At 40.3% G+C, this 144,179-nt stretch overlaps 1 protein-coding gene across 3 annotated transcripts; it reads left to right on the forward strand.

Annotated features, from left to right (window-relative positions):
- The first annotated feature begins 45,987 nt into the window (after positions 1 to 45,987).
- On the forward strand, positions 45,988 to 106,633 carry LOC148041070 (pyrophosphate--fructose 6-phosphate 1-phosphotransferase subunit beta-like). 3 transcript variants are annotated; one of them, XM_087676523.1, is made up of 17 exons: positions 45,988 to 46,141; positions 46,992 to 47,231; positions 53,052 to 53,213; positions 55,264 to 55,385; positions 55,644 to 55,697; positions 69,645 to 69,751; positions 69,852 to 69,957; positions 70,088 to 70,151; positions 100,461 to 100,549; positions 103,997 to 104,128; positions 104,269 to 104,439; positions 104,580 to 104,695; positions 104,832 to 104,943; positions 105,184 to 105,268; positions 105,450 to 105,494; positions 105,928 to 105,996; positions 106,104 to 106,633. In XM_087676523.1, exons 2-17 carry the CDS (start codon positions 47,036 to 47,038, stop codon positions 106,184 to 106,186), a joined length of 1,713 nt encoding a protein of 570 aa, XP_087532649.1. In that variant the 5' UTR covers positions 45,988 to 46,141; positions 46,992 to 47,035; the 3' UTR covers positions 106,187 to 106,633. The 3 variants fall into 3 exon arrangements, with proteins under 3 accessions (XP_087532649.1, XP_087532657.1, XP_087532665.1); XM_087676531.1 differs by lacking the exon at positions 45,988 to 46,141 and adding an exon at positions 46,148 to 46,289; XM_087676539.1 differs by lacking the exon at positions 45,988 to 46,141 and adding an exon at positions 46,270 to 46,399.
- The last annotated feature ends 37,546 nt before the right edge of the window (positions 106,634 to 144,179 follow it).

The following is a 144,179-nucleotide window of genomic DNA, read 5'->3' on the forward strand; positions in this document are numbered from 1 at the left end:
GAGAATACAAAAATAAAGCAAGAAGAGGCAATGTACCTACCTCAAAGGCCTGAAGATGAAACCCTTTCTACATTCTCTTTGCACCTTCCCTCCCTTCTCCCTTGCACACTTCTCTTTCTTCTTCATGTATAGCAGTGCGAAAATAAAGTCGCGACCACAAAGGTCCTTGAGAAATTCCAAGACGGAAGATCAAATCGAGACAGTTACAAGACGAGACTTTGATGACAAGGTTTTTAAGTGTATTACAATTTTGGTTCAAGTACAAGTGGCAAGACAGATTACAAATATAATGATCAATCAAGAGAGTCAATCCTCTCAAGAAAACCACATCAAGATCTATATCAGAATACAAGAGCTTCAAATATGTCACACAGTCTTCAAGAGAATGTCTTCAACTCCAATAAATGATCAAGGCAAGAAAATATGTTAATCCAACTGCTAGTATCTTCCAACAAGAGTATCCTCATTGAACTCGCTTTGCAGAGATTTTCCTAAGAGTCTTCAAGGTTTAATACACTGCTCCAAACTCGAGAATGTTCCCCTTTGTTCAAAGCTCTAATTTTTATGAGTAATGAAAGATGACAATGGAAATTACTATCCCAAAAACTCTGTGCCTTCTTTCCCTATTATTATAATCCTAGACAATCTCTGGATGGTGGTTGATTATTTCTCAAGAATGCAGTTGCTACTGCAATAGTGAGCCCTGCAAGTATTATGTCCTGGAGGCTTTCCTTTTCAATTCTTCATCCTCAATCCATTCACACAGTATAGAGGACTGCAATCTCTACTTTTGTGTTTCTAGTCCTCATATGAATCCAATGTGGTATTGGCCTTTTTCTTCTTTGCTTCTTGGCCAGTGGAACGTCTTGTGGGAAAGCATGGTGATAGATTTAGCTCGAGAAAGATCCTTCGATCTTGTCATTAATCGTGCTGGTCAGTCATCATTGATTGCTAATAGGCTCCTCCATGGCATGCCAATCGGTGAAATCATCAGCGGGCCGGGCCTCCTGTTTTGCAGTCTTCTCTGATTTGTCTTAGCTTTGTTGAACTCCTTCACAGTCACACTCGGCCTAAGTTGTCTTCGCATGGGAGAGAAGGAAGGAGTCTCACTTGTAGCTTTCTTGCTTGCACAATGGGGGAATACACACAAGGGTGGAGGCTGAAAACAGTTTTCCTCTTCTTAGTGTGTGTAAGCCAAAAGAACTCTCATACAAAGAAATAGAAGAACCCTATATATGGGTCTCAAACCAAACTCAACTAACTAAGGTGGCATACTAACTGAGCCACGAACTAGAGTAGATAAGGATAGCTATCATGTAGCTATTATTCATGGGCGGTGTACCAACCGCATCTGTAACTAACACGTCGGTGACATAAATGCACAACGGTCACCCTGGCGTATCACGAGTGGAGCTCGATATCTCAACACTCCCCCTCGAGCTCAATCCCAATTCCTGCACACCAAGCAGGTCTCTGAACTTGCGCAACTTCTCTGCGCCCAATGCCTTCGTGAATATGTCAGCTACCTGATCCTCTGTGCTGACATAAACTAGATCAATAAGACCTAGTAAAACCCTCTCTCGCACATAGTGATAATGCACCTCAATGTGCTTTGTTCTAGCATGATAGACTGGGTTATTTGCCAAGTGTATACTACTCATGTTGTCACAATAAATGACAACTGGCCCATCTGTAGACTGATGCATATCATAAAGTAGCTTATGCAACCAAGCTACCTCACATGCAGCCATTGCTGCACCCCTGTACTCAGCCTCTGTGCTCGACAAGGCAACTGTAGGCTGTTTCTTGCTGCTCCAAGTGACTGCAGCACTCCCAAAAGAGAACACATATCCACTGGTAGATCGTCTATCAGAAATACTACCAGCCCAATCAGCATCAGTGTATCCATGCAATTGTATCTGAACCCTAGTCTCATAAAATAGTCCATACTGCAATGTGGACTTCACATACCTGAGTATGCGTCTAGCTGCATCCAAATGCAGTTTCCTTGGAGCCTGCATAAACTGACTTACCAATCCAACAGCATAGCTCAAATCTGGCCTGGTAATAGTCATATAAATCAAGCTTCCTACTATGCGTCTGTACATAGTAGGGTCTTCCAGAAGCTCACCCGCATCTGCGCTCAGCTTCACATTCTGCTCCAAAGGAACTGAAATAGGCTTATAGCCTGTCATCCCATATTTGGACAGCATGTCCAATCCATACTGCCTCTGCAAGAGCTGTATCCCACTTGGTGATCTAATCACCTCAATGCCCAAGAAATAACGCAGCTCTCCCAAATCCTTCATCTCAAACTTCTGCTTCAATAGCATTTTCACATGAAGGATATCTTCATCACTGTCACCTGTCATAATCAAATCATCAACATAAATGACAAGTAGCATAATACCTTTCTCTGTTTTTCTCACATAAAGTGAGAAATCTGCCTTGGAAATCTGAAAGCCAATAGTGACAAGATACTGTCCCATCTTGTCAGACCATGCTCTAGGTGCTTGCTTCAAGCCATACAAGGCTTTCTTCAACCTGCTTTCTTCAAGCCATACAAGGGAGAAAGAGAGATAGAGAGAAAAAATAGAGAGTGAAAAGAAGGGTGCATCTACATCATCAATCACATTTACTGGTTTATACCAGCTACTCATCTCATCAAAAACAACATCTCTGCTCACTGTAAACTTACGAGTAGAAGGGTTATAGCATCTATACCCTTTTTGCTACAGAGAGTAACCAATAAAGATGCACTTCTCAGCTTTTGGATCCAACTTGGATCTCAACTCATCTGGCACATGTACATAGGCAATGCAACCAAAAAATTTCAAATGAGAAATATCTGGTTTCCTACCAGTATACCTCTCCTCTGGAGTCATTCCATGTATTGCTGCAGTGGGAGTCCTGTTCATTATGTAGACTGTTGTAGCAACTGCTTCAGCCCAATAAAAATCTAGCAGGTCTTTTTCATTGAGCATGGCACGAGACACCTCTCCAATATGTCTGTTTTTTCTTTCTGCAATTCCATTTTGCTGTGGGATATGACTGCATGAATATTGCTGCTTTATGCCATGCTCCTGCAAGAACCTTGCAAACTCATTTGAGAGGTACTCTCCCCCTCCATCTGACCTTAGGCATTTTACTTGCAGGCCTGTTTCTTTTTCAACCATAGCTTTAAGAGTTTTAAAATGCCCAAAAACTTCACTTTTCTTTTTCATAAAATACACCCAAACTTTTCTGCTATAGTCATCAATAAAACTGACAAAATAATGACAACCTCCAAGAGATGCAGCTTTAGTAGTCCACACATCAGAGTGGATTAATTCCAATGGCTTCTTACTCTCTTGAACATGTCTAGGAAATGGTTTCCTTGCCTGTTTTCCAAACTGACAGGCTTCACATACCTTATGCATTTCTGCAACCTTGAATTTAGGCAATCTTGCAACAATGTTTTGGGCCTGCATTGATTTAAGTCGCTGTACATTAACATGACCAATGCGTTTATGCCAGATATCAATATCTGCAACTACACCGGTCCCATGTGCAAACATTGCTGCACTCAATTCAGACATGTCTGCATCCAATGTAAACATTCTGCCCTTCTTCTTTCCTTTTGCTATCAAGCGACCTTTATTTTTCATATCCTCAACAAAGCATCCATGAGGATTAAATCTGACCTGCAAGCCCTGCTCAACCATTTGACCAACAGAAACCAGATTCTTGGTGATATTCGGGACATGAAATACATCGGACAGGTATTTCTTTTTCCCATCCTGCATAGACAAGGGAATTTTTCCAATCTACACAATAGGATGTGCAGTATCATCACCAGTCTCCACAAATCTTGGTTTTTCCATTTTCCTTGCATCCTCCATCCATTCTGCATGACCTGTCATGTGGTTTGATGCACCTGAGTCAACATACCATACATCGTTGCTTTCCTCTGCACTTGTCACAGAATTGTTCATGTGCTGCACCATGAACAAATGCTCATTTCTGTCATCACCCTGTCTACTAGAAGATGCATAATTCCCTTGTTGCAGTTTTCCATTCATGATGTCATTCTGCTTTTTATAGCAGTCTTTAGCCATATGACCCATTTTACCACAGTAGTAGCATTCAACATTACTGTTTGCATTTTGGCCTCTCTGCCATCCACCACGACCTCTTTGGCTCCCCCTGCCTCTAGAGTTACCACGTCCTCCTCCATAGGACTGGTTTTCTTGAGTTTGCTGCATATTCTGATTTCTACCACGGCCTCCAAATCGGCCTCCTCTACCTCTGCCTCTACCTCTTCCAGCATTTGAGTAGAAGACAGCTTCTTTTGAAGTTCCTCCTGAAGAAGATGCACCACCATTTCTCTGCTCCTCAGAAATTAGAAGAGCAATCAACTCCTCAAAATCAGGAAATCTTTCACGAACTGAAATGGATGTCCGAAACTGCGCATAATCCTTTCCTAGACCATTCAAGGTCACAGAAACTAAATCATCATCTTCCACTGGCGACCCAATGGAAGCAAGTGCATCTGCAATCTTCTTCACCTTCATGTGGTAGTCATTGATGCTCATACTTTCTCTTTGCACATTATGCAACTCTTGCTTGAGCTGCATTTTCCTAGCTTGCGTATTTGTGCTATACATTTTTGACAAAGTATCCCATGCCTCCTTTGGCGTACTTGCATCCTGAATATGCACAATCATAGAGTCTGAAATACTGATAGACAGCCAGTACATAACTTTCCTGGCTCTCTCATGCCATGCTTTGAATGCCTGCATTTGCTGTTGATTGGGAACATCAGGAAGAACTTGTTCTTCTTCATTTCCTGCAACAAATTCCCAATATCCTTTTCCCATAAGGAAATTCGTCATTCTAAACTTCCATGCTTGGAAGTTGTTCTTGTCAAGCTTTTCAGTGACAATCTGTGAGAGAGAATCAGACGCCATTACAGAATACTGCAAAAAGTTCTGTCACTGCAAAGAACACAGCTTCAGCCTCACAAGGGCAAATCTGCAAAACTGGCGAAAGTGGTATTTGACCACACAGTCACTTCCTAGTGACGATTTTGCATAAACAGAAACCAAGGATGATTCTGTAACTCCCAATGTCTCTGCACACAAGCATACGATGCAATTTCTGTGGTAACTTTTCACCGACCTGTAGAACAGTGGTCGCACAGCATAAAACAGGGCTTTTTCCTGAGTGCGTGCAGAAAACTTCCGCCTCCAAAACAGGCCCCGAAATGGCCTCAAACTTTCGCAGCATATACTGCCCTCTTGCTTCAGCGCGAAAGGCGTCTCAACCTGAGACAATGCACTCCTGCAATTTCTGGCTGTGCTACCTGCAGAGATCTGCTCCCAAAACAGAAAATGAAAGCAACACTGCTCCTCTTACCAGAACACCGCGAGCTTGGCTTGCTTTCTTGAGCTCCTTACCACGAACAAGGCTCTGATACCATGTCAAGATTGTGGGAGAGAAGGAAGGAGTCTCACTTGTAGCTTTCTTGCTTGCACAATGGGGGAATACACACAAGGGTGGAGGCTGAAAATAGTTTTCCTCTTCTTAATGTGTGTAAGCCAAAAGAACTCTCATACAAAGAAATAGAAGAACCCTATATATGGGTCTCAAACCAAACTCAACTAACTAAGGTGGCATACTAACTGAGCCATGAACTAGAGTAGATAAGGATAGCTATCATGTAGCTATTATTCATGGGCGGTGTACCAACCGCATCTGTAACTAACACGTCGGTGACATAAATGCACAACGGTCACCCTGGCGTATCACGAGTGGAGCTCGATATCTCAACAACTGTCATCATCTTCTTCCTCATGACCTCCTCCCCTTGCTAATCCATAGCTATGAGAGCTATGATCCATCCACGATCCTCCCAGAAAGTGTGCTGTCCTTCCCATCAACAATGTCTCTCTCCCTGATGACCTTTTTTTTTTCCTGCTTTTTTTCCAAAAGCTTTTTTATAGCTAAGCTTTTAGTAGCCTCCAAATCTTTGTGCAAATAGTCCATCCCCTTGGATACATCAATAGCTACATTGCAAATAGTCCATCCCCTTGGATACATCAACAGCTACTCGAAGAAGGGTTGGCAGTTTGAAGACACCCCGCTGATTGTGAAGATAATCATACACACTTCCACCAAACATGAACTCTCGTGTTCATCCATCAAGAGGCTTGCTTCTTAGGATAAACAGGGTGAAGAGTCTTCTTAGGCTCGATGTTGAACTCCAACACATGAAGCATGTATGTCTCCAAACTGTGAGCTTCAGGTCTATTTCAGATGTGTCCTCTAGCAGTCCCTAGTACTCCACTTGTAGGGCATTCTTGTATTTCTTCTTATCTTAGATCCGGGTTTTCTTGTACCGCTTTGATAGCTTCAGCAATCTTCCTTGGCATCAGTTTTTTTCAATATTTTTGACACACATACATGCACAAGCATTCATTCACACACATGCAGAGATAAATGCACACAGATAATATTATTTACAATGGAACGAAGTCCCAGCACATGCACAGGTTTGAGACAATAACTAGAAACACACTTACAGGAAAGCTAAGCATACACACACAAACACGCAAGCCACACGCAGAACAAAATGCAAACACAACAACTAGGTATACACAAAACATGAATGTCACATACACAAACTTTTTGGTGGATTCCACACCTCAGATGCACAGCATCACGACATCCCCCTCCTCTGATCCTGCACAACCTCCAGATGGGCCAACTACCCATGATCATTGTCTTCAAGATCCACGAACAGATCAATCTCTTCTTTGTCTATTTTTGGTATATCAGCAAGGTAATATAGCATATCATCTGTCTCTTCTACTGGTGTTTCTTCTCGTTGCTCTTCTCTTGCAAATTCTTCCAATGCATAATCCTCCTCTTCTCTTTTCTTAAAAATCTTGATTCTTTTTCCTACAATGGGCACTCTAAGCATTGTCCCATCCAATTCTGTCAGCTCATATGTTGCATTCTCAAAGACATGTCTGACTATGTACGGCCCAAACCATCTTTTCACCATCTTTCGAAGTGCAATATGCTGATTTTCAAGGCTACTATCAAAGACTAATACCCAGTCTCCCTCTTCTATTGCTCTAGGCCGCAAGCAATGCCTGCTGTCAAACCTATCCTTATTTCTAAGTCTAGCAACCTTCAACTTGTCAATAGCTAGCTGAATATCCTCTGGTCTTCTCTCCAATTGCTGAATCCAAAGAGCTAAGAGCTCCTCTCTTGTCAAATCCTCCTGCCATGGTAAAACTGACCAAGACAAAGCACAAGTCTCATTCGACATAACCAGTTTCTTGCCATACATCAACTCTGCGGACATATATCCTGTGGTAACACTGTGAGTCGTACGATCAGCCCACAAAGCAAATGGTAGAAGTCTCGGCCATTCTCCAATCCGTCCTCTGCATGCTTTGGCTAATGCTTTCACTATCGGCGGATGCCCTCTTTCACTCTTTCCATTTCCCTCTGGATTGTATGTGTGGTTAGAGCCAACTTGATTCCTAGTTGAGAGAAAAACTCCCTAGCTTCATCTGCATCTAATTCACTGCGATCTACAGTGATCTTACCCACACAGCCATACCTACAAAAAATTTCTTCCAATAAGAACTTACACACTGCACTAATGGTCTTCGTTCTCAAATATCTGCCCTCAACATGATTGGTAAGATCCTCTCTAGCCAATACAATATATCTCATCTGCCATAGACCCATCGGCATAATAACCAAGTCAACTACCCACTTATAATGAATGCATAGTGGATAGGTCGGGTGAAGCTCGTCTCAATGACGCACTACGGAATACATCTGACAGTCTCAGCAAGTCTCTACAAAGCGAGAAACATCTCTATACATGCCTTTCCACCAATATTTTTCCTTGATTTTCTCATTAGTAGCCCACACTCCTCTATGACCAGCCCAAGGACTCTCATGAAACTCTCTCATCACCTGTAACTAGGTCTCTTTATCGCAGAAAACCCGCAAGGGTAATCCACCTCTTTTCTTTGGGTGCTTCCAAAGAAATCCATCCTTGAGAAAATAACCATAGGATTTTCTCCTAATCTTCTTGAGCTCTTTATCTGTCCATTCATCTCTTTTGCTTAGTGTACTAAGGTATTTGCCAATCTGCCAACCAATCTCCAGCATAGAGTTCTTCTATGAAAGCCACAATATCATAGACATGACAAACATGATCAACCATAGCGACTGAAATTTCTGCATCATCCTCTTCTGCAAGTAGTGTCTCCTCATCATCATATCTGGCTCTAAACAGCATATCCGCCACTAAATTATCCTTCCCTGCTATGTGTTTAAATTCTGGATTTAATGACTTGATGTATGCGATCCATCTCAGCACAGCTATGTCCAGAATAGAGCAACTCGTAATCATACCTATCAATGGCAAGCAATCTATCTCTACCACAACTAGGGCTCCGATAAAATACTCATTGTCGCATTTGAGAGCCATAACAATCCCTAGTAATTCCCTCTTGATTTGAAGATACCTCCTCTATCTCTCGTTTAGGACTTTCGCCCCAAACCAAATAGCATACATGTTTCCATCTACATCATCTTGACCCACAGCCCAACCTATGCCAATTGGACTAGTGTCAACTGTCAATACAATAGGATTTCTGCAATTATAATCCACTTTCTTGAGAGTAGGAGCAGTCTGCAATAACTTCTTCAATTTCCCCATGGCTCTAGTGTGGCTCTCATCCCAATAAAATTTCTGCCCCTTTCGAAGTAGCTGATATAAACAATCTGCTATGTGTGCAAAATGGGATATCCAAATCATGTAAAACACACAGGCTCTAATGAATCTCCGTACCTCGGAAGTGGTAGAACAATACTCCCTAATCTTGCCTATAGCATCCACCTTCACAGGTGAAGGTTTCCTGCCATAATACCCACACATATGTCCAACAATGATGACCTCACTTACTCCAAAAACGGATTTCTGTCCTGATAGTGTCAAGTTCACTTCTTCTAACTTGGCCAAAATCTTTTCACAAGCTGCGATATGATCAGCCACAAAGTATCTGCATCCCCATTCATTTAGACTCTCATTCTTCTCTTCTTCTGCACACCCCTTAATGGGCACATCATCCAAGAAAGGCATGGTAAGCTGAGGTATATACTCGCGGAGGACCTTATGCATGGCATTCATCATATGCGTGACAGAATTAGTGGCACCTTGAGGCAAGGTACACATCCTGACAAGCCCAATAGGAGTTCTCATAGTGGTTAGGTCCCTGCTTTCCAAGGCCAGCTAAAACTAATCATATCCTGAATACAAGTCACCTAAAGAATAGATGGCACATCCAGCAAATGCTTCTGCAAACTCATCCACAACTGGACCTATACCAACATTCCTGATAGTAACTATGTTTACTAGATGCATGTCCTGTATAAATCGAAGAGTACCATTCTTCTTTGGAACCATAAACCACCTATTTGAGAATGGCGCAGATGACGGCTCTGGGATTCCCATCTTGATTTTCTCATTCAGCAAGTCAACTAGCTTTGGCAGGTGTGCCCTAGGCACTGGAATAGGTCGGAGGTTCCAGGGAATATGAGGGATAGTAAAGATCACCATAGGGGCAACAATATATGGATTCACACAGCCAATCTCATGCGAGAAGAAAGCGAATCCCCTTCCATGTCTCTCAAGCATATCATGAAAGCACTGCTTCTCTAAGGGTAGCAAGAAATCACCATTTCCAATTTTTAATTCAGCAAGAGTCTGTGCTGAAAATTTATGGCCTATATGCTCCGGGTTCCTCAAAATTGGCTGCTTGGTATCCCTCTCTACTTGCTGATCACTGTCAAGTGGAAGTGGTCCAGCTACCAGCTTCACCTTCTTATCCATAGTCTTGTATTTCGTGTCAACCCTGGCTTCATTATGATCCTCTGCACTACTCAAATCTTGTTGTAAAATAGCAATTATGCCCTCTGGTGTGGCTGAATATCCTCAGCCCTCTACTCTATAGACTACATAGGAACAGCCCTAAACTCTGGATACTGAAATATTTCAGCAGTAAACTCTGTTGGCTGAAAGTTTTCAACCCTCTATGCCTCTGTAGGTTGATCATAATTAGCCGGAAACTCTGTTTGCTAAATTTCTTCAGCACTTAACACTTTTTGCTGAGTCACCTCAACCGCTAACTCTATCTATGACACAAAATCTGAAATTTCATGAAACATGTCCAGGGACTGCACTGATACATTACTGGGACAACTGCATATCAGCTTTCAGCATATTTTCCATCTCCGTCATCGTATCTGCATAAACCATACTATCATACATCCCATCTATATGCTCATCATCCTCTAAAATACCTCCATTTTTCAAATCTTTCTCCTTCCTGCATATGTACTGCCTGGTAGCTCTAGGCAACTCAGAAATCTTTTGATAACTCATTGAACTGTTTGCTGAAATTCCAACAAAATTGGAGGAGAAAACACTGCTGTCAGGAGGCGAGAACTCCAATCTCCCCTGCTCTGTACCACCGTCGTCTCGCCGGACAGCGGTACCTAATGAAAATCCGAATCCCTTGCACTGGGCAAAGGCGCATCTCGAAGAGTATCCTTGTTTCTAGTATGATTTACACACACAGTCATAAACTGGATTGCTCTCATACCATCTTTACTGCAAATCTATGCATAAGCAGACCCATCATCCATTACTTTCCTCTCCCTGCACATCTCTATGATGAATGGCTGTCCTAAGATTATGGGGTAAGAGCATGAATCCTGCACAAAGAAATGGAAATCCTCCTCTACATCTCCTATAGAAATCCTGACACTGGGATATGCAGCATACAAATCACCTACAGTGTTGTTTGCGGCTCTCATACGCCACCCATGCTCTGCATCCATAGGCCATCTACTACTTTCATAAACTTTGTGAACTATGAGATTAATCTCTGAACCATGATCCACCAAAGCAACATAAGACACCTATTTCTCTCCAATTTTAACCATTGCTTCTGTAGTTGCCCTAGCCCAATGACTCTGCAAAAAGTGACTGTGTGATACCAATATAGGCTCATCAGTTTCAGCATAATGCATAGGCTGAACCCTCTTCTCTGTCTACGGAAAAACAGAAGCATTCTCGACCATAACCTCATCCTCATCCTCATCCTCATCCAAGTCCCCAATCAAAACTCCCTGTGTGTCAATAGTAGGCAACGTATGTCTTTTTCTCTTCAGGACTTCTTGGAACTTATCTTGAAACTCTCTTTTCGAGATGCCCAAAACCTCAGAAATAGTAAAAGTCACCTCACTGCCAAGTATCTTATCATTAAAGATTTTCTTCATGTCCGTAGATGTCTCAATATCGGACATTAATCTAAATCCTGGCTGCTTTCTCTGTCTAGGTTCCTGCCTCTTTTCTTTTATTCTGAGCATCCTCCATTTGTCATTCTGGCCCTGGTCTCGAAGACAGCCCTGCAATACATGGAGTAACAAACTCACCCCCTCTAGTCTTTTTAGCTGCATTTGTTTTCTCTTAATCTCTCTTACGCTTCTCCTCAACAAGTACATCTGCTCCATGAGATTTAGCCAAATAGGCATAAATACTGTACCTGTCAACAGGCGAATCCCAACCTGTCTCAAATCTGATGCTAGAACCTCTGATTAAACAAAACAGTCTATTGAATTTTCCCCTTGTTTGCCGCCTCTATAGCATAGTTCCATAATGCTGACTGACTCTCTGACCCTTTCTCAATCTGGACTCCATATGTAGAGGCATCTCCTCTAGCTGCTACATAAGAAGTATGTGCAGCCATGTCATCCACTAATTTCTTCATTCCGCCTTTCCCAAAATTGGTAGCAAGCGGAGCTCCTATTTCAGTCAACCAGATCTTGCCATCTTGTCCCCAAAATACCAAATTCTTCCTCCTTGCATCTTGAAAAGATTCACAATCCCTACAATGCTGATGGTCCATACTATCACACCAAATACATCTTCGATCTCTCTTAGGTACACTAGGAGCACTAGAAGAAATAGTAGGCGCGGTCGAGGCAAACTGCTCTTTTAATTTTCCCACCAATTCTGCTTTAACTGACTCCAGTGTCAAATCCATTATGCCTTTGATTATGTCATCAAGAGAGGAAGGAACCAAAGGAGCGAATGACTTCAGAGCAGAGGATTAGAAACAGTAGACAATGGCATAGGCCAAGTAACTGGATGAGGAAGAGAAGAAATGACAGGGATAGAAGTAGACATAGGAGTAGAAGACAACGTCAGAGTCATAGATCCATTCTGTAGTCGGGTCTTCCATATCTGCCTCTTGGTCAAAGTCGAGACTGCATCCTGAACGTCCTGCCAATCTATTTTAAGACCCATAGGCTTCGTGCTATCCTCAAGAAGCTCTCCTAATTCTTCCTAAAGAGCAAGATCTGTAGCTTGTAAGAAAAGCTCAACTTTTTCAATGTCCAATGCTCTTTGTTCAGTGGCATCAAGCTGACTATACCTCTCTTCAAATTCTCGTATCAATTCTGAAGCAGCTAGACCTTTGTTTGGCATGTAGACCTACTCTCGGAATGACCCCCGTGTAGCCATCCCAAAGTCCTCAAGAAAATACTCCTCTTTCAGGGCCTTAAAATCTTGCCAATGCGAATTTTGAAGGAAAAGATCAGTCACCTTTACCCTCAAGGCGGTGTGACAAGGCGAAGAAAATATTTGCTCATAAGTCCTGTCAGTACTCCAAAAAATCCCATCTTAATCTCATATGTCTTCAAATAAGCCGATACATTATGGCCATCGAATAGCTTCTTTTCATTTTCAACTGCTTCAATCGCCTTAGTTGCGCTGATTGCATTCTCTTGCTCCGAATGTAGTTGCCTTTGCTGAGACAACTGTTGTTGATGTAACTGCAACTGCTGTTGCATATACAATTGTGTCTGTTGATTTTGAAGTTGCATATACATATACATGTTATGCAAAATCTGCTTTAAATCATCTGTAGAAGTATTTGAAGCAGAAGTCGATGACAGAGTCGAAGTAGAGGACAAAGTAGGAACCGTAGAAGGGGCTGAAGTTGATGCTGAAGTATCTCCCATCCTGAAATTTTTATATGTGACGCTTTCATGTCGGGTTCACCAAGATGTCGAAGGGTTTTCGAAAACAAAGTCACGACCACAAAGGTCCTTGAGAAATTCCAAGATGGAAGATCAGATCGAGACAATTACAAGACGAGACTTTGATGACAAGGTTTAAGTGTATTACAATTTTGGTTCAAGTACAAGTGGCAAGACGGATTACAAATATAATGATCAATCAAGAGAGTCAATCCTCTCAAGAAAACCACATCAAGATCTATATCAGAATACAAGAGCTTCAAATATGTCACCCAGTTTTCAAGAGAACGTCTTCAACTCCAATAAATGATCAAGGCAAGAAAATCTACTAATCCAACTGCTAGTATCTTTCAACAAGAGTATCCTCATTGAACTCGCTTCACAGAGATTTTCCCAAGAGTCTTCAAGGTTTAATACACTGCTCCAAACTCAAGAATATTCCCCTTTGTTCAAAGCTCTAATTTTAATGAGTAATGAAAGATGACAATGGAAATTACTGTTCCAAAAACTATGCACCTTCTTTCCCTGTTATTATGATCCCAAAAAATCTCTGGATGGTGGTTGATTATTTCTCAAGAATGCAGTTGCTGCTGCAATAGTGAGCCCTGCAAGTATTATGTCCAGGAGGCTTTTCTTTTCCATTCTTCATCCTCAATCCATTCACACAGTACAAAGGACTGCAATCTCTACTTTTGTGTTCCCAGTCCTCATATGAATCCAATGCGGTATCGGCCTTTTTCTTCTTTGCTTCTTGGCCAGCAGAACGACTTGTGGGAAAGCATGGTGACAGATTTAGCTCGAGAAAGATCCTTCGATCTTGTCACTAATCCTGTTGGTTAGTCATTGATTGCTAACAGGCTCCTCCATGGCATGCCAATCGGTGAAATCATTAGCGACCAGGCCTCCTATTTTGCAGTCTTCTCTGATTCGTCTCAGCTTTGTTGAACTCCTTTAGAGTCACACTCGGTCTAAGTTGTCTTCGCAACATAACTATCGTCATCTTCTTGCTCACGACCTCCTCCCCTTGCAGTCTTCTCTGATTCGTCTCAGCTTTGTTGAACTCCTTCAAAGTCACACTCGGCCTATGTTGTCTTCGCAATAGCTCAGCTTTTTCTTCATCACCTCCATGTCCTACATCGTCATCACAATTCGTTTGTGTCTTTAGCTTCGTCGTCGCTTCTCTTCTCCTCAGCTACATCGACTGAGAGAACTTCTTTGCTGCATCGCATCCTCCTTTCAATGTCGATCCTCCTCCTTTTTCCCCACAATGATGCTAGATCATCATTGCCTATTTGCACATAGAGCATGCTACTCCAATACTTGCGTGGGTAGAGTTGTTGTAAGCAACCTCAGCCAAGTGTAACCAAGAATCCCATGAAGTTTGGACATCATAGCAGAAATGGTGAAGATAAGTCTCCAACCATTTATTAACTCTTTCCATCAGTTTGTGGATGATAGGCCCACTACAACAAAAAGGCTCCATGGACGCACTTGTAGACGGTTTAAAAATGTCAGGCGTGTTTATTACCGCGTCTACTAGCACGTCTAAAATTTCACATCTACAAGCACGCTTATAGTGAAAACTACACGTGCATATAGAGGCGAAAACAGACACAAATATAGATGCACCTATTGACATGCTCCGTAAATATATAATCATATTTATAAAAAAGTAGATATATTCATATTCTACATCTATAGGGGCATGTAACTATGTGTCTAAAAAGGCGTGTACTCTGCAATGTTTTGATGATTATAGATGCTCATTTTTTCTGCAATTTAGACGCGCGGATAGACGCACAAAATAGAGGTATGAAAAATCCCCTATCAAATTGTATGCTTAGGGAAAACAGAGAAAGATTATTATACTGAAAGCAAAAGAATGTGCAGAGCCAAAGTCCATATATTGATAATAACACATAATGAGTGTACTATGCTAAAACATTTGTACATATTTCGAAGATTTTTGTACTGAAAACAAAACAATGTAGAACACGAAATTTCATATATAAAGATAAAAAAAATTTACATGACGAGTTCTAGTGCTTGTGACCTCAAGCATGGTCATGGTCACAAGCACTAGCTGAAAGTAATATATATCAAAAATGAAAACTACAAGGCCAAGGGGAGGCACGCATGCACAGGCCTCCTCTACATCTCCTTAGAAGAGGCATCATCATCGCTACCACCACCGCTGTCGGTGCCGCTATCGCTGCCGCCACTGCTACTGCTAGTCCCCCCTTTGCTATCCTCAACTGCATCAGGGTTCGCCTACACAAAGGTTTAAGGTATATAAATACCATTACAAACATTAAATTAGAGTTACCTATACTTTTCATGTAAAAAATAAAACATACCTCTTCTGGCTGTGGAATCCTCATGGCACGATTATATTGCTCCTTCGTGATCAGTCCCTCCTCTAGAAATGCTGCCAAGTGGACGCCCGGTTATGATCTCGATGGTAGTCTACCTCTCTAGGAGTAGACATCCTACCAACGATATGATGCTACAAAACAATTTTAACATACAACGTATTAGAACACACTACATAATGAATTGAAATAAATTACAGAATTTAATTTTAAAAAAATCAAATAATACTTATAAACTCAACCTCCCATGATTCCCTGCCACTCGATCCATAATGCAACGATCCCATGGTTGCCATCTAGATACGTCGCGCCTCTGCATGCTGGCGACTTGCCCTTTTCTCTGCTGCTCTCTTCTTGGCCTCTGTCCACTCCCTGCAGTGGCAATTGGATGGTTGGCCATATCCAGGGCACCCCTGCTCTTGTCTCCGCAGTGACTCCTTGGCGTGCGTCATAAGGTGAGACCTCTTATTATGAAGCGTGTCTCTCACCTTTGACCGTCCCCAATCATCTGAGAATCGTGAATTCTTAGGATTAGGGTACCTTCTATGTACTACCCACAACACCTCTTGCCACAAACCACTTTTTTGGTGCTTGAAGGGAATCATACAATCTTCGTATGTGGCATGCACGACACTCCTCAAGTAGGCTATCACTTCCCTCCCCTGAGGGTTATGCAAGATACCACCAACATCTATGACAGAGTAGTACATTTGTGGAGGCTCACCTCTCTCATTTCCTGGTGAGGGTGATCGAGAGCGACCTCCTAGGCAACCCCCACAAAGCCCTCGACCTCCTCGTCCTCCCACATGACTCTCCCTCCTCCCTCGACAGGCACTACCCTCTACCTCACTCGATGCACGTGCTTCTGCAGATACACATGCTTCAGCCGATCCATGTACTTTAGCTGATCCCTATGCATTAGCTGATCTGTGTGTATGCATAGTGTGTGGAGTACCTATTAGTAGAGGTGTACCAAGGTTTGGTGTGCCAAGGTTTGGTGTTTGTGCGGCAATGCTAGGCAAAGATGTGATAGGTGTCCCAGACATGACACTAAAAACCTCCTCTACAGTGGGAGGGCGACCAAGATAACTGGTCATCTCCCCCATGAATTGCTCCTTGTTCGAAAAACCTCCAAAAAAACTACTAACACCTCTAGAAAACTCCACTAATGTGTTATTCATGCGTTCCAACTCAGGATTAGTGCTGGAAGATCTAGGATTCCACATCTACACAAGCAAAAATCCATTACTACCCTGCGCAGATAAAACATATTACACGCTGCGTCTATACCTGTATCTATAACTGCGTCTGTTAGCACATCTATATACGCGTCTAGACTGTCAGCTAGACACACCTACAGACACGCAAAGTCAGACCATATTTCCAAAACTGTTATAAAAAATACACAAAAAACCTCCATAGATTGTCTGAATCATGTAAAGAGAGAGAGAGAGAGAGAGAGAGAGAGAGAAAGAGAGAGACAAACAAACAAAGAGAAAGCAAAGAAGATTGAGAGAGAGAAGAAGAACTCACCTTCTTTGCTTGTTCCGACAGGTAGCGGCTAGGTTGCAAGCTCCTTGTCCTCCTTCTCCCTTCCCTTCGTAGGTTGCTTGATTCTTCTTCTCTTCCTTGCTGTTTGGCTCTTATTCTTTACTCCCTGACTCTTCCTTCCTCCTGTCCTCTTTTTACTCTTATTTCCTTCCCTCATTGTCTTCATGAAGTGATAGATAGACATGATTAGTGATGTCGAGCTCGAACTGCAGAAAACGCGCAAAAAACGCAGGAAAGCATTGGTTTGAAAAGAAAGCAATAAATTTTTTTAAAAATTATATTTGCATGGCGCATTTGTAAGCGCTTGTAATTGCGCATCTATATGCGCAGATAAAACATATTACATGCGCTGATAAACGTGCAATTACAATTAAACTTATTAAAATGCTAGCTTATGGTTGTTTTTGGATCAACATGACTTTCCTAGTCTTTCAATATCAAAATGTTTGTCTCCATGTTGTAAGTATCAAAATATTTTGGGAATATGACATATATACCAAATGAAATCATATATGTCCTTATGATTCAAGTGTAATTATGTCGTCATCTTCTACTAGTATGGGACATGCTGAGTCAACAAACAGTACATCCTCCAGTGAGGACGAGACATTGCGTCTTCACATTCAAGATGCTTGGCTACGACGGAAAATCAAATGTATGTGTGATTGTTGTTGATGATGTTTTTTTCAACCACGTTGAATCACAATGTCACACCTCAGCATGTACGGAGAGTGGGACCAAGAAAAAGACCCAATAATTTTTACTACTTTATTTGCACAAATATTATTGGTCTATGTTGCATCTTCACCATTAAACAAAACCTCCTTTTTTTTATTGAGCAGGATGCGGTACCACATCCTCAAATGGTCCCTCCAGGGCGTCGAGAGGCTGTGAAGCGTCAACGCAAGGAGGCAGAGTCCTCTAGAAGAGTAGAGACTGATGATGATGATAGCAGCCCTCTTCAAATGCCCCATCAAGTTTTGGAGGAAGAGATTTTGGACAACATGGTGCACAATTTATTTTCCCATGAGATTCGGGGGGAGGGCACCACTAGAGAGACAGATGACCCGCTACACATAGCATCGAAAACCCCATTGTACGAAGGTTACACATACTTCGTTCTACGTGCATCTCTCAAGATACTGAACTTACAAACCATTTGTGGATAGAGTAATGCTAGCTTGAATGCATTATTGAAGTATGTATCATTTGATATTAATTCATAAAGGCTTCTAGACAATATTTGCGGTTTGTTCACTCTGTTTGCACAATATATGCAAGTTATTGTCAGAAATGCTTCCAAATGGAAATAAATTACCAACTTATAGGGAGCAAGCAAGGCATTTCTTGACATCTCTTGGAGGTCTCGATTACATTAAAATCCATGCATGCATCAATGATTGCATCTTGTTTCGTGGAGATCATGTATCTGCACGACGGTGTCCTATTTGTGGTGAACCAAGATACAACGAGGAGATGAAATCAATGGATGTGCCTCGTAAGGTTTTGCGACATTTTCCTATTATTCCACGTATTCAACTTATGTTTAAGTGTGAATCTATTGCGAGACTCATGTCATGGCATGCTAGTCACCATTCAAGTGATGGAAAGTGGAGAATTCCTTCAGACACACCAGATTGGCAACACGTAAACAATTTGTGGCCTACTTTCAAAGAAGAGCCCAAAAATTTGAGATTTGGTCTAGGATTAGATGGAATAAATCCATTTGGCATCAAAAGCACCTCATATAGTGTATGGCCAGTGGTATTGGTGAACTATAATATCCCTCCATCCATGGCAATTAAAAAAGGACATATAATGTTATCCCTTTTGATTCCTGGAAAACACAAAGTAAAAAACATGGACGTTTACTTAGAGCCTTTAATTGAGGAGCTAGAAATGCTATGGAGAGGTATTGAGGTGCAAGATATGAGTGCATCATTGTCCTCTAGAGATTTCACTTTAAAGGGCATTTTGTTGTGGACCATTCATGACTTTCTAGGCTATGGAGAGTGTTCAGGTAGTTACATACTCTATTTTATTCATTCTTACCCTTAATCAAATATATGTCATCATTAACCCACTTGTTTCTATAGGTTTAACTACATTAGGATATCATGCATGTCCAATTTGCGGTCCCTCTTTGGTTTCTTCTAGACCAACACACTTGAAGAAGATTATCTATGACAATCATCATTGTTTTCTTCCTATTGACCACCCCAAATATGCACCCCCCACTAATGGAACAACTCCATAATCTCTGACCATTCAAGATTGGAAGGACACTTGGACACACACCAATGATCATCCTCCACTTGGCATGAGTCGGCAACTAGTTTACTTCTTTTGTTTGTCTTTAAAGTACACTCCATTATGAGAACGAGAAATAATATATTGTTTGTGCTTTAGATTCTCTATATTTTTTCGTCTCCCATATTGGACCGAACTCAAGATCAATCACCTGTTGGACCCCATGCATATATTCAAGAATGTTGCCTCTACATTATGGGATCACTTAATCGGGGCTCATGATTCTGTCGATGTAAGGGAGGATTTACGTAGCATTGGATGTATGAGACGAGCTTGGCCACGCATCGGACCTAGAGGAAAGATCGAGTTACCGCGTGCACCTTGGATGTTGTCGAAGACCGAAGAAAAGATGGTGAAGCAGCAGATATGTAGCTTTCGAACTCCCACAGGATATATGAGATGCCTCAAGGGAGCCTTCATAAAGAAAAAGAAAAGAGGTGTGGAGCAACTATCCGGTTTGAAGTCTCACAATTGGCACAAAATGATTCAGGTAAGGATTTTCATAGCCATAAATATATTAATTAGTGGAGTAATTATGTAGACTAATTAACAATGTATGAATATTTACATACAATTCATTCTTCCTACTAGCATATCCCATTGTGTTTCAAAAGATGTGCATGATGTCATTTACAAGATGGGTGAGTTCGCGAGGTATGTATACATTATACTTATTTTTTAGTTTACATATTACATACATCACGTAGTAAACCCGCTTGAATTTATGGACAAAACTAATCATCGTTCTCAATTGCATGTTGGTAGATTTGTGAGTTTGAAGGAAATCGATCCAAATATGTTGCAAGAGGCTCGAGTATTGTCCATTGAGGTGGTTTGTTTGGTGGAGGAAACTTTTCCTTGCTCCATTTTGACTACTTAAGTACACTTACTCGTACATCTAATTGATGAGATCGCAATTTGTGGGGTAGTTCATGCAAGGTGGATGTTTTTTCTAGAGCGCTTTATGAAAACCCTAAAAGATTTTGTAAGGCAAAATGCATAGCCCGAGGGAAGCATGGCTGAGGGTTGGTTAGTGCAATCATCCCTTGTACAAATCTCTGAATATCTTACTAAAATTAACCCCTCTTTACCATGACTATGGAAAGATGATGAAGATTTGAGGATGACCTCTATAATACCTCAAGGAAAAGGAAGGAGCAAAGTGCTAATGAAAGAGGAACTTCATAAGTTAAATGTATTTTGTGTGCTCAACAGTGAAGTAATGAGAAAATGGGTGACACTATATAAAAAAGCAAGGACAAGAAGAGTAAGCGAAAGGCAAGCATTTCGTGCTAGACATGGATGTAATGTCCCATATCCAGAACATTTAAGTGCGCTTCCATGCCATATTGATATAGATTGGCGACATAAAGAAATGGAGAAGATGGAAAAAGAGGAGGCGATGAATATATCCCAAGAGGAGTGGGAATATGCACGAGGTTGCTTATCAAAGGTGAGACATACTTATAATTAAATTATCTTTAGTTATATATGATATAATAATTTCGCATGTTTCATCTTTAGCTAAATCATTAATATGATCTCAACAATGTACTAGTAGTGCACATTGTTCAATGCTATTTGGTATGAAGGCAAACATTTTCGAACTCAACGTATAGATGATAAGAGAAATACCCAGGATTGTGGTATCCTTGCAAGCTTCCAGGATACCAATGGCACAATGAAAGGTTATTGTGTCTTGATCCAAGATATTTTGAAGCTTGACTTTAGGCAATTTTTTATATATGTACTAGATGTGAAGTGGTTTAAAGAAGTAGTAACAACGGATGAGCATTGTACAATTAGACGTCATCCAAGTGGTTTTGTAGTGATTGACTCTACAAAATTTCACCAAGGCAAGAATGACACATTCATACTACCTCAACAATGCAAGCAAGTATATTAGAAGCTATTTATTTTCATATATATTACTTCTTGATACATTCTCAAAATACAATAAATATCTAAGTTGCTTACTTTTTGTTTTTTAAATACAGGTTGTGTATCACCCAATGGTAAACAATAACCGATGGTGGCACGTCATCCCCATATCTAATCGTTCAAAACCAATATATAGCAATGCTACCAACATAGAGATAGTTGATGACAATCCAACAATCAATGGTGATGTACATGATGATGCCATGATCGATGATATACATGATGCAGTGCAAGATGATCCCGGCGAGGATGTTCAAGGAAGTGCAAAAGAGGATAACAATATAGTTGCAAATGATGATGAAGAAATTGAGCATAGCAATACATCTGGCAGTGGGATAGACTTATTTGTTTCATTGCCTATTGGTAACATAGACCTAGAGGTAGATAGTCTAGCAAGGGCCGATCTCATTGAAGATGAGATTGATCATTCGTTGTAGCATATAATTAGCTTTGAACGATTGGATGTATATTTGTAATACTCAGAAACAACTAAAATATCAAATAAGAGTCGTTTACTTTTGTGATACATATAATGTTTGTTGTGTTATAGTATTAGAATTGAATGCGCACATCCAAAGAATAATGCACCAAGATGCACAAAGAAGTACAATTGGGTAAGCTATATTAGACCACAAAGAAGTAAAGTTGGTAATGTATTCTAAAAAATACTAGATGTTAAGATGTTTGATCATATTTAGGGACTTTATGAGAAATGAAAAATATGTGCATTTATTTTTGCATCTATAAGCGCATTTAAAAACGCGGGTATATAGACGTATTTTTTGCATCTATATACTAGTGCCAATAGACCAGTGATAAATGCGTCCACTATTTCGTGTGTACAGTGCACGTCTGTAGGGCCTTTCTCTTGTAGTGGCCGTAGATGGAGCCAATTTAGTACCCATAGATGTAAATACCGCCTGCAAAAGTTACTCATAAACTTTGAGCCTCTATCATGAACAATTCACTTGTGGTAATCCATATAGTCTAAAAATCTGCTCCATGAACTGACTGACCACTTGAGAGGTAGTAAACTGAATCTTGGTTGGAATAAAATGGGCTACCTCGGTGAGTCTATCTACCACCACATATTTACTATTCCATCTCTTCTTGGTAGTATGCAAGCCAGTAATGAAATCCATAGTATTATGAGTCCATTTACCTATAGGAATAGGTAATGGCTGTAACAAACCTCCTGGCTTATGAGTGTTGTCCTTATTCTGCTGACAAGGCATACACTTCATGACAAAGTCCTTGACATCTTTTCACAATCCTTTCTAATAGAAGCTTTTATTGATCATATCATAGGTCTTGAAAACTCCTAGATGTCCAGCTAAAGATGAAGAATGTCGTTTCTCCATACTTTTCCGTGTAAAAGAAGAGGTAGAAGGAATGACAATCTTGTCTTTCAACCAAATAAGGTCATTTTTGAACTGATAATGCGAGTTTTCTTCCATAAGACCTTGCTGTAATTTCTAAAAAATATGATTGAATTCGTCATCCAAAAGATAAGCCTCATGTAGTTCTTCAATCCAATCATTATGCAATTCAGTCATGGCTAAAACTTTGCAAGCCCACATACGAGAAAGAGAATCAACCAGTGCATTGTCTTTGCCCCTCGTATGAGTCATGTCAAAATCATAATTCTATAATGTAGCTACCCACCGACGCTGCTTAGGAGTAAGATTGGACTGAGTAAGGAAATACTTACGAACCCTGTGATCACTCTGGACTCTGAACCAGCTGCCATACAAGTAATGGTGCCATTTCTTAATTGCATGCAAGATAGCCAACATCTCTTGGTCATAAACACTCATGGCCATTTCTTTATCTGTAAGCTTACAGCTCTCAAAGGCACTCACTCCATGCTCCAAACCTTTGTCAATCAATGCATCAAGGACATGGCCTTTTTGAATTGTAACACGTAGCTGCAAGTAGGCTAGTTCAATAGTCTCCTTATCTTCACAGTTGACTTCAATAATTGATATTGCTTGTATGTTTATGGGTGGCATCAATATAGGGGGCTCGTGCAGCAGGTGCATAGGTGGGTATGATAGGCCTTGAATGGTTCTAATCCGTGGGACTTAAATTTTTGCTTATGGACCTTGATAGAATAGAGTAACACTAGGTCACCTTTTTCAAGTCATATTGTTTGACAAGCTTGTCAAACCAAGCCTTTATTCGTGCCTTTTTATAGATGAGTACATGAATGGTAATAAGTCGTGTTTCAAATAATATTTTCAATTTAGCTAAGCATTTGATTCAAGCCTTCTCACCCATCTCTCCTACACAACTATCCATAGGCTTCGAATAAAGAATTCAATTGAAAAATCACTTATGTTTCATAGGTTAGCTTAAATTGCGTTTGTCCATTAGCTATTTTGTAGATAGTGCGATATGCCCACAAGGCTACCATTAGCCTATTGCCCTAATTACTTCACAAAGTAGAGGTAGTTTTTGTTAGTACATTGACCAAGATTTTGTTTGTTGCTTTAGCTTGACCATGGATAATCAAAAAGGTGGACAATAGATGCTTAATGACCTTGTTAATGAAATGTGTGCCTTAATCATTAACTAGTTTGATGGGGTAGCAACGTGGAGATGACTTGCTTCCAAAGAAACTTAGCAGTGGTCCTTGCATAATTTATCCTCGTTGCCCTTGCTTCAACCCACTTTGTAAGGTAATCTATGGCTGCTATGATGCATTTTTCTTGGGAGTACTAAGCAACTGGACTAATGAGTCCAATGAAGTCGATACCCCATTTTTCAAATTGTTAGCATGCTATCATTGCATCAACTCCATTTTGTTCTTTCCTATGGGAACTTTTATTGTTGACATTCATCATAGTGCTTAAAAAACTTAGCAGTATCATAGATTAATGTAGACTGCCACAATTGAGACTGCAAAACCTTTTGTGTAGTGATGTCTTCATTGAAATGACCTCTCACAATTCTACCATGTGCTTCAGTGAGCACATCATGCATCTCATTTTCACAGGTACATTGTCTTAATAGACCGTCCTGCCCTAACCAATATAGTTGTCCTACAATCATCTAATAAGGTTGAACCTTCAAAATGAGACACATTAGTCTAACTTTCTTAATTGGGGAATCAAGGATCACATTTTCTAAAATCTACACTATATCATCAGCCCAGTAAGGTGTAAGGTCAGCTTTGTAAAGTTTCTTTTCACTGGAAACCTTAAAAAGATAAGCATCATGCAAATCATCCATGATGGCTTTTCTAGCAAGTTCTTCAGTGATTATGTGGGACATGTGATCTGCCATATAACGCTACTTTCCCTTTTGCACCACCACTAAGAAATCAAATTCTAACAAGACTAGCAACCATCTAGCAATGCATCTTGTTGTGCAAGGATTGTTAGCCGGATAAAGCAATGCCTCATGTGATCAACAAAGAAGGTAAACACAGTAGCCAAAAGACAATGTCTAAATTTTTTAACCACAAGCACCATTGCCAACCATTCTCACTCTGTTGCGGAATAGTTCATCTTTGCATCAGTGAACTACCTACTTGTGAAGCTCACTAGGACATCCATGTTATGTTCACTAGGTTGGTACAACACTGCCCCCACACTAAATTTTGAAGCATCAATGTGCACATGGAAAGTGATGGACCAATCTAGGGCTCTTAAGATAGGAGCTGGTATTAAAGCCTCTTCAAGCCATTCATAGGCTTGCTGGCACTCCTCTCTCCATTCGAACATAATCAACAACTTGTATGGGGGTCTAGCAATCGGTGCGTAGTTTAACACAAACAATCGAATAGTATCTAGTATGACCTAGGAAGCCCTGAACTCCCTTGTAGTTTGTCGAAGGTGGAAGATCGACAATCACCTTCACTTTTGAGAAGTCTGTAGTAGCAATTCCATTCCTCAACACCACATGCCCTAATATATAGGTGTATTTTACTAAAAATTGGCACTTCAAGGGGTACAATGAGAGACCATACTATCTACACCGTTCAAAGACTATGCAGAGTTTCTCCAAGTGTTCTTTCCAATTGGTATGAATACACATGTCATCAATGAATACTAATTAACCATTTTTCTGAGCATGTCTTTGAAGATCACACACATGAGACATTTGAAGGTGGTAGAACATTGGTCAACCCAAATGGCATGACTATATAAGCAAACATCCCACCATTCAGTGGTGAATGTTATTCTATGCATGTCATCTAGGCGGACTTGCACTTGATTATAGCTTGAAAAACCATTCAAGAAGCTGTATGCCTCCTTTCCCCCACCACTCTCTCAAGCATGTGCTCAGTGTACAACAATGGATAGTTGTCTCTCTTAGTATTTGTGTTGACTTTTTGTAGTTTACACACACCCTAATCTTACCGTTCTTTTTGGATAAAATTACAATGGGTGATACCCAACCTATGTGCTTGATTTCATACATGAATCATGTGCCCAAAAGTTTATCAATCTCTTCTTTCACAACATGAGCATGATTTGGATTCATGGTGTAAGACCTTTGTTTAATTGGTGTTGCATTAGGGACCATAGGGATATTATGGGTTACTATGCTTGGATTGATGCCTTTTAGCTCCTCTATGGACCACGCAAACACAATGGATAATTCCTTTAATAGACTAACGTGGTTAGCCTCCTCATCCTTGGTCAGGTTGTCTGATATGAATATTGGCCAATATTTTTCACCTTCACCAACAAGATTTAATCCTCATGGATGCTTTGTTGAGGATATGAAAAATAAAGGTCGCTTGATAGTAAAAGGAAAGAAGAAGGGCAGAATGTTTACATTGGATGCAGACATGCCTGAATTGAGTGCAGCAATGTTTGCACATGGGACAGGTGTAGTTGCAGATATTGATATCTGGCATAAACACATTGGTCGTGTTAATGTACATCGACTTAAATCAATGCAGGCCCAAAATATTGTTGCAGGATTGCCTAAATTCAAGATTATAGAAATGCATAAGGTATGTGAAGCCTGTCAGTTTGGAAAACAGGCAAGGAAACCATTTCCTAGACATGTTCAAGAGAGTAAGAAACCATTGGAATTAATCCACTCTAATATGTGGACTACTAAAGCTGCATCTCTTGGAGGCTGTCATTATTTTGTCACTTTTATTGATGACTATAGCAGAAAAGTTTGGGTGTATTTTATGAAAAAGAAAAGTGAAGTTTTTGGGCATTTCAAAACTCTTAAAGCTATGGTTGAAAAAGAAACAGGCCTGCAAATAAAATGCCTAAGGTCAGATGGAGGGGGAGAGTACCTCTCAAATGAGTTTGCAAGGTTCCTGCAGGAGCATGGCATAAAGCAGCAATATTCATGTAGTCATGCCCCACAACAAAATGGAATTGCAGAAAGAAAAAACGGGCATATTGGAGAGGTATCTCGTGCCATGCTCAATGAAAAAGACTTGCCAGATTTTTACTGGGCTGAAGCAGTTGCTACAGCAGTCTACATAATGAACAGGACTCCCACTGCAGCAATACATGGGATGACTCCAGAGGAGAGGTATACTGGTAGGAAACCAGATATTTCTCATTTGAAAATTTTTGGTTGCATTGCCTATGTTCATGTGCCAAATGAGTTGAGATCCAAGTTGAATCCAAAAGCTGAGAAGTGCATCTTTATTGGTTACTCTCTGCAGCAGCAAAAAGGGTATAGATGCTATAACCCTTCTACTCGTAAGTTTATAGTGAGCAGAGATGTTGTTTTTGATGAGATGAGTAGCTGGTATAAACCAGTAAATGTGATTGATAATGTAGATGCACAAAATGGTAATGCTACTGGTGCGCAGATCGGTATGCTCACGTAGTGAATCCCGGAAGGTCCCCAAGAACAATGAACTCTATCTTTTTGCACAAATTACAATGTAAAAAGCATGAACGACAAGAGCAAGAGACCAATTGGGTTCAATCTCCCCCCATGCCTTGTGTGAGCATTTCACAAAGCATGTATTATATGTATATTCCATCTTCATGCTCAATAATAGCCCAATTTACAAAAATATATCAAGCTTTTAGCTTTTGAGTTTGCTTTTACAAAAATAGGAATAAAGCTAATGGACAGTGCCCATAGAGTCTGGCACACCCAATACAATGTCCAAATAGAAATAACATATCCGTGCGCATAGGTGCATACAAAATAATAATAAATAATCGATGCCTCAATAGACATAACAAAATATAGGCGTGGCACCTATCAAAATATAATCCATAGGTCGAATACTCGCTAAACTCCAATGCTTTCCTCCGCCACTGCTGCTATCTCTACACATCAACTGAAGCATTCACAATCGTTAGTAAAATAATACAATTAAACCGACAAAAGTGAATACCTAGCAGTCTTCAGCTACATAAATAAATCAACTGGTTAGAAATAAATCCTAACCTTAATTTATTACGAGTGCGCACTCAAAACTCATAAACGTTTATTAATTTAATATGTATTTTACGGAATCACCCGCTATGGAATCACCCATGTACACACTAAATTAATGAAACGCCCGAAAAGAACAGGTGTCCCCATCAACTTCTCGCACAAAGAGTCCACTTTGTGTATGAGCCCCGGTCATCAAAGTTTACGAAATCCACCGTAAAACCTCACGGAATCCACCATGGCACGGAATCCACCGTGGAATATGCCTCCTGGCATCATACCCCCGGGGTGGAATAGCAATTGACCTCAATTGCTATTAGCTCAATGTGGAGCTAACAAAGTGGGGAAAGCATTTAAGTCTCTAGCGTGCATCCATTGTGCTTCCTCTACAGGATGGTTTTTAAATTTAACTAGATATCTAAAATACCTTCGGCCAGTTCTAGTGGTCATAAAGTCAGTGTCTATAATAGCTTCTGGTTCAAGTATTTCAGTCTCTTTCTCTAATAAGGGTGGGTTTTCATAAACAGGGTGGACAGGTTATTGGCCTCTAAATGGTCTCAATAGACTAATGTGAAATGTATTGTGAATTTTCCAATGAGATGGTAATTCTAACTTGAATGCATTATCATTAATTTTATGAATGATTCTAAATGGTCCATAAAATCTAGGAGCTAGTTTGACAACTGGATGTCTATCTACACTTTGTAGTCTACTTTTTCTATTCTTAGCCAAACATAATCATCAACTTTGAAATTCATGGCTTGTCTTTTCTTATTGGCTTGTTTGGTATATGATTGCTAGGCTTTAGCAATCATATCTTTAACTTCATCAAATATACTGCTATGCATACTAGCAATATCATCAGCACTCTGAATTCTATTAGACGAAGATGCAACAGGTGTAGATAATCTATATCCATAAATGACTTCAAACTGTGCTTTCTTTGTAGATGTGTGCGGTGTATTGTTATATGCAAATTGTAATAAATGCAAATGAGTGTCCCATGTCTGAGGTTTAGAGATAGTATATGCACGTAAAAGATCTAGAATGGTGCTGTTTGTGGCTTCTGTTTGTCCATTAGTTTCTGGATGAAATGCAGATGAGAAATCAATCTTTGTGCCTAGATTAGCAAACAGGGTAATCCAAAAATTGTTACAAATCTAGAATCACGATCTGAAATGATAACTTTTGGCAATCCATGGTTAGTAAAAACAGTTTTCAAAAATAACTGTGCTGCTTGTGATGCTGTTAAAGTTTTCTTACATGGAATGAAATATGCTTGTTTACTAAATCTATCTACGACTATCCAAATCATATCATGGTTAGATTTAGTATTTGGTAAACCAGTAATGAAATCCATAGAAATTTGTTCCCAAAGTTTAGATGGAATAGATAAAGGCATAAGTAATCCATATTGTTTACCATGATGTCTCTTAAGTCTTTGACAAATCAAACATTCAAAAACGAAGTTAGATACATCTGCATCCATATGCATCCAATAAAAATCTTCAGTTAACATACGTAATGTAGATATGATACCTCTATGACCTTGATATGGGGCACAATGAATTTCATTCAAAACAAAAGAGCGGAATGGAATGGTAACACACAGTCTCTTTTCATAAAACATAAATCCATCATTATATGAGAATGAATCAACAGGAATGAAATTATTTTGAACTAATTTATTCCAATCAGAATGAAAAGTAATATCTTGGTGATATGTATCTTTCATAGCAATCAAAGAATCAAAAGATATGACAGAAATATTATGAATGGCAGGTCTTCTACTCAACGCATCAGCCACTACATTTTCTTTTCCAGGTTGATACTGAATGATAGGATGAAAACTTTGAATAAAGGAAGCCCATTTGATATGACGGTCAGAGATTTGGGGTTGGCTAAGTAAATGTCTAATACTTTGCTGATCGGTCTTAATCATAAATTCTGAACCCATTAAGTAGTGTTTCCACTATCTTAATGCTTGTACAACTGCTAATAGTTCTTTATCATATGTGGAATATTTCAGTTCAGAAGGTTTTAGCTTACAACTAGAATATGCTATAGGATGATTGTCTTGCATAAGTACGGCTCCTATTCCTGATCCACTAGCATCGGTCACTACTAGAAAGAATGGTCTATTAAAGTCAGGCAACTGTAGAACAGGGGCATTGGTTAATGCATGTTTCAGTAAGTCAAAGGATTTCTGTTGATTTTCGGTCCATTGATAAACAATTCCTTTCTTGAGAAGTTTGGTTAATGGTAAAGCAAGTAATGAAAAATTATGTACAAACTTCCTATAGAAACTAGCAAGACCAAGGAATGAGCGTAACTCATGCACGTTTTTAGGAACAGGCCAATTCAATATTGCATCAATTTTCTTAGGATCAACTTTAATTCCATCAGATGATACAATGACCTAAATACTCAATTTCTGTCTTAAAGAATTCACTCTTTTCAGGATTTGCATACAGTTGATTTTCTTTCAATAACCGAAAAACCAATGATAAATGCTCATTAATATTCTTTCTCATTTTGACTAAACACCAAAATATCATCAAAGAAAACAATTACACAATACTGATATTTCAAAAAGATATGGTTCATCATTCTAGTAAAGGTAGCAGGTGCATTAGTCAATCCGAATGGCATGACCAAAAATTCGTAATGACCAAACTGTGTTCTAAATGCAGTCTTGAATATGTCAGACTTATCTAGCCTCACCTGATGATAATCAGACTTAAGGTCAATTTTACTAAATATAGAAGATCCTTGCAGTTTGTCCATAAGGTCATCAACTCTAGGAATAGGATACCTATTCTTTACAGTGATCTTATTTAAAGCTCAGTAATCAATACACATACGATAAGTATTATTCTTTTTCTTGACTAAAAGTACAGGTGCACCGAATGGAGAACTGCTAGGTCTAATCAAACCTCTATTTAGTAATTCCTCAACTTGACTCTAAAAATTCTTTTTGCTCTATCTGGTTGTGCCTATATGGTGCTTTACAAGGTGGTTGTGTGCCAAGGATCAAATCTATCTTATGGTCTTCTGGACGTGAAGGAGGTAAACCTAGTGGTAGGTCTTCTGCAAAACAGTCCTTAAAATATGCAAGAAATTCCTTATGCCTAGGGTGCATATGATTTTCCTTTACTTGCAGTTTATTCACCCAAATGAGATAGGATTTACTACTCTTGCGTAATGCACGTTTAGCTTGAGTATGTGAAAGTAGTGGAAAAACATTAGATGCATGCATACCATATAATGTAATAGATTTTCCTTGAAAATTAATATTCATTGTGTGTGTGGAATAATCTATATCTGGGTTATGCTGGTGACGCCAAGGTATATCTAGAATAATGTCACTCAACTGTAATGGAACAACTAAGAAATTTCTTCTTTCAGTGTATGAACCAATTTGAATCTCTAAGTCTTGCACTTCTTGTGTACCATTATACCTAGTGCCTAAAATGCAAAATAGTCTTTTCATTTCCATGCACCAAACATTTCATAGTCAACAAAGAATGTGGAGTAGGCATACCTGGTAAAGTATCGGAAATAGTAGTAGTGTCGTCCTCATCTTCAGTGAAATCAAGCATATCCTCATGTTCGTCTTCGTCCATGGCTCCAAGATAGTTGATATGAACTGGTGGCTTCTTTGAATGACAATTTGCTGCTAGATGTCTAGGCTGGTGGCATTTATAGCATACTATTGGCTTGGCTTTGGTTACATTATTTGCAATGGCAGGAAGTCTAGGTACATTTGGATTTGGCTGTGGAATAGGCTTAGGATTTGGATTGACATTGGATGGTAATGCAAGTGGTTTAGCCTAATTCTTGCGGAAAGATGATGAAGAGAAACGACCTGGATTAAATCTTCTAAAATTGAAATTGAATTGTTTAGATCCATAATTACCATTGGCTTGGAATTGCTGTGGTCGTCTGTCTCTACCGCGTAGCTTATCTTTAGTGTCGTGAGCTAGTGAAATGGCGTCTTCAAGAGTAGTAGGCTTGAACATGTTAACTTCAGCGTAGTAATATCCAAGAAGTCCAGACATATACTTCCGCTTATGTGTCGTCTCTGGTACGTCTTCAAGCATGCGTAGCTGGAGGAGTGCATTCCAAAAACGCTCTGTATACTGAGGTATAGGCTCACGATCCCGTTGTTGAAGTAGATCCCATTGCTTGATAGCCTTCTCATGAAATTGCAGTGGAAGGAAATTCTGCATGAACTTCTTCTTGAAATCTTCCCAAGTACCAGGACATTCTATGCTCTTGCGTACTACAGTCCACCAAAGTGATGCTCTGTCTACCAAATGATTAGTAACACACTTGATTTTATATTTTTCTGCATAGGTTTCCTCATGGAAATAGTCATCAAACTGACTAATGAATGCTAGAACAGTCTTTCCTTCTCGTATGCCATTGAAAGTACGAAATTTAAAACTTCGTTTACTTATCTTTGATTCCTTGCGAATGGTTTGAGCTTCAAGAGTGGCATCGATGGTACGTTGAATCAAATCTTCAGCTTGAGGTTCTTCTTTGTCGATAGATGCTCTTTGTAAATTTGCTAGTTGAACTTGCAATGCTTGCCTAGCCCTTCATTCTTCTTCCAATTGCATCATGATTAAGTCCAGCTTTTGCTCCATCGTAGGCTCAGGTAAGTCGTCTTCAGCCATAAGATCATCCATATGTGGTTCCGTCATCCTGTAAAACTCAAAAGACCTTTCTCACTCAAAATCAAGTTAGTGGGATGAGCGTAGCTCAAATTCGGGGTTACAAGGCTTATGTGTTTTTGGGTATTTCTTTCTCAATCTTCAGAAAATCTGCGATTTTTCCTTCTTCGTATGCTGAAAATACTTCAGTAAACCTGCATATGGGTAGAATACCTTCCAACGAACAACTTTGCAGTTCGGAATTTCTGCACAGGAACAGCCCTTCTAGGAGTTTTGAGCACAAGTCAGTTCTGACTCCAGTTGACTAGTCTGACTTGCAGAGTTGCAGACTTAGGTGACTTGCAGACTTGCAGAACTTAACCAACTTAGTAAACTTGCAGAACTTGATCACAGATGACTTGCAAAACTTGATCTCCGAGGTGCGGGACCTGGAGTTTGATGACTTGCAGAAGATGACTTGTGTTGCTTGATTGATTTAGCTTAATGGATTAATCGATGGATTTCGTGGGGGGGAGGGGGGGGCCGTTTTTTCCAGGTGGCGAAAAACGCGGACAGCCCCTGATGTACCGCGATGAAAAATTTGAAGCTTTGAGCTTCTTTAAAGCTTAAACTAAGCTTCTGAAGCTTTAGTGTTTGAAGATTTGAAATATTAAATTTTGGGATTTGTCACTTATCTCTCTGTTTGACAACTTGATGATGGAGATGAGGGAGTGGTCCTCCGCATGTAGAGCCCGGTCCTTCGCGATCTAATGACGGAAACAGGGGTTCTTGATCGCTAGAAGTCTGCCTGTATCGATGGTTCGCGACGAGATTGACCGTAGAGCCCGATCGTTCCAGGAGCTCCGCCTTCGCACGAGATGGGTAGCGATTGGAAGCTCTTGATCTGAGCTCTGCTCTGATACCACTGGTGCGCAGATCGGTCATTGTATACTCACGTAGTGAATCCCGGAAGGTCCCCAAGAACAATGAACTCTACCTTTTTGCACAAATTACAATGTAAAAAGCATGAACGACAAGAGCAAGAGACCAATTGGGTTCAATCTCCCCCCATGCCTTGTGTGAGCGCTTCACAAAGCATGTATTTTATGTATATTCCATCTTCATACTCAATAATAGCCCAATTTACAAAAATATATCAAGCTTTTAGCTTTTGAGTTTGCTTTTACAAAAATAGGAATAAAGCTAATGGATGGTGCCCATAGAGTCTGGCATGCCCAATACAATGTCCAAATAGAAATAACATATCCGTGCGCATAGGCGCATACAAAATAATAATAAATAATTGATGCCTCAATAGACATAACAAAATATAGGCGTGGCACCTATCAAAATATAATCCATAGGTCGAATACTCACTAAACTCCAATGCTTTCCTCCGCCACTGCTGCTATCTCTACACATCAACTGAAGCATTCACAATCGTTAGTAAAATAATATAATTAAACCGACAAAAGTGAATACCTAGCAGTCTTCAGCTACATAAATAAATCAATTGGTTAGAAATAAATCCTAACCTTAATTTATTACAAGTGCACACTCAAAACTCATAAACGTTTATTAATTTAATATGTATTTTACGGAATCACCCGCTATGGAATCACCCATGTACACACTAAATTAATGAAACGCCCGAAAAGGACAGGCGTCCCCATCAACTTCTCGCACAAAGAATCCACTTTGTGTATGAGCCCCAGTCATCAAAGTTTAGGGAATCCACCGTAAAATCTCACGGAATCCACCGTGGAATATGCCTCCTGGAATCAGCTACACATAATTCACAGCAACAATGCCAGATATTAGTGGACCTGGAGTGTCCTCTAGCAGTGATTCACATTCTTCGCCATGGACATGCAAATTAAGATCAGCAGAATCTTCTCAAAGCAATGCAGATAGTGGTATGCAGGTATCACGAAAAGGAAAAGAGAAGGTAGATCAACCCATGTTTGATGTGAATGCAGGTCACTCTTATGTGGATGGTGAATTCAATGGCTCAAAACAGAGCATTGATGATGAGTTGGGTATTCCTTTTGTTGTTACACCTAGAGTAAGGAAGACCAGGGACGTTTTGAGAGCATCTGGAAGTGAGCCTACTTTGCGCAGGTCTACCAGAGCTAGGTATCCTGTGGATAAGCTAAAATATGATGGATTTACAGCCATTCACTATGCCTATATAGTCAAAGTGATACAGGAACCAAAACCCACTTCTTTTGAGCAATCCATGGGAAAAGAAATATGGGAGAAAGCCATGGATGAAGAAATGGATGCTTTGGAAGCAAATGCTACATGGGAGGTACCTTTGCCTAAAGATAAGAATGCAATTGGTTGTAAGTGGGTTTATAAGGTGAAGCACAATGCAGATGGTTCTGTGAACAGATACAAGGCAAGATTAGTAGTCAAGGGGTATGCACAAACATATGGCATTGATTATGAAGAAACATTCAGTCCAGTTGCAAGGATGGCAACCGTAAGAGCAGTCATTGCTATGGCTGCATCAAAGGGATGGTCTTTACATTAGATGGATGTAAAGAATGCCTTCTTGCATGGTGATTTGCAAGAAGAGGTCTATATGGAGCAGCCACCAGGTTATATGCATGCTGTTCATCCTGAGTTTGTTTGCAGGTTGAAGAAAGTCTTGTATGGCTTGAAGCAAGCACCTAGAGCATGGTCTGATAAGATAGGACAGTATCTTGTCACTATTGGCTTTCAGATTTCCAAGGCAGATTTCTCACTTTATGTGAGAAAAACAGAGAAAGGTATTATGCTGCTTGTCATTTATATTGATGATTTGATTATCACATGTGATAGCGATGAAGATATCCTTCATGTGAAAATGCTATTGAAGCAGAAATTTGAGATGAAGGATTTGAGAGAGCTGCATTATTTCTTGGGCATTGAGGTGATTGGATTACCAAGTGGGATATGGCTCTTGCAAAGGCACTATGGATTGGACATGCTGTCCAAATATGGGATGATAGGCTGTAAGCCTATTTCAGTTCCTTTGGAGCAGAATGTGAAGTTGAGCACAGATGCAGGTGAGCTTCTCGAAGACCCTACTATGTACAGATACATAGTAGGAAGTTTGATTTATACGACTATTACTAGGCCAAATTTGAGCTATGCTGTTGGATTGGTAAGTCAGTTTATGCAGGCTCCAAGGAAACCACATTTGGATGCGACTAGACGCATACTCAGGTATGTGAAGTCCACATTGCAGTATGGACTATTTTATGAGATTGGGATTCAGATACAGTTGCATGGATACACTGATGTTGATTGGGCTGGTAGTATTTCTGATAGATTATCTACCAGTGGATATGTGTTCTCTTTTGGGAGTGCTGTAGTCACTTGGAGCAGCAAGAAACAACCTACAGTTGCCTTGTCGAGCACAGAGGCTGAGTATAGGGGTGCAGCAATGGTTGCATGTGAGGTAGCTTGGTTGCATAAGCTACTTTATGATATGCATCAGTCTACAGATGGGCCAGTTGTCATTTATTGTGACAACATGAGTAGTATACACTTGGCAAATAACCCAGTCTATCATGCTAGAACAAAGCACATTGAGGTGCATTATCACTATGTGCGAGAGAGAGTTTTACTAGGTCTTATTGATCTAGTTTATGTAGGCACAGAGGATCAGGTAGCTGACATATTTACGAAGGCATTGGGCGCAGAGAAGCTGCACAAGTTCAGAGACCTGCTTGGTGTGCAGGAATTGGGATTGAGCTCGAGGGGGAGTGTTGAGATATCGAGCTCCACTCGTAATATGCCAGGGTGACCGTTGTGCATTTATGTCACCGACTTGTTAGTTGCAGATGCGGTTGGTACACCGCCCATGAATAATAGCTAGATGACAACTATCCTTATCTACTCTAGTTTGTGGCTCAGTTAGTATGCCACCTTAGTTAGTTGAGTTTGGTTTGAGACCCATATATAGGGTTCTTCTATTTCTATGTACGAGAGTTCTTTTTGGCTTACACAAACTAAAAAGAGGAAAATTGTTTTCAGCCTCCACCTTTGTGTGTATTCCCCCATTGTGCAAGCAAGAAAGCTACAAGTGAGACTCCTTCCTTCTCTCCCATAATCTTGACAAAGGGTTGCAAGCATATGCATCTAATCTCCCTCATATGTATTTGGTTAATAGACCATAGTTAGGGCTACTCTGTGATTCTCCCTTGAGCATGACTGAGATGGCATCACGGTCGCGATTGCAATTGGTGAGGTCTTCTAAGTGTCCTCAAACTACTTCCTTTTTATTTCCAGAGAACAATTAGTCCATTACCCTAGTCCTCTATTACACGTGTACTTCACATCCATGGTCTTCCTAATAAGATATCATAGTCCACTCCTATCATCATAATGAAATTTATTGGAAAATTATACTTCAACTATCTTGATTGGCCAATCCTTTAGTACTCCAAAGGAGCAAACTTTCGTACTATTGGCCAAGGTCACATTGAATCTAGCAGTTTCAACAGGTGGACTTTCCCATGCTTGTAGCATTGTATGGCTAAGAACACTCACTCCTTCCCTAGTGTCTAAAATGTCATTTCGTGTCATAGGTAGGATGATGTGCATCTTGGTCCCTTCCCAGAAAGCATTGATCTGCAGTGACCCTATCATTGGAGATCTTGCCACACTTGGTATGTGAGTGTCATTATCAATGCCATTTGGTGGCACAGTTCTCTCTTGCTTCTCAACCCATGCCTTAAAAGTATTCCACAACCCTCGATTCCACCTCATCAATCGCCTTAAAGGCAACGGCATTTGCGTTGACACAAGATTTGTTGGTAGTCATGCATCAACCTCATTGGTTGCATATCTTCTGGGTGGTTGGGTTTCCATCCCTAGGTCGGCAGGCAAGGTGGTTTCATCTAGCTAAAAATGAGGTTCTTTCCCTTAGTTAGTCTCCGATTGTATGTAGGTTGGTGAGGAGGGTAGCTCTATACTAGATATCTCATGGTCTTCATGATCTGATAAACATTGTCCAATGTGTGCTTGAGCCTCTTCGACCCATCTCCTCACCTTCTCCATGATCTCTATTTGATGTCTCAAGTCAAGATACTCCCCTTCTTTTTCGTTTTTGATGCAAATCTTTCAGGTTCTACATCAAGTACTTGCCTTCCCAATGTTAACATTGTAGCATTGTCGCTCTTCAAATTAATATTTCCTTACACTCTCTTCTTCTTTTTCTTTTTATTCTTTTTGCCAATAAATGAAACATCCATATTGCTAGGCCTAGGCAATGACACTCCACTGGCCTGCTTAGCTTGCATTGTGTCATCATCAAAGTCTCTATTCCAAACAGTCCTAAGGGAACTGATGGCATGTTCGAGCCACTTGATGCTTTTCTTCTAAGAAAATATGCATAAAACTGTGTTATGTTGCACTTAGGGCACTACAACTTGGCTTTGTCTTTGTTAGTTTATTCTTTCTCAAGGCATCAAGAGGAAATGTGTCTAGGATGACTGCAATTCCAACATGTCACTAGTTCTTGTGACTACATTGCTCTAGACCCTCGTCCTCTTTCGCTACCCAATGTTGTCACTAGGATAGGCCTATAGTCCATAAGGTCTAGGTTTCCCTCTTCACTGTATGAGATGTAAGGGTTCACATAAGGCTCCTTCTCAAGTGGTTCTTCTACATAATGCATCAAAGTATCACTATGTGGCAAAGTGATGATTGGTGCTAGGGGTCCATGTATGCCAATTAGATTAATGTCTACCCTTGGTGCAAGTAGTCTTTGCTCATTGGACACTGGGAGAGCTAATGGAGCTCCTTGAACAAATTGGAATGGGTGATTTTTTAGATACTATGGTTGATAGCAAGCATAGAGGAAACCTTCAATGGATAGCTTCATGCCCATACCTGCCACAATTAGCACAAGTCTTAGGTCTTGGTTCAGGATACTCTACTAGCAAACGATTGCCACCATAGTGCACACACTGAATGCTTGTTCTAATAGGTCTTTGCGAGGCATCTTGAAGCCTGATAATCTCTAGATTGAGGTTAGACATCTCCTGAGGAAAATCCATACTCTTGCCTTTTTCTTGTGCTTTAGATGTTGCTTGCTCGATCCAAATGGTGGATCTTTCACTCTAGATAGTGATAATTCCAGTTGATTGTGTAGCTTTGCTGCTTCTTTCCTTCAACAGATTGTCCACCCTTATGGCTTCATCAAACACATTAGCCATTGCAAACTTGAGTTGCTAGCCAAAGCCTTATACAATTCTTCATTTTTTATCCTATTGATAAATATTGTTGACACCATTTGAGTCGTGGGTCTCTCGGGTTTTTGGATCCTCTTATAGAGACTTCTCACATAAGTGATGTAGTTTTCTCGGATTTCCTCTTTGTCTTTCTAGCTCACATTCATGAGCTTGAAGATTAGGTTATCAGAGTACCCAGCCTCCGAGAAGCACTTGATGAACAATTTCTTAAGAGTATTGAAGTTGTTCTTTTTCATGTCATTGAGGCTTGTGAACCACATCTAGCCATTTTTCCCAAGATACAACCCAAAAGCTTGCACTCTCTTATTAGCATCCATGAGGTTGTTTGCCTCGTAGACTTGTTCAAACTATTCAATGAAGCTATAAGGGTCATCCCCTACCTTGTAGTTATCAACTTGCTTTATGATTATAGGTATCTTTGTTTGGCTTCTATTTCCAAGTACTGCCCCCAAGCTAGTCAAAAGTGTCATAGCTAGTGCAGCACTAACCTTTTCTATTGAAGGTGGATCTAATAGCCTTTGAAGTAGGAGTTTGGATGGGCTAAGGTCTGCATTAGGCGTTTCTATCTCGCCCATCTCCACTCTTACAATGGTTCCTCTTGCTAGATCCAAGATGCATTGGATTTTTCTCATTTGCTTGTCTAATCTTTGATTTCATATGAACCTTGTAACTTTCCCAATGAGATCCCTTCCAAGCTCCCTCTTGGCTTCTACATCCACCATGATCTCTTCCAAATCTCTTTCTCTATGTTCAACTTATGTGTGATGGTCGTAGAGTGATATTAGCTTCTGGATATTTGTAGGGAATTCCATTGCATCAAACTCCAGAGAGTCAGTATTTGAGCTCATTCTTGCCATGTTTTTTGAATACTCTTGGGTGACAAGCATCTTAATGAGGCTTATGAGCCTTGACAAAGTACTAAGGGTCCTATTGGGTGTTTCTTGTTGGATTGAGATGTGTATTTAAAATAGAAGGGTAGCTATGGCTCCAAGTACAAGCGATGGGCTAATCCCCAAACCTAAAAGTATTAGAGAGGAGTTCAATTACCTTAGATATAATGAAGACATAATGTAAAGAGTGTGGACTACACTTAGCTCTACCCGATAGTGCACTCTATGGTGTATATTATCTCCATGAAGTTGGGGACTATGCTAGGAGTGGCTCTATAAATTAAAAACCAAATCTAGAAAATTTATCTAGTCAAGTTGTAATACTAAAAAAGATGAACATTTCATCTTTTTATACCTTTAAAAGTCAATGGGTAGATTGAGAGGTATTAGCCCTAGTAGAGTTTTCTCCTTGATTAAGGAAATTTTTTCATTGCTCATGCTGATGTGTTGGTGCTACTACAAAGTGCACCCATTTCTCAATTGTATGACCTTGGGTGAACGCTTTTATCTCATATTAAAGCATTGTTCACACCTTAACAAAGAGATGGTGTGAGCTTATATAATTTAATGAGAAGTACCCCAAAAATATAATAATAATTATTCACCTAGACATAATACTATTTAAATATAAATAAAAATTCATCTATATAACTTGGTCGAATTATATGCTCACCAAAAATACAAAACACTTCCTAGTCATCTATCTACCAAGCACAATGTGACCAATGCTATACACATCACCATGTGCAAACAAGTCACTATCATGCAACAAATAAATAAACAAGAATACACATTTTAAATAATAAAATCAATCTTATTTTCATAAAAATTAATGCAATCAATTACCATAACAATGATGACAATGACTATCTCTCTCTCTCTCTCTCTCTCTCTCTCTCTCTCTCTCTCTCTCTCTCTCTCTCTCTCTCTCTCTCTCTCTCTCTCTCTCTCTCTCTCGCATGGCACAACCATGTGTTTATGATGGCTACTCATGCTTTTTTGGATGACTAGTCCTTCATTAATGAGGATAGGCAACAATGTCCTACGAGTCAAAATTTCCTCCAAGTCATGCCTTGAATCTTGGCTAAAAATATCCAATACTTGAGAATGATCATCCAAGGTCGTGTATCATTAAGTCTCTTAGCTGTGAGATGAGTAAGGATTGCACCTTACCCACCATACTCTCCAAGCCTACACCCCCATAGGCTCTCTCTTCAGTAAGTGTACCCCATCCAATTTGGGCAGGAGACTTGCTATCTATGCATGACCATTAGAAGTCTTTGAAACCTCCCTCAACTTTTTGCCAAGCAAATTGACTAAAAGGTAGCCTTAAAGCATTGTAGATCATTGTGGATGCCATCATTGTCTTGAAGATAGTTAGCTTACCTGAAAAGGAGAAGGGGGAGCTAAACCATCTCTTCATATTGGCTTTGAATTTCTCAAAGAACCATTCAAAACGCTATTAACCCTATACCTATTGGAGCACCAAGGCATTTAACTAGCTCTCTCGGTTTCATCACCTTAAAGCCAAGTTTCATAATCTAGTCTTCAAGGTCTTTCCATGACAAATAAAATAGCTCAATTTTTGCAAGGTAAATTCAAAGGTAGACAGCAAAGAGAACTTAGAATAAACTTGCAAAAGGTTATTTTGATCATGTGCCCGTTTTTATAGCGTTTAGGTCATTCTCCCCTTTGGAAGCAATAATGGTCCACCCCCTTTTTGCTTCAATGTCTCTTTCCTAGAGGCCAACTCCTCTATTCATAGGCTACCTAGGAAATTGGGAGAGAATAAGAGATTCTCTTGCCTCTCCTAACTTCAAATGGACTAAATCCACTAGGATTGTTGAAGATGCAATATACCTATGTCTAAACATTTATCTTCACACAATTATAATGTTCCAAGTGCATTTGATAGGCCTTTATTTTCTTGTAATTGCAATGTGTAACGATTATATATGCAACTATTGTGTCAATAAGAGAACCATGCACAATAATTTTGACTCACAACCATGCACATATGTAAAGGTTACGTCACGTAGATAAGATAATTAGCTTAATTAAGTACAAATTTTCCTAAAATCAACCCCCCCCCCTTTCCTTCCCTCTACCTTTTCAATAGACATGAGAAGGAAGGAGGATGATATAGACGATCAATAATAGAGAGAAAAGCAAGAGTAAAGATAGAAGAGGTGATGAGAGTAGCACCCCCATCCCCTTGCCTATAGAAAAATACACCCTTTTAGTCACACTCTACCCTCTTCCCCTTCATCAAATTTTGTCACCCTTATCGCCATTTTTCAAAAATGCAACCACTTGTATTATATTATAATTTGGGAAATTTTTTGAACATATCTCAAAATTCTACCTTCTGAAATTGCTCAAGCCATGGTGCTTCTTGGAAGAAGGTTATAAGTGATGCCATGTTGATCAGTCCTAGAGAATTAAGAGAAGGAGACTTCATTAAATCGTAGCACTTGGCTCTCTTTGTATGCCTTGATCCAGAGTTGGCCCTAATTCACAACTGTCCTAAGCTCTTTAAGTACTTACATAAGAAGGGGATGATTGCTTAGGATGATATTTGGGATGCTCATGACTCCGAATGGCTCCAACTTGACCAGTTGGTTAACAAGTATGGCCTAGATTAAGAAGAAGCAAACTAGTTCTCAACAAATTTGTCTAAGAAGAAAGAAATATGACTCACCTCCCTTAAGAAGAAGGAGAACTCTATTTTGAATGAATTGGCTAGTCCAATAGGCAAACAACTTTGGCATTGCAGATCATTGTATGACTATTAAGTCCCTTCCCCTGCTATGTTAATGAACATCCATGATAAATGGAGAAAAGAAATTCCCATGGAAAAAATGCTTGGAAGAAAGGCACAACAGACTTTAGAAGGCAACATTAGCCCTTCAAACTCAAAGTTCTCAAATGGCAAATTGCTCTTAAGAAGCTTCCTCTGTGTGCTAGACTATCTAGCACAAAGGAGAGATTTGGAATCTCTCCTTTGTGCTACCCATTCAGCGATCGAGTCAAGGAATCTGAGAAACATTTATTTTGGGATTGCATTCATGTATTTCCAGTGTGGAAGATTGTGAGAAGACGGATCAATGTGGCCAATTTGCAAGATAACCTTTGGCGCTACCTTCTTTGGAGAATAGCTAAAATGGATGACAACACTTGGTGACTTATTAATCTACTATGTGGGATTATTCTAAGGTTCATATGGTTTAGAAGAAATTATATAATTTTTAAAAATCGTTATCTGTTGAAGCCTAATAGTTTCCTTAGCCAAATTAGATAGGAGATACTTTTAGCTTTGGGTCCTTTAAAAGCAAAGAATTGGATCTTTAAGCTCTTTTTCTAAGAAGCTGGAAGCTAAGGCTCGAGCCTCACTACATCCTGTGGATGTTGTTATTATTTACCTTTATCTTAGTATGAAGCACATTACAAAAAACAATCCTAGTGGATTCATGTTCCCATTTACATGTTGTGTGTCATATCTTTCATTGTTCCATTGTCACTAATCGATCTTTCAATGGGTTGAGATTATTACTTTGGGTTGAGCTAATTACTTTGAGATCTCTTTGTGTTGGGAATATCTTCTAGAACATGTTACCAATAATTGACTTGTGACATCCACTCAATACCCCACTATTAAATCTTGAAAATGTTGAAGAAGTTGTGTAGGACAAAATGTGCATTTACTCCTTACGTTTGGCACTATGATTAGTGCGGTCATTTCATTAAATAATATACTTGCCATATCTTTTGGTGCGCATAAAACCAATGTTGTGTGTGTGTGTGTGTGTGTGTGTGTGCGCGTGCGTGTGTGTGCGTGTGTGTGTGTGCATGTGCGCGTGTGTGCGTGTGTGCGTGTGTGCATGTGCGCGTGCGTGTGTGTGTGCATGTGTGCGTGCGTGTGTGCGTGCATGCGTGTGTGCGTGTGTGCGTGGGCATGCGTGCGTGCGTGTGTGTATGTGTGTGTGATTAATTTAATTGAAGCATTAAAGTGACAACATGATGCGAATAGAGTACCAATAATATCTTTTATTAAAAAGCATCCATGAATGTTGTGTAAGCAATGCCTAAAATATAATATAGCATCTCAATTGAGAATGGCTTCACATATATTACAATAATAATGTCATCAGAGCTTCACCACGAGATCCCATAAAGACCTACCCAAGGGTATATGTGCATGCGTGTTTGTGTGCTCATGCACTCATGTGTGGTATTTTTTTGAATCTCACTTGTTAGATTCTCATATGTGCATTAACTTTATGCAAGACCTTAATGTCATCAAAGCTTCACCATGAGATCCCATAAATAGCTACCCAAGCGTGTATGTGCATGCATGTTTGTGTGCTTATGCGCTCGTGTGGTATTTTTTTGAATCTCACTTGTTATATATGCATTAACTTTATGCAAGCCCTTTGGGATTTATAACACAAAAAAGTATTACTAAGAAATGTAATTTATGAACATGCATGCTTTCATGTTCATCGATGCATCAATGTTTATTTCAACATGAAGGATAAGATATAGATATTTGAGTCCAGTCTATGTATTGAGAGGCCTAATGATTATTAGTGCATGATAAGATGGATTCTAATTGATCCTTTGAATAAGCCTCAAGGACACAAGACCTTGTGATCCCAAATTAATTGGCATAGTCCACCCAAGAAGTATCTACATATAGTGGACAAAAGTTAGGTTAGAAAAACTAATTGAGCTCAAATCTAGGTACACTATTATATCACTCATAACTACTTTTGCAATGATAATCATCACAAAAATGTGGAAAAGAACATACTTGCAAATCGAAAAATTGCAAGGCTTTAATGGTAAAAACATGCTATGTTTATAGTAGAATGAAAATGTCTTAATGATGTAGTATTCCTTTGACTTTTAGTTTCCTCAAGCTTTAGATGCAAAAAAATGTATTTATTTTTGGAGTAAAATGCAAATGTTTGAGAGAGAGAGAGAGAGAGAGAGAGGGAGGGAGAGAGAGAGAGAGAGAGAGAGAGAGAGAGAGAGAGAGAGAGAGAGAGAGAGAGAGAGAGAGAGAGAGAGAGAGAGAGAGAGAGAGAGAGAGAGAGAGAGAGAGAGAGAGAGAGAGAGAGAGAGAGAGAGAGAGAGAGAGTAAAATGGGCTAAGGAATTAGCTAAGTTGAGCAAAAAATAGCATTTGTGTTTCAACCTACACTGGTGTAAAGCCACAACTTGTGGATCCAATTGACTCTAGTTTATTTCCATGTAATTACCCATCAACATATGCTCCATGATCATACATAAACAATCTTGGCTATCTTGTAATGGCTTTATCGATGTACATCATATCATGCCTAGTCATCATGAGAGAATGATATTAGCTTCTTAATTGAGTAACTGTAATTGGGATAATCTTTGGGATAATCTTTGGGAGACTTGTGTATAGTACAAACAAGAAGCAATGGACAACATGGATATTTCTCTCTCAGTTCCTAAAATAGAGTTCACAAACCATATGGTTCCCACCTTTGGCTTAGAGCTAGGTTGAGATGGGTGCTAGTAGGAGGCATGGGGTAGGTTGACACCACTATCATCTAGCCAAGGTAACATTAAGCACAAAGGGTTTTTTCCCCCTTTCTAGCACCCCACTAATGCTTGCCACAAGTCCATGCTAAAGCAATGTTAATAGTGCTAACTAATCACATTCTTAGATGGCTGTTGGTGATAGATTGAAAATATAATAGCTTTTGTTACTTTTGTAGTTAAACTATGTAGTTAGATGTACACAATCCCTATTGCCCACCAAAGTGACTAGAATTTAGTCAAAAGCCTTCCTTTTATTTCTTCAAGCCATGTTGCTTGTAGTGCCTTCCCCCACTTATAAACACCCATTGCTAGTAGTTGGCTCCCACTCTCTTTAATACTTTCTAGCCTCTTAAGGGCCATAATCTTTCTTGTTTTTGCAAGTGTGCAACACAACACTTAGGAAGGCCCTTTTGATAATGTCATCAATTAGGGTAGAGGGACCAATAGATTGCCACCTACTGAGAGATTGGGTGCTCTTCATCCATGCAAGCTTAGATGTAGATTTCTTACACTTAGCCGGTGTGCACACACCCTCTCAACAAAAAAATGTGCTTGCGTAAGTTATCGAATCAAAATTGAGGAAACACGTCATGCCAAACACCTGTCTAAGGCATGATAGAGAAGAGCCTTGAAATATTTATTGAGATGGGCCAGATATGGAGGGGTCTAAACCTTTGATAGAGCCAATGGGAATGCAGCTTTTCTTCTCCACTAGCCATTAAGTGACACCTCTCAGTCACCTTCTTGACACGCGTATGCAATGGGAAATTGTTACTTTTTAGGACCCGGTCACGTTAAAGAGTTCACATACGCTACATGCTTTTAAGCAATGGGATATACTTTCAGGCTTTTATTCAATGGGATATACCCTCAGCAATGGGATATTTAAACAAGGATAAGTTTCATGTCACTTCATTGCTTATGGAGCAATTAACATAATGGCATGGGCAAGTCTCATGTCACTTCATTTCATTTGATTTCATGTAGGCCTCCTCGTCAATGTCAATACCAAACGACGGAGAAGCTGCTTGTTTTTGTTTGTTGTAGTCGTCAGCAGCCCGTGGTCCGTCGGGCTTTCGCACCTGTGACCTACCGCAGGTAAGCTTCACTTATCTACCTGTCTACCTGCAGCTTAACAATGGCTTGAATCGCACTTGTAATAGCGGAGAATTCATGGTTCCGGTAACCTGTGTTTATTTGAGCCAGTGACGAGGTGGCCTTAACTGCAGATTTGCATGATCACTCGGTATGCCTCGGATTTAGGGCTTTTTCGGAGTTGGATTTAGCTCGCAATTAGGAAAGGATGAGATTAAGGAAGAGGCAACAGATCCTCTGCTTTCTTTCAGCTGCTCGAATGTACTGCACGCTTCATCTTTGTCAGCAATCCTTACGTTGAGCTGTGATCTGTTCCTTACTGAGGAAAATTCTGGTTGTGAATGGCATCCGTTCTGCATCGTTTTTTCCTTGGGGATGAGCCCTTAATGCGGTCTCGGTAGACGTAGAGATTTAAGTCCATTTCACGAGGAGTCATTTTGATTATACTCAGCTTTATTTGTAACGCAATACTCAGGTTTATTTGTAAGGCAGTCTATGGTAGCTGCATCTGTGCAAGAGCCAAGGTCTTGTCTCCCTGCGTTTGCAAGCGTCTCTGCATGCTCCCAGTGGGCTACGAGGTCATCAAGGTCACCCTTTTAAGCATGTTCATGAGTTCCTTAATCCCATTGCATGTACAGGAGGGTTCGCAATGCCAATAGTTTACAGTTTTACCACTTTTTAATTTTCTTCTGCATTAAGGATTATTCCATCTCTTGCCCAGCTGATAGTGCCATTTGCAGAATCTACCCCTATTTTTGCAGGATCTCATCTCTGCTGTCATTCTGTTATTGTGTGATTTCTATAGCCCAAGATCCCTCTGATATTGAAGCTACTTCTATTCTGCTTTATGTAGGTGTTTGTTTCTGTTGAAGGCTCAATAAGTCCTCAGGTTTCAAAATGACTGGCATTGAGGCAAATGGTTCATCAGCAAATGGCTTGCTCAATGGGGTCAAATCATCTGCAGGCAAAGATATTTCTGCCTACAGTGTAGTACAAGCTAATCGATTGGATCATAAGCCACCCTTACCATCTGTTCTACAAGGACCCTTCAAAATCATCCATGGGCCTCCATCTACTGCAGCTGGAAACCCTGGTATGCACCTGATTTTTACGTGAGTAGTCTATGAGTTCGGCATCTAATTTGGATTTATGTAAATCATGATCATTGTAAGTTTTTAAGTTTTGACTCTACTCTATTGATTCATTATTAGATGAATATATGTGTTAAGTGTATTTCTTATGATCAGCCTTAAAGACATTTTCGCAAGACACTCTGGCTGTCCTTGTCTAAACAAGGCATACTAAACCGATGTAGGTACAATAACCCTTCTATGCCATCATTTGTTTCTGATCAGGATAAATTTTTTTGGCCCTAGTAGGATATGTGTATTTGTAATAAGCAAATAAATAAGTGAGGCACGATAATTTTCTGCTCATTGTTATATAGTGCATTTTAAAAAGCTCAACATGCCCTGTCCGGCCCAAAATTGGAACCAAGAAGGAATTGCAAAGCTTAGCTTAGCCCATAATCATCCCAAGGTGTCCTACCCCAAAGTGGCCGAGACATCAGGCCGAGGGGGCACATCGATTGGCCAAGGACCTACCAAGACTTAGAGGTGATGGTGCCCAAGGGTCACCCTAGAGAGGCTAAGGTATCGGACAAAGGGTGCTCGTTGGTTGCCTAGTAGCCTATGAGGACTTGCAAAGGTGATGCAACCACTTTGACTTTTTTTTCTTTTGGGTTTTGTTTTTGATAGAATTGTACTAAGTATTTGTGACCTTGGGGGAAATAAAAGGGATGGTTGGATCCAATGCGCCACAAAATAGACAAGCTATTTTGACTACCCATGGATGTCAGTGAAGAAGAAAAGTATGGGGGTTTTGTGTGTAGGGCTGCCATAGAAATTGCCCAGGGAGATTGTCATGTGAGCTGCTATGAATATGTTGGATTTAGAGTTAACTACTCTAACCAAAATATTATACATAGATACATCTTTACATTAACAAAATGCCAATGTAGGGTAATGCAAAGGGCAATGAAATAAATCATGCTCAAGCAATGCTACGTAACGACACCACTTGGACGGTCCCTTGTAAGGGAATTGTTCACTTGCCCAAGCATCCTTTTACATTCACAATCATTTTGATGATGTAAATAATGATAGAATGGTGCAAAAAATAATGTCTTTGAAGTGAAAAAGTTTCCAAGAGCTTGTAAACACCAAGGAAAGATCAGCCCCTTGCATTTACAGATGGTGGAAAGAGAAGTAAGCACCTCCTCTTGCTCCAAGTTGTCGATGTTGATTGGAGAAAGGAGCACCAAAAGAAGAAGAGTGAGTTGCATGTCTAATTGAAGACATATGAAATGATTGGTGTCCAAGGTTGCCTTAGGCAAGGCAAGAACTTGGCCTTGATGGGGCAACTAAGATAATGAATGGCGAACAATTGAAGTCTTCACTTCAATCAATTGGTAGGTCTTGTAGGGGTTAGTACCAACTTGAAAAGACAAGTTAGGAGCAAAAGATACCACATAAATCCATAAAATATACATACCTAATCTATAATGAAAAGTGCTTGTGAGTATAGTGTGTTGGATTATGAAGGGATTTCCACTACCTAAAGGTAGGTATGCTAAAGAGTTAGGAAAGTAAAAGAGTAGGAATGTGGAGTGGAAGAGAGAAGCTAGGCTAGAGCGTGCCTTGTAAGAATCAATAAATGTGTGGGTGGGAGGAGTGATAGTCATGTGGTTAGTATGACTAACATCTGAATTGGAGAAAGGCTCCACAATTCGTTGAATTGGAGGATCTCTATGGGAAGTGGACTCAATTGCTTTTGGTTGTGCACTCAGTGTAGAGGGTAAATTAGAACAAGAAGGGGACTCATCAAGTCTATCCTTAAGGGAGATAGGAGTGCTTGAGGACCAAAGTCCAAAATAGTGGCATTAGTAGAGCAATCAAATAACCCCTTGGGTATAGTGGGGCGGACAATTCAGTCAAAATCATGTGACTAGCGTACTTGTTTGATGTGCTTGAGTTCTTGGGTGGGGAAGAGGGTGGAGTCTTGCAGATTGCCCTTGGCATGATATTCATCGTCAAATTTCAAAATGGCCAACCTTTTAGCAACACTGACAATACCTATTCTTTTTTGGAACAATTTGCCAACTTGTTTTTAATCTTGGAGAGGAGTTACTTTGCTCCTTACTACTTGACTCAATCTTGGTGGTGTTCTTTCACCATCTTGCTTCACTTTTTGGGAAGTCAAGGCCCCCTTTGAATATTGAAGTTTCTTATGAAATTGATCGAATAGCGAGCATAGCATGGTAATTGACACTCAAAAACTTAGAGGTGGGTAGTTGGGGCTATGAGACGACTCGTTGGATAAAATGTGAGATCTTTGTAACAATTTATTCATGAACAAAGTGACTTGATCATCAGTTGACTTCGATAAGCTAGTGGTGGTGAATTTAGTGAGCAGTTGCTGATACTTAGCCAACTTAACAGTCAAATCATCTCTCTTAGTGATTTTGAATTCTTGGAACTCATGATTAAGAGTGATATGCCAAGTACAATTGTGAGCTGTATAGAAGATGACTAGATGTGCCTAATGCATAGATGCAAGGTCAAAGTGTTGGAGTTGAGAGTGAAATTTGACTATAGCCATGGCTTTTTTGCTCTTCCAAGAGCAAACTACCTTATATGAGAATTAGCGGGGGTCAAGTTGAGGTTCTTGCCCTTGAACAAGTTTTTATAAACCTTGGGAATCTAGGACATGCTGTATCAAATTTGACCTATAAACCTTGGGAATCTAGGACATGCTGTATCAAATTTGACCAAGTGGTAAAGCTATACGCGTTGAAATGAGTCTTATTTGTAAACACATACTTGACTAAACAAATTCATGGATGGCTTGAGGAGGAGGATAGGTGGATGGCATATGATAAAAATGGGGATAACTAGTTGCTACATGGAGCATTGATGTGCCTAGCATGGTGACTCTAGATGTGTGTTCCAAAGGAGGTGTTTGACTTGTGGATGGTTCACATGCAGAAAAGGTGTAGGTTGGCCCACTAGGTATTGATGTATTAGCAAAGTGTGTGGTCACTTGGGAGATATGAGAATAGAGTGTGGCTTGAGACGTGGTTGGGATATTCTTGCATATTGTCCCAATTGATGGTTGGTTTTGGGTTAAACACCCACTAGCAATGGACCTCCACCACTTGGTTGTGCAAAAGCAAAGGACTTAAAGGGATAGGATGTGCCAATTTTTGAAGATCCCCTCGATGTGTTGTGTGGTTGGATAGGTGGAATGGTGAGTGTGATGTGGAAGGAATGGAAATTCATTTTTAGGAACTTGAAAATTAGATAATGATGTTTGAAATGATAATGCACCAACTTTAGGAACTTTATTTTGAAGGAAAATTTAGGTTTTTTGTATACACACCTCTTTTTCACATAAAAGTATTTGTCCTCTTTAAGACTTAGATTGTTATGAATAGATTGAAGAGTATCTTCTTCTTGAATATTACCATCTTGCATGGAAGTAGAAATACAAGGAATGGGAACAAAAGTACATACTTGTGTACCTGATACCATAGTGAAAGGAGGAGAAGCAAATAAAGGTTAGGATGGTCAACCCCATATGGAGGTTCTGTCCTCCTTGCAAAATCATTAGGCTAGTGTGTAGAATCTAAGGGTGAATAAGCATTGCTACCTTTCAGGTGCTGTTGGTCTTCTCATCAAATCGTATTTAGCTTGTGAAATCTCATAGGGTTTGTAGACTTTGTGATAGTCAGATGTCTCTCCTCAAGTGTGGGAACCTCGTTGAGCAAGTCGTGAAGTCCATTCTTGCTTGGTTCTTGGCATAGGACATTTTGGAGATTGAAGCAATGGAGTGTTCGAAGTCACCTTCCCTCTAGTAGTTCTTGTCTATGTCGAGCTTTTTGATTAAGGGCCTATGTTTCTCTAGAGAGTACCCAGATTTAGCCTTTGATACCATGTAAAGAAATACTTGAACATAGAATACAAACACAATAGTATGTCATTACGGACCCATAAAAGAACGTAGTAGGGCTATGAACAAGAAGATTAATGAATGGATAATCTTTTGGTAATAAGCATGTTTTGGGGCTGTAATAAAGAGCTAATCAGTATATAATGCATTTTTTTGGTGCAACAGTTGCTAAGGCAGGCTTCTAGTAGCTTGTGCTAGGTGTGGAGAGGTAAAGAGGAGAGACACACCGCGTACACAGTGCACTAGGGCCGAGGAGGTTTGAGGAGAGCCCTTAGGGTGGTCTTAGTTGACAAACCGCATCTTAGACCCCTTGGGGATCAACTTGCAAAAGCATTTGACATTTCTCACCCACATTCATACCACCAAACCACATCCCTTAATGTGAACACATCAAGCTAGGCCAATGCTAGAATCAAAGAGTGAGGAGTTCCCCCCTACAATTGTTAGAGATTGGCATTCCCTGGATAGGCAGGTGCACTGAGCAGTTTCCAGCAGCTGTACCAGGCAGTCCATGTGGCAGGCAGCTGATGTCAGCAGGTGACAGGTAGGGCAGGTGACGCATGTCAGGTTGGACAGCTGTGCTGCAGTCAGACTGTGCAGGTTGGACAGTTTTTGTCCAGTCGGCTGCAGCCGACCTGCATTATTTGATGTATTTTTCTTGGGCTATTTATAGGCCCCAGTTTCCACACTTGCACAGTTGTGCTCTTAGTTTTCAGGCTGCAGACTGTGGAGACTGCTCTTGGGGTTCACGGAGTGTGAGATCTTCAAGGTGGAGACATACGTAGACATTCTCTCTGCACTTGTGTATATATCTGCATCCTTTTACAGCATTCTTCACTGCAGATTTTTTGAATTTTACAGTCTTTCTCTCTCTCTCTCTCTCTCTCTCCTCTCTCTGTTCACTCTTTTGTCTTGGTCATACGGTTCTGCACTGCTTCACTCTTACAACAACATATCCCAAGTTTTTATCCAAACGCTTCTTGATTGTCATCTTAACCTCAACCTTGAGTATTTTCTCACCCTTAAAGAGGTTGAAGCTTGAAAGAAGACAAGATTGTTCAGACTGGTGGTGCACCAAAAATCTGAAGGGAATGTTCAATGGAGCCAAGCCTTGCTTAGATTGTATTGAGCCCTTTGCTTCTTCGTATCTTAAATATTCACTATTGCTGTATGAGATATGTTGCCCTGGGTCAAAGTGTAAGCAGGAAAGAAGTTGTTGCGTGGGCCATGTGTTTACACAAATGTCGGAATCTTCCTCTTCTTGATCCCCCTTTTTGTTTTAGAGTAGGTGTCTCTGCAAGTATATATAGTTCCTGGTTTGTGGCTGTGTTTGTTCCAAACTTCTCACGTCTGTAAGACAATTTGTATCTGTATAGCAATGCTAGATGTGCATTTTTGATTACAAGTCCTTATAAAAAGCTTTTCTTTTGTACTGATAAGCATACATACAAACAAGCGTGAATGCAAGAGACGTTGAAATTTCTTGTATTATCAGACATATGCATGTATGCATTCATGCAAGAGATGGTGAAGTCCTTGTATTACCAGACATAGCAATGTTTCCAATGTAAAAATCTAGAGATTTCAACCCTTGAGAAGCTGCATGTTTTGTAGGATTATTCAAATTCATCAGTAATGACACTTATTCCTTGGTTGATCTATTTGGTTCAGTAGATTAACATGTTGTGAATGCAAATTAAGGCTTTAAACTTCAAAGAGTAGCTCTCGAAAAATTGGTTTTGTCAGTGGAAAGGAGTTAACATCTTGGTTTTGTCATGTGCAAATATGGCATAGAGTTTATGAGGTGACTTTTCTGGATTGCTGACATGTTTAAAGCAGATCTGTGATTCGGTTAGTGCTTGTTCACAATAGTAAATGCTGCTGTTTTGGTGTATGATGGCAGAGGAGATTCAAAAGCTTTTTCCCTGCTTATATGGACAGCCATCAGCCCAGTTGGCTCCAAGTGATACAATAACCTTGCCCACAGATCGGAAGCTAAGGATAGGGGTGGTGCTTTCTGGTGGCCAGGCTCCAGGAGGACACAATGTTATTGCAGGCATTTTTGGTTTGTGTCTAATCTTCGAAGATTACCTGAAATTTTCTACGCTAATTTTTTCTACAGAGAGAATACAATTGATGCTGTAATAAAAATTTGTATGCCAATGTTTTCCCTACAGTTCCATAGAGAAAAGTGAATAGATGCTTTGATTCTCAGAACAAGCTGTCTTAAGTCAAGTCACTTCAAAAACTTTATTTAATGGCTAAGCACGTTATGTCACACTCACACTTATATCATTGATGAAGCTTATTCCTTATAACCTTTTTGTTGAAATGTCATATGGTTATATGAATCTCACCATATGACCATCATGCCGTCAACTAGTGGAACATTGAAAGTACTCTCCAAATGTTTGTAGACTCTTTGATTTTTTCATGATTAAACTAAAAAGATTGAGGTTTGAATACTGAAGGTTCAGTTAAGAGCTGAACTCTTATTGTACACTTTTTAGATTGAAGACAGTGTTTCTTTATTTCTTTTCATATTGAGTATCAGGGAGATTCAATTTTTCCTGTTCTATGGAACATTTGTGTACAAGCACCTACCTGTCTGGAGTCCAGAAGTCACTAGCTTATTTTTGTGACAGTTGTAGGCTGATTAATGCTGTATGGTACCTGTTATACATTTGGTATGTCAGGCCATCTATACTTCCTTCACCTACCAACTGAGTACATGCTGCCCACATGCTCTTTTTAAATCCTGCATATGCATGTTAGTATTGAAAGGTAGCCATCCACTTAGGCGTGTTTAAAACTGGTGTATATAATCTCTGTCTCAACTGAAACATGTCATGCCATGGAGGATCTTCAGTTCTCACTTATTTCTTAAGTTGGTTCATCTTGGTTCAAGATACTTGCTTGGATTTTGAGTGGAACAAGCTGTCAGTGCAAAGCAGAACTGCTGCACAGTTGCCAGCATCTGTAAGGAGTCTTCTGCCTACAATGTGACTCATGGAGGTGCCACAAAGGGGTTTGCACATACAAACTAGGGCAGAGAAGCCAAGAGAGAAGAACTAGCATTGTATTGGGTCCTAAACCCACTCATGCACAAGTGACCTCAGTGCACACTTGTACGACCTACCTCCTGTGGTGGTGTGTAGTTTACAGCAGATCTTCAGGTGTAAACAAATACAGCAAACAGAGCCATGATTTGAACTAAGCTCACACAGGCAAACTGCAACCATGATTTACTGTATAGCTGTTGCAATGTAATTTGTCCAGGCTGTTAACATTCTCCGCTTATATCACATGCATTAGGCTGTAATCATGCAAAAGATGAGTGGTCATATCTGGCCAGACTCTGCACAGCCACAGAACTGCAATGCAGTGAAGAGTGGACTTTCCAATCCAATGTAAGCTCTTCACACACAAAGCCCTTGCAGTTTTCATAGCTGCCCTTTCTAGGTGCACAGCACATTCTGCATGCCGACTTACTGAGAGCTATATAGGGAATTCCAGAAACCTCACTTTCGGTCTCTCCTTGAGTAAAATGCATGTTAAAGAATGTGGTGCCAAGTTACTAACCTTGGTTATTTTGAGTAAATGAGTACAAGGAGGCTTCCTCATGTCAGAAAGTGGTGTCAAGTTACCTACTTTGGTTACTTCCAGTAACCAAACGTACAAGTGGGCTTCATCATGTCCAAGGCAAGTTCACTATTTTTCTGTGTGTAAAAGTCGTAGCTGTTTTGGAATGGAAGCCTCATGTCAAAAAGTGGTGCCAAGCTACCTACTTTGGTTACTTCCAATAAATTAGTGCAAGGAGGGTTCAGTACACCCACAATAAGTTCACCAATTTTCTGCATGTAAAAATTCAGCTGTTTTTTTTCCATTCTGAAGTTTGTACAACTCGACTGGAGTTGGAGAAAAAGCGAAAGCCTCTAATGGAGTCAACTCACCAAACATAAGCCATGGGGGTCGATAATGAAGTATACTGTTTCTTGAAATGTTCTAGTTGCAGCTCTTGCTGTATATGAGCTAGAAAACATGATGCTAATAGTGTTGTTTAGATGGCACTTGTGTTGAGTATGATACACTCACTAGTGATGACTGTTTTGTAGACTACTTGCAAGATCGTGTGAAAGGCAGTGTTCTTCTTGGATTCAAAGGAGGTCCAGCTGGAATTATGAAGTGCAAGTTTGTTGAAATTACTGAGGAGTTCCTATATCCGTATCGGAATCAGGTGATTCCACAATTGAACCAGTTTTGTGAAAGAACATTGCTTTTATTTCATATAAATATTCAAGGAAGTTTACTCTCAAGAGAATCAGCTTGTGGACCAATATGCCAGAGTCCCATCAGTATCATTTGGATGTTTCCATACCAGATTACTTCTTGTTTTATAACTATTTTCAATTTTAAGTTTCTCAGAAGTAATCGAAGTTTGCAAGTCATGCTCTGCATAATGTAGCACTAACAGGTTCTTGTATTGGTGTTTTAGGGTGGTTTTGATATTATATGCAGTGGAAGAGATAAAATCGAAACTCCTGAGCAGGTCTCAATTTTTTCCTTTTCTACAGTTTGGCGACAAAAAATCAAAGTTTGATAATGTTAATCTGCAAGACTAGATGCCGTGCTTAAATAAGTCTAGTTTGCATTGTGTCTTTGAATAACTTTTCAATGCAAAGCAATCATCAGTTTTTGAATGCCAACTATGCCATATAGTATTGAACTAGGAACAACTTCTTTTCTAAGGTTGGTCAGGAGTTGGTAAGTTTCACACCTGTTTAATGGTTGCATTGCATTAAATTCCTTGACAACCACAACTGGAATGTGCACATGCACGCACACCCACTCACCTCATGAAACTAGCCTTCCTTCTAGGATAGGGTGGTTTAACCCAGTTAAGTACTTAATTACAGCAACAAATAAATGCACATAAAATGAAATACACACTTTACCATAACATTCTTGGACAGTAGACATCGTGTTGGTCCCAAAATTGACGCCCCTTGCGGTATTTCTTTAGCTTTCATTCAATTGGAAGGAGTACAACTCGAGATTCTTCAATCTTCTCCTGCTAACCAATTGCTCTTGCTGTCATAAATGACCAGCAAGCCTTTTGGGTCATTTGCCCCTTGATTCACCCAGGACTTCTTCTCCAATTTGACCCTTGGCTGGCCAAATGCTACCCCAAATCAATTCGGGATGGGCTGGCTTTTGAAATCCCTTGATAATATTCAATTATCAGCTGCTGACTTCAGTCCCTTGAGCTTTCAATCTTTGGCACGGATCCTGATGTGGCTGCTAAACCCTAAATTTTACTGTAAACTAGGGTTTACTGCAGAATTTATAGATCAACCCACCAAAAATGGCTGAAATCTCCTCCAAGTGGCTAAGAATTGCTGAGAATGGCTGAGCATAGGCTGAAGGAGATGAGAGAATGCTGTAGAGAGGGAAAATTCTGAGATTTGTCGTGAGGAACTGATCAAAATCAGCTGCCGGCCTGCTGTACCAGCCCCAAACGGATACACCAACAACAATAGGAGCATCAGAGACTGCGATCTTCAGGAGAAAGTGCATCAGCAGCAATTGCTAGCTTCCCAAGGTCAAGAATATGCAATCTCCATCACCAAAATGGTCTCCAATGGCTGGGAAATGGCCCCATAAGCTGGCAGCAACAGTCCAACACCTCTTTCTAACAGCTCCAAAATGAAAAAACGAGATTTTCCTCTCCCTTCAGCCTTATTTAGCCTTTCCCTCACTTGCATGGGAAAGTTTTGCCAAGTGGCAGCTTTCTTAATCCATTTTCAGCAATTTCCAGCCATTTAATTAATTTTCAGAATTAATTAATTCAACCCTTAATCCGTGCCCAGAAAATTGGCCTTGCCCATCCAAAAATTAATTGACTAGGCCATTTGTAACCCAAATGTTAGCAGTCATGTTTGTCATGTCTTGTCATCTCCTGCCTGTGAGCCTCAGTGTGAGTTAGACAAGGATATTAGGAGCTCTGACATGTCTGTCATGTGTTATGATGGGGGAGGCTAGTCACTCTTGACTGGCTGTCTTAGGATGTGTATTTTTTTTTGGCCTCTTTTAGTGGGCAGCCATTGACTGCCCGGCCACTTTTTTTGGTCACTGATGTGGGGCGCCCATTTTAGGGCATTTTTAGGGTTTGCGCCCATTTTAGGGTTAGGATTAGGGTTTGTCCTTTTGCCTATTTATAGGCAGCCCCCCTCTGCACTTGATCACTTGTCTTCTTGCAGATTCCGACACTCCTCCCCTGTGGTGGTGCTGCCATCATCATCAGCCTGATCTGGTGCCCTCACTGACGCTGTGGGCTGCGTGCAGGGATTGATCAGTCTCCTTTCGCCTTCCCGTTTGTATTCAGCATTCATTTCAGTCAGTGCGGATTTCTCTTCCTTATTTTCTGCTTTCTCTCTCTCTCTCTCTCTCCCTCTGTGTTTGTATTCCTTCTTTCGCAGCGCACTCTCACATGGTATCAGAGCTGAAGGAGAGTACACAGAGCTGAGTTTTATGCGGGAGAACACCCACAACCTTGCGTTTGCTGGTCAAGACGTATCCAACAGCTGAGGCGTCACCTTCTGCACCATTTTCTTGATTAAGGCGGCCTGTTTTGGTGTCATATCTTTGCGTTTGTTGCTGGCGTCATTCCCAACAGCCAAGGCGGCCCTTCCAGGAGGTCTCAAATCTTTGCGTTTGCTGCTGGCGCCTTCTCCAGTGGCTGCCACGTCATCAACAACCTCTTCCTATTTGCGTTTTCAGCCTGGGTGGCCCTTCTCCAACTGAGCGACACTCCACCAAGCTGCGTTTTCAGCTTCTGTGGCTGCGTTCAACCTCTGACGGCTCTTCTCCAGCTGGCGACCTCATTCCTATTTTCATTTTGAGGTAGGAGGCTGTTTTTCTGTGGTGATTGCATCGTTAGCAGTTGCGTTTGATATCATCCTTGTGTTCTGTGCAAGGCGGCCAGCTCAGGAGCTTCTGGTGTTTGTGTTTCGGCACCGGCAACCTTCCCTTGTGTTTTGGTGTTTGCAGATATCGAAGATGTCTTCTCATCAGTTTACAGGCTTTGATGACTTAGATGACGAGTTTTTGTCTTGACACTCATTTGAACGGAGGCATGATTTCTATCACGAGGACCGTCGTCCGGAGTCTATTCCTCTTTTCCATCCCCCTTCTATTCATGTATCTCGGCAAGCTCCTTCCAGTGGGCCGAAGATGTAGCCTTTGGTACCCCCTGTACAGGTACCCGTACTTCCTCAGCTGCCCAAAGAGGACCGGTTGGATGGCTCCAACTTTTCTCTATGGTCCTGCAAGGTGGAGTGTATCTTGGACTCCTTCGATCTTTGGGAGCTTGTTTCTGTTCCTATTCCCTGGCCTTAGGTGGGTCCCACAGATGGGACATCTATGGATCGTGCAGCCTTATGGGATCGGCTCAATTCTAGAGCCAGATCTTTCCTCTTTCTGAGTTTGTAGGATTCTGTCCTTGTTCATGTTCACAGGTTGAAGACTGCAGCAGACGTGTGGAGAAGGCTCACGTCTCTCTATCAACAGAAGACGTTTGCCCACCGGATGCATCTCTCGGTCGGACGATATCTTCTGAAGACATGGCTATGATTCTCTTGGCTTAGCTGCCATCGCCTCGGTTTGATGTCTTCTACACCAGCCTTCTTACATCGAGGACCCGTGAGATGCTTCTATGGGAGAAGCTATCCCCGCTTGTCTTGGAGCATGACGAGCGACTCAGAGAGGTTAGTGCTAGTGGATCCGACTCCACTAGAGCCTTTGTTGCAGGTTCGGGAGGACAGAAGAAGAAGAAGAAGTCAAAGGCTAGGAAGAAGGATAGTTCTTCAGGCTCTGACTCAGATTCAGAGATATTGAAGTGCCCACATTGTGGGAAAGGGACACATCCTGAGGAGAAATACTGGAAGAAGTACCCTCACCTTCGTTCGGGAGCGAAGGGTGGATCTACATCGGAGCCTTCTTCTACCTCTACACTAGCTGTTACCCATGAGTCAGTGTTCCTTCATATCCATGCTTTGGAGGAGGATCCTTCTTCCGTGGCTGCAGTGTCTTCTGCGCAGCCTTGGTTAGTGGAGAGTGGTGCTTCGAGTCATATGACTCCCCGAGGTGATTTGTTACAGGATCTCCGCCCATGAGAGGGTTCAGTCAAACTGTTGGTGACATTTTATCGGTGCCTATTAGTGGTGTTGGCACATTACCTTTGTTTACCGACCGACCTTCGATCTCCTTTTCACAGGCCCTACATGTTCCGGATTTGGGCCTTCCCTTCCTCTCAGTTTATGGCCTTACGCGGCTTGGCACACGAGTGATCTTCACCCAGCATGCCGTTGTTATTGAGGATTCTTCTACAGTTGCTGTCTTATCTACAGGTTGGTAGGAGAGCGGGCTTTACAGGCTCCATTCCCCTTCTTTGATGCAGGGTCCTCTGAGGCAGTCTATTGCTACACCCGTTCCCGCTTGTGCACCTTCTATTCCACAGGTTCCTTCCCATCCCCCACCTTCTCCTCCGGTGGTTCCTTCGTACCCTCCATCCCTTTTAGCGGGGGACGATCTCGGTGATGCGGCTGTGGATTCCCTGGCCCCTAGTGTTTTTGAGGGGGATTCCCAGGATCGTAAGGAGCTCCTTCAGCGGCAGTCTTCATCGACGGACTTCATCGACATTGGCATTCCTCTTGCCACCCCAGGATCTATTTCTTTTTCGGCCTGTAGCCACATCCAGGATCTGAGAGGGGGTGTTAGCAGTCATGTTTGTCATGCCTTGTCATCTCCTGCCTGTGAGCCTCAGTCTGAGTCAGACGAGGACATTAGGAGCCCTGACATGTCTGTCATGTGTTATGATGGGGGAGGCTAGTCACTCTTGACTGGCTATCTTAGGATGTGTATTTCTTTTTGGCCTCTTTTAGTGGGCAGCCACTGGCTGCCCGGCCACTTTTTTTGGTCACTGATGTGGGGCGCCCATTTTAGGGCATTTTTAGGGTTTGCGCCCATTTTAGGGTTAGGGTTAGGGTTTGTCCTTTTGCCTATTTATAGGCAGCCCCCCTCCCTACTTGATCACTTGTCTTCTTGCAGATTCCGACACTCCTCCCCCGTGGTGCTGCTGCCATCATCATCAGCCTGATCTGGTGCCCTCATTGACGCTGTGGGCTGCGTGCAGGGACTAATCAGTCTCCTTTCGCCTTCCTGTCTGTATTCAGCATTCATTTCGGTCAGTGTAGATTTCTCTTCCTTATTTTCTGCTTTCTCTCTCTCTCTCTCTCCCTCTGTGTTCGTATTCCCTCTTCCGCAGCGCACTCTCACACCAAAGTGGTCCCATGCATTAATTGACTCTTGGACAAGCATTAATCCATTAATTAATGCCTAGTCCCTAGTATCACCACTGACACTTAATGGCCAATTAATGGTCCTAGGGGCAAGCTGACACCAGAATTCACCTAGAATCTAATAAGTGTAACTTGTTACAACTTTTGCCTTTGACACCCATCTTTTTCACAGGGTCCTTCGGCCTTCAACTGTGAAAAAGTAGCTTGCACCTCACGTGTGTAACACATGTGCATCTTTTAATTGCACATTTGATTAATCCTTTAATCAAATGTCAATTAAACATAAGCAAAGCATCAAATTTTCACGTCCTCGTGACACCTCACCCCACCCCACCCCACCCCACCCCACTCCATACCACCCACCACTCACACCACCCCCACAAAAACACCCACCCACACACACAACAGCAGGAACAACATCAACATCTTTTTTAGAGGCCTGTATTAACAAAGCATCTTTGATGCTGTCACTTGACCTTGAAGAAGGTGGTGTTTCATGAGCACGATTGATGAACTGCAAATATCAAATAATCCACAAGGTTCAGAACGGTGTTTCAAATCAAATGATGTATAAAATAAACTGTAGACCAAATAGGCCAAATATAGATACAGAACCTACTGCAGCCAGGCAGCTCACAGCAAAACAGATTTATCATGCTTCAGCACATGCGTCTTATTTCATTGACCAGTTCTCATTCTTCTAATGATAAATTGTATGATTTCAAAAACAAGTAGATCATGCATTTCAAGGTTACAATTGTTTGTAAGGGAGAGGGAGGTAGGAAGGGTAGGCAGGGCTATAGAGTGCTGCAAACTTGTGTGAGGCAGCAAGTTGGCTGTTTGGATTATGCGCCTTTTGATGCATATGAGCCCGGGCTAGATTGAGAGCCTCAAGATCTCATTACTTCGAAGGAAAATGAGATCTATCAGACTTTGGTGCAGGGTGAGTAGCAGAATTTGTGAAAGCCAACAGGTTTGGAAGTTGGAATGCAAACCAGCTTGGTGAAAGTCTATATGCTTGTCTGGATAGCGATGGTATGCATTTTTTGCATGATTTCCATGGAGGTGAGCCTACATTTCTTGAGATTATGCCTTGCATCTAGTGAAATGTGGGATTTTATATTGCTTATGCAACAAGCTATTACTCGATAATCCTCCAAGACACTGATTAGATGTTTGGTAGGATCCCACAAATTGCTTTGGAAGAGGGATATGTTAGAAGTGGAGCAGCAATGGAAGTGTAAACATTTTTGCTATAATAAACCGCTGAAACACAAGACAAAAGAGAAAGGGAAAGAAAGAACATTGAAGAACACAATATAGATGATAATTTAGATGTATGCTTGGGAAATGGAATCCATATATCTAACACGAGATAGTTGCATACAATAGTGAGTCACTGGCTAAGTGGGCACTAGCATTGGCTCCTCTCTCCATGGAGTCTCCACATGTGATGGCAAATGAGTGACTGAGTGAGGTGGAGCCTGAATATAGGACACAAATATGTCCTCAATATGATCAGGTTGGCCAGCAATAAATGCTAAACATGAGCAAAATGAAGACCATAAAAAATGCCTAAAATATCCTAAATAATGTGCCCAGCCTCTACATGCATAGACTCACACATGAGTTGACATATTTGCTAACAGTGTATCCGTCCTTTTCTATTTGTTTTGTTGGATGGCATTTTGTATCTTTCATTTACAGTCATAGCCAAAACCTTGTAACTTTCTTCATATCATGCAATAAGGAATACTTTGTGCACCTTCTTTCTACTTCAATTACGTCTCTGTGTAAAGAAATTAATTAGCGGCCGCAAGCTTCTAACCCGCAGCTTGTCGAGAAGACGTTTGGTATGAAGTAGTGCCAGGTACTTATGTCGGTATTATGCTCAAAGTTTGAAGTGGAAGGTCTGGTTTACAGTAGTATTAATTGTTGTTTGAAGTGGCGAATGGGAATAAGGGCTAAGCTAACTAATGGAAAGAAAGGTTAGTCATGAGTGATAATGAGATTAAGGAATATGGCAGTAGGAATGGTAACGCCTCTACACACTTAAAAATGGATTTTGGATGCACTAATTATAATAATAATTATAATTCCGCCATACTCTGTGTAGTCCAAACTGACTTCCATGCCTGATAGCTCTAAGCTTTGGCTAGGTAATCGACACGGTCCCGTAGTGGTATCAGAGCGATAGCTTATATACTTATAACCATTCAAAATGAAACATAAAATCAAAATCCTTAGTGGAGAAAATAACCATATAAAAGGAACTCCATATAGCATAGGATACGATGTATTCATAAACAATGAAGAAAACATCATCATAATGAAAAATGAAACAAAGATCATGGGCATAGGAATAAGAATTCAAATGCCAAAAAACATATATGCTGAACTTCATAATAGAAGTAGTATTAGTCTAAAGGGACTAATAATAGCAAACTCTCCAGGAATAATAGACTCAGATTATCTAGGAGAAATAAAGATAATAATCCATTCCTTAATAGAAGAAGTGGAAATAGAACCAAGAACAAGATTAGCCCAACTAATCTTTAAAAAGAAAACAGACATCAAGTTTGTTGATAAAACCAATAAAAAGATTAAAATCAACACTTTGATCAATAAAAGATAGCATGGACTCGGAAGCACTAACTAGACTTCCTGAGATAACCCTGCAATCACAAAACATAGAAACTGATAGACTTCCAAGTGGAAGCTATAGGTTTCGAGGAACACAGTTTGGAAGATTCCAACCATTTGATCTGATCAATGAATCAGTTGCATGAGGGAATAATCAACTAAACTGGATAACCTTGTTTTTTCTGAAAACCTTTGGGTTGCAAAAACAAACACCCAAAGAATGCACAGAAAAAACTAAGAACAACATGATTTCTGAACTCAAGGAACGGATTCAGAAATCAGAAAAACGATTACAAACACTTGAAGCAGTTTGTAGTCAAGAAGAGTTTGATAAATATCAAACAAACAATTCTGCCCAGATGCATAAGCAACTGGATAGAATAGAAGATAAGTTAGGTTTAGTAGAAAACAAATTTAATAAGATCTTCATAACACCTGAGTCATCAGGAAAAACAACCTCAGGGATAAGCAGATCCCTATACTAATCACTGTTGTATACAGGAAAATGATATCATCAGATATTGCAGAAGTGATCGACATGATCAAGCAAAACATAGCTGGTATCTATACAGCCATTCGTCGAGGAAATGATGTCATAACCATCCGTTCCATCGACTATCATACAACAACAAGAATCACTCGAAACATCTACTGGCTAGATTATATCTGACTTAGCAGATATGATGATGAATTCCTTGTAAAAGATCACTTCAAACATCACAAAGTGATAAGCATTGTAAAAGCTAAGAGGGCATATTATGCTTACAATGAATGAGCACCTTGAAGCTCAGATACAAAGATATTAAAACTATGTAGCAAATAATATTCAGCATTGTTGGAATTATCCAATCAATACTGAAGATAGACATGTATATTGGGATCCTCCCGCACATATAATGAATGAAATTATCAAATATTGTGCAAATATCTCATATTATGCTTCCTATTTAGGAAAGTGTATTTGAGATTATTTGGACCCAACGACACTCCGTCGTATAAAAAATACAATCAATACAGATTATCGATTGTATGAACTGCACTATCAAAATTACAAGGCAAGACATCTGTCAAACTTCCATCAAATATTCCAATGAACAGTTCAGATTTTTCTGACACTGAGGAATATGTGATAGAAGATTTGTCTTCTCAATTGGGGGAGATGAATATAAATGATAACACACTGATGAATAGTGGTCAAGATTCAAACAACCGTGACAAACTCATATCAGGATTAACAGAAAATATGGATATAGGTGATGTCATATCTGTAATAGAGCAATTGTCTAGCAGATATCCAATGGCACTAGAAACCTATTTACCATCAGCACCTAGAATGCCTAGCGATAGGTCAAGCTATGCTAGTAGCAGTAGGTATAAGAATCCAGCCGATGCATGGAAGAACAGCTATGAAAACATGCAGGAGATACCTAGCTCCGGTGTATGGCTGAACTTAGATTGCAAGATCGACATCAATGCTGCAATTACAACATGAACAAAAAGCATGCATCATGCTATAAGCACAAAGAAGATAGAAGTAAAAGATACACCATCTTTTATTTTAACTTCTTTTCAAGGTAATGTAGTCAATTGGCGGGAAAACCAATCTGATGAAGATAAAAACAAAATCAAAATTGGAAGTTCCATACTCTCTGATGTTTCTGAGGGTGAAACTCAGAAAAGGATACTCTCAAGATTTGAGACAGCAATCAGAAAAGAGTTCCAAGGAGAAGAATGGGAACTACATAAAGAAGAAGAACAAAAGCTTCTAAGAGACGAAGCATACAATAATCTTCAGCAACTAAAGATAAAAACAATGTGTGGATTTAATGGCTACACATGTGCATTCTCAAGATTTTATTACCAAGGACTTGGTGATGAAAGATTGAACAATGCAAAAGAATTATACTTCACCAAATTACCTTATCCTTACAATCAAAGATTGTCATGGGGATATCGTACATGGCTGAAGGATAAAATTGACACATTAGGTGCCAGAATCAGATATGCAAGTTATTGCATTAACAGTTGGTGCAGAAATGCCCAGCAAGAGAGAATTATCTCTAAACATGTCAAAACTGGCCTATGTTGTCCACAGAACAGCGAAAGGCTAACCTTTGGAGATATATCGAGTAGATCCTTCAGGACTACAAGAAGGAAAAATTCCTATAAAACATATAAACCATACAACAAGAAAAGAAGATTCTTCCCGAGAAAAATAAATAAAAACAAAGTCTTTGAATATAGAAATAAGAATAAGAGAATCATCAAAAAATGAAAGAATTGGAAAAATAAAAAACCTAGAGAATGTAAATGTTGGCTTTGCCAAGAAATTGGACATTATGCCAATGAATGTCCGAAAAGGAAAAAGGGCACAAATATAAATATGCTATATGGAGAAGAGTTAACTGACTATTCTTTTGAAGCAGATGCTGAGATTTATGTTATCTCAGAAGATGAAGATTATTCATTCAGTGATAGTGAATGAATGAAATAAACAGTCTTCAACCACTTCATCTTGAAGAAATTGAAGATGATAAAACCTTTGAATGAAGTTGTCTTTTTGACAAAACGTTGTTTAAAAGGATATCAAAAGATCAAGTCAGAGATACCTCTAATAAGGCTTTTGAGAAAAACCTTATTAAAGAGTGGACCAAGCTCGTTAATAGAAGCAATACCATATACTATGGATTGAAAATAAAAGAACAATCCATTGACATTAGCAATATGAAGGGAAATATCAATCTACCCTTACTTCTTGCTAATGATATAAAGGAAAAGCTCAAGAAAATTCCTGAGCAAGAGAGAAAGAAAATTAGGTATGTATACCTAGGAGGAGTACATATAATACTACAATCCCACTATAGAGCAGGGATAGACACACTAATCAAGCTGTCAATTCTTGACAATAGAATTATTGATCGAAGAAATGCATGGCTTGGAATAATGCAAGGAAACATGGCCTATCAGCAATTAGGCTTTTACCTGTTTCCACTATATACAATCAGCCTGCAAGACAGAAACATTGATTCTGCATTGATGTTGGCCTATAAATTTGATAAACATGGAATGTTCCAAGAAGGAACAAAACCATTCAATGTCCATTATGCAATAAGTTATGCCTTGAATAATAGTGTTCACTCACTTAGGTTCAAGGATAGAGACATCATTGCCATTGATGAAATCTATTCTTCGTTTGAAGAAATAGAACTACCATCAATAGAGAGACCACTATTGCCGGACCAGGAATGGGATTTAGATCTTAGACCTAAACCAACCTCTCACGAAGTCTACGAAAAGGGTAAAACCTTTGTTGATAGTGACAGATTTCTTAGAAGAAACCCTACCATCAAAGAAAAACAGGGGGAGACTAGTAATAGCTCAAAATCCCTTATAAATGCAAGCACTCTAGATAATTCTGATACATCTCATTTCAGGATAAAAGGAGAATTGTTTAATGGGCAGCATTGGAAAATCTGCAATATCCTTGTAGATATAGGAGCTCATTACAACTATATTAGCCATCAGGTTGCTAAAAATTTGGCAACAACACGACTACATCAACCACATAAATATTCACATTTATGGACTAATAACTATGGAGAAATTAACGAGACTGTGGAGGTACGTCTCAGAATAGAAGAACAAAACATAGATTTAACAATGTTTGTAGACAAAATAATAACTGATAGTTATCCAATAATCTTAGGAATGAAATTCCTAGAAAAAGATTGCAATCAGTATAAAATAGAAAATGGCAAACTCACCATTAAAATCAATGGGATAATCATACAAACGGAAAAGTGTTAACCATTGGAAAAACATTTTCTTCGTTAAATAACAATATCTATATCAAGATATTAGTAGCAACAAAGGACTTGAAAAGAGATTTCGATGCATATCTTGATAATGGTTCATTCATCTCAACATGCAAACAAGAAGTATTGCATCATGATGAATGGCAAATAGACGATGACCATGTGGTCATTGGGAAAGATATGTCTGGCCATGAGACCAGATATAATAAAATAGCAAAAAACACAAAAATCCAGGTCGAGCAAGTTATAATAACCTTGCCTAGACTATATCAAAATAATAAAACTAGAGTCGATATTATACTTGGAAATGATTTTATAAATCTAGTCAAAGAATATCGACAAACAACAGAAACAATCACATTTATCACACAAATGTGATGCAATCATAACAACAAAGCGTTTGGAATATGGAATCAATAGAATAAAGGAGAATAAGAAGGTTGAAATCCAAACTAAAAAATGGACAAAAAAGTTCAAAGAATGTTATTCGGAAAACCCATTACAATTTTGGGATCCAAAAAACATTCGCAAAAATTGAACTTTTAGAAAATAAAATAATCTAGAATAGACCAATGATTTATTCACGGATTGATCAAGAAGAGTTCAAAGTACAATTTAAAGAACTCATAGACATGGGTTTGATTAAAGAATCAAAAAGCCCACATAATTCACTAGCCTTCATGGTGCGTAACCACAATGAAATCAAACGTGGTAAGACACGAATGGTTGTAAATTATAAAACATTGAACAAATACACCAAGTTCAATGGATACTTCTTACCCAACAAACAATTGCTGTTGGATAGAATCAGAAATAAAAATATATTCTCTAAGTTTGATTGCAAGAGTGGCTTTTGGCATATCAAGCTTACACTTGAAAGCACTGAATATACTGCTTTCTCAATCCCTCAAGGGCAATAATTCAGACAAGTGCCATGAGGTATTTTGTAAACAGCACCACAATGGTTGCAATCAATGCGTCATACGCGTCAACCCTTTTCAAGAGGAAAATGACGGCAAAGAAAAAAAGGCCGAACAGAAGATGTAAAATTGACAGCCCTTATATACCTGTCAATAAGGTGGAGCGCCCTTATACACTGCTCACTATAAAAAATAACGATAATGCGCCTACGAAAGCGTGGTGGTCGCAACAGCCAAAAAGCAAAAGATGTACACTCACTTGCGCACTTACAAAAACGCGTAAAGGTCACATCCTCCTTTATAGCACATAACCCACTCAAACACGGCATTCAAGCCAAAACTCCTATATAAGAGAGCCCTTGGCTCATTGTAAAGACACAATTTTTGGGAGAGAGCTTCTCTGAATACTCATCTCTCACATGACTCTAGAGTAACACTCGTAGAGGCTAGCCTTCCAAGGCCTATTCCATAATCTCATAAGCTCTGATAACCTTATCTTTCATTTACTGCCATAGCCAAAACCTTGTAACTTTCTTCATATCATGCAATAAGGAATACTCTGTGCACCTTCTTTCTACTTCAATCACGTCTCTGTGTAAAGAAATTAATCAGCGATTGTGGTAGGAAGGGGGAATGCGGCCGCAAGCTTCTAACCTGCAGCTCGCCGAGAAGACGTTCGGTACGAAGTATTGCCAGGTACTTATGTCGGTATTATGCTCAAAGTTTGAAGTGGAAGGTCTGGTTTGCAGTATTAGGATTCAACTTGCACACAATACACAACACAAGCCATGACAACTATACAAAACATGAAGGAGATGGACATAAGACTCACCTCCCAGTCGTAGAGCCAAACGGGCTTGCCCCCGAACTTGGAACCAACAGTGTATTGGGCCATGATCGCATCCCAACAGCTGACATCCCATAGACCAGCCCACACTATTCCAACGTATGGATGCTTTGGCCATTGGGCCTAAAGTCCAAGAGTCGCAAGCACACAATGGTGTCCTTGAGTCCTATTGAGAGTCCTATAAATAGGAATTAGTTGCTCTAACTTTAAAGCGTCACTAGTGCATTTGCACTAGATCTCCTTATGACCCAAGGCCACTGCTTCAAGTGGCCATGTAGATGTCCAAGGATATTTATTAATAGGGTTGTTGGCTGCCTCGTTCCTTTGTGCACGATGTGACCAGGTCTCAGTTGAGCATGCTTATGGATGGTCAAGGTTTGAAGCATTGGCAAGTGGTTAGATATGGGTTTTTTGACTTGAGAGGCATAGAATCTTTGAACATATTCTACCCTCCAAGACCATAGGAACATGGGAATGGTTGTTGCCCTTTGTAATAGCTGGAATGCGTTTCTGAAACCCATACTTAATAAAGGATGTCCTTCTCAGGTCTTTTTTGAAGGCTTACACTCGACTAGCCACTCTTGCTTGTGCTGAACTGGCAAAGCGTGAGAGACTTTCCTCATCATAGTCTACATTTTCGTGATCTTTGAACTGTTTTTTCCTTTTGCATGTTTCATCTTAGAGATGTCTTTTTTTGAGATGGTTGTTACCTTTGTTGTCCAACAACTTGCTTAGTCCACTTGGAGTGCTCAATTTCACACTGTTTGTGTGGATGGTAGGTTTCATCATTTGTTCACATGACAAATTGTATGTGGTCTAGAGTCTAGCATGCTTTTGATTTAACGTGTTGATATCATACTTGACTATTTCTTCTTCCTGTACTTATCAACCTTTTGAAATTTGATTTTTCAGTTCAAACAAGCTGAGGAAACTGTTATTAAGCTTGATCTAGATGGACTTGTGGTAATCGGGGGGGATGACTCAAATACGAATGCATGCCTTTTAGGAGAATATTTCAGGTAAGTAGTACTCTTGCGGTTAGGGCCAAGTAATTGAAGATGTACAATTCTTTCAGTACATTCATTTAATCTCCTTCCTTTTCCTGTTGGGCTTCTGTAGGGGCAAGAAAATTAAGACACAGGTTATTGGATGCCCAAAGACCATTGATGGTGATTTGAAGTGCACTGAAGTTCCAACAAGCTTTGGTTTTGATACTGCATGCAAGGTACCAGGGTTTTCAGATTTTTTAGGTTGTTGAAATTTTACCTGGTTTACATTTTTGCCTTGTCAAATTTATGTATCCTGAGTTGAGAACAAATCAGGGGGTGTGATATTGATTTATGGCTTTTACCCAGATCTATGCAGAGATGATTGGCAATGTCATGGTTGATGCGAGATCCACAGGAAAATATTACCATTGTAGGTTGACATGGATTTTCATCCATTCTGTGTTTTTGTTTTATTGCCACACTTTTATTCTAGGTCAATTACTGATAGGGCCAATTGTAAGCTTGCATATGAAGTTTTCGTATGGTCTTAATGTTGTCATTCAATACCATCGTCTTTTTGTTAGGCTAATACCTGATTTTAATGTCCATAGTCTGGCTGGTAGTATTTGCTGTTGCTTATATTCTTACTATCCTACCTCAGCATATGGAGGATTGAGCTGCACCTAATGCCATCATGTTTTTCTACGAGATGTTATCTTGCTGTTAGCCAAAAACACCAAGCAGATAGATGATGCAAAAGCATAAGGGAAATGCTTGGGCTTGCCACTTTATGAGGCCATATAGTAGGAACCAAATAGGCAAAGTAAGTTTTATGCCAAATGATGAACATGTGTTTGCATGTGGCTAACCAAAATCCATCATAAGCAATCGGTATGGCTAACCAAAATCCATCACAAGCAATCGGTAGCGCATGTGATGTGTCACGTGTGTAGATAACATGTAGCAATGCAAATTTAATCAATGGTTCCAAATTCAATTAATTTTCAATAATACTAATTTGAAGAAGTGGCTTTTAGATGATAATTTTGTGGTAAAATCATGAAGGGCTTACCATGATGTAATGAAGCTGTTCATTTAGTTGTTGTGTCGTTCAAGCAAATAATGAAGTGTCATAAAACTATGCTGAAAATATGAACAACATATTATGTAGTTGCCATTTTAGAAAATTTGCATTTGGAAAGTTTTCACTAAAAGATTGGGAGTAGTAATGGGGTTTGAAAACTTCCTTTCTAGCATTGCCCATGGTTGTTACGTTGGATGGCATCTGATTAGTACTGTTCAATACTAGACAATACTAATTAGACTAATAAATCCTGAACCTATGTCTGATTAAAATTTTTTAACATATAATTTGAAGTCTACATTGAATGTTTGGACTTAAAACACAATATTCTTCAAACATTTAGAGACTTCAAAAGTAAGTGCAAAAGATAGTTGAAATTGAAATGTTGAAATTGAAGTGTAGTATGAAACCAACAACTATATTATGAGCTAAATTGGTGATCTCATACAAAAAGGTGTAGCGGATATAAAAGCCAAGGCTCAATACTACAAGTAACAAGATATAGTGATGTCAAATGATATAATGCTTGTTGTAATGAGTGCTTAATTAGGTTATTTACCACCCTATTCAAAGAGTAAGGTTGGTTTCAAAGTTCCACCACTAGAGGCATGAGATTGAACAATGATACTTTGGTGTGCATGAGTGTAAGAGACTCGTTAGTCTATCTCCTCAAGCTTCAAATAGAGGTCTTCTAAAATTCTAGCCCTTCCCTAGATCCCTCTCACGAGTCTGACTTTTAAGTGTGTGGGTTGAGAGCTTGAGCTCATCTACATTCTCCTATATATTTAAAGGATAAATAACTTAAACTAAATATTTTAAACATCACTAACCAATAGTAGTAACAAGTATATAAACATATGATACATGCCTTACGATTGCCATCTTGTGCATGGTATGTAGTATATGTTAGTGAGAGTAACAATGAATTAGTGGCTCCAATTGTTGCGTGTTAAGTTTGTTGCAAATTTCTGTGTGTATAAGGGGATAGGTGGATAATCCCTTTCACATGCACCTGATGAGCAATCCTAAAGCATGTTGAAAAAAGAATATACATTTAGAACTTCCAACTTACAATTAAAATCAATTTAAAACAATTTAGAGGCTTAGGATTTTTGTTCTAACTTGCACAGGAATACGTAAAGCAACTTTGTGGAAGTGGAGCAATTGATAGCCAAATGACTCCTGCTAAAAAAGGGGCTTCATCAATGAATCCCTCTTCCAACAGATTGTGGAAAAAAGTGGTACCCCTTAGGTCATTGTAATCTATAAGCTCTTGGAGAAAAGCACCATGGTGCTCATTCCCAATGCCTTTGGAAGATGGACATCTTGATTGGCAATGACATTCGCATCCATAAAGAGAGAGAGACTTTTAAAGGCCGGATGCAAGAGTGCTACAAGTCCATGGATGGGTTATTAAATATTTCATCCACTCCCATCCCTTCTTGGTTGAGCAGAAGAAGATATCCCTTTTTGGCGTAGTTTCCAAGATGCCACTAGAAAGGTAGAAGAGGAGGGAAAGTTTAGGAGACGAGGGGGTGGATGAATGGTGAGATGACTTGACTCGACTCGACTCGACTCGAGAGAGAGAGAGAGTGTGTATGTGTGTGTGGTATGTGTGACTAGAAAGGTAGAAGAAGAGAGAAAGATTAAGAGATAATAGAGGGTAAAAGGAAGGAGAGAGAGAGAGAGAGAGAGAGAGAGAGAGAGAGAGAGAGAGAGAGTGAGTGAGTGTGTCTAGACTTCAAAATGCAAAGACAATTTGAATTTTGAAATAAGGATGATAAGTAAGGACAAGAGTGATTACCATGATATTGAAGCCTTTCCATCCAAGATGGTAGATGCTTCAATCTCACCTATTGCGTCGGCCCTCCACCATAAGATGATAGAGAAGGTCGATAGTAGACCCCTCCATATGGGACATGTGAAGCACTTTGTATATAGGAGTGATGATGATGACAATGGCTCTCACTTCAGACCCAAAAGGCATCCTTCAAGCAAAGCCATTGAATGGCCTTTACTTCTACTTGAGTTGATGTGGACTCTCCTTCAAGCCACTCCTTGAACTTGTTAAAGATGATTGTTGAAACCAACTTTCCTTCTTAGCAAGGGTGGTTGATGCGTTAGAGATTTATTCATCCCTTGGATAGGCATTGGTACTTTACTATTGTTTAGTTAGCACTCCTGGGCACAATTACGCATTTCCTATGTACAAGTTGGACAGTTTTTTGTGGTCTTTTGGTGATTTTCAGCACTGCTAGGCAATTAGGCTGGCCACACAGGGTGTGCAAATGCCATGTGGCATAGGTGGTACGTCACAACAGTTTTTATGCATTATTTATTGCTGCAATCATCAGTTGCAGCAGTCAGCCAGTTTAAACGGGCCAACCTAATTGTTTTAGTTTTTTTTCAAGCCTACTTATAGGCTGGTCAGCCTCCGGTCTTTCCACTTGTCATTTTAAGGTGGAGAGAGATATTGCCTCTCAGAGATACATTTGTCAACCCGTGTACATATCTGCCTTATTGATTTCAGCATTCATTTACTGCTGGTTTCCGCTTTCTATTGTCTCTTTTCTCTCTCCCTCTTCTCTGTGTTCATTTTCTTTTAGTCCAGTCATATGCTTTCACATTTGCTGCACTTGACATGGTATTAGAACAATGTTGAAGGGCTGATTGATTTTGGGGGGGACTTGAATGCGAGATTTCAATGTGACAAAAGTTTGTATTTTCAACGTTTACAAGGTTGAGGCGAATAGGTGAATCACATGAAAGGAGCCAAGTTGTTCCTTGCAAGTTTTTGCTGTTTATGATGGAGAAAAGGCTGGTTTTCAGCCTTTTGTTGCAGGTTTTGAGATTTCATTGCCTTCGGTGGTCGAAATAGGTTTGGGGTGAGTGGAGAAAGCTCTAATAGGTTGTGTTTTTGGAGTTAGAGGGGATTGCCCTTGTTTTTGTGTAGGTTATTTTGGTGACAATGTCTTTTGAGGTCATGGAGTTTCAGGCTATTATGGACTGTAAGGTCTCCATGTTATTGGCTCTTTCATAATATCAGAAGCTTGATGGAGAGAATTACTGCATTTGGCAAGTAATGATGCTTACCATCTTAGAGTCTTATGATTTGGCGGAGCTCATGATTGAGGCCATTGACCGTTCTATAGCTTGTGATGGCTCCAAGATTTTTGTTGGTGAGAAAGCTAAGTTGGTGAAGGTATAGGTACATTGGGATAAATAGAATGCTTGCATCCACTCCATTCTATTTCTCTCTTGCACTCCAGCTGTGATAGCTTGAAACATGGAATTTTGAGATGCTTTAATCTTGCTGATAATATTTGATTAAATTACTAATCAAATGTGCAAGGTTGTTTAGCACATACGATGCACATGGTAGTTATTTCATGGTAATAGGCCAAGGACCTTGAGGATGTAGTGGATGTCAAAGGCAAAAGTTGTAAGAAGTTATGCCTGATAAGTACTAGGTGGTATTCGATATCAAATTTGGGCCTAGACTAATTTGTTGGTTACTAATGTTAGTGGTGACATTAGAGACTAGGCATTAATTAATTAATGCTGGTCTAAGGGCTAATAACTGTGCAAGGATACTTGGAAGACAAATTATTGGTTGGTGAAATTAATTTTTTAAGCACTAGAATAATTATCAAATTAATTTTCAGAATTATTAATCTAAAAATTAATTTAATAAGTTGGATAATGTTGGGAAGTGAGATTAGAAGGCTGCCATTTGGCAAAACTTGCCCATGCAAGTGGGAAAAATGTTTTTAGGGGTTGGTGGTGTCAGAGTGCAGCGATGCGGAAGTGTAGGACAAAGACTGAGAAAGAGTGAACACAGAGACAAGAGAGAGAGAGAAAAGGAGATAGTGTAAACACAGAAAATCTGCAGTGTAGTATGCTGTATAGGAGTGCAGAAATGTACATGGGGTAGGGGAAATATCTGTGTATGTCTCCGACTTGATAACCTCGATCTTCGTCAGCCCAAGCACAATCTATCTTAGCCAACAGATCTCAAGATCAGAATCTGAAGTGAATAGATGGGAGAGTGTGCCACAACTTGACTATAAGTAGCTAGAAAATAAAGAATGCCTAGCACCAGGTCGGTTGCATTAAATGCAGTTGACTGCAGAAACAAAATTTAAAAAAACTGACTGACTGTAGGCTGCCATGTGGCACCTGCGTAGACTGCTGACGTGGCTGCTGACATCCGTATTGCTGACGTGGCACTTTGTCGTACTCTCCTGTCTATTTACTGTCCAGGAAATGACTTTCTAACACCCTCTCTCAAATCTTGGGCTAGTCAAAAGACCGAGGGATCTGGAATGCTGCCAAAGAAGAGCTTGGGAAAGCGCCTTCGTAAACAAATCTGTAAGATTATCCTCCGTCTTGCAGTACTCCACATCAATGGTCCCATTCAGAAGTTTCTCCTTAATGAAGTGATACTGGATCTCAATGTGTTTCGTCCGAGCATGGAATACAGGATTTCGTACCAAGGCAATGCAACTCTCATTGGCGCACCGTAGAAGAGTATGACGAGTCTGGGGGCAGCCAAGCTTCTTCAACAATCTCTGAAGCCACACAACCTCACATGTGGTGAAAGACGCAGCCTAATACTCCGCCTCAGTAGAAGAAAGGGCTAACGTGGGCTGCTTCTTGCTACTTCAAGAGATAACACTTGTACCCAAGGTAAAATTGTAGCTTGTAATAGATCGTTGGTGGTCCACATCACCAGCCCAATCTGAGTCACTCCAACCTGCAAGAACCAGATCGGAAGCATTTGTACCTGCGGGATAAGAAATCCCTAAGTTAGAGGTTTCCTTCAAATACTGAAGAATCCTTTGGGCAGCCTGCCAATGCACCTGTTTGGATTCAGTCATGAACCCTGTCAAAAGACCCACAACAAAACAAAGATTAACACGAGTGTTGAGAAGCCAAATCAAGGATCCAATCAACTGACGGTAGAGTGAAGTATCCATCACGGGAGAATTTGAGTATTAAGTGGCCTTCCAGTTCGGATTCATAGGAGTAGTGTAAGAGTGCAGCGATGCGGAAGCGTGGGACCAAGACTGAGAGAGAGAGAACGCAGAGAGAAGAGAGAGAAAGAGAGTGGAAGATGAAGATCTGCTGTATAAAGTGTGATGTATACAAAGATATGCAGATATGTACACGGGCGCAGTGCGCGGGACTGTGTGTCTCCACCTCGACGATGCAACCTGTTGTTCACCTCGAAGTCCGCTGCAGTCTACACGATCTCCAACCTGAAATCTGGAAACAGAGATGTAATCTGCACGAGCCTCCAGCCTGAAACTTGCGATCAGAGATGTGAGAAGCAATGCTGGACATTGGCTATAAATAGCCAGAAAATAGGTGCCAGAAAATAGACTGGTGCAGTACAGTCGGACTGCCACATGGCAGTCCGACTGTGGCCAGACCAGAATCTGACATCGCTAACACCCCCTCTCAGAGCCTGGGCGGGGCAGAAGCCTGATGGATCTGGCATGTCTCCGAAGTAGAGCCTGAGGAAGCGCCTTCGTAAACAAATCTGCAAGATTGTCCTCCGTCTTGCAGCACTCCATAGCTATGGTCTCATCCAGAAGCTTCTCTCTGATGAAGTGGTACTGGATTTCTATGTGCTTCGTCTGGGCATGGAAAACAGGATTCCGTGCCAAGGCAATGCAACTCTCATTGTCGCATTGCAGCAAAGTAGGACGAGTCTGGGGGTAGCCAAGCTCCTCCAACAATCTCCGAAGCCACAAAGCCTCACATGTGGTGGAAGACGCGGCCCGATACTCCGCCTCAGTAGACAAAAGGGCTATCGTGGACTGCTTCTTGCTACTCCATGAGATAACACTAGCACCCAAGGTAAAACAGTAACATGAAGTAGACCGCCTGTGGTCCTCATCACGAGCCCAATCCGAGTCGCTCCAACCTGCAAGTACAAGATCTGAACCACCTGTGCTTGCTGGATAATGAATCCCTAAATTAGATGTCCCCCTCAAATACCGAAGTATCCTTTGGGCAGCCTGCCAATGCACCGTCTGAGGTTTACTCATGAACCCCACCAAGAGCCCAACAACAAAACAAAGATCAACACGAGTGTTGAGGAGCCAAATCAATGATCCAATCAACTGACGATAGCGGGAAGCATCCGCCATGGGAGAAGCTGAATGTGAAGTGGCCTTCCAGTTCGGATCCATAGGAGTAGAAATGATCCGACAATCCTCCATCACAAAAAGAAACCAAGAGCTCTTGTACATATCTCTGCTGAGAGATGAAAGTCCCCCTCTGAGATTGATAAATCTCATGGCCCAAGAAGAAATGGAGTAGACCCAAATCCGTCATCTCGAACGTCTGATGTAAAGCTGCCTTCGTCTCTTTGACCTTCTGTGCATGATCACCTGTGAATCAAATCATCAACATACAACACAAAAAGCACACAACCAGCCTCAAAAGTGTGTATATAAAGCTGCGGATCGGCCTTGGAACGCCGATATCCCAACTGTGACTGAAAGAACGAATCAATCTTCTCGTTCCATGCACGCGGAGCCTGCTTGAGGCCATACAAGGCCTTCTTCAACCTGTAGACTTTCCCATCTGAAGATCCAAAGCCAGGAGGCTGCTCGACATAGATCTCCTTCTTCAAATCACCATTGAGGAAGGCCGACTTTACATCCAACTGGTAGACAGGCCATCTCCTATGGCCAGCCAAGGCAAGAACAGCTCGAATAGTCGCCATATGAGCAGTGGGGGCAAAAGTGTCATGACAATCAATCCTTGGGCGCTGTGCAAAACCTTTAGCAACAAGGCGAGCCTTGTGCTTGTCCAAAGAACCATCGCTAAGGTACTTGGTCTTGAAGACCCATTTGACGCCAATCACCTTCTTATTCGGGGGGCGGCGAGGCACGAGATACCAAGTGCCATTTCTCTCAATAGCCTCCAACTCGGCTTCCATAGCTTTCTTCCATGGTGCGGACTGTAAAGCTTCCTTCACGGAGGTGGGCTCTTGATCCTGCATAACACGGGTCATCAAACAATAGTTAGAGCAAACAAGCTCCGTTGAATGTGCTTGGTGCCTCCGTGACCGCTGCGGACCATCCTGCGGTCCCCACTCCGCAGGGACCCCCTCGATCCGTGAATCACGGAGTGTGTCACGGGCCCAACTAGGGGGAGGTCGGACCTCTCCTCGTCTCTCTCCATCAGTTGAAGAGTGGTAACTCCTCGGGGGTGACCGGTGGAATAGTAGTTTCTTATCGGAAACAGAATCGGAATCAAAAGGCGCGGGCTCCAAAGGAATTGTCTCGGGAGCCCAACTCTCCCTTGGATCTCCAAGAACGGGATGCTCCTCATCCATTGCTATGGTCGGAACCTCTAGGAACCGCACATCTCGACTGATGTACACATTCCGCTTGACGGGATCATACAAACGATAGCCTTGGGACTGAGAGCTGTAGCCAACAAACACCTGTCTTCGGGAAGCTGCTTCAAATTTATCCTCGGCCCACAGAAACTGAGGTGTTTGTCAGTGCTCCATCGTGGTGCTCGCCATCTCGATCACACTTCGGTTCTTCCGTTCAAGAATGCCATTTTCTTGAGGAGTGTTGGTGTTAGCAAACTCCTGGTGAATGCCTTTATCTGCACAAAAACGAGCAAACTCATTAGAAACAAATTCACCACCCTTGTCGGATCGCAAGGTTTTCAATCGCTGGCCTGATCGGTTCTCCTCAAAGAGAAGCCAATCCTTGAAGTGGGAGAAAGCTTCTGACTTCAATGCCAAGAAATAGGCCCAAGTCATCCTGTTGTAGTCATCTACGATCAACATGAAGTACAAGCTTCCTCTCAAGAACTCGTTTCTCATAGGGCCACAAAGATCCGTAGATACAAGCTCCATCGGTGAAGTAGACCGCTGCGAAGCTTTGTTGGGAATCGCATCCCTATGGTGTTTCCCACGAATGCAGGAGACACATGGCTGCTTGCTCACCACTATGTCCGGCAACCCTCCAAGAAGCTGTCCACGTGACGCCCTCCGAAGATAATCATAGTTGAGGTGACCAAACCGAGCATGCCATAGCTCTGACTGTGTCTGAGAGGTAAGAAGAAGAGTAGGGAGGGCGGTAGAAGACGTCAATTTGTAGATGGCGTTCTCCTCATATCCTGATGAGAGAACCTTCCTTGACCCACGATCAAGGACTCGCACTGAATCACTGTCAAACTCCACCAAAAGTCCAAGTGAACAAATCTTCTGAACCGAAAGTAGATGATACCCTAAACCTGGCACATGCAAGACCTTTGAGGTATGAGTACCACCATGTCCATCAGGAATAAGCTGCATCTCACCCCGTCCTGCAATAGACACCAAAGAGCTATCGCCAATGAGAATTTGCCCACGCGAAGGTCGCAACTGGGCAACACCAACTGATGAAGGAGTCATGTGCCGGGAGGCACCACTGTCAACGATCCACTCTTGAGCCTAGGAAGCTGTCATTGCAGCATCAGAAGCATTCGGTGTAGAGTCCTCAATGACAGCTAGATGAAGAAACGCAGTTGATGAGGGTGCAGCCACCGCTCCAGAATCCTTCGTGTCCTTCTTGTTGGTGTCCTTATCTTTGTTAGGGCAATCCTTCTTCCAATGGCCGGTCTTTCCACAAATATGGCATGTGGATTCTTTGTCCTTGTTCTTCTTTGACTTGTCCTCCTTCTTCTTCTTTTAGTCCTTCCCCTTCTTTTGAGAGGCTTGACCTGTCAAGGCTTCCGACTTGGAAGCATGCTGTCCCTTCTGTTGTTCCTCTTGGTCCAAGACCATAGGAACCAGCTCTTCCCACCGAAGAGTAGACTCTCGCCCCGAAGCAATAAGGGCAGAGTAGAAAGCACCGAATCGTGGCGGCAACTGGGACAAGAGTGTGATCGCCATGTCTTCGGAGGAAATCGGCTTCCTCGCATTTTGAACCCGTATCTGAAGCTGTTTAAGCTTGTTGATGTGCTCCCGCAACGAAGAAGACTTGTTCACGGACAAGGTCCGCATCTGCACCTCCAAAGAAACCCGCTTCATAAGGGTCATCCGGTTATACAGCTGATCAAGCTCCAGCCATATCTCCCGAGCCACCATCAAGTGCTCGATGTGGGCTATCACGGCTGTAGTACAAGATAGAAAAAGAAAAGAACGAATCCGGGCATTCAATTTGTCCCAGTGAGACTGTGCCTTGGCCAACTTCGGACTCATCTCTCACCGAGGGCCGGTTGATCTCCTCCTGTACAAGCTCCGCCAAATCGTAAGACTCAAGGATAGCCAACATCATCACGCGCTAGATGCGGTAATTGTCGCCATCGAGCTTTTGATCTGCGGAAAGAGCCGGTAAGATAGGCACCTTCCTCCATGATCGTCTGGAACTCCAAGTCAATCTCTATAGACATCTTCACCTGTAATGCCTTCACAAATGCAAAAGCAGCCCCCTCTGACTGTGAAAACGCAGCCTGCTAGGGCTCTTTCTTCCGCGTCCCGAACCTTCTTCACCCGCCGGAGGCGATGAAAAAGCAAAACCTGCACTTGAAAGCTGAAAACTCAGACTTCCTCCTCTTCAAACAGCAGTAAACAGCAGCAAACCCACCAACTGGACTCCTTTCTTACGCGCCCACGCTCGCTTCAGCCTTGTTCAGATGCGCAGCCCTCCCACTCGCCCTCGAACGCTGGAAACGCAGCCTTGTGTCGCGATGGAATCTCCTCTTCAGGTTGGTTCTTCACTCAGTCAGCCCTTCTACACTGCTCTGATACCATGTCAGAGTGCAGCGATGCGGAAGCGTGGGACCAAGACTGAGAGAGAGAGAACGCAGAGAGAAGAGAGAGAAAGAGACAGTGGAAGATGAAGATCTGCTGTATAAAGTGTGCTGTATACAAAGATATGCAGATATGTACACGGGCGTAGTGCGCGGGACTGCGTGTCTCCACCTCGACGATGCAACCTGCTGTTCACCTCGAAGTCTGCTGCAGTCTGCACGATCTCCAACCTGAAATCTGCAAACAGAGATGTAATCTGCATGAGCCTCTAGCCTGAAACCTGCGATCAGAGATGTGAGAAGCAGTGCTGGACATCGGCTATAAATAGCTAGAAAATAGGCGCCAGAAATAGGCAGGTCGGCTGCATTAAACGCAGCCGACTGGTGCAGTACAGTCGGACTGCCACGTGGCAGTCCGACTGGTCAGTCCGACTGTGGCCAGACCAGAATCTGACTGGTCAGTCCGACTGTGGCCAGACCAGAATCTGACATCGCTAACAAGTAGTAATGGGCCGACAAGTCTCCATCTCAAAAGTCACCAAGAGCTCTTGAATGTACCTCTATTGAGAGATGAAAATCCCCCTCTGAGACTGATAAATCTCGTGACCCAAGAAGAAATGAAGAAGCCCCAAATCCGTCATCTCGAATGCTTGATGTAAAGCTGTCTTGGTCTCTTGAACCTTTTGTGCACGATCCCCTGTCAGAATCAAATCATCAACATACAACACAAACAACATACGACCAACCTCGGAAGTGTGCACATAAAGTTGCGGATCAGCCTTGGAGCGCCGATATCTCAACTTCAACTGAAGAAACGAGTCAATCTTCTCGTTCCATGCACGCGGAGCCTGCTTGAGGCCATACAAGGCCTTCTTCAACTTGTAAACTTTCCCATCCGAGAATCCAAAGCCAGGAGGTTGCTCAACATAGATCTCCTCCTGCGAGTCACTATTCAAAAAGGCCGACTTCACATCCAATTGATAGACAGGCCATCTCCTATGGCCAGCCAAGGCAAGAACATCTCGGATAGTCACCATACGAGCAGTGGGGGCAAAAGTATCATGGAAATCAATGCTTGGGCGTTGAGCAAAACCTTTAGCAACAAGGTGAGCCTTGTGCTTATCCAAAGAACCATCGCTAAGGTACTTGGTCTTGAAGACCCACTTGACACCAATCACCTTCTTGTGAGAGGGATGAGGCACAAGAGACCAAGTGCTATTCCACTCAATAGCCTCCAACTCGGTTTCCATAGCCTTCCGTCAATGATCAGACTGCAAAGCCTCCTTCACTGAAGTGGGCTCACGATCCTGCATAATATGGGTTAGCAAACAATAGTTGGAGCAAACAAGCTCCGAAGAATGTGCCTGGTTTCTCCGTGACCTCTGTCGTCCATCCTGCGGTTCCCACTCCTCAAGGACCCCCTCAATCTCTAAATCTCGGAGTGTGTCACGGGCCCAACGGGGAGGAGGACGGAACCTCTCCTCGTCGCTCTCCATCTACTGAAGACTCTGGTACATCCATTGACGAAAGCTCCTCGGGGGTGGCTGGTGGAAGAGAAGACTCTGAATCAGAAGAAGAATTTCCATCAAGAGGCTCTGGCTCCAAAGGAACTGTCTCGGGAGCCCAACTCTCCTCTGGATTTCCAAGGAGGGGGTGCTCCTCACCCCCCTCTGTGGCCGGAACTTCCACGAACCGCACATCTTGGCTTGTGTGGACATCCCGCTTGACGGGATCAAACAGACGATAACCTTGGGACTAGGAGCTATAGCCAACAAAAATCTATCGTCAGGAAGCCGTCTTGAACTTATCACGCTGCGTCTTCGGAATGTGTACATAAACGTCACACCCAAAGATCCTGAAATAAGAGTCATCAGGCTTAGTCCGGAAGTAAGCCTCAAAAGGTGTCATCCTATCAACGGCCAAAGTGGGAGATCGATCGAGGATGTGAACTGCGGTAGCCATTGCCTCGGCCCACAGAAACTGAGGTGTCTGTCGGTGCTCCATCATGGTGCACGCCATCTCGATCACACTTCGGTTCTTCCGCTCCAAAATGCCATTCTCTTAGGGAGTGTTGGTGTTAGCAAACTCTTGGTGAATGCCTCTATTTGCACAAAAACGAGCAAGCTCATTAGATTGAAATTCATCTCCCTTGTTGGAATGCAAGGTCTTCAGTCTCGCCAACCAGAATGGTTCTCCTCAAAGAGAAGCCAATCCTTGAAGTGAGAGAAAGCCTCGAACTTCAAAGTCAAGAAATAGGGCCACAAAGATCCGTAGATACAAGCTCCATTGGTGAAGTAGACTGCCTAGAAGCTTTGTTGGGAATCGCATCCTGATGCAGTTTCCCACGAATGCAGGAGACACATGGCTGATGGCTCACCACTATGTCCAATCCTCGGATAAACGACCCTCGCGACGCCTTCCGAAGGTACTTGTAGTTCAGGTGGCCAAATCGAGCATGCCATAGCTCGGACTGTCTGAGAAGTAAGAAGAAGAGAGGTAAGAGCTGGGAAAGACTTCAACTTTTAGATGCCATCCTCCTCATACCCTGTAGAGAGAACCTTCCTTGATCCATGATCAAGGACGAGAATAGCATCACTGTCAAACTCCACCAAGAGACCAAGAGCACAAATCTTATGGACCGAAAGCAAATGATACCCCAAGCCTGACACATACAACACGTCGGAAGTGTGGGTACCACCACATCCATTTGGAATAAGCTGCATCTCACCCCGCGCAGCAATAGACATAGAAGAGCTGTCTCCAATGAGAATTTGCCCACGCGAAGGTTGCAAATGGGCAACACTATCAGAAGGAGGAGTCATGTGCCGTGAGGCATCACTGTCCACAATCCACTCTCAAGCCTGGGGAGCTGTCATCACAACATCAGAAGTCTTCGATGTAGAGTCCTCAATGACTGCTAAGTGTAGAAAAGCAGCTGATGAGGGTGCAACCACCTCTCCAGAATCCTTCACGTCCTTCTTCTTGGTGTCCTTGTCATTGTCGTGGCAATCCTTTTTCCAGTGACCGGTCTTACCACAAATATGGCAAGTCGATTTCTTCTCCTTGTCCTTCTTGGATTTGTTGTCCTCCTTTTTCTTTTGGTCCTTTCCCTTCTTCTGAGAGGCTTGACCAACCAAAGCCTCCGATTTGGAAGCATTTAGTCCCTTCAACTGTTCCTCTTGGTTCAAGACCATAGGAACCAACTCTTCCCATCGAAGAGTCGACTCCCGCCCTGATGCAATAAGGGCGGAATAAAAGGTACCGACTTGTGGTGGCAACTAGGACAATAATGTGATTGCTATGTCTTCGGAGGAAATAGGCTTCCGCGCATTTTGAACTTGCATGTGAAGCTGCTGAAGCTTGTTGATGTGTTCGCGAAGCGAAGAAGACTTATTCACAGACAAGGTTCGCATTTGCACCTCCAAAGAAACCCTCTTCATGAGGGTCATCCTGTTGTACATATGATTGAGCTCCAGTCATATCTCTCGAGCCACTGTCAAGTGCTCGATGTGAGCCATCATGACTGTAGTGCAAGACAGAAACAGAAAAGATCGAATCCTGGCATTTAGTTTGTCCCAATGAGATTGAGCCTTGGTCAACTCCGCACGAGCATTGGAAGAGAGTTTGGACTCATCCCTCACCGAGGGCCTATGAATCTCCTCCATCACCAGTTTCACCAAATCATAAGACTCCAAAATAGCCAACATCATCACCCGCCAGATGCGGTAATTGTCACCATCAAGCTTTTGATCCGATCGAAGAGCTGGTAGGACAGGCACCTTCCTGTCCATTATCGCCTGGAACTCCAAATCAGTCTTTGTAGACATGTTAACCTACAATACCTGCACAAATGCAAAATCAGCCCCCTCTGACTATGTAAACGCAGTCTTTTAGGGCTGGTTCCTTCGCTGCCCAAACCTTTTTCACCCTCTGGAGGCGATGAAAAAGTAAAATCTGCAATGGAAGGCCTCAAACGCAGCCTTCCTCCCCTTTGAACAGCAATAACCTGCAGCAAATTCACCGATTACATTCCTTTCCGGCACGCCCATGCTCGTTTCAGCCTTGATCCGATGCGCAGCCCTTCCGTTCGCCCTTGAATCCTGGAAATGCAGCCTTGTGTCGCGCTGAAATCTCCTCTTCAGATAGGTTCAACCCTCAGTCAGTCTATCTTCACCGCTCTGATACCATGTCAGAGTGCAGGGATGCGGAAGCGTAGAACAAGGATTGAGAGAGAGCGAATACAAAGAGAAGAGAGAGAGAGAAAAGGAGACAGTGTAAATGTAGAAAATCTGCAGTGTAGTATGCTGTATAAGAGTGCAGAAATATACAGGGGGCAGAGGAAATACCTTCGTATGTCTCTGACTTGATGACCTTGATCTCCCTCGGCCTGAGCATAGTCTGTCTCAGCCAAGCGATCTCAAGATCAGAATCTGAAGTGAATAGATGGAAGAGTGCGCCACAACCTGACTATAAATAACCAAGAAATAAAGAATGACTAGCACCAGGTCGGTTGCATTAAATGCAGCCAACTGCAGAAAAAAATAATAAAAAAATTGGCCGACTGCAGGTTGCGACGTGGCACCTGCGCAGACTGTTGACATGGCTGTTGACATTCGTACTACTGATGTGTCACTCTGTCATACTCTCTTGTCCACCGACTGTCCAGGAAATGACTGTCTAATAGATGGAAGTCTATTCTAGCCATTGTGAGAGAGGAGAAGGTTGTTGGAGAGTAAGGAGAGGCTATTGATGTAATTTGCAGCCATCAGAGATTAGTCGTATAGCATGTGACGAGGAGGTTTGTCACGGGGACATGAAATTTTGAGATGCTTTAATCTTGCCAATAACATTTGATTAAATTACTAATCAAATGTGTAAGGTTGTTTAGCACATGTGATGCACATGGTAGTTATTTCATGGCAATAGGCGAAGGACCCTGAGGATGCAGTGAGTGTCAAAGGCAAAAGTTGCGACAAGTTATGCCTACTTGGTTTTGTTGGTCAGTTGGTGTCAATTTTGACCTTGGGATAGTTATTGGCCAAGAAGTGTCGGTGGTGACACTAGAGACTAGCATGAATTAATTAATTAATGCCAATCTAAGGGTCAATAGAGGTTGCAAATAGCCTAGCCAATTTAATTATGGATGGACACATCTAATTTTGGGCAAGGTCAAAAGGGCTGAAATTAATTTTTTGGATTAATTAATTTTGAAAATTAATTAAATGGTTGTATAATGCTAAAAAATGGGTTTAGAAGGTTGGCACTTGGCAAAAATGCCCATGCAAACTGAGAAAACGTTTTTGGGGGACTCGGTCTCAACCATTCGATTAGTTTTACAACTTGAGAGAGAGAGAGAGAGAGAGAGAGCTATTGAGAACATCAATTTGTTGCAAAAGACAACCATCTGGGGGCCTGTTGGGGACAATAAGAAGTCACCTTCCAGGGGTTGGCAACACCATTGCTGATGGAGGTGTTTGGCAGTAGGTGATTGCGTTAAATGTAGGCAATAGTAGGCAACAAGCAGAATTTAGGGTTTTCTTACAAAGAAAATCAGATTTCTCTCTCATCTTGGCTTTTTCTCACCTTTTCCAACCCATTCTCAAGAGATCTCAGCATTTCTTAGCTATTTTGAGTAGATCTAAGCTAAATTTGGTGGACAACAGAGAGATTTTTGCTTTAAATCTTAAATTTCTGTAGAAATTAGGGTTTGACAACCACCTTGGGAGGCATTCTACATTTAATTCAACACCTAAAATTTGTGTAATTGTTAGGGAATTTAGATGCCAACCCATTCATTGTAATTTGAGTCAGCATTTGGCTAGTTGGAGGTTCTATTTGTGTAATTCTTGGGTGAAAATCAAGGGACAATTGGCCCAAATTGATTGCTGATTGTTGCTACAGCAAAAGGGGCTTTTGGAACAACAAAGGAGATTGTAAATCTTAGCTTGTACTCATTCCATTAGCAATCAAGTTGAAAGAAATACTGAAAGGGGTAGGTTTTGGGCCGACAGGGTGTTCAATGTCCGAGATTATCAAGGTAATTTGTATATTTCAAGTTATGTTTATTTAATGATTGCTGTAATTAAGTGCTTAATCAAAGAATTACCGCCCTTTCGAAGGAGGAAGGTTGGTTTTAGCTTACATTGAGCATTTGATTGTTGCTTGGGAGATATGATTGGAATTAGACCAATTGTACAATTGGATGACCATGATGAAGCAAGTGTCTGTGGAGATACATATGCGAACATTGAACTCGTCCATGATGAAGCAAGTATCTCTGGAGATAGATATGCGAACATTGAACTCGTCCAAGTCCGCTTCCATGTGGGAGCATGTCAATAAGCTTTAGCAATTGCAGATGTAGGTCGAGAATGGAAAGGTGATTACCTCACAGGATATGACAATAACTCTTCTTTCACAGTTATCCCCCCGATTTAGTGCATTCTATATTGCCTTGATTGCTTTGGGATAGATAGGTACCCTTAAGTAGGAAGAGTTTGTTTTGATTGTCATGGATCAGGAGGAACAACTCAAAGGTCAAAATGCTCCCAAGTTGGAGGTGTTGATAAGATAGTCTTCCAAATAGAAGGGGAAGAATAAGAAGAAGATAAAGGATAAGGATACCAAGCAAGATAAAGCCAAGGAGTCTACTTGTCACATTTGTGGCAAGAGAGGTTATTGGAAGGAGCCTTGCCTCGACAAGGACAAGAAGGATACCTAGGAGGAGAAAACTATGAACTACTTAGGAGCGGTGATTGCTTCTTCGTTAGCCACCTTCCTCCATTTGGAGGTGATTGAGAATGCTTCTTCGATGGCCTTTGATGTAGCAATGTTGGTACCTTAATCTCATGAGGGGATTGTGGATAGTGGGGCTTTTCGCTATACGACTCCTTATATAGATGCTATTACCCATATGCATCCGATGCATGTGAAAATTCTCATAAGTGATAGCTCTGCGGTCCCTATCAAAGGTAAAGGTATCATGTATATGATTCTAGAGAGAGAACGTGGTGCCCACACAACATAAGTTTTCTATGTGCTGGGTTTGGGATATCATCTTCTTTAAGTGAACAAGATTTGTGCTCTTGGTCTCACGGTCAAGTTTGATAAGGACTCTTTTTGAGTTCTTGATGGAGATTCTTGACAAGTTCTTTGTGCAAGTCATGAGGAGAATGGAGTCTACAAGATGTGGACTTCATCAGTCTTTACTTCTCTTCTTCTCTCTTCTCAAACTTAGATCAAGCTATGGCATGCTCGGTTTGGCCACCTCAACTACAAGTACCTTTGGAAGGCAGTTTGTGGTCAGCTTGTGTATGGATTACTAGAGATTGGGGTGAGCTACTTGCCATTTGTGTCTTGCATTCATGGCAAGCGGCAAAGAGATGTGATTCCCAACAAGACATTCGTACACGGCTAGGTATCCGTTGGAGCTTGTTTTGATGGCGGACTTATGTATATTGGAGTACCTTAAGGAGAGTCTACACTTTATGGTAATTGTTATGCTAATTGTTGATGATTTTAGCAAGATGATTGGGTGTATTTCTTAGAGCTGAAGTCAGAAGCATTTTGACACTTTAAGGACTGGTTGATCTTCGAGGAGAACAAGTTTGGTAGGAAACTCAAGGTTCTGCATTTCAACAAAGGTGGGGAGTGAAACCAGCCTTCCTTCTTGGAATGGGTGGTGATAACCTGATTTAAGAGTTAATTACAGCAATAAATAAATGCACATAAAATGAAATACACACTTTACCATAACATTCTTGGACAATAGACTCCTTGTTGGCCCCAAAATTGGCGCCCCTTGCCGTGTTTCTTTAGCTTCATTCAATTGGAAGGAGTACATCTTGAGATTCTTCAATCTCCTCTTGCTAACCAATTGCTCTTGCTGTCATAAATGACCAGCAAGCCTTTTGGGTCATTTGCCCCTTGATTCACCCAGGACTTCTTCTCCAATTTGACCCTTGGTTGGCCAAATGCTACCCCAAATCAATTTGGGATGGGCTGGCTCCTGAAATCCCTTGATAATCTTCAATTATCAGCCGCTGATTTCAGACCTTTGAGCTTTCAATCTCTGGCACGGATCCCAAGGTGGCTGCTAAACCCTAAATTCTGCTGTAAATTAGGGTTTACTACAGAAATTATAGATCAGCCCACCAAAAATGACTGAGATCTCCTTCGAATGGCTAAGAATTGCTGAGAATAGCTGAGCATAGGCTGAAGGAGATGAGAGAATGCTGTAGAGAGAGAGAATTATGAGATTTGTTGCGAAGAACTGATCAAAATCAGCTACTGCCTTGCTGTACCAGCCCTAAATGGATGCACCAACAACAATAGGAGCATCGGTGACTGTGATCTTCAGGAGAAAGTGCATCAGCAGCAATTGCTAGCTTCCCAAGGTCAAGAATATGCAATCTCCATCACCAAAATGGTCTCCGATGGCTGGTAATTTGCCCTAAAAGCTGGCAGCAATAGTCCAACACCTCTTTCTAACAGCTCCAAAATGAAAAAACGAGATTTCTCTCTCTTCAGCCCTATTTAACCTTTCCCCCACTTGCATGGGAAAGTTTTGCCAAGTGGCAGCTTTCTTAATCCATTTTCAGCAATTTCCAGCCATTTAATTAATTTTCAGATATAATTAATTCTGAAAATTAATTCAGCCCTTAATCCATGCCGAGAAAATTGACCTTGCCCATCCAAAAATTAATTGGCTAGGCCATTTGCAACCCAAAGTGGTCCCATGCATAAATTGACCCTTGGATAAGCATTAATCCATTAATTAATGCCTAGTCCCTAGTGTCACCACTGACACTTAATGGCCAATTAATGGTCATAGGGGCAAACTGACACCAAAATTCACCTAGAATCTAACAAGTGTAACTTGTTACAACTTTTGCCCTTGACACCCATCTTTTTCATAGGGTCATTCGGCCTTCAACTGTGAAAAAGTAGCTTGCACCTCACATGTGCAACACATGTGCATCTTTTAATTGCACATTTGATTAATCCTTTAATCAAATGTCAATTAAACATAAGCAAAGCATCAAATTTTCACGTCCTCGTGACAGACCACCCCTTTGAAATCCTTGCAATCGTCCTCGATTACATTGTAATGTGTCAAAGCAAACAATACTGCACTGGAATTTTCACAAGGTATCATAGTCAACACAACATTGGCCACTGCTGGCTAACTATCTCATATGCCCACCATTTGCTGAAAATTTTCAGCCAGCGTAAACATAGCATAAAGCTCAACAATAGTCCAGAATTGTTGCCAAAAACTCATCGGATGCATCCCAAACTCTTGTTTCTCAACAGTGCTGACTACACAACCATAGTAAAGCATAATCCGAGCCAAAACCATGGCTGAATTGTCAATGGCATTAAGTACACATGCTGCTGTCCATAGAACCAGCCGAATACCACTGAAACTAATGATCATACACTGAAAACCAGCACTCGATAATCAGTCTCTCATGATCATAACTTGATGCAAATGTACAGTTTCAGAGCTGCAGTGAAAACCATACCCATCTGCATACATACCATAGTGACTAGTACAGTGAATAGTGACCTCATGGCAGACATACTGACAGTACCTTGGATGCATGCTGAATACATCCGAGATCCACTATACACGAGAGCAATCCATTCTTGGAGGAGTGGAAGTGCTACCCCCCCCTTGAGTATCAGGTGGTACTTTGGATCCTTTCCCTGTTGAACTTGAAAGAGCCCGATCCAAAGTCGGCTCTTAAGGTAAAGCCGCAACAACTGAGGATGGTTTGCCAAGTCATCCTCTTCCATCCATTTAGCATCCATTGGTGAACAGTCACAACTTCGCCCAATAGCTTATGGAAGGTTTACCTTTGACCTTTTCTCTTTATGTGCCAAAATCTGCTCGGATACCAATATCTTATTCAGCTCCTCTTCATTGGACTGAATTTCAGCAGATACATCCTCAGGCACATCACCATAAAAAGGCCTCAACAAGCTCACCTGAAAGGCATAGTGTATCCGCTAGTGTAGAGGCAATTTCCATGATAGCCAGCATTAAACGGAGCATTTGCATGACCAGCAGTATTCCTTGAGCCCCAAAAGCACGACGGGTTACCGATGCTTGCCCATATGCGTGATTTTGCACCCTAGGCATCATACTGATGCCGCCATACATCGGATTATGCATTCCATGAGCCATACCCGAGTACATTGGGTTATGCAAGCCATGCATTGGTTGCTGAAAATTATGGGGAGGTGTGCCATGCATTCCCACATTCGGTCGCTCACCCACCATAGCATGAAAAATTGTGCTACCACCAAAGTAAGCTGGCTGCCCCAAATCCTCATGCAAACCTTGCTGTCCAAAAACCCTAGGATTAGCATTTACATCATGAACTTGCATTTGCATTTCTTGCCCAACTGGCACCAACTGCTTTTGACCATGAGCATCTTTAGGAGCATCTTGAGAAGGCTTTGGCTTGTTCTTTGGTGCATCTGACTGTCCCGAAGTTCTAGAAGAGGATTTTCTCTTCTTGCCCTTGTTGTCCTTCGTAGGAGTGTTCAAAAACCGAGTAAATTGAGGATCTTTTGCCAATTTAACAAAGATATTGGCCGCTGCCCTCATTCGATTCTTGAATGCATCATCGAATTCCATTTCCCCTTGCTGATCATCATCATCTTTTTGCATTGAGGTTCCAACATCTTGGCCTTCAACCACATTTTCAGCATGCTGTCCATGATTCATGCCTTGTCCAAGATCAGGCATTGCATTTCCTTCTTCCCCATGTGAATGTGCATCATGAGAGGTATCATTACTGCTTGATTGCATCCCACTGTATGAAGATATCTTGCTGTAATTTCTCAGCTGAGCGCAAAGATCAACACTAGCACAAAGCTTTAGCTTGCAATCAGGTGCCTCTGGCCCACCAAATCAAGAGATTTGATGTATCCTGGCAATGGAACCTTGAAACCAGCCTTCCTTCTTGAACGGGTGGTGATAACTTGATTTAAGAGTTAATTACAGCAATAAATAAATGCACATAAAATGAAATACACACTTTACCACAACATTCTTGGATAGTAGACTCCCTGTTGGCCCCAAAATTGGCGCCCCTTGCCATATTTCTTTAGCTTCATTCAATTGGAATGAGTACAACTTGAGATTCTTCAATCTCCTCCTGCTAACCAATTGCTCTTGCTGTCATAAATGACTAGCAAGCCTTTTGGGTCATTTGCCCCTTGATTCACCCAGGACTTCTTCTCCAATTCGACCCTTGGCTGGCCAAATGCTGCCCCAAATCAATTTGGGATGGGCTGGCTCCTGAAATCCCTTGATAATCTTCAATTATCAGCCGCTGATTTCAATCCCTTGAGCTTTCAATCTTTGGCACGGGTCCCAAGGTGGCTGCTAAATTCTAATTTCTGTTGTAAATTAGGGTTTACTATAGAAATTATAGATCAGCCCACCAAAAATGACTGAGATCTCCTCCGAATGGCTAAGAATTGCTGAGAATGGTTGAGCATAGGCTGAAGGAGATGAGAGAATGCTGTAGAGAGAGAGAATTATGAGATTTGTCGCGAAGAACTGATCAAAATCAGCTATTGCCTTGCTGTACCAGCCCTAAATGGATGCATCAACAACAATAGGAGCATCGGTGACTGTGATCTTCAGGAGAAAGTGCATCAGCAGCAATTGCTAGCTTCCCAAGGTCAAGAATATGCAATCTCCATCACCAAAATGGTCTCCGATGGTTGGAAATTGGCCCCAAAAGCTAACAGCAACAATCCAACACCTCTTTCTAACAGCTCCAAAATGAAAAAACGAGATTTCCCTCTCCCTTCAGCCCTATTTAACCTTTCCCCCACTTGCATGGGACAGTTTTGCCAAGTGGCAGCTTTCTTAATCCATTTTCAGCAATTTTCAGCTATTTAATTAATTTTCAGATATAATTAAGTCTGAAAATTAATTCAGCCCTTAATCCATGCCGAGAAAATTGACCTTGCCCATCCAAAAATTAATTGGCTAGGCCATTTGCAACCCAAAGTGGTCCCATGCATAAATTGACCCTTGGACAAGCATTAATCCATTAATTAATGCCTAGTTTCTAGTGTCACCACTGACACTTTTAATGGCCAATTAATGGTCCTAGGGGCAAACTGACACTAAAATTCACCTAGAATCTAACAAGTGTAACTTGTTACAACTTTTACCTTTGACACTCATCTTTTTCACAGGGTCCTTCGGAATTCAACTGTGAAAAAGTAGCTTGCACCTCACATGTGTAACACATGTGCATATTTTAATTGTACATTTGATTAATTCTTTAATCAAATGTCAATTAAATATAAGCAAAGCATTAAATTTTCACATCCTCGTGATAGGGACTTTGTCTCCAATGAGCTAGCTAGTTTTTGTGGAGATTGTGGCATTCACCGATAATTTGCCAACACAAATACACCTCAAGAGAATGGCATATTAGAGTGGAAGAATTGCAATGTAATCAAGGTGAAGCAGACCACTATGGACCATTAGTATATACCTTAGTGTTTGTGGGTTGAAGTAGAACCCACCACTATCCACATCCCTTAATTGGTCACCTACATCAGTTGTGGTTGGTATGACATCTTTTGAGGCTTACTTTGGTTAAAAGGTGAATGCCTCGTATTTTAGGGTGTTTGGGTATGATTCTTATGTTCACATCCCAAAGAAACAAAGGGATAAGTTTGAGTCGGCTTTTAAAAGATAGGTGCTCGTAGGTTATAGCTCGTAGTCCGAGGAATACATGCTTTATGATCCCATTTTATGGGAGGTATACACGAGTCAAGATATTTGATTCGTGGAGTCTCCAGTTGTAGAGGGGGGTATTGAACATCCCATACTTGGAGATCTAGGTGATAGTTGGGAGCTTATGCCTCATTGCTTCTTGAGGCTCCACCATCAATGGAGGAGGAGATTGCTTTACCACTGAACTCATTGTGATGGCATTGGTGGATGTTCCAGAGACTTTGACCAAGATAGAGTGGTGAAGGGTGTGGAGAGAGAGAGAGAGAGAGAGAGAGAGAGAGAGAGAGAGAGAGAGAGAGAGAGAGAGAGAGAGAGAGAGAGAGAGAGAACTTTGAAGTGAACGAATGCTTGTAAATGAATATGAGTAGAGAATTCTCAAGGGTAGAGTTGAAAAGTATTAAGAGTGTGACTTCTATCTAAGATGGATTTTAGAGTGCTATAACTATGAGTCAAAGATGTTGGAGTATGAGAAATTGCAAAATGCCAATCACCAAGGTAGGAGGAGGCCTAGGCAATAGCAGAGGAAGTCGAGGATGATGTAACTTGGATTGATTAGCGTTTTCCTATAGGTTTGCTTGCAAGGTTCATGAGTGAATCCAAGTTGGTTTATTGGCAAGCTACTATGAGGATTTTGCGGTTCCTAAGGAGGGGCCCTCAACCTAGATATTTGTTACCTAGTAGGTATATGAGTTCATCTTTGATTTTATAGGGTTGGATAGATTCAAATTGGACTGGAGATATTGACCACAAGAGGTCAATAACAAGATATTGCTTTACTTTGGGTGTAGGTGCTACCTCTTAGAGTAGCAAGAAGCAGCCCATTGTTGCCCTATCATCTATAGAGGTGGAGTATCGAGTATCGTCTTCTACCACATGTGAGACAATGTGGCTTCCACAATTGTTAGAAGAGCTTGGCTGTCCTCAAACAGGTCCTATGTGTGTTGCTTTGGCATCAAATCACGTACTCCTTGCTAGGTTGAAGCATCTTGCGACATAGCACGATTTCATTTGGGACAAGATCTTGGACGAGACCATTGATGTGGTGTACTACGAGAGGGAGGAAAACTTGATAGATTTGTTTACGAAGGCTCTTCCTCAAGCCATTCTTCAACAACACTTCAGATTGCCTTGTCTAGGATATGAGAGGGAGTGTTAGAGATTTATTCATTCCCTTTACAGGCATTGGCAGTTTATTGTTGTTCAGTTAGCACTCTCGGGCATAGTTACATATTTCTTGTGTGTAAGTCGGACAGTTTTTTGGAGACTTCTGGTGATTTTCAGCATTGCTGGGCAGTTGGGCTGGAGATGTAGGCTATGCAAATGCCATGTGGCATAGGCAGTACAATGCAACATTTTTTATGCATTACTTATTGCCCAATCATCATTTGCAGCCTATTAGTGTTTTTCATGCCTATTTTTAGGCTGGCCAGCCTCCAACCATTCCATTTGGCATTTCCATAGCAGCCAAAAACCTTAGAAATGTTTAGAAACGAAATGTCAAAAATGTGTTTCATAAGTTTCTTTCAAGAGGGGGTGAAATAAGAAACACACATTTTTTTACATAGGGATTTTTATAGTTTTAACTAGGAAAAGAGATTAAACCTCTATGTCTTTGGACAAGTTGTACTATAGTTTAGAACTCAAAACATTATGATTCATACCATACAAAGAAAATTGAAATAAACTTGTAAATAGCCCATGTACAATATGGATTGAGTCAAGTAGCAACATCACAATTTGAATTCCAAAACAAACTAACAAAATGCCAAAATCTAGAATGAATCATAATATATTATAAACAGCTCATAAATGACATTAAAGCTGTATAATAATCAACTCTCAAAACAAGAATAGATACTAGATTAACATAGCCCAATAACTAAACAAAATCCCAAAAAAAGTTGGTCTCTCATTCAAAAATCTTGAGCCCTCATGAGTCATTACTCATCATCATCATCATGCTTAACATTGCCTAACAATTTTGTCAAAAAAACCATGTTTTTGGGTTCCAACTCACACCGTGGTCCCCAACAACCCCTTAACAACCCCAAAAAAATCAGAAACGTTTTGTAAGTTTCAAGCCCAAAGAAACACGCTTCTTTGTTGCTATGGAAGTACACAAGGAGATGGGCTGATCTCCTTTAATTTTCAATACAATTGCCATCAAGAATGACCAGCACTTCATAAAGTCAATTTGACCCTTGATTGTACTACAACCCAAGCAAAATTGGGTCTTCAATCTCTCACATGCGGGCCATAGTAAATTGAGGATGGGCTATCTATTGGATCAGCTGCAAATTTCCTGCCTTCAATTGGTACAAGTACAAGGACTTTAGTAATTGGGCACATACCTTTAGGTGGCTATGGAATCCCTAATTTTTGCTGCAAATTAGGGTTTCACCAGGAGTTTCTTTAATTGCTCTTCACCCAAATATGAAAAAGGCTGAGAACTGTTGAGGGATTGTTGGGGGATGAGAGAGGAAGTTAAGAGAAAAATTCTTCGATTCTATCGCAAAAAAGTCTTCAAACTTGTTGCTACCTACAGAGAAACATCATTAAATGTTGTTGCCCAACACTTTGGGAACTTTTGATGGTTGTCGCCACTCCCAAGATGGAGTCACCAGTAGCAGTTGAGCACCCTCTTGATGCTATTGGTTGACCTTGGATTGCCTTCTCCGAGTTGGGAATGCTCAAGAATAGCTAGTAACTTGTGGCAACTGCCTCTCTCCTATCATTTTGTGCTTGCAGAAGCTTTGGAATGGCTATAATGACCCTCACCAAGCCCCAAAACAGTCATCCTTGAGTTTGCATGGGTAAATTTGGGAAGTGGCAGCTTGTTTTGCCACTTGGAGCCTTCTAATTGCATTTTTCAGCATAAATTTATTAATTTTCAGAAATTTAATTCTGAAAATTAATTAAGTTTCCATTTGATCATCCCCAAGAATTTGCTGATATCCATTCACAATTAATGTCATAACCCCCATGGGACATTTAATTGCCCCAACATTAATTGGCCTTGGACTAGCATTAATTTATTAATTAATGCCTAGTCCTTCAATGTTACTTTTGGACATTTTAATGGCTCGATTAATGGCCTAGACCCGAATTGACACCAGGCACCCACAAGTACTTGTCGAGCATAACTTTATACAACTTTTGTCAATGTTATCCGCCATTGATGACTTGGGGTTACTTAGGTCGTCAACAGGGCTTAATTGACTTGCTCTTTACATGTGCACTTTACATGTGTACAACTTAATAATGCTAAAGCCAAGCATTAAAAATTATACCTCCCTATCACAGTCATCCTTTGGAGTCTATTGGGAATGTAATTGAGATGCTCAAGGAGAAGCCACATGGTTGCAAAGTGTGTCTTTAATGGCTTCTTCAACTTCAAGTTTGAGTAGACCAATAAATCACATACTCGCACCTTGATGTTGATGAAATCAATGATCTTACAAGTGTCATTGATAATTCTCCTTACCCACTCTAACTTGTCTATATTTCCCATAAGAAGATCCAGGCAGTGAGTGGTGCATGGTGTCCATACTATGGATGGAAACTTGGTGCATAATTGGAGGCGTTGTCCATGACAACTTGGATCATGTGTTGTAGACCAACCTACAATTACATGCACAATGAAATGAGAATAAATTTGATAAGTAGACAAATGAATTTATGATTTATTTGTAATGGACATACATACTGCAAGATAATACATCTAAAAACATTACCTTAATAATGGCTTGCCTTATATGATGAATACATAAAGGAGCAAGTGTTTCTCCTTTGTTTTGGGCCAACATTCAGTGCGTATAGAAAATACGTATCAAGTAGGCAAGAAATGAGGATGTTGATAATGCCCCCTTTCTTAAGGTCACTCCATCAATTAGATAGAATGGCGCAATCCTCATGTACACAAGCGCCTTGTCGATCCTCTCTCTCCTCATCAAGTTTCTTTGTGTGCATATCATGTTATCGGCTCTATATCATCGCTTGTGTGGATCAATTATAGCAATGGCTTTTGCCATCCTTTTCCATTGATCCACTTTGAGAATGTGAAAAGAGAAATTGCACTCAATGATGGTATTTCAGCTTGCTTTCCTCGCTCTTTGAGGAAGGAGAGAGGATTGGATACTTGGCTTGTTGCCTAGGCAAGAGTAGCTTGCCTCTGGTGTTGGTGAGTTACTTGAATGGCTTTTTCCTGTTGCTAGGATAGATGAGGCCCTTCCAATAGAGAAAATGGAGATGGATGGAGAGGGATCTCTCTCTGTATCTAAGACTTCATGATCGGGAGAGGCACCACCCCTTGGGCTCACCCTTGCAATGACTGTGCGCATCTTCAATGGCAATATTTGCACAAGTGCATGAGATGGGTGATGGATCATGTTTTGGATCTTAGGGCAATACTTGCATTGCCACTTGCAAGTGTTGGATTTTTCCTTCACTTGCTCAAAGTGGGCATAATGTGAGCGAAAGGCCTCGAAGGGGGGGTGCCATTGCATGTATTGGGGGAGAGAGAGAGGGGGGGGGGGGTGGGTGGAGAGTTTAAGATGTAGAGACTTGAGAGTATGGAGGGTGGAGTGATTGAGGGAGTAGAAAGGGTGGAGAGATTGGGGGAGTAGGAAGGTTATGGAGGTTAAGGGAGTAGAGAGCTTGAGATGGCAAGAGTGCTGGAGGGAGTAGAGAGAGTGGAAAGCAAGTGAATAAAGGATGAATGAGATGGAGGAGGGGGGGAGAATTTTATAATTAGGGAGCATGTTTTAGGGTTTAGGGTTTTGGGGGGGGGGGAGAGAGAGAGAGTGTGTGTGTGTGCACATGGGTATGGGTATGTCGTGTATGAGAGAGAGAGAGAGAGAGCTGTTGGAGGAGGCTGAGGGAGCCATTGGGGAAAAACAGCCCAAAAAAGTGCAAAAAACGGCCATATTTGACCTTGGTTAGGCATAGCAACAGACACTTGGTCGTGACCCAGACAAGTATGGATGGGAATGGATGGATGGATCCATCTGTTGGACATGGGCAATCCTAGCATTGTCCTAGCAAAACAAAGATAACAGTTGCTTATGGTGCCCAGGACACCTTAATAATTGTCAAAAAATCTACACCTAGTTAATGTGGTATAAGTTGGATACATGGCAGGTTGTGTGTGGTACATCTAAGGCCGGTTATACACCAGTTGGGACACATTTTCTGCACAGGGGTTTCAAACAGACATGATACACACTTGATCCAACAAGTTGTCATCTAGGAGAAATTTTGTCCAGCATGTCCCTGTCATCTGAACTCACAAGGATGCGAAAAGCAGGTTTGGACCAGCGGCAGATGAAGGGAAGGCTAATGCCTTAACCAGTTGATCAATCCTACTTTTGCTGTTTATTGTAGGATCTTTACTAATTAGTAATTCATCTGCCCATTGTGAAAAGATATAACCACCCCATTTTTTTATGGGAGTTCTTGTATGTTTGGACTTGTCTGAAACCACCCTAAGTGTGGAGGTATTTTTGGGATGTTTTTCTGCATGTTTTTTGGTTTTCATGACTTCCTTAATGGGTGAACAAGAAGCCAAGGTTTAGCCTCTTCTCCATCTCCTTTCTGTGTTTCTTCCAGACAATTCAAACAATTGGTTTGCATTTGCATTTGTGAAGCATGAAACCATGAGTGGATGACTCTCATATCACAATTAGACACATGCGGACAGTCCCAACTATTCACTTATGTGAGTGTCAATCTTCTTTCAATGACATGATTGAATCTTTCATATCTGAATCCATCCTCAGTCGAACAGAAATGATTGCATACAAGTTAATTCAATTTCTCAATTACGCCCACAATCAATCCAAATCGCAGAGCACTTTTCAAGACTGCATCCCCTGAAACTTGCAGACATCCCATGTGCTTTTGTTTACATCATGGCAAGATCATATGGACTTCCTCTTCTTAGCTGATTGTACTAGCAACTTGGGAGAAGAAAGCAGAAGTGGCCAATGCCAAATCTGCCAGGGAAATGGGCGGTTTATCAAGGGGATAAAGTATAATTAAGGATTTCGGTAAGCTGTGCGCATCCCAATGGCTCTTTAGCAGCTTAGCTGTGGCTATATATTATTTCACAAGTTTCTACTAGTATTTTCATTCTATTTGTCACCATTGCCATTAGGACCAAAAATAGATTGTAACCTTGATGGTGTACTGTGCTTCTGTCCCATGTGCTCGTGAGGTATCCCACCCTTGTTACATTGTGTATAAACCTATTTAGACCTAAGTATGAGATTTTGCAGTTGCATCACTGAACGGTTTTCCTTGTAGCGCCTCTAATTTTAATAATACCCCTAGAATTATACAGTAGCAATGCAATAATTTATGGTCATTGGCACCATTGTATTCCTCTGAGTGTGTAGTCAGGCTGAATAAAATTAGTCTGTTATTTGTAAAACATTGCTGGTGGCAATAAAAGGAACTGAAAACAGAAGCTCACCACAGCTTTGTGGGTTTGTTACATAGTGTATAAGGTGGTCAATTTGCCTAATGAAATGGAGTCCTTTAACACTAGGAATAAAACTATTATATTCCTAGCAAAGTGTGCAGTCAGGCTGAATAAAATTTATGTGCTATTCTTCAAAAATTGCAGATCGCAATAAAAGTGACTGAACAAAAAGGTTCACCACAGCTTTGTGGGCTTGTTACATAGTGTAGAAGTTGGCCCATTTGACTAATGGAATAAAGTCTGTAACGGAATCTGTTTCTAGTCTTAGAATTTTGCAAGGATGTCTTTCCATGAGGAGAGAGCTTATTTTCTAGAGAAACTAGATGAAGCAAGATTGGTGATGTGTGGGATACAACCAAAACCTCTCTTCAAAGATGTTGTATGAGCAAACTATTTTGCTTCTTCAAATCTCATGCCACCCTGTTTCAAGAGATTCTCTATTATTGCATTGCTTGGCGGTATGTGTATGCTAGATTCTGCAAATCTTCAAAAAATTTAGTTGAATGTCTCTTCTGTTAGCAGATGTCTTGTTTCTTATTCAGGGTTTTTCTGATTGATTCCAGCCTTGGTTTTACAGCAAGCGCAACTAGTTTATCCTAAACATGTCCTGAAATTGATATTGCAGTTGTAAGACTGATGGGACGTGCTGCATCACATATTACTCTTGAATGTGCATTGCAAACACACCCAAATATTGCTGTTATTGGTGAAGAGGTATTACTTTATATTTATAGGTCATTCTTTCAGAGTGTGAATCTATAAGATTTAACAAGGTTATTCTGCATGAATGCTTGTATTGCAGCTTAGCAGGTATAGCAATCAGGATTCACTAAATGTTCAATGCTGTAATTGATGTAGGCATCTTATCATACAAACAGCTGCTTAAAAAACAACTAGAGCGTCGTCCAAATTAGAATACTCCTATTTGGAGGAAATAGAGTTTTGAGGAATATTCTGTCAAGCTTAATGGAATCCAAAGCGGACTTCTCCCTAAATCCAAAGATCATGTTTGCACATTCCACCAAAACCTACACTCTCACATTCAATGCCAAGCAACAAAATCAGTTTTTAAAACAAAGCCTCAATATCTTCCTTCATTGATGCTTCCAATCTGCCTCCATTTTTCTCAGATTGAAATGAGTTTGATATTTTATTGCTTCAGAATCACATTGACATTTAAATTACAGAGTCTTCTGAAAGGGGGAAGGCTTGTTGTACCCCCCTAGTCTGGTTTTGCCTCTGAAAGGTCCGAACACTAGTCTTGTTTATGAAGGAAAAAAATAAACAAGCTGAAAGAGGAAACTGAATGCGTGCAGGAAGCTAGAACCAATTTTGGTTTTGGCATCTGGTGTGTTGTTTGATTCCCCATTAAATTGTATGGCCATAATGCAGAGCACCAGATGCATTCCTAATACTTGAACATTCCAAAAGCAAGTGTAGAAAAGAGTATCACTTTAAATCTCATTACAGGCATTTGGATTGGACTACATGGGATTGATGATCAAAATATGGCTCTGTTGAGTCTGTAAGATATGATTGGGTGAATTATGTTATGAAGGAAGAAAAGGAACAAGTTGAAGGACGTGATTGAATACCACGCAGGAGGTGCTACACAGTCCCCTTTGTGTGGCTGAGTTGAAAGGCTATGGCAGTCTTGGAATTATTTATGCTGATTTAGAGGAAGCATGAGCGGTTTCAGGCTTGTACTGACTTCAAGACAAAGCAGTTTCTGTTCTGTGTCCAGACCTGCAAAATTACGTTGGCATAGTTCAACTTGTTGCTCATGGAAAAACTGCATTTGAGTGGCTCACATGATTATGAATCAGTTCTGCATCAGCAGGGATCAATTCAGCACTGTTATGACATATTGACTGCATGTTGGCCTTGTCTGACCAGATCCTGAATCGGTGCTTGATCAGGTGTTTGATTATTTCTACGTTTGCATTGCTGTCTAGCAATCTGTTCATGGTCCCTGCGATTTATGTCAGTTTCAGACTGTGATATTTATAGAGCTCCCACCCTATTTTCACTACTTCTGGTTATCCATCTGAAGCTGCAGTTTTAAGGGCAACACTTGTACGGAAAACTTTTAGTGAGTCATAGCAGTTTTGCCTCTCTCTTTTCTTCTTGTTGTTTCACCCGCTAACTTTTATCTCCCTGTTCTTTTTCTTCCTGTGTTGATTCTTTTTTCAGTAGCTCTTTCAGATAGCTAGCCAATGGATTCCAAGGAGGGACCTCATTGAGATTGGTAGCTCAGGAATTTTCGCAGGTTATACAGGATGCCACTACAGCTAGGCCTCACAAGAGGCCATAGGTCATCTTAGAGGCCACTTAGTAGATAGATCCCTTGGGTATGATTGTGGATAGCTTCTCAATGATTTTTGAAATACCAATACCACTACCCAAATCTTGATTGGTAGACACACCAGATGTAAATCTTATGGATGCATGTTGGGGCAACCATGCCATTGCGACCTGTCAAACCCTCAAATTTTCTTTTACTTTTTGAGCAGTGGGAAGTGTTGCGACCAGATTGGCCACTTTCCCATTCAGGAATGCTAGTTTGGCAGCAGGAAGTTCATGGGAAACCCAGTTTTGAGTGTTGTTGGGCATTTCAGCTTTTGTGAGAAATCATCAGGTCTGATCCATGTATGCAGTAATTGTACTCTTCGATTTAGTTAGTCAGTTGTTTATCAATTAATCAGTAAGTTCTAAAACTGACAATTAGATTCGAAGTTCCATCTCGCATGTTAGAGCAGGAAAGCTCAGATCAATTACTTCTCTGACATCTAGATCCCCTTCTTGCTCTTGCATTTTATTATTGCAAGCTTTCTTCTTCATCAAGTACATGCATGAGGAAGAATTGCAATACTTGAGTAGGATAATGATTAATCCGAGGCCACATATTAATATGAAAGGAGGCTGGGTTGTTGCTGGGACAAATACAATTTTATTTTTACAGGGTTAAAATTGAGATGTTAACAAAGTTCAAATGGGTAATTCTACAGGCAATCTAGAGAGAGAGAGAGACCAAACAGATGTAGCTCAGTTGCTTAAGTTGAACACATGCTGACCAGATGGTCTTGATTCAATTCCTACATCCGTGTGGTCATTTCATATAGGAATATCAAAGGGAGATTTGAACCTGGGTCAGCGGGTTAATAAAACAAGTGGCTTACTACTAGGGTAGCCATTGGAGAGAGAGAGAGTTATATAATGTCTGCAAAAGGCCAAATCAGCCTATGGGACCAAAATGTTACATCTGAAAATTCAGGGAATTTCCCGTGTCCCAAAATAGCTAACATCTAATGCTATACTTATCTTAATGGAAAATACAGTGAACAACACATAGCTGATGAGTACAAAATGATGTCTACACCTGATAGAGTGTGGAGCTGCTTAGGAAGCACTCTCATCTCAGGATCTCTCTCATGGGTCTGTGTAGTATAGAGAGGCTGAAGCGGCGAGGCAGGGTCCCCTTGTGACGGTGTTGTAACCTCTGTATCTGTAGATAGTGCTTCGCACGAGTGTGCACCAGCTGGACGTGGGCAGGACGCTCTGTATCTCTCGTGGCTGTCTACGGTGGTCCCCCATGGTGGGGCCGTTGGTCGGACCAAGGAGGGCTCTGTGGTGGAGGGGGAGCTAGGTTAGTTGAAGAGGTATCTTATAGGGGGCTAGGTAAAATCATTGAAGAAACCAAGTTTATTCAGGAAAATTTATCCTAGTTTGAGAAACGCGTTAATGTTTGGTAAAATAAATTGATAGAGAACACAGGTTCAGTTTGAACTATTGTAGTTTTGTTCAATCTAGAAACTAAAAATCATTGTAAAAGAAACATAATCATAGTTTACATAATCCCTGGCTTATTTTTCTCTATCTGGAGAACCAAACTGAAAACTTCATTGAACTTGAAGCAGGTCTCAGAGATGGTTTACAAGTAAAATTTGACCTACTTGGGCCATCACCTTCTTAAGAGCATAAGTGGTGTGATGTGTGTATGTTAAGGAGTAAGGCTGAAGCAAATTGGTGATGAGCTTGCATAGGTTAGGTTTAAGTTGAGAAGTTTGTCATGCTGGGTGTGCTGATTGGGGTGCTTTTGACTAAGATTGTTGCTAGTCTGTGGCTATAATCTTTACTATTTGTGATGGATCCTGAAAACAGGTTGCACGTTACAAACAGACTTTAAAGGAAGTGACAGAGTTCATAACTGATGTCATTGTCAAACGGGCAGAGCATGGAAAATATTATGGTGTTATTCTTATTCCTGAGGGTCTGATTGATTTCATTCCGGAGGTGAGACCTCTCACTGCTGTTAACATCAAATTTCACACCCTGCGCACTCTGGTTCTTTAAAGGCATGTTAGTTATCCCCATCATCTAGGCATGTAGCCGTTATGACAAAAAATGTTAGGTTTATTTTTCCATTTTGGCAGGTGCAACAACTTATTGCAGAACTAAATGAAATCTTAGCACATGGTAATGTTGATGAAGATGGTGTTTGGAAAGACAAGCTTCAGCCTCAATCACGTGCTCTTTTTGACTTTCTACCCCAGAATATCCAGGAGCAGTTGTTACTGGAGAGAGATCCCCATGGGAATGTCCAGGTTATTTAGTCAATTTAAAACTCATTTTTGGCCCGACATTAGCTGTCATTTTTAAAAGTTATTCTCTGTTGTGGATGGTTCTGATTCTTTTGTTTTGGATGTTTTGTCTTTTTTTTCTTTTCGCTATTTGTGGGTTTAAGGTCGCAAAAATTGAAACTGAAAAGATGCTTATAAGTATGGTGGAGACAGAGCTGCAAAGGCGCAAGAATGCAAGCTCTTATAAAGGGAGCTTCAAGGGCCAATCACACTTTTTCGGGTGCTTGTTTCATCATAATTATTTTCAGAAATGTGCTCAGTGAACACAAGTTGTTATGAACTGACGTGTTTAACAAATGCAATGGAATCCCACTAATGCAAGTGATTATGATATTTTGTGCCTTCTTATGTTGCAGATATGAAGGAAGATGTGGCATGCCTACAAACTTTGATGCAGCATACTGTTATGCCTTAGGCTATGCTGCTGGTTCCCTCTTACATGCTGGTGAAACTGGCTTGATTGCATCTGTTAGTCTCTCTCTCTGTGCGTGTGTGTGTTTTAGCATGGTAAAGTGGATTGTATCTCGACACCTGATGATGTATGGTGCTGATCTTTTGTGCCTGTGAGGTGTCTTAAAGGACATAATACAGCTTTCTTTCCTCTCTCTCTCTCTCTCTCTCTCTCTCTCTCTGTCTCTCATGCATGCATTTGCACACACAAACAGCTATAATGAGAACTGACCAGCTTCAGGCATTTAACCTTTTCAGGTGGGTAATTTGACACAACCAGCTAAAGATTGGACGGTTGGGGGAACTGCACTGACCCAACTCATGGATGTTGAAAGGCGAAAGGGTAAACATGATTATTCTCTCTTTGTTTATGCATTATGCACTGTACTTCTGCAGAGCATTTTTGAGCACTTTATGAGGACATGTGGTGCAGCAAATTTGTCAGCAGCAACTGCTTGTAGGTTAGGAGGGTCACAGTATGGGATTCTTAAATTACTGAAATGAGTGTTTTATCTGGGTTTCAGGCAAGAACAAGCCCGTCATAAAGAAGGCCATGGTTGAACTTGATGGTATGGGACATTTTGCTTCTCGCTTCCTATTGCTGCATACAGTTGGACTGTATCTTGGGCTAGTTAACTGCAGACTCTTGATACAATGAGTCTTCTTACCATGATCTGTGAAACAATTGTGTTTTGAGTTTTTAGCCTACTGTGCAGACCATTGAGACAATGAGTCTTCTTACCGTAGTCAAAGAAACAGTTGTTTGGAGTTTAGCCAACTGGTTGCTAGGTGCCTTGAGTTTAGCCAACTGTGCAGAATCCTTGACACAACGAGTCCTCTTACCATAGGCTATGAAAAAGAGTTAGTGTTTTGAGTTTAGGCAGCTGCTTGTCAGGTCCCTGTGCTTTTAGACTTACATTGCACCTTGTTTGTCTTCTGATATCTTTTTTTTCTGTTTGCCGGGGGGGGGGGGGGGCTGTTTTTGGGTCATGTTAATTGTAGGTGCCCCTTTCAAGAAGTTTGCCTCCATAAGGCAGGAGTGGGCTTTCGAAGATCGATTCTGCAGTCCAGGTTTGCTCGAATGATCTGCTTGTCTTCATGCATTTTAATGACTCCTGCTTTGCTGCTAGATGAGCTGGTGGGCCTAGCAGATAAGTAACGAGATTTATGTTTGGCAGGTCCTATCCAGTTTTTTGGTCCAACTGCAGATGAAACAAACTACACCTTGATGCTTGAGCAAGGAATGCAAGTATGCTTTTAACTGCTGTCAGTAATGCACGGGCTTAATGTTTACAATAAACCAGAAGGATGTGTACGTCCTTGTTTGCAAGGACAGTTCCATTGACTTCCTGCCATACTAGGCAAGGGGGTCATTAAATTTTTGGGCAAAAGACCGGCATAGGTGGTTGAGCCAGTGTTCTGTAGAGAACGAGTTATATCCCAAGAATAATGCTAAAAGAGTGTTGATGCAAGTTGAAGCCTTTACATGTGGGTGCAACCCCCTCCATCTCTCTCTCTCTCTCTCTCTCTCTCTCTCTCTTTCTCTCTCTTTCTCTGAGCCACCAAATTTGTAGCAGGGAATATGGGTACGTAAGAATTGGGACTCTCTTTTTGAATGATGGGATGGAAATGCTGATCCCTGGTAAGGGAGACTAAACCCTATGATCATAACATCCAATGTTTCTGGTTCCCTTTTGTTTTGTCAAAAGTTGTGGGGTTGAGGACAAGTTTACGTGGTTTGTGACCTAGGTCATAATTGCAGTAGGATATTTGATATAGACAATGCTACACTGTGAATTGTGATTTGATAATGTTGCTTTGAAGAAATGATGATGAATGCATCGTGTAAAGAAGGCATGTGTCTGCCATCTGCAGGCCCAAGTAATGGCTGGAATCAGTATTTGATTGTGCAGATCTTAGAGCTTTGATACTGGACTTCTCCGATATATTGTTAAGTAAATGAAGGCGTAAAGCACACTGTTGCTGAGCATACGACAGTAACGCAGACGCTTATACGTGAGCACATGAGAAATGCCTAATCAATAATCAGTACGTCCCTTCAGGTATCATAAATGGTCATCTAGTGAGGTAAAAGTAGCGCATTTTGTTGGACACACCTCAGTAGGAAAGCGCTAGGACTAATTTGATAGTATTCTTCATGACCATCGAACAACAAAGTAGTGTTCCTTGATGGACTCTAAAGGTGAGGAAGGGGAATTGTTGCTAATTGCGCTAGTTATTAGCAGCATTGCCATTGCAATATACTAATCCCTAAGCATCTTAATGCGAAAAGTAACAAATGAACTTGAACTCCGAGATGTGAATATCCTTATGGGTTGGACGATGCTATATGCATACTAGGAATCAATGCTCAAGTATATGCAATATGCCATAAGACTCCAACAAATATTGCCTCGTTTGCCTTAGAAATGTTCACAAGCTTTAAGATGAACACAAGTGGGGTGTAGAGTGACTTGCACCAAAGAAGAGAATTTGAGTAGAGAACAACACATAAATTTGAAAGTTTTGAACTAGGAGACGAGGGAAGCTCTTAATTGCTCAATAATGGCCTCAACGAATATAGTTGCAACTAAGCCTCTTAAGATGACTTGCATATAGGTAGGTTCTTTTTTTTAGAGGATGAAAGGCAAGGAGATTCACCACAAGCCGAACAAAAAGGAGTTTTAATTTCTAGAGAGAGTTTTTATCTAAACAACCATAATGAACAAGAGGTTGAAAATGCGAATATAGTGATAAGGTGGACATTTTTGGCATGCTGTGATGCATGTCTTTGTAAAGTCTTGTTACCAAATGTGAGCTAGTTGAGAGGTACCTAGTCAACAAGTTTGGGCTATGCATGCATGTATGTATGTACAAGCCCAACATTATCATGAAACTTAGGGACTAAAGCAAGTTAGCCAATGGCCCTTAGAAACTAACCAAGATATGCAAGCCCATGTAATGAAGACAATGCTGTCCCCATAGGCATGTGCCAAACTTGCACAAAACATTTTGTTATATACCGTTAAACCATGACTATGAAAGATTTTAAGTTACATTGATGTCATTGCTACAATTGTGGGGAGAGTGTTTGGAGGGGTCTTGCCATTGTGAGGGTAGCCTTTGGGACACCTTGTCGAACCTCGTTTGTCTTGTCTATAGTTTGGTCTATTTGTAACAAGTAATTGTGAAATGAAGCTAACTTTATTTGTTCACTAATTGCTAATTGTGCCTAAGCTAACAAGTTCCAAATACTTTTGGCACCTTATGAGTTTAGGATGGGAGATGAGGTTGGTTAGATTAGAAGATGGGATTTGCATCAAAGGGGTTAAACATAGTAAGATGGGTTTGTGTGGTCGTGTGATGTTAACAAGGGCGAGGATATTATATAAGTAGAAAAAGGGGGGGGTGGGGGGGAGCGCATTTAACAAGTTCCAAAATTTGTTGGCACCCTATGAGTTTAGGATGGGAGATGAGGTTAGTGAGATTAGAAGATGGGTTTTGCATCAGAGGGTTAAACATAGTAAGAAATAGACAATTCATGGGTAACATTTTTATACACCTCTAATAAATGGAGTGGCAAGAGGCATAACAAGAGGTCCATGTATTCAATACAATGCATGATGGCTATAACAATGCAACACCTTGTTGTTGCAGGTGAGGTAGCATGTTGCACCAATCATGACACACACAAAAATAGATCCAAGTTCATTGAGATAACTTGACAAATGCTCATTAGCCATATCAACAAGTCATCAAATGAGCACTTAGCTACTAGGCATGTTGTTGCAAAACCACAACACTTTGTCAATTTCCCTTTGATGTCCATATGCTTTGTATCATGGTACACTCAACTTTAATGTGTCAATGTTTGCTTCTATGGTTAAACATCCAACCTTGCCAAAATTTTAGTACGTAAGAGCATGTATCTCGACCTATCATCTCTGTAATTAGTCAATTCTATATTAGAACACTGACCTTTTAAGAAATTTGAGGATCTAATTATACATTTAAAACACAACTAATAGATCTCTAATCTGTAAAATTGGTGAATGGATGTCTATTTGCTTTATGTAAGAAGTTAAGTAGTTGAGTTGATAAAGTTATAGGATAAATGTACTGTGTTGTAGTTGTTCAAAGTGCAAGTATAGGCTTAGATCTGTAAATTAAGAGGTGCAATGCAAAGAACCTAAGAGGGTGCAATGAGAGAATGGATCCATGAGAAGTGAAAAACTTGCAATGCATTGACGATTATGTTCTTCATGAATGCTTGATGGCTTTAAATGAACTTTGGTACATTAGTCAAGGTTTGTTTCAATGACACCAAAGCTAGGCCAATGTCCATCTTCGTAAAGTGGTGGTTGGTTGACCCCTTCACGCTCTCCACCTCTTGGTGGCTTCTCGAAGATTTTTTCAAATTGAAACTCCTTGTATGCAACATAAATGTTTGCATCGTGGCATAACACTTAATTTACCGACCATAAATAGTCCTAGCAAACCCTAACTATCATTGCACATTCTTAGCATCCTACGTTAAGGTTATCTAGTGCTGATTTTTTACATGCATGATAAATAGTCTCCCCTTAATCTTGACCTTGAGCTACAAGACTCTGACCCATAGCTTAATATTTTTAATGTATGGTGAACAAAGATTGCCCTCCTTGTTGGGTGGTTAGCCTCCTAATGAAGCTAGAATACTTTGATAAGTTTCAAATTTTTCTTGAAATAGCATATTTACTTTAATGTCTAATTCATTTTGCTTTTGAATTTTGTGGTCTTTGGTTTCTTTGATTGTTTTCATGTTGATGCTTGACTCTTGGGCCTTCTTTATCTTTTGGTCTTTGTTGGCTTTCATTTTTATCTTGTGCTTTTGCACTTTTTCTTTTGTTATGACTTTGGCTTAACTTCTCATCATTCAAGCATTTGTTTAGTGGACTCCATGTTGGTCTTCTTAGTGTTCTTTGCATACTTTACATTCTCTCTTGTAAAATTGTCACTCAATTCGGGTGGGGTGTGCTTTCCTTTTGGAGGGCGCTACTTTATTGGCCCCTTTACCCTAAGTTGAGCCCGAGTGGTGTGACATGTCCTTTTTCTTTCCCAATTACTTAAATTATAGTCACCTTTACTTTGAACGTCAAGTACGGACACCGCGTGTGGCATGACCCTTACTAAAGCACAAACAACGTTGTCCAAGACAGATTTTTGCATATGGGTGTAATCTCATGGTATGCGTTGATCACTCGATTATGTCCAAAATGGAAACATGACCAAATAGTTTTGAATGTATGCACCTTGAGAGAGCCTCTCCAAATGTGGTGTGGTCACATTCAATGTTCATGAAAAACATTTTTGCTATTAGATAGAAATACCTTCAACTTAAAATTTTGAAGGGATTTTCAAGCCAACTTACATGTATTTGCCATTTTTAAAGTCAAATTTTTTAACATTTTGCTTTAAATTTTGAAGGTTTTTGTAATAGTTTTGCAATTTATTTTACATTAAACCTCAAGTTCTCATCAACACTAAATCACATATGTTTACATCTTGAAAGCTTGTGCTAGCACGTGCCTCAAACACGCATCAAGAAGTACATGCATATGTTGCTGGAAAAGGATTGCTTAAAGAAATGTTCTTGTTGCCATTGCATTGGTTGGTGTGTATGCGAAGTATATGGCATGTTGGAAAAAGTACAATAAGTATTTGATAAGCTTTCAATTCGAGATGTAGTTGCATGGAGTGCACTCATTGTTGGCTATAATTTAGATTGGAAAAGCTAAAATGTTGTTTATACATTTGGAAAATGATTCAATAACTATGAAACTAAACTTGTTACATAAATCTACTAGATAAAGGCTATGTATACTTTGAAGTAAGGGCAAGATTAATCCAACTTTGGAACCGTATACTTGCATGCTTCGTCTTCTTTGTAGCATTGGCTTATTAAAAAAGGCACTAGCACTACTTAAGAAGATGACGAGTAGGTTTGTTCTATGGATTAATTCATTTGCTACTTATCAAAACTAGAGCAACATCAAGCTTGGACAGTATGCCTATGAATATGATGCGTGTTTGGATTGAAAATTTTTGGTGGGCCATATAGTTGTATGTGCAATATATATATATATATATCGACGCTAGCAAGCAAAATATGCTAATGACACTAAAGCTCTAAGAGCAAAAAAGCAAGCATGGAAGAAGGCAATACATTCTTATTGGGTTGAGTCTGGAGTTGTGCATATAACTTTTTGTGGGAACTTGGAATACATAGTATAATGAAATGTGTGGGAAATTAAAGAAACTTCTACTCAAGATGGAGCAAGTAAGATAATCTTGGGCATGTCTTTGTAGCATCAAACATTTGTAATAGTGCAAAGAATCAAGAGTTATTTGGGCACGATAAGATTTTGGCTATAGCATGTGCAATGATAAACACATTGAATATGTTACCAATATATGTTGTAAAAAATATGCAAAGATGAGGTCATTGCCATTCTATTTGGTAAATGTTAGAGCAACATAGAATTTGAGTCAAGGATTTGATTCATATTCATGTCTCTAAGGAAGGAACATATTCATGTGGGAACATTGGTGATGGTTGAGTAAGATGTTGTGCCCACTTACTTGCAACATTGATCATGAACTTGTGAGGACATGTAGTACATCCTTCACAAAAATGTTTGAAAGTGTGAAGAAGAAAGAGAGTCATGGTGGAACATTGGTGCTAAGAATGCCCAAGGGTAAGTTCAATGTCGATTGATTATGGTACAAGAAAACCTTAGCACAAAGCATGGTTTACTACAAAGTTGATGATGCAAGCACTACATGTAACACATCAAGAAGTTTCAATCTAAACAAGACTATGAGAAGCCAATAAATAGCAACTACAATACATCCTCAATAGAGGGATAGTCAAGCTTATAGATGTAATTCTTATCCAACACTATGTAGAAACTAGGGCTTTTTCATTTTTGGTAACTCATGGTTTCAACTTTAGTAGTGACATGTACGTTTTGCATTTTGAGAGCAACACAAAGCACTACTTTTCATATTTAGCCTTGGAAGTTACACATCCTAGCCTTGTGTGTAATGCTTATGTATTACTTTTATCAATGTTTGGTCTATGCACATTCTATCATTGAGCCTTGAATAAAGCCTAAAATTAAGATGTGTAACGCTCAGAGCCAAACTCTCAATATCAACATCCATAGTTTGTTCCAAAGCTATGGTACTTAAAGAGGATTGATGTAACATCCCCAAATCTGGCATTCATGCTAAGAAACAACCAATGTATTCGCTCTCCAAAGGTTTGTGTGAATATCATGCTTCCAAAAAGTTGTATTTCAAAGAAAAGAGAATATATGATCTTTTCTAACCACTTACCAATATAATATGATTTTTTTAATATTACAAATGAGCTTAACTTAAGTCAAACAATTGAACCATGTAAATTTTTTTATATTTTAGATTTTGTAAAACCCTAAAGTAATGCATCCTCGAGTGTCACTTTACTGGCCCCTTGTTGTCCATCTTTTATGAACCTTTCATTTGTAACTAAGGCTACTTGATAAAAATATCAAAATGTCCTAATATTTTTTCTTTGAGCTCTATATAATATAAATAGTTTGACCATTAAAAACATTTATGTAACTCACTTGGAAAAAAGAAATTATAATTGAAGATTGTTAGATGACAATCTATTGACCCCTTTACCCTATTCAACATCTAAAAGGTCTTAGGTAGGTGTACTCTAAGCAAGCCAAGTATGGCATACATGTCAATGCCAATAAAATATGAGGAGTATACCCATGTTGGGTATCTTTACTATTAGTTAAAGGGAGGTTGGGGGCGGGTGCCACGTGGCAGCCCCCAACCTCCCCACAAAGAAATGCGGGGGCGGTGCCACGCGTCCAGCGCCCGCCCTCGCCGCGAAAATCGCGCCCGCCGGCGAGTCTATGCGCGGAGAGCCTAGTAACTTTTTTTACCTGCAACTGGAAGACTGTCAAGCACTTTGCATGCCTTTGCAAGGAAACTACATGCGGCATAAACGCAGACCAAGACACAAGCACCAAAAATGTCTCCTCTGCAGGAGGCTCTTATGTAGTCTGCTTCCTGTCTGCAGAATCCAGATCCTTTCTCTGAACACAAGCCTGCCATTGAGCAATAACTGAAGAAATGTGGATTGCCTCGAGCCTTGCGACAGACTTAGGGATTCCATTTTGTAAGCACAGAAGGCTTGTGATGCCCCCTGACTTGGCGTGCAGATCCGGATCAGCAGGGAGGCATTTGTGCCTTCCACTACATTCAATCTGCGGAGCTCTGTACGACGATGCAATGGCGGCTTGAACGGCCAGCAGGCCACATCCATCCCGCATCCATCGGGCGATGGAAATGAGGTTGACATATCGCATCCATGGCGAATGTGGGAAAACATCAGACAGCCAGTCTTGGAAACACAGATGTACAGACACAGACACAGACACAGACACAGACTCAGTGACGATTCTCTCCATCTCGGGATGTGAGGAAGAGGATGAAGCAAAAGAGGATAACCTGTCCATCTTTAGTGACTGAGGTCCTATTTCACTATATTTGAAATAACAAGTGCATGAAATATCAAAATTGGATGGGACTTTACCATGGAATATAAGGTATGGAATAAGTTTTAAGCAGAATATTTTTACAAAAATTAGATTTTCAAAAGTGCATGAAAATTGAAAATTAATTGAAATAACACTCAACAATGCTATTTCGAGTTCTTACAAAGTTGATAATTTTTATCTAATTGCAATTCTCTTAAGCACAATACATCAACACATTTTTCATGAAAGTTTTACCTACACACACACACACACACGTGTGTGTGATGGTTTTGATTAGAAGCATTAAAAGATTTTAATTTTTTGTGAAAATGGTAAGAAATATAGACTTTCTAGCTTGTTTTGACCCTTTCTATATTTTTTTCAACTACCACCTTGTTTTCATAACATTCTTCTAAAATTGTTTCTTCTTAATCTCTCCCATTGATGAGAAATGGAATTTTTTATTGAGGGTCTAAATTGCCACAAAAATGGCTTTTTTGCTACAAGACTAGCGTTAACTCAAAGAGGTTTTGTCTTTATGAGGATAATGCAACCCTATTACTCTTTAACCATAACTTACCAAGAGCTAATGTCCACCATTTCAAGTGTTTAGAGGTAGACTAAAGCTAACACAAGAAGATGGCTATGAATAAGTTCTCCAAGTAAACACCTAATTAAGTTCAGTGTAAGTTCTTTAAGGAGGCACTTAATCAAGTTAGTTGCTACCTATGAGACAACACAAAACAAAAGAAAGAGCTATACCAGATGGGTTGCATATCTCACAACAACATGTTAAGGAATGTAGACATGATATTATTCAATGCATAGGGAGCAATCATACAATCCCTTAACTTTTTATTTAAGGTCATGTGGTATCCTTTAAAGGATAAATAAATTTGGACTCCCAATTTAGGTACTCTTAGCATTTGCAACATTGTTATTGAGAGAGGATGCTATCAAATTTTAGTTCTTTGTGGATGTTGCTTGACTCAAGTTTAGGGCCTTCTAGTTTTGAATAGCTCCATAGCTCTATTAATGACCACCTTAGATGGTCCTTTATGAGGCTAAGTTGATCTTGTGACTGAGCATATGTTGGTGCTACAACCCTACAGATGTCTATGAGTGCCCATCACCCTTGTGTTTTAGTGTATGGCTATCATGTTTTAGGGTGGGTTAGTGACTCTTAATGTTTATGAGTTTCAAAAAGCTAAATCCCTAGGCTAGTTATAAAAGGCCCTAACTTGAATTGTGGGACCAAATCTCTCCTAGAAAAGATTCAAGTAAAAATATCCTTGTAACTCATAAGGTGAGGGCTATAGCTCAAGACCATATCAAGAAGAGAGAAAATATATTAAGAGACTAATCTTAATAACTAAGCAACATTTGTATCTTTGTGTGCATGGAGCATATTTGGCTTGGCTAGGTACGGAGCATATCCACTTTAGCTAGGTTGGACACATTGTTTCTATGCATCCATGTGTTGAGATGGCAAGCTCGACATGTGCATACATTGATGATGGATTACTTGGCCAGATGGGTTTGCATGTTTACACTTCGCACGTCGATGGTTATTATGATCCTCACATGGCCATTGACCTATCACTTATTATATTTAGTTTGTTGTATCTATTGTGGCAAAACATGTCATATTGTAGCCCACTGTTATGCTAATAAGAATGATACTCCTAATAGTGTGGTAATTTGCATTAAGGAAACTATGCATTGACTTCATGATAAAATGAAAAAAAAAAGAGTGTTTGCTTGTTATGTAGCATATGATGAATGTTATTTTAGGAAAGGGGACATATGATGATGTATGATATGTTGATTTAGGTACATCTAATCATATGTCTAGTCATGTTGAATGGTTTGGAAAGATACATGATTTATAAAATCCAAGTTATGTGTAGATGGGTGATGATTCATGCCACCCAAATTTCACATATTAGAAAGGTTCCCTTGTCCTTACATGATGGCTGGACAAAGAGTCTGTCAGATGTATTACATGTGTTATCAATTACAAAGAATTTAGTATCTATTGGCTAAATGGTAGAGCAAGGATTGTAAGTTCGATTTAATGCAAAATGTTATTTTACAAGTGTAGGTTGGTCACAAAAGGAAGTAGGGTCACATGTTCACTTTAGATACTAGAATGCTTGCTATGAATGCTGCTATATAGGTTAAAGGAAAAAGAGTGGTGGCAGATACACATTGAAATATGACACACATTGAAATATGTATGCTAAAGGAAAAGGAGTGGTGGGTGGCAGACACACATTGAAATATGACACAAATATATTGGACATGCAAATGTACAAATGTTGAAATTAATGTAGTCCAAAGGGTTCGTTACAGGGTTGCCTAATTTTAGAGTTATAGAATTTCATAAGTGTGTGAAGCATGCCAATTTTTGGTAAGTAGACAAGACAACCTTTTTCACATGATAGAGATATAAACAATAATACACTTGATGTTGTGCATACAGATGTTTGAGAGCCTACATAGAATATATCTCTTGGTAGTAACAAATGCTTTGTCATATTTATTGATGACTGTTCAAGGATGTTGTGGGTATATTTCATGAAGGAAAAGAGTGATGTATTTAAGCACGTCAAAACTTTCAAGGCTACTTTTTGAAACAAAAATATGCTTGAAAGTTAAATGCTTGTTGAGGTTAGATAGAGGGGGAGAGTACCTCTTTAATGAGTTCAATGGCTTCTTGAGGTCTCATGGGATAAAGAGACCGTTTACTTATAGGTATATCCGATAGTAAAATGGGATTGTAAGTATATCTATAGCAAAATGATCCACATCTTTAGGTGCATCTATAAGTTTTATAGGTATAGACAAAGAAAAGAAGAAAGTGTTAAATGGTAATGATGCATCTACTAGTCATTTATGATTTGATGGAGATTCTAGTGGTTCACAGAGTTTGGATGATGAGCTTGGTATTCTTTTAGTCAATACACCAGGTGTACATAGAGTACATGGTAATCTAGTAGTATGCAGGTCTAGCAAGATTAGATACCCAGTTAAAGGATTTGATTTTGAAGGTTATGCAACTCACCATTATGTTTAAATACTAAAAGTGGTTGAGGATGTTAAGCCCATACATTTTGAGGATGTTTTTAGTCATGTTGATTGGGATGTAGCAATAATGGATGAGGAGATGGTTGCATTAGAAGCCAATAAGACTTGGGATCTAGTATCATTATCCAAGGGCAACAAAGCTTTTGGCTATAAGTGGGTTTACAAAATCAAGCATAATGCAAATGGTTCTATTAGTGGATTTAGGCTAGATTAGTTGCAAAAGGCTACGCTCAAACATATGGCATAGATTATAAAGGGGCATTCACTTTATTTGTTAGAATGGTAACTCTTAGATGTGTGATTGCTTTGGCAGCAACCAAAGGTTGAAGTCTGTAGTCGCAAATGGATGTCAAGAATACCTTCTTGCATGGTGAGTTGTAAGGAGAAGTATATGTGGAGTAGCCAACAAGTTATGAAGATTTAGAGCATCTTACATATGTGTGCATGTTAAAAAATGTGCTCTATGGGCTGAAGCAAGCACTTAGAGCACGGTTTGACAAAATCAGGGAGTATCTTGTCAACACTGACTTTTATATTTCTACTGCTGATTACTCACTTTATGTGAAAAAGGGAGATGTAGGCTTGGTCATCATAGTCATCTATGTGGATGACATGAATATTACAGGTGACTGTGACAATAGGATTACTGAAGTTAAGGATCTTTTGAAGAAGAAGTTTGAGATGAAGGATTTAGGTGGGCTGAGGTACTTTCTTGGTATTGGGGTGATCAAGTGTGCTGATGGTATATGGTTGTACCAAAGGAAGTATGGCTTGGATATGTTGTCCAAGTAGGGTATCATAGCATGTAAGCCTCTTTCACAACCTTTGGAGCAAAATGTGAAGTTGAGTTCTGATGTTTAGGATGATATAGAAGACCCTACTATGTTTAGGAGGATAGTAGGGAGTTTGATTTACATGACTATTACAAGGCTAGACTTAAGTTATGTTGTTAGCCTTGTGAGTCAATTTATGTAGATACCTAAAAAGCCTCATTTGGATGCAATTAGATGCACATTGAGGTATGTGAAGTCCACTTTGTCTTATAGACTTTTTTATAAGGCAAGTAAGGATATATAGGTGCTTGGATACACAGATTATGATTTGGCTAGTAGCATGTTTGATAGAATATCTACTAGCGGATTCATGTTTTCCCTTGCTAGTGCAGTAGTTACATGGAGCAGTAGAAAGCAACCTATAGTTGCTCTATCGAGTATAGAGGTTGAGTATAGATAGAGGTATTACTATTGCAATGTGTGAGGTGGTATGGTCACGAAAGTTATTGAGTGATTTGGATGAATAGGGAGATGGTCCATTTGTCATTCATTGTGACATCATGAGTAGCATACAATTAGCTAGAAACCTAGTGTTCCATGCTAGGACAAAACACATCGAGGTGCATTATTACTTTATGAGAGAGAATGTAAACATAGGAGAGATTGACTTGGTATATGTTAGCACATAGGATTCGATAGTAGATATTTTCACAAAGGCATTGAGTATAAAGAAGCTTCAAAAATTTTGAAGCGTACTTAGAGTTGCAGAGATATAGTTGACCTTGATGGGGAGTGTTGAGATGGCAAGCTCAACATGTGTGGACATTGATGATGGACCACTTGGCTAGATAGATTTGCATATCTACACTTAACATGTCGGTAGTCATTATGATCCTCACATGGTCACTGACTTAACACTTATTATATTTAGTTTGTTACACCTACCTACAGTTGGTATAGTTATAGTGCCAGTTGATTAGTATAGTTAGTCATGCTGCACTATTTGACTTAGTAGGCCACTTTTCTTTATGTTTTATATTATCTATACTTTGTGTACATTATTATGTATGAAACAAGAAGAAGAAAATAGTAAGAAAACATTTTGGCCTCCATATCTCTTCTTGTGTTCTTGAGTGAGCTTCCTCTTGTGTTTATGGTGTGTGTTTGGTGTAGCAGCTCAATCAAGTCCCCTCACTACGCAATTTGTGACACCATGTTGCTATGTAGAGCAAGCTTTCCAGTGCATCATATCTTTCCTTCCTTGCATAGATGTTAATAAGTTCATTATTTAATAGAGCCCGATGTTCATTTTCAAAGAAATCATTCTTGAGTGAGGAGCATAAGGAGGCTCATGGAGGTGCCTTAACAACAAGTTATTGTGAGGATTGGGCTTCTCTTCCTCACGATAGTGATTTGTGCGAAGGCAAGGGGTTAGTTTTTGACCCACCTAGAATACCATAGTGATCACATTGATTGATAATTTTTCATGATCACATAAAATAGAAATATTATTTTTAAATAAAAAATTCCTAAAATTTCCATTGGCGTCTCCTTCATAGGATCTTAGTTCTCAACTACCTTGTGGTGGCCCTTTTGTTCAACCAATCGTTCCACACCTAAATTAAATCTAAATCTCTTTGAATTTACTATACTACTTGTAAAATATTAAAAGTTATAACACCAATCCTTAACTAGAAACTGCTCGACAATCATCTACAAGACCAACCATTTGAAAAAAAAAAGAGCTAATTCATTGACTTCTTGATATCAGTCAAATTGAAAATTTATTTGTAGATAATGTCTTTAGTAGAAAATATGATGCTATTCAAAGTGATATCCCCCAAATAGTAGAAAACTTGTTTCTAAATTGAGTTTGTAGTAGCAAATTTGATGTTATATTACAAAAATCACATTGACCTCCTTCCCCTCTCTTTGGATCACCCAGCTCGCACTCAAATTTGATGGGTTTTTTCAAGGATGTCACATAACTAGCTCATCTATCCTAGCTACCAACAAGCCATATGCTAGTTGGTTGAGGTGGGTGGGTGAGTTTCTCTCGGTCTTAGGAGATTCCTCACTACTACTGCTTGGCTTGGTGGTACTTGGTGTCTCTAGATGGTCCATTTCAGGTGACATCCTAAATAAACAATAAAGAATTGGCTCGCATTATAAACAATGGGCTAGCTTATCATTTAGAAGTTTCTCAAATTGCTTTACAACATTAAATAATTTGGACATTTCCTTTTCAAGCAAAGAAAATGACTAACAAAAACATCGAAATCCATGAAAATGTGATTACGTACCTAGTGCTTGGAAGGATGCGTCTATTGTCTTGGGAGCTATAGCTACAAAAATGCATATTGTTGCTTGATTTACCTCAAAACCATAGAGCTTCAGAAACATCTCAAGAACTATCCCCCAACCATGCTCAAGGTGGTACCTAGAAAATGAATTGAATATTTATATCCATGAACAAAGAATGGCTTTCAAGTGCTTCTTTTGTAAATATACAACTTGAGACATATCCTTTGTAGGCCTATTTGACAAGGTAGGCTTAAAAAAAAGGAAATAAAACTAGGTGAAAGAATGGATATGTGGCTCAAATTTTGTGTCTAGTGGTCACTTACAAATATATAATCACTATTTTGGTGTTACAACTAAGCAACACATATCCTATTATATATTGTTAGAAATGTCTTAAGGAATAGAATCTAAATGTATAAGGTTCGACCATATGGTTTTAAGCTACGCCCATAAATTTGCAAGTCTTATTGTAAGAGTTTCATTAGTTGCACATTGGGTTATTTAAATAAGGAATACACTATTTGTGAGTACCAAACGTTACATGAACAAATATGCTAAGGAAATTCTTGGATTGTAGACCTAGATAGCCAAATTCTTTCTAGAGTTTATGATTCAGCTTGAAGTGATTTTGACTTGCATAGACATGAGTTGTTAATTTCACCTTGGAGAATTGCAAACCTATGAGAGAGGATCTACATCAATCAGAGCTGATGGGTTACTTTCCTTAGAGGTAAGAGTAGCATTTGCTTACTATGATAGGAGGTGGTAATTAGGTGTAAACCCGATTGCTTCTAAGATGAATTAATAGAGACATTGGGCCTACTAACAGAAGGCCACTTACCAACAAACTAAAAGGTAGAACTTGAGTGGAAGCACACAAGTGGAAGTAATAGCAAAGCAAGAGCAAAGCAATAGTTATGGTGGATGGAGCAAGAAAGCAAGAGAGAGAGATACTGTATGTGGTAACTCCAAAAGTCGTAATGTGTGACCGTCCTTCCATTATTCAATAGTCACTAAAAGAGTAAAGAATAAAGTGACAATGATGGGTGCTTGCCATCTGCAGTGTACATGTGTGCGATCATGATGTGTGTAATAAATAGAAAGTGGTATAGACACATGTGACTTTACCCCCAACAACCTCCCACTTAAAGGTGAATGTGCCTTGAGTAAGGATAAGACAATAAAAAAGTGACAAAGTGCAAATGTACATAAAGTACAATAGGATGATGGAATAGATGTCACCTCATCCTATGTCCATCATTAGGGAAAACATTCCACTGAGAGACTTTTAGCGAGAAAATATATAGAATTCTTGTCAATCGTGCTGAGATCTTGACAAGCTCAATAGACTTGTTCTCGACCACCTCCTTGATGAAGTCATAGTGATAGTGTACCTCAATGTGCTTTGTCCTCACATGAAAGATTGCATTCATGGGCAATTGAATAGCACTCATAGAATCTGAATGCAATATACGAGTAACATCAATACTAAGGCGACCAACCATAGGGCCTTTTTGCAAGCCTTAGTGGCTGTAACATACTCTATCTCAAAAGTAGTTAAGGCCTTGTATTTTTGCACCCTGAATATCCAAGAAACAACATCTTTAGCAAAAGTGAAGATATACCTAGAGGTGGACTTCCTACTATTTGCATGTCATACATAGTTGGAGTTTGTGTAACCCACAACTGTAGTATCTTCGCCATCATAACAAATGCTCATATCTACAGTGCCTTTTAGGCATCTCATGATACCCTTCACAATGTCCCAATGGTGCTTGCTAGGTATAATCATATCATGCGCCACATCTCCCACTCCTCCAGCAAAAGTGAAGACATAGCTAGAGGTTGACTTCCTACTATCTACATGTCCTACAAAGTCAAAGTTAGTGTAATTCACAACTGTAGTATCTTGGCCACCATAACAAATGCTCATATCTATAGTGCCTTTTAGGTACCTCATGATACCTTTCACAATATCCCAATGGTGCTTGTCCGATGTAGCCATATAGTGTGCCACAATTCCCATTGCAAATGGTATCATAGGGTGAGTGGTGATCTTGGCATATTGCAAATTGCCCATTGCAGATGTATAAGTGATCTTGACTATATCAGTCTTCTGCTCATCCGACTAGAGATAATATACCTGATTGACCTTTATATGGGATGGTAAAGGACATCCAATAGGCTTAATATCTTGTATATGGAAGTAGTCAATGGCGTTTTGTATATACTCCTTTTGTGATAAGCAAAGGAGTCCCTTAGAGTGATCATGTGCAATGCACATCCCAAAAATTTGTGAGGCTTGCCCCATGTCCTTCATCTCAAATCTCTTCTTGAACCGAGTTTACAAAGTACTTAGCTCATTATGAGCGCTTCCAACAATCAACACATTATCTACACATAAAGTATAAATATAATAAGGCTGTCATAATGAGTATTCTTTGTGTAGAGAGAGACATGGATCCATATCACTATGGAAGTATGACTATGATTGCTTAAAGGTATCAAACTTATCATACCATTTCCTACATGCTTACTTAAGATAGTAAAGGCCTTTCTCAACTTACACACTAGGTGTTTCCTACCCTTTTCTTAAAAGCCCTTAGGCTGTAGCATATAAATCTCATCATGCAAGTCCCCATGTAACAAAGCCATCTTAACATCCATTTGATAGAGATCCTGATCTAATTGAGAAACCAAGGTAAAAAATAAGTATAGTGAGAGCTGGATTTTGGGACTCGTTTTTAAAGCGAAAAAGCGCCTTCGGAGGCATAGAAGACTAAATTTTCATGGAAAATGAAACAATTGTAGATTGATGAATTGGAGTTTTTCTAGATAGGTTTTGATGCTAGGAATGCAACACAAGTCTCGGTTCGTCGACTAGAGTCCATTTGAACCCCCATTTAATCCATGCAAAGTTTGACAGTCAGTAAAGAGCAGCTATGTGATTCGAGAGAACTAGAAAGTACATGGTAGAGGCCAGGTTGATAGATTTTGACACTACAAAGCTAGCCATCCAATCCCTTCACAAATTAGTATCCATTTGGGCCTCCGTTCGGCAAAAAACCATTTGATGCAGTGTGAAAACTCCAAAATTAAACTAGATATTTTAAAGGTTAAAGAATTAAGCTTGATTAAAGAGGCTTGAGCTTGGAAATTTGAATCATGGGGGGGGGCACCATTTTTTTTAGTGCCCCATTTTTTAATGCAAAAATAGATTTTGGTGGTTGTTGGCATCGGGGTGAGGGAAGAGGATGCAAGATGGAGATTTTCTTCGCCTTCCAACGCTTCCATCCATGCAAAAAATTATTGAATAAATAAAAATATAAGTTTTTAGTATTTCTCTCTCCTCTCTTCTCTCTCATCTCTCCTCTTTGTTGTGTGTTTCTATGGTTGATTTTATGAGAGACGGGAGTGGACTATGATTAGAGATTTTGATCGTGGGATGATGTTGGAGTGTGAAGGATCATGTATCAAGGTTGGAAGGATCGTCAGCAACTGTTGGGAAGCACAATAAGCCTCTAATCACAAGATACATACGACATAAGGCGTGGTTTTATGAGTAAGTCGTAGGTCTAATCGTTTTATGATAAAAATTGGTTGGAAATGGTTGCATTTGGTTGACAATGTTGTGATTACTCAAAAATGTTAAAAAAATCAAGGAAAATCAGTCATCTAATAATTTCTTTATAAACACGCAAGACCTACAATATTGGGGTTTTAGGAAAGATCATGCAATTTTGGGATTTTGTTGTGCATATGGTGTTTGTATGGATGGAATGTGATGATAAAATAATTCTCAATAAGATCAATTAGTCTAAATCAGTAAATGATAAAATATTGATAATTATCAATAAATAAGAAAAAATGAAAAAAAATCATTTTTTGTATTTAAAAAATAGAAAAAAATTATATTGATATTTGTGAATGTACGATAAGGCTAAAACATGAGGGTGAGCCTTAGTTCATCAGCCCTATCTCTATATTAAAGTGGGTGTTTATATTTTTATGAAGGAAAAATACATAAAAATATACTCTAAACTTACCAATGAATGCACAATCTTAAGCAGTAGGGAGAAGGGGGATGTTAAGTACTTATAATATGCTAAATTATGATGTTTTTCTAATGCATGGCACATAGGATATGCGAGGTTTAAAATTAAGAGGGTCCAATAGCACAGGAGCATACTCACTGCTAGCCCTAGGTAACGCAGCAATCTCGTTTAGAGTAAAGGCATGAGAAGACATGTTTTTGCACCTTCACAACGTTGGTTGTCAATAAGGAAATTTTTTTGAGCGCTATAAATCATACACAATTGCATTGCATGCAAAACATGGTATCGTCTTGGATGCACACGAATTATTTTCATGAACGATGACTTACGTTGAGAAGATAAGGTACCCTAAGCCATAGGGTTAGTACCGTTCTTTGGGGAATATTTGTTAGAATATCAAGCTCCCGTTACTCTTCAGTCAGACTATCTTTATGTGTGTGATCGACATTAGCTCGATACAACTGTACACTTGTGTGACATTCAATAAGTCAGTGTAGTGAGTGACTTAAGCACAGTTAGTCTTGGTTAGTCATACCTATGTGTGTAAGTCTCTTTCAGTTAGTATGATGGAAGAATAATGGAAGAAGAACAACAATGAGCTAAGGCTCATCTTCCGCTCCACTCTGTCTCTCCCCTTCTCTTCCAACATGGTATCAGAGCTTGAATGCCTGAAGCCTAAAGGCTTGGCAGTGGCAATTTGACATCAAGACATCATATATGAAGAAAACGTCATCAAAGGAGATTGTGCTTGTAGCTCGTTTTTTTGCAGAAGCTATATCTTGCTATAGAAATGGTTTTTGGAGAAACAGCCCACAATTCTTGACCATTTTGACGTGGTCTACAATTTTGCAACATAAAGTTTTTTCAAATTCCTCACAGATTTTGACATATTCAACATAGACATGTGCAGACTGGCTGTTTACTATAGTAAACAACAGGTGATTCCAGGGCACTAGTGGCTTTCATCCTAACAATGTATATGTCCTTATTATCATGCATTTGAGCATGATATTGGAGTGTTAAATGCTCAGTTTTGGAGCTTATTTGCAGGCTAGAAACAGTGAACTGGTTGCTGTCCTAAATTTTGAAACAATATAGATACAAGGTTGAAGTATCTGTATTTGCTACTGACACAAATGCTTGGATCATACCACTTGAGTGGAAGATGCTTTTTGGGATATTATGAGTGTTGAAAGTCCAAAGTTTGGACTGATTTGTTGCTGGTTATACTAGGGTATTGACTGGTTATTGTTTGCAGAAAGGATACCTATCATCTTCACTTGATATACATGCAATATATTCTAACCAGCTGGACATGTATCAACTCCTGCATAGAGTGGCAACTGAATGAGATATTTTGGTGCTGTTTTGAGATCTAAATACTCTTATTTTAACAGAGAAAATAATGCTAGTTATAGCAGTGGGATGGCTGTATTCGGTATTGCTACTTGCATACAATAAAAACATTAATACTTGTACGGACATAGTTTGTTACTTGCATACTTGCATACAATAGAAACATTGATACTTGGTATTTGGTACTGCTACTTGCATACAATAGAAACATTGCTACTTGGTACTGCTACTTGCATACAATAGAAACATTGATACTTGTATGGCCATAGTTTGTTGTTGGGATGTTTTGCCACTACCATAGAATGTTTTGAACTGATTTGAGCTTGGTTTATGCTTAGTGGATTGTGTTTTTTCATTGTTGGAATACAGTTTATAACAAGTAGGTTGTCAGGAAAACTGTCTTGAATTGCAAGAAACTGTCTTGAATAGCAAGAAACTGGTCCTGAACTGTGGAAAAAGGAGTCAGATACTTACAGGTTGTATACATCACTGAATACCTAAGCTGCAACTATGGAAAATGCTCAAGGCGCTGACAATATCACTCAAATTGTGGGAGAAAAGCTGGACAACAAAAAAATTGCTTTATGGAAGTTTCGTATGAAGAATTTTTTAGTTGGTAGAGGTTATTGGGACCTATGTACAGGTGATGAGGTTGAACTTGAAATCCATGAAAGGAATCCAACAAATAATCAGAAAAGGGCTCATAAGCTATGGAACTGAGAGAGCATGCAAGGTGTTACATTGGTTTTTCTTATGTATATCAGATGCTATGGTTATACATATTACTGGATGCAGTTTCCCAAAGGATGCATGGGACATACTCATGAAGAATTATGAAAATGTAACATATGCAAGAAAGATTCATCTAAAGTAATAGTTTAATAACATGTCTAGGAATGGCAGAAGCATTCAGGCCTACACTATAGAGATCAAGAACATAGCGGATCAGCTTGCCACCATTGGATCTTCAGTGTCTAAGGATGATATGATTGTAGTGACATTGAATGGACTTGGCAAAGTGTATAAAGCATTTGATACGTCTATTTTTGTGAGAGTTGAATCCCTTGATTGGGATGAGCTGATTGCTTCGCTCCTGCATGAGGAAGTTAAGCTTAGGCTGAATACAGGTTCTAGTACGTCCCAAAGCAGAGACACTATTCTTTACTCTAGCCAGCGCAGTGGAGATGGCAGAGGCCGTGGCTCTTTTTGAGGTTGAGGAGACACTCGAAACACTTATGAACAACATCAATAGAATTCTTGGCATGGCACAAATACACAGGGCCAGCGTGGGCGGCTTTAAAGGCAGGGGGAGATCACCCCATGGTAGAGGTGGTGGATCTAGTTCATGGCAGTCAAATGATTACTCAAACAGAGATAAGGGCTGTCATTATTGTGGCAGATATGGACACATTGCAAAGGATTATTACAAGAAGTAGGGAGATATGAAGGCAAAGGGCAAACATCATGGGCACTATGCATCTTCTAGCGGTGCTCTCATGATGAACAGGTTGACAGATTGTTTGCCATGCAGCATGTATCTAAGAATACATTTAGGAAGAACATAGATGATAGATGGTATATTGATTCAGGGGATTCAAATCATATGACACCCATGGAGAATGGTTTGATGAGATGGTTGCAGGTTCACATGGTTATGAAGGAGTTGTACCTCTGTTGAAGCGTGATAGCAAGAAAAAGAGCCTGCATGATGTACTATATATACCTACAATAACCAATAATCTTTTGTCAGTTGGACATATGGCAGAATAGAATCTGCAGGTGTGATTTAATAGAGATGGATGCTTTGTTGAAGAATATGATAATGGCTGCAAATTAATTGCTAGAGGCCGAAGAGATGGCAGAATGTTTACTCTTGCTGCATCAAATCCAGAATTGAAAGCGACCATGTTTGCACATGGTGATGGTGCTATACGGCATGTTGAGATATGGCATAAGTAGATCGGTCATGTGAATGTACAAAAGCTAAAATCTATGCAGCAGAAGGAGATTGTGCTTGGAGTGCCTAAGTTCAAGTATCATGACTTTGGACATGTATGTAATGCATGTCAGTTTGAAAAGCAAGCACGGCTTCCATTTATGAGACATATATGGAATAGTTCACGACCCTTGCAGTTGGTACATTCAGATGTATGGGGTCTATCTCATAATGCTTTGTTTGGTGGTGCTCGTTACTATGTATCCTTCATTGATGATTTTAGTAGGTATACTGGGCTTTACATATTGAAACATAAGGATGATGTGTTTGATGCATTCAAGGACTTCAAGAAGCATACTAAAAATGAGTTGAGATGTAAAATTTCATGTCTTAGATCAGATGGAGGTGGAGGATATGTCTCTAATTACTTTGATAGGTACCTTGCTAAACATGGGATCATAAGACAGTTAACTTGTAGCTATATACGATAGCAAAATGGTATAATAGAAATGAAAAATAGGATATTGATGGAATCAACAAGAGCTATGCTGAATGAGAAGAGTTTGCCAAATGGTTATTGGGCTGAAGCAGTAGTGACTGCTGTCTATGTGCTGAATAGAACCCTTACAACAAGGATTCATGATGTAACTCCATATGAGAGGTTGTGTGGTCATAAGCTTGACATTTCACACTTGAAGGTATTTGGCATCATTGCATATGTGCATGTTCCTGATGAAAAGAGGAAGAAATCGGATCCTAAAGCTATCAAGAATATGTTCCTTGGTTATGCATATGACTGAAAAGCTTACAAGTGTTATGTACCATCTACACATGAGACATTGATTAGTAGAGATGTTGTTTTTGACGAGTTGGCATCGTGGTATGGTAATCCTGTTACAGTGTCCACTGATGGATCAACCATCACTAGTAATGCTAAAAATACACCTATAGTGAGTATATTTATGAGTGGTCCTACAGGTGATGGGTCACCTATAGTAAGTCCTTGGTTAGGATGATTGGGCAGTCCTACTTCTATGTCCACTGACACGGATATGTTAGTGAGGGGGAGATTGGATAAGGGAAAAGAAAAGAAACTTAAGGATGTGACACGTCCACTTACAGCATGTTATGAGTCATCTAACAATGACAGTTTGGATAGTGAGTTGGACATTCTGTCTATTATGATGCCTGGAGCAAGGCAGAGTCGTTATGTACCGCTGTCGGAGTTGTTTTTGTCGAAAGGTCAAATCCACCGGGGATCAAAAGTAGAAGGAAGTAGAGATAGGAGATGGAAGAGAAGATAGAGAATACCCAAGTGGTAAACACTGCAAAAACAAATCACAATGAATTGAATCAATATGTATTGAAAGAACCTAGAATCTTTGCACTACTTAGAAGCAATCTCCAGGCATTAGTTCTCCCGGAGCTCCTTCGTAGGACAAAATGTGCGTCAAAATTACAACTTTTTCTCTGCTACTCGGAACCCAAATTTGATGGTTCTGTTGGCTCTGAAAGGGGGGTAAAACCACAGGACACCTGATCACGGATCTCCCAGATTACTCCTTCTTATCCTTTCAGTTCAATCTACAGTTTTCAGTCTGTTTACAGCGATCGCGACGTGCGCGATTTTGTCAATCTGTCTTTTTTGTGAAAATCCCCTAACTGGCTGAAAGAGCAACTAGCTTTTTGCATGCCATCCTAATTTAGAAGCTTTTTCTAACTTTTTTGGATTTTTACAATAAATAATATAAAAAATATGCTAAAATTATCCAAAAATCTAGTATTTTTGGATAATCCATGTAACTCACACTAATACTAATGACTCAGATCACATTGATTCTCTAGATCAATAAAGAAGTCGGATGATGATGCATTCCATAGTTTTTCACACTGTGTCCTCATAACATCATGACATTCACCCCCTCTGAACCTAGACATCCTCCAGTATGTGCCAAAATCCTAGTTGTCACCGGATTCTGAGTCCTCCTCATCCTCTGCAACCATATTCCAACAATCAAAACCTCTTCAACTCCAAAGACAGACTTTTGTCCAGAAAGAGTTAAATGCACCTCTTCTAGACATATCAAAATCCTCTCACAATCCACAATATGATCTACAACAAACTGTCTGCATCCATGAGCATCCATCTCTTCATTCTTTTCATCCACTATACACCCTTTGATTGGAACATCATCCAGGAAGGGCATAATCAATTGTGGTATAAAATCCGTGAGTACCCTATTCATAGAATTTGTCATGTGTGCCACTGAGTTTGTTGCACCCTGTGGGAGAGTACACATCCTACTAACCTCAAAGGAGTCTTCATGGTTGTGATATCCCTACTTTCAATTGCAAACTGAAACTGATCATACCCCGAGTAAAGATCACCCAAAGAATAAATCGCTCTGCCTGCAAAAGCCTCTGCAAATTTATCAACCACAGGATCTGCACCCACATTTCTTATGGTCACTTTATTGACCGGTTGCATGTCTTGAATAAATCTCAAAGCCCCATTCTTTTTGGGCATAGTAAACCAACGATTTGAGTACGGGGCTGAAGAAGGCTCCAATATCTTCATGCGAATCTTTTCATTTAGCAAATCCATCAGCTTTGGTAAGTAAGCTTTAGGCATTGGAATAGGCCTCAAGCTCCATGGTACATGTGGCACAGTAAATATGACCATAGGAGAGACAACATTTGGATCCACACAATCTATTTCACTTAGTTGAAATGCAAATGCCTTTCCATGTCTAGCCAACATCTGCATAAAATAGTTTCTCTCAGCAGGCAAAAGAAACCCTTCTACACCAACTTTCAATTCCTGTAATGTTTCAGATGTAAACTGATGACCTATATCTTTAGGATCTCGTAAACTTGGATGCCTTGACACTTTTTCATACGTACCCTCACTCTCTGGTGGAAGTGGCAAAGCAATTGGTTTCACCTTTTTGTCAACTGTCTTATACTTTGTCTCCATAAGTGCTTCAGCCCATTGTAATCCTTCCTGCTGAGCAAACAATGCTATAACATCGTACATATCCAAAGAACATACTGACAACACTCTGTTTTTAGCCTCATTTTCTGCATGTATAGTTGCTGAAATTTTAGCCATAAAGTCAGTAATATTCAGCCCATAAAAGATGCCTGAAATGCCATCATTTTCAGCTAACAGCCCCAATGATCTCAGTTTCTTAATAGTCCATTTCATAAATATGTGTTTAGCCCTACACATAGCTTTCATAGGCTTAAAACAACATGAACTATTTGCTTTAAACTGATAATTACCAATAGTAAATACATGCTTCATTTCATCAAGAGGTGAGTACAACCTCTGAACAACACTACTGTAGCCCCGCATTATAACAGTGCTTAATGAAAATCCAGGCCTTTGAATTCCCTTGCATTTGGAACCAAAGGAGACTCTCGAAGCATATCACAATTTCTAGGATAATTAACACAAACAGTAAGAAACTGGACTGCTTTCCTCCCATCTTTGCTTCTGACTCTTGCATAAGCAGAACCATCATCAAGTACATTTGTTTCCATACGCACTCTTGTAATATAGGGCTGTCCCAAAATCACTGCATATGAGGAATTATCTTGCACAAAGAAATGTTGCTCTTCTAGTACATCACCAATTGTCACTTTTACATTAGGACATGGAGCATAGAGCTTCCCTGAAGAATTATTTTCAGCCCTCATACACCAACCATGATCAGTGTCCACAGGCCATGCACCATTTTCATACAATCCCCGCTCAATGACATTTATCTCAGACCCATGGTCAAGTAAAGCAACACAAGGAGTTTCACACTCCCCTATTTTCACTGCCGTTTCAGTGGTAGCTCTAGCCCAATGATTTCTTGTGTAGTGACTTCGAGGAATAAATCCTAGAGTCTCTTCTCCATATTGTTGCATTTGCCTTACTCCACCATGCATATTGCTACAAGACAATGCATTTTCAGCCACTTTCTTCTCTTTTCCACATGTTGTCCACTGATTAGTAGCATCCTGTATAGATATTCCACTACTTACTTCATGCTCATATTCAAACTGAATACCCAACAAACCAATTTCCTCTTCAAATTGCAGCAATGCACTAGTGGTATCACTAAGAAACTAATGCTTCCTTTTAATTATGTCAATGATCTCATCATGAAATTCTCACTTGGCAATGCTAAGCACCTCTCCCAAGGTAAATTCCACCCGACTGTTTAAGATCCGTTCTTCAAGAACCTTCTTAAGATCTGTGGCTGTCTCAATGTCAGATTGCAACTTATATCCTGGTTGCTTGCCCTTCTTTTTTCCCTCTTGTTTGTTATCCTATTTTTGCTTCTGACTGATCTCTTCCATAACATGCTCGGGAGGTGGCTGATTTGCAGCTATAGGCTGATCCACACTTCTTCTTGTCATTCTTTTAGATGTCCCTACAATATCTTCATCTCTTTTTCATTTTTCTTCCACAAGTACATCTGTGTTTTGTACCTTTGCTAAATATGCATACACTGAATATGCATCTATCGGCTATTCCCAATCAGTTATGCCAAGAATGTCTTGCCCTGCATGAGACATTTCACTATCAGTGACCTTTCTCTTTTTAGATGCATGTAAAGCATGTGTCCATATTTCAGCCTTTGGAACAACCATCACTTGGCCATGCATTCTATCCAACTGTAGACCAAATGTAGAAGCATGTACTGCCGCATAAGCATTTCGGACAGCCAAGTCTTCCAACAACTTCTGCATACTTCCCTTTCCAAAATTCAAAGCAAGAGGCAATCCCGTTTCTTGTGCATGGATCTTGCCATCTTTCCAAAAGATAAGCTGTCGTACCAAGGTCTCCTGATAGGTAGCACAATCCTTTCTCTCGTGCTGCAAACTGTCACATCATATACATCTTTTTCCAAGCTTAGGGGTTGTTGTCCCGTCCCCTTTCCTCTTGTCCGTTTTCATCCAATTTTGCAACCTTCAATTGAAGATCCCGCATCCCTTTGACCAATTCATCCAAGACATCTTCCCTAACAGAGGGAACAATAGCAGGTACAGCCATAGGGTTAGCCACAGAAGCGGGTGGTTTACTGGATACTTCAACTGTCTTACTTGTAATAGTGGGCAAGCTAGAGACATGAAATCTTTCTCTTCTTCTATGCTTCTTCACAAGCGCACTAACAACTTCCTTGACATGTCTCCACTCTGTTTTCAAACCTGTCTCTATAGTTTGATCCTCCAGCAAATCATCAAGCTTCTCTTGAAGCTCAGGATTAGCTGCCTGTAGAAACAATTCAATTTTTTGACTTGCACAAGCTTGCTGTTCTGCAAGATCCAACTGCTCAAATCTACTTTCAAATTCTCTTAACAATTCTGTAGCCACAAAACCCTTATTGGGTTGTATAACCCACTCCTAAAAAGTCTTGCGTATAATCAAACTGGTGTCCTCAATGTAAAATTCTTCCTTGAGTGTCTTCTTGAAGGCTACCCAGTCAGCATCCTGCAAGTATAATTTAGTAATCCGTGCTTTTAGTTCATGAACAGTAACACATACAAAATACCGGCTCCATGCAGATTAAGCCACTCCAAAAAATTCAATCTTCTAAGCATAGGTATGTACATATGCAGATACATTCCTGCCATTGAATAACTTCACCTCACGCTCAACTGCTTGCAAAGCATTCATCACAACACTTTCTGTTTGAGCTGAAGCTTGCATCACCTGTTGTTGTTGTTGTACCTGCATAAGCATATTCATATTTTGCACCAATTGTTGCAAAACATCACTGGAGATTGTATTCGAAGGTTCTCCCATATTATCTTTCCTTCTTCTGTGGCGACCTTTCACGTTGGGTTCACCAATGTCGGAGGGGTTTTTGTCGAAAGGTCGAATCCACCGGGGATCAGAAGTAGAAGGAAGTAGAGATAGGAGATGGAAGAGAAGATAGAGAATACCCAAGTGGTAAAAACTACAAAAACAAATCACAATGAATTGAATCAATATGTATTGAAAGAACCTGGAATCTTCGCACTACTCAGAAGCAATCTCCAGGCATTAGTTCTCATAGAGCTCCTTCATAGGACAAAACGTGTGTCAAAATTACAAATTTTTCTCTGTTGCTCGGAACCCAAATCTGATGGCTCGGTTGGCTCCAAAAGGGGGGTAAAACTCCAGGACATATGATCACGGATCTCCCAGATCACTTCTTCTTCTCCTTTCAGTTCAATCTGCAGTTTTCAGCCTATTTACAATGATCGCGACGTGCGCGATTTCGTCAATCTGTCTTTTTTGTGAAAATCCCCTAACTGGTTGAAAAAGCAACTAGCTTTTTGCATGCCATCCTGATTTAGAAGCTTTTTCTAACTTTTTTAAATTTTTACAATAAATCATATAAAAAATATGCTAAAATTATCCAAAAATCTAGTATTTTCGGATAATCCATGCAACTCACACTAATACTAATGACTCAGATCACATTGATTCTCTAGATCAATAAAGAAGTTGGATGATGATGCATTCCATACTTTTTCACATTGTGTCCTCATAACATCACGACACCGCCTCATGAGAGGCAAGCTCAGAGTGATCCATAGTTACAAAGATCTGAGAGAGTCAAAAAAGCAATTGACAGGTTTACATACACTGGTTATTCAGCCTACCATTATGCATATATGGCTTGTGTGATAGGTTACAAAGAATCTACAAAGTTTGATGATGTAGTTATAGATGATAACTGGTGTGCTACCATGGATGAGGAGTATGCAGCCCTGGCTGAAAATGAGACATGGGGATTGGTTGAGTTTCTTGAAGGCAAAGTCCCCATTGGTTGCAAATGGGTGTACAAGGTTAAGTGCAAGTCAGATGGCTTGTTAGAACGCTATAAGGCCAGGCTGGTTGCAAAAGGGTATGCACAAGAATATGGCCTTAACTATGAGGAGACTTTCAGTCCAGTGGCTAAAATGGCAACAATCAGAACAGTCATTGCTCCTGGCAGCATGCAAGGTTGGAAATTATGGAAAATGGATGTCAAGAATGCTTTCTTGAATGGTGATTTGGTTGAGGAAAGTATATATGGAGTAGCTTGAAGGCTATGTTCACCTGGACTTTCCTACACATGTAAGCTGAAAAAGGCTTCGTATGGGGCTGAAATTGGCACCTAGAGCATGGAATTCTTGGATCAAAAGTTATTTATAGCAACATGGATTTAGATTGGGTGATGCAGATCATAGCCTGTCACGAAGAAGACAGATCATGGATATGTGTTTCTAGTCGTTTATGTAGACGATCTTATCATCACTGGAGAAAATGAAGAGGGCATTGCTGAAATTAAATCATGTTTACAGGTTGAATTCATAGTCAAAGACCTTGGTGAGCTAAAGTATTTTCTTGGGATTGAGTTAGTCTCTATGCCTCAAGGTATATGGCTGCTACAGAAGCAATATACTCATGACATATTACAAAAGTATGGTATGGCTGAATACAAGCTTATGGAGACATCTCTTGATCAAAATGTCAAGCTGCAGATTGATGTTGGGAATGACATAGAGAATGTGACGATGTATCGATAGATGGTGGGTAGCTTGATATACTTGACTATTACTCGTCCTGACTGATGTTATGTAGTGGGGCCGATTAGTCAGTTCATGTACAAGCCTCGCAAACCACATTTGGATGCAGTCAGGAGGATCATGAGATATATAAAGGGTAGTATAGATTATGGGCTATTTTATGCATATGGGAAATCCCTCGACTTAATAGGGTTTACTGATGCTGATTGGGCTGGTTGTGCCTATGTCAGGAGGTCAACTAGTGGTTATGCATTTGGATTGGGCAATGGTATGATCAGTTGGCAGAGTAAGAAACAACATACTTTTGCATTGTCTAGTACAGAAGCTAAGTATAGAGGAGCTGCCTTGGTGGCTTGCGAAGCAGTTTGGTTAATGAAACTGCTGAAAGACTTGGGAATACAGCTGAAAAGTAGAGTGAGATTGCATTGTGATAACCTCAGTAGTGTTATGTTGGCTAGCAATCCTGTCTACCATGTTAGGTCCATAAATATTGAGGTTCTCTACCATTTCATTAGAGAAATGATTCTTACAAGGTAGATTGACTTGATTCATGTAAAGACTGTAGACCAGGTAGTAGATATATTTACCAAGTTTATTGGTAAAGAAAATTTCATATACTTCAAACAACTACTTGGAGTTTATGAGATGGTTTGAGCTTGAGGGGGAGTGTTATAATATGAAGCTCTTGTTACTCTTCAGACAATCTATCTTTTTGTATATGACTGACATTAGCTGGATACAGCTGTACACTTGTGTGACATTCAATAAGTCAGTGTAGTCAGTGACTTAACCATAGTTAGTCTTGGTTAGTCATACCTATGTGTGTAAGTCTCTTTTAGTTAGTATGATGGAAGAATAATGGAAGAAGAACAACAATGAGCTAAGGCTCATCTTCCGCTCCACTCTGTCTCTCCCCTTCTCTTCCAATAATATTTAGTGAGAACTATCTATTATCTCCTAGATAATTAGTCAATTAAAAGAGTGGTTTATGTGTCGTACGTGCTTTATGTGTTCATGGTGCATCTTGGGGCCAATATGCAAGGTGTAGAAGAGCCGTAGTGGTGTCGCAACAATCAGCCGAGGGGCACTCTCCCTTTTTTTGTGCTTACATGGTGTATTACACCGATATGTGTAGGGACTCTCTCTGAGGAGTGTGGGAAGGGTTATTCTTTTGATTACAATCCATACAAATACAAAGTTCGACATTAGAGGTTAGGGTAGTATACCCCTTAGACACTCTTTGTGGCCGTGAGGCCGTGAGGGGTGGTTTGGGTGTGTAGTAGAAGCTTGACTAGAGCCACAGAGCTAGTGTTAAGCCCATTTTAGGTCTCAAGAGATGGTGCATTGGCAGGGTGTCGCTAATAAGTAGCAGTTTTTGAACATTGACCAGAAAGAAAATTAAAATTTATAACCTTGTCCATTAGAGGTGCACTAAAGTATTTATAAAATGGAATTTGCCCTATTTAAAATTTGTTAATGGACCTAATCAATTATGTAGAGAGTGAATCCTCTACGAGAGATGAGTTATGTAATGTGGATAGTAAGCACATAGTTGTTAGTCTGTCCTCTAGTATGATGGCATGGACTGAGGTTCTCGCCTCAGTGCAGTCTCTATTCAAGAACCATAGCGTGCAACCATCCATCAACCTAGAGAATATGCAAAAAGCATGTTGGAACCTGTGGCAGTCATAGCATCGAGCAATGAACATGCTAATGCCGTAATGCCATGGAAAAGTAATGACATATAATGGAATTTATTTGTGGCTGAAATGTCCCATGTGGTGGGTCAGCATGCTAAACTATTAGACCTCACAAGGATGTTAGAAGCCTTATTTGTTAAGGGAAATCTGTTGCTTAAAAAACCCAACCCTCAAACTCTAAATAATTTTGATATAGCTACTTTAGATGAAGGGAAAAAGCTCATGCAAAAATCCATTATGGAATGGCCTTTGAATGGGCAAGGTATGGAAGATCCTTTGAGGAAGGATCAGAATGATATGCTAAAAGTCATAAGACTCCCTAAACCACTTTGAGTTGGTAGACATGGAAGTCCATGGAGCAAGTAACCTTCCTAGATCAATAAAGATAGAAATGGAAGAGATTAGGGGCCATGGGATCTTGGAGCTAGGTCAAGATGAATATGAAGACCTTGAGGACCCTGTGTTGATTCCAAAGAGAGGACTAGATGCCCTCCTCTTTATAGGGATCTCCCAATGTCTAATCGGATATTGGATGAGGATTCGACGTTACACTTGAAAGAGTATGGCATAACTTGCCTTGCAAGTGGGTTTGATGATCTACATCAGATGCTTGTGTTCTTGAGTACCCTAAAGGGAAAGGCTAGGAAATGGTATTGGAGCCTCCTAAGAGGGTAAATTAAATCATTTGAGGAATTATGTGATAGATTTTTGGATGAATATGAAAAGAAGGTTCCCATGACTCATGTCTTGGGGCAGCTTATGCAGATTAGGCAATAGTTATATACCTTCGTCAAAGTACATGAGAGCCTTTGATGACATTCTAAAGCTTTGGCCAAAGAGAGTCAGAAAACTACTAGAAGATATGCTTGGTTAAATATTTGTCAATGGCTTGGAAATAAATACAAAGTTCCAAGTTAGGACAAGAAACCCTAAGTCATTGAAGGAGGAAAAGGTTCAAGCAAATGATTATGAGAGATATGTTCAGAGGTGTTGGGAGAGCTATTGGAGTTTTCCGCGCACCCTTGAAATCCTTAAGGATTGGCAAAATTTACTGAGTGTTAGTCATGTTGGAGGTGCAAATGATAAGTATACTAGGGAGCTTGGCATTAACTATAAAGATCTTAAGGCTTAGGAACCTTGGCCTCCTAGTGTAGCCAATCCCATGTTCCAAAGCCATGAGCTAGATGGAAATTGGTGTAGGCCTAATGGGGGAAGTAGAGTGGTTATACAACCCCTCAATGGTCTAAGTTTGAAACAAAATCATGGCAATGAGATGACTCTCCCCAAAACATAGCTGATACATACTATCGTGTGGAGGCTATCTCAATTATTGAGAGCCAAGGTGATAGGGAACCTCACATTTACAATAGTAAAGATCCCACCTAGAGTTGGATCTAGTAAAATGATCTGATTTAGAGAAAGTTATAGATAGGAAGTGAGCCAAGATAGATCAGTCATCATGAAAGAATATGAAAATAGAAGGGATGGTGGCCTCCAATCGAGCCATGCAAAGATTAAAAGGAGATGGGTTCGGAGGCCTAGAATCTCTAAAAGTGTGGTTGGTGTGCTAGATGAGAGACAAAGAATTCTAGGTGGATCCATGGTCAATTCCCAAGTGGATGAGACGAGAGGCCATAATGATACATCTAACAATATGCACCGCTCTGGGATGCACCAATGTGATGGGCCTAGGATTGAAGCCCTACCTAGTTTGGGTAGTAACAATGACACATTAAAAAATCCAAATAGGAAAGTGTCAAATGAGCTAAAATCCGTGGATCTCTCTATAGAAGAGGTCTTTGGGAAGCTAGAACGACCATTCTATTTTAATGATAAGATACTCAAGCCCAAGGAGGTCATTCATTTAGCTAATAGTGCACAAAAAGGAATAGCCCATATTGATATTATATTAGTAGGAACGCTTGAACTTGTGGATATACAAATAGTCCAAGATTAGAACTCAATGATGGAATTATAGTGAGTTGGCATGCATATGTGTTATGAGGCTAGCCCTCACACCTTATGTCACTTTGGTTTAGCTCGATAAGTCTAATAAGATGCAATTTACATGCCAAAGTAGACCATATTTGACTAGAGCAAAATGACTTGTGTTTTTAAGGCCAAGAGAGCCATTTCTTTTGTCGCAATATCATTTATTTCATTAGGCCAAGTCAACCAATTATTTTGTAGTGAGATTCACATTTCATTAGCCCAAGAGAGCCATGTATCTGTTTAGTGCAGGCACGGTTAATGGGTTTTATTTTAGTGCTATGCTAGATAGATTTAGCAGAACCTAGAGGGAGCCTCTTGCTGCACAAAAGCTAATTGTGGCCAAGTCTAGGTAATGTTCTTTCTTTATGAGTACTTTTCTTTTATGCTATATGTGTTTATGTGTAAAAATTACACAGCGCAATGAATAGAATCTGAGAAAGAGATAGAGAGTACACAATAGATAAGAGGAGAATAAAAAAATTCTTTAGCTCCAAACAACTGATACAAAGATGGCTTTGTCCACGCATACGCTTCCTGTGAAGCTTAGATGGTGATCTAGATAGAAGATACGTGAAGAGCTTAAGGCTAGCTGGAACAATTCTAATTGGGTGAAAGATAGATGATTGATGGTTGTGAAGGGGTTTACCTTTTATAGCTTGTGAAGGGGGTGGTCATGATGGATGACCTTCCATATGCACTTGTGTTTGTTAACCTTCCATGTGCACATGTGTTTGTTGACCTTCCATATGTCCATGTGTCTGTTGACCTTCCATGTGCCCATGTGTCTGTTGACCTTCCATGTGCACCTCCACAGGTTGGCTAGGGAATATTCTAGGGAATATTTCATGTACCATTGGCTAAGGCCACTGATAAACCCCTTATCCCGCAACTCGATGCAATGTGCCTCGAGTTGCTACCAGCTTAGCTACTCCTTCTAACCCAAAGATAGACCCACAAGGGTGACCTTTTTGCCATCCAGTCACATATACCTCATATGACATACAAGTCAACACTCAATCAATATCCGAGCTCACATATGGAATCTCCTCATAATGGGGGCTGTACAACTTTGAGCACCATGGATGATTGGTGGTGGCACCTTATGAGGATGGGGCATTGAGCATATCTAACACCCCCTTCAATGTCCACTTGTAGGTGAACTATCTCCTCAGCCCAATGTCGAGTCTCTGAAGATGAACTTGAAGCAGATCCTTCGTAAGTGCTTTGGTGAAGATGTTAGCTCCATTCTCCTGTGTTAGATAGTAGATCAGTTCCACTATCCCATCCTCGATCAAATCACACACATAGTGATACTGGATCATCTCTATATGTTTGGTGCACACATTAAATATTGGATTTTTGGCAATGATGATACAACTCTGATTGTCACATCTCAACACAGTTGGTTCTTCAACCTACACTCCCATATGCCATAGGATCCTTCTTAGCCATACTGCTTCACATGTAGCAAAACAAGTTGCCTTGTACTCTGCTTCGGTAGTAGAAGACAATGCCACTATTGGGGCTGCTTCTTACTAATCCAAGAGAAAATTCCTAAACCCAAAGAGAAACAATAACTAGAAACTGACTTCTAGGAATCACTGTCTCCTGCCCAATCTAAGTCATAGTTCCCCACAAGAGAAGTTTCAGAACTATATGTGATACCATGTCAAGAGTTTCCTTCAAGTATATGAGCACATGCATCCTAGCTTTCCAATGACTCTCATGAGATTTGTTTGAGAACCTACTCAAAACACCAACATCAAAACTGATATTTGGTCTGGTGTTACACAAGTAGATCAAACCAACCTCCTGTACATCCCAATGTCTGCTAGTGCTGATGTATCCTCAATGGAAAACTTTGCATTCACCTTCATAGGTATAGCTATCTCCTTGCACTCGATCATGCCAAATGCCCTCCAAATGCCTTTAGGATCTCCCATGCATACTTCTTCTGAGAGAGGAAGATCTTTCCTAGCTCTTGCTAGACTTCAATCCCCAAACAATAGTGCATCAAGCCCAAGTCTATCATTTCAAACTCAAAACTCAAAGCCTTTCGAGTTTGGTTGATTATATCTTCATAGTCACCTATAATAAGAAGGTCATCCACATATAGGAAAATCACTACAGACTTTTCACCATCCGTGTAAGTTAGCATCTCAGGCACATCTAAGTTTAAAAAGAACTTATCTATCCGCTAGTACCATGCTCTAGGAGATTGTTTTAGCCCATACAATGCCTTTTTCAGCTTACACACTTTGTTCTCAGAATGGGGGCCCTCAAACCCTAGTGGCTGAGCCACGTACACCTCCTCCTTGAGGCCACCATTTAAGAACGTTGACTCAACATCCATTTGGTAAATTGGTCACTGCTTGTGGGTAGCCACTACAAGTACTGTGCGAATAGCTGTCATTCTAGTAGTTGGGGCAAATGACTCTTGAAAATCAAACCTTTCAAACTATGAAAATCCCTGTGCAACTAGTCTAGCTTTGTACTTTTCTAAGGTTCCATCAGCCTTGTACTTTACTTTCCAGATCCACTTAGTGCCAATAACCTTCCATTCTGCTTTGCTGGCTGATCCACTACCTCCCAAGTATCATTCTTCATTATGCTGTCATACTCGACTTGCATAGTTGCCTTTCATGCTGGATCTACAAGTGCTTCTTCTAAGTTAGATGGCTCCTTTACTTCTCTCATAATCTCATCCATCAAGGCCATATTGACTATGTGAGTAGAAGCCCTCCTTTGCTTCTCTATTCTCTTGGACCTTCTTGGTCTGTCTGCCTTCTCCTCAACAGATGTAGCCATATGATTATTGTGGTCATAGAGCTGCTTCACCCAACGTGGCAATGGCTTTTTCAATGGGGTGATGTTAGGTTGGTGAAATTTTTCCTCATCATTTGAAGATGATGCTTCCTCCTCCTTAAGGATAGGGACAACTCTCAGGATAGGTTCATAGTGGACGATCTTCTTTGCCTCTTGGTCATATAATTTGTAAGCCTTTTACTCATCACTATAACCCAAGAAGATACATTTTCTACTTTTTGGTTTTAACTTGTTTCTCTTCTCATCTAGAACATATGCATAACGTTCACATCCAAAAATTCTAAAATGTGAGCCAAATGATTTTTTACCAGTGTAAGTCTCATGAGGTATTTCTCCCTTGAGAGCCTTTTTGTAGCTTTGATTTAGAATGTAGATTGTAGTATTAATAGCTCTAGCCCAGAAATGGTTAGGAAATCCCTTGCCCTTTAGCATGCATCTTGCCATCTCCACAATGGTACGATTCATGTGTTCCACAACACCGTTCTGCTAAGGTGTGTGAGGCGTCATCAATTGATACTTGATCCCTTTGCTCTTGCAAAAGTCTTCAAACTCCTTTGAGTTGAACTCACCACCACCATCTATTCTAAATTTCTTTACACTTTTTCTTGTTTCATTCTCAACAAGTTTTAGCCATTCTTCAAAGTTACCAAAAGCTTGAGCCTTATCACGAATGAAATACACCCACATCTTCCTACTGTAGTTGTTGATAATCAACATAAAATAAGAAGATCCCCCTAAGGCATATGTAGGTATCTTACCACACAAGTCAGCATGCACCAACTCTAGAGGAGCCTGCGCTCTATTCTTTCTTTTCTATGGAGATGCCTTTCTCTATTGCTTACCCATCATACAAGCTTCACATGGTTTCTTCAATTCAATCACTGCAGGTAGGTGAGCAACCATACCTTTCTTGTGCATCTCCTTCAACATTGTAAATTCGATGTATCCAAACCTTTCATGCCAAAGCTTACTTGTGGTCACTCTAGCGGTGGTTGTAAGAGGACTTAGCTCATACAGGTTGTTCCTTCTTTCTCCTTTGCCAACAACTTTGCTAGCATTGTTGATAATTTTTGCACATGTCTTCTTGAACCTCACTTCATGACTAAGATTACTTATGGTAGCAACACTGATAATAGATTTCTCCTAATTTCAGGAACATACAACACATTTGAAAGTTTTTTGATTTCATCATTTGCAGCAACAAAAGAAATAGTACCTGTGACTGCAGCATGGCATTTTGCATCATTTTCAAATGTCACAGTGATGGATTTTTGTAGAGGCTACATAAAACTGTATAGACCTTTCTTGTTAGTCATGTGACAGGAGGCCCCACTATCAAATACCCATGAGTCAGTGATAGATTCTTCTTGCGATGAGGAGCACACTTCCTCAATGGTCACCATGAATAACTCCAACTTTGCTTTCACTGTATTGGCTATCTCTTTCCCTTTACTTTTAAAGGTACCATTCTTTTCATCTTTCTTCTTGACACGACAATCTGCGATTGCATGTTCTTTCTTCTTGCAATAGAAGCACTCTCCTTGAAACTTCTTCTTATTGCCCTTCTTTTTGTCACCATCATTTTTGGTGAAGGAACCACATTTGCCTTTTACATTGGTAGAGAATGCAACATCTTCATTGTTGCTTCCTTCTCAGGCTTTAAGCCTCAACTCCTCCTCCATCAATAATGCACAAGACTCCTCAAAAGCCAAAGCTTGAGGTCTCACCTGAGTATTAAGGGTAGTTACTAGTCCATCAAACTCTTGTGGAAAAATCCGAAGACACCTCCTCTCTAGCTCCTCACTAGTCTTTTGTATCCCAACCCCAACCATTTGGTCGTGTAGATTCTTAATCCGAGTAATGAATGCTTTAGCCGTCTCTCCTTCAGCAAACTTCTCTGCTGTTAGTTGATTCTCCAAGTTTCGAATCCTTGTTTGGTTTTGCATTTTATACAGACTCCTCAGTACATTTCAAGCCTCTAATGCTTTGGTTGTATGCTAAATCAAAGTTTGAACACTGTCAGAACAGCTTGTAACTAAGGCACACAATGCATTTGCATTCCTTTGTTTCCAAGCTCATAGAAGATTTTCATTTAGAGTAATCATCACACTAGAATTTGATGGGTCAGGGATAGGCTATGGTTCTGCATCAGTCCTCAGCACAGTCTCCAAAAGCTCATAAAAATCAAGGATAGTTGTAATTTCGAACTTCCACAAGGTGTAGTTTGTACCATCTAACTTGCCTTCACTGAAGGTTGGTGGACGCATCCTTAGTGTTTGAATAGCCTGTATAGTAGCACCAAGTCCTACACCGCTTCCTGATGCACTAGAACCACTTTTGGAAAATGACATTGTTCCTCTTTGCTGTTGAATCCTTTGCTTATTGCACACTCTTTGATCCCTAGAACCCCCTGGGCTCTGATACCATGTAAAAATTACACGGCGCAATGAACATAATCTGAGAAAGGATAGAGAGTACACAATAGATAAGATGAGAATAAAAAAATTCTTTAGCTCCAAACAATTGATACAAAGATGGCTCTATCCATGCATGCGCTTCCAATGTGAAGCTTAGATGGTGATCTAGATAGAAGATAGGTGAAGAGCTTAAGGCTAGCTGGAACAACTCTAACTGGGTGAAAGATAGACAATTGATGGTTGTGAAGGGGTTTAGCTTTTATAGCCTGTGAAGGAGGTCATGATGGATGACCTTCCATATGCACTTGTGTTTGTTGACCTTCCATGTGCACATGTGTTTGTTGACCTTCCATGTGCACATGTGTTTGTTGACCTTACATACGTCCATGTGTTTGTTGACCTTCCATGTGCCCATGTGTCTCTTGACCTTTCATATGCACATGTGTCTATTGACCTTTCATATGCACATGTCTATTGACCTTTCATATGCACATGTGTTTATTGACTTTTCATGTGCACCTCCACTAGTTTGCTAGGGAATATTCCCTTTACTGTTGGCTAGAGCCCCTGATAACTCTCTTACCCCGCAACTTGATGCAATGTTCCTCGAGTTGCTACCAACTTAACTACTTTGTCTAACCCAAAGATTAGACCTACAATGGTTACCTT

Source organism: Lygodium microphyllum, chromosome 1 (genome assembly GCF_053477565.2).
Source record: "Lygodium microphyllum isolate KBCC chromosome 1, Lygodium_microphyllum_v1.1.10, whole genome shotgun sequence".
In the NCBI taxonomy this organism is placed as follows: domain Eukaryota; kingdom Viridiplantae; phylum Streptophyta; class Polypodiopsida; order Schizaeales; family Lygodiaceae; genus Lygodium; species Lygodium microphyllum.

Coding starts and splice junctions, on each gene's coding strand:
- LOC148041070 (XM_087676523.1), top strand. CDS start 47,036: ATGACTGGCATTGAGGCAAATGGTTCATCAGCAAATGGCTTGCTCAAT. Junction 100,550..103,996: donor TTGCTGTTATTGGTGAAGAG/GTATTACTTTAT, acceptor TCCTGAAAACAG/GTTGCACGTTACAAACAGAC. Junction 104,944..105,183: donor AAACTGGCTTGATTGCATCT/GTTAGTCTCTCT, acceptor TAACCTTTTCAG/GTGGGTAATTTGACACAACC.